Below are 110,519 nucleotides of genomic sequence, written 5' to 3'. Positions count from 1 at the left end.
TTACAAGTTAATTAAAAATGAAAAGCTGAAATGTCTTCAGTCAATAAGTATTCAACTCCTTTGTTTCGACAAGCCTAAATAAGTTCAGGAGTAAAAATGTGCTTAAAAAGTCACATAATAAAAGTTGCATGGACTCACTCTGTGTCATTCATTATTTGTGAATGACTACCTCATCTCTGTACCCCACACATACAATTATCTGTAAGGTCCCTCATCTCTGTACCCACACATACAATTATCTGTAAGGTCCCTCATCTCTGTACCCCACACATACAATTATCTGTAAGGTCCCTCATCTCTGTACCCCACACATACAATTATCTGTAAGGTCCCTCAGTCCAGTAGTGAATTTCAAACACAGATTCAACCACAAAGACCAGGTAGGCTTTCCAATGTCTCTCAAAGAAGGGCACCTATTGGAAGATGGGTTAAAAACTGTAAAAAGCAGACACTGAATATCGCTTTGAGCACGGAGAAGTTAATAATTACACTTAATGGTGTATCAATACACCCAGTCATTACAAAGATTGAACCGTTCAGGGATTTCACCAGGAGGCCAATGACTTTAAAACAGTTACTGAGTTGAATGGCTGTGATAGGGGACAACTGAGGATGGATCAACAACATTGTAGTTACTCCACAATACTAACCTAAATGACAGAGTGAAAAGAAGGAAGCCTGTACTTTAACTATATATTAAAAAAGGTGCATCCTGTTTGCAACAAGGCAGTTTAAGTAATACGGCACAAAATGTGGCGAAGGAATTAACTTTATGTCCTGCATTTAAAAAAATAGTTGTTTGAGGCAAATCCCAGAACACGTCACTGAGTACCACTCTTCATATTTTCAAGCATGGTGTTGGCTGCATCATGTTATGGGTATGATTGTCATCGGCAAGGACTAGATTGTTTTTTGGGGAATAAAAAGATACCGAATAGAGTTAAGCACAGGCAAAATCATAGAGGGAAAACCTGGTTCAGTCTGCTTTCCAACAGACACTTGGGAGACTAACAACTTTTAGCAGGACAAAAACCTAAAACACAAGGTCAAATCTGCACTGGAGTTACTTACCAAGATGGCATTGAATGTTCCTGAGTGGCCTAGTTACAGTTTTGACTTAAATAGGCTTGAAAATCTATGACAAGAATAGATTTTTTTAAGTAACAATGTGCAAATATTGTACAATCCAGGTGTGTAAGGCTCTTAGAGACTTAACCAGAAAGACTCACAGCTCTTAGAGACTTACCCAGAAAGACTCACAGCTCTTGGAGACTTACCCAGAAAGACTCACAGCTCTTAGAGACTTACCCAGAAAGACTCACAGCTCTTAGACACTTACCCAGAAAGACTCACAGCTCTTGGAGACTTACCCAGAAAGACTCACAGCTCTTAGAGACTTACCCAGAAAGACTCACAGCTCTTAGACACTTACCCAGAAAGACTCACAGCTCTTGGAGACTTACCCAGAAAGACTCACAGCTCTTAGAGACTTACCCAGAAAGACTCACAGCTCTTAGAGACTTACCCAGAAAGACTCACAGCTCTTGGAGACTTACCCAGAAAGACTCACAGCTCTTATAGACTTACTCAGAAAGACTCACAGCTCTTAGAGACTTACCCAGAAAGACTCACAGCTCTTGGAGACTTACCCAGAAAGACTCACAGCTCTTAGAGACTTACCCAAAAAGACTCACAGCTGCCAAAGGTGGTTCTAACATGTATTGACTCAGGGGTCTGAGTCAATACATGGTTGGAGTCATTAAAATGCGTTTTTCAACCACTCCACAAATGTCTTGTTAACAAACTAGAGTTTTGGCAAGTCGGTTAGGAAATCTACTTTTTCCAACAATTGTTTACAGACAGAATATTTCACTTATAATTCACTGTATCACAATTCCAGTGGGTCAGAAATGTACATACACTAAGTTGACTGTGCCTTTAAACAGCTTTGAAAATTCCAGAAAATTATGTCATGGCTTTAGAAGGTTCTGATAGGCTAATTGACATCATCTGAGTTAATTGCAGGTGTACCTGTGGATGTATTTCAAGGCCTACCTTCAAGCTCAGTGACTTTTTTGCTTGACATCATGGGAAAATCAAATGAAATCAGCCAAGACCTCAGAAAAAAAGTGGTAGACCTCCACAAATCGGGTTCATCCTTGGGAGAAGTTTCCAAACGCCTGAAGGTACCACGTTCATCTGAACAAACAATAGTACCCAAGTATTAACACCATGGGACCACGCAGCCGTCATACCGCTCAGGAAGGAGACGCGTTCTGTCTCCTAGAGATGAAATACTTTGGTGCGAAAAGTGCAAATCAATCCCAGAACAACAGCAAAGGACCTTGTGAAGATGCTGGAGGAAAACAGGTACACAAGTATCTGTATCCACAGTAAAACGAGTCCTATATCGACATATCGCCGCTCAGCAAGGAAGAAGCCGCTGCTCCAAAACTACCATAAAAAAAAGCCAGACTACAGTTTGCAACTGCACATGGGGACAAATATCGTACTTTTTGAAGAAATGTCATCTAGTCTGATGAAACAAAAATAGAACTGTTTGGCCATAATGACCATTGTTATGTTTGGAGGAAAAAGGGGGAGGCTTGCAAGCCGAAGAACACCATCTCAACAGTGAAGCACGGGGGTGGCAGCATCATGTTGTGGGGGTGCTTTGCTGCAGGAGGGACTGGTGCACTTCACAAAATAAATGGCATCATGAGTGAGGGAAATTATGTGGATTTATAGAAGCAACATCTCAAGTTAAAGCTTGGTCGCAAATGGGTCTTCCAAATGGACAATGACCCCAAGCATATTTCCAAAGTTGTGGCAAAATGGCTTAAGGACAACAAAGTCAAGGTATTGGAGTGGCCATCACAAAGCCCTGACCTCAATCCTATAGAAAATTTGTGGGCAGAACTGAAAAAGCGTGTGCGAGCAAGGAGGCCTACAAACCTGACTCAGTTACACCAGCTCTGTCAGGAGGAATGGGACAAAATTCACCCAACTTATTTTGGGAAGCTTGTGGAAGGCTACCCCAAACGTTTGACCCAAGTTAAACAATTTAAAGGCAATGCTACCAAATACTAATTGAGTGTTTGTAAACTTCTGACCCACTGGGAAGTAAATCATTCTCTCTACTATTATTCTGACATTTCACATTCTTAAAATAAAGTGGTGATCCTAACTGACCTAAGACAGGGAATAATTACAAGGATTAAATGTCAGGAATTGTGAAAAACTGAGTTTAGATGTATTTGGCTAAGGTGTATGTAAAATTCCGACTTCAACTGTGTATACATGAGACATTTCTGTATTTTATTTTCAATAAATTAGCAAAATAATCTAAAAACATGTTTTCATTTTGTCATATTGGGATATTGTGTGTAGATGGGTGAGAATTTTGAATTAGGTCTGTATCGTTTGGACAATATCACAATATTATTTTTTGCGTTAGTTGGCTGTAGCTGCACTCAAATGTTCCTTCTTGGCTTGTTCTCTTCGTTCATTTTAAATAAAACATCTTTTTTTGCTTTTTTTATTTCCATGACTGATCAAAACTTGTTTTCTCATGGCTCTCTCTTGTCCCTCTGAAGCAGACATACAGTATGGTGAGCAATATTGTTTTCTCATGGCTCTCTCTTGTCCCTCTGAAGCAGACATACAGTATGGTGAGCAATATTGTTTTCTCATGGCTCTCTCCTGTCCCTCTGAAGCAGACATACAGTATGGTGAGCAATATTGTTTTCTCATGGCTCTCTCTTGTCCCTCTGAAGCAGACATACGGTGAGCAATATTGTTTTCTCATGGCTCTCTCCTGTCCCTCTGAAGCAGACATACAGTATGGTGAGCAATATTGTTTTCTCATGGCTCTCTCTTGTCCCTCTGAAGCAGACATACGGTGAGCAATATGTTTAGAACATCGAATCACAATCAAATCGTAGTACTGAATCTCAATACAAAGAGTATCGTGAGAATCACAATACATATCATATTGGCACCTAAGTATCCTGATAATATGGTATCGTGAGGTCCCTAGCAATTCCCAGCCCTAATTTACACACACACACACACACACACACACACACACACACACACACACACACACACACACACACACTGTAGACAATTGGGATGAGGGAAAGGAGACAAGGAGAGGAGACCACTTTAGACTAATGGAATGAGGGAGAGGAGACAAGGAGAGGAGATCACTTTAGACTATTGGAATGAGGAAGAGGAGACAAGGAGAGGAGACCACTTTAGACTATTGGAATGAGGGAGAGGAGACAAGGAGATGAGACCACTTTAGACTAATGGAATGAGGGAGAGGAGACAAGGAGAGGAGACCACTTTAGACTAATGGGATGCAGCCAGGCTCTAACCAGGCCACACAGGTACCTCTCAATGCCATATTATCACGATACTTAGAGTGGGGCAAAAAAGTATTTAGTCAGCCACCAATTGTGCAAGTTCTCCCACTTAAATAGATGAGAGAGGCAGACAAAATTAGAAGAAAAAATCCAGAAAATCACATTGTAGCATTTTTAATAAATGTATTTGCAAATTATGGTGGAAAATAAGTATTTGGTCAATAACAAAAGTTTATCTCAATACTTTGTTATATACCCTTTGTTGTATATACCCATTCTTCCATGCAGATCTCCTCTAGAGCAGTGATGTTTTGGGGCTGTTGCTGGGCAACACGGACTTTCAACTCCCTCCAAAGATTTTCTATGGGGTTGAGATCTGGAGACTGGCTAGGCCACTCAAGGACCTTGAAATGCTTCTTACGAAGCCACTCCTTCGTTGCCCAGGCGGTGTGTTTGGGATCATTATCATGCTGAAAGATCCAGCCACGTTTCATCTTCAATGCCCTTGCTGATGGAAGGAGGTTTTCACTCAAAATCTCACAATACATGGCCCCGTTCATTCTTTCCTTTACACGGATCAGTCGTCCTGGTCTCTTTGCAGAAAAACAGACCCAAAGCATGATGATGATGATTTTCACCCCCATGCTTCACAGTAGGTATGGTGTTGTTTGGATGCAACTCAGCATTCTTTGTCCTCCAAACACGACGAGTTGAGTTTTTACCAAAAATCTCTATTTTGGTTTCATCTGACCATATGACATTCTCCCAATCTTCTTCTGGATCATCCAAATGCTCTCTAGCAAACTTCAGACGGGCCTGGACATGTACTGGCTTAAGCAGGGGGACACGTCTGGCACTGCAGGATTTGAGTCCCTGGCGGCGTAGTGTGTTACTGATGGTAGGCTTTGTTACTTTGGTCCCAGCTCTCTGCAGGTCATTCACTAGGTCCCCCCGTGTGGTTCTGGGATTTTTGCTCACCGTTCTTGTGATCATTGTGACCCCACGGGGTGAGATCTTGCGTGGAGCCCCAGATCGAGGGAGATTATCAGTGGTCTTGTATGTCTTCCATTTTCTAATAATTGCTCCCACAGTTGATTTCTTCAAACCAAGCTGCTTACCTATTGCAGATTCAGTCTTCCCAGCCTGGTGCAGGTCTACAATTTTGTTTCTGGTGTCCTTTGACATCTCTTTGGTCTTGGCCATAGTGGAGTTTGGAGTGTGACTGTTTGAGGTTGTGGACAGGTGTCTTTTATACTGATAACAAGTTCAAACAGGTGCCATTAATACAGGTAACGAGTGGAGAACAGAGGAGCCTCTTAAAGAAGAGGTTACAGGTCTGCGAGAGCCAGAAATCTTGCTTGTTTGTAGGTGACCAAATACTTATTTTCCACCATAATTTGCAAATAAATTCATTAAAAATCCTACAATGTAGGAGTAAATACTTTTTTGCCCCACTGTACGTGCCGATACAATATGAGAGAGAGGAGAGGAGAGGAGAGGAGAGGAGAGGAGAGGAGAGGGGAGAAGAGAAGAGAAGAGAAGAGAAGAGAAGAGAAGAGGAGAGGAGAGGAGAGGAGAGGAGAGGAGAGGAGAGGAGAGGAGAGGAGAGGAGAGGAGAGGAGAGGAGAGGAGAGGAGAGGAGAGGAGAGGAGAGGAGAGGGGAGGGGAGGGGAGATCTGATTGATTAGCGCCTACTTTACATATCTACACACACTCATGCAAGTAGAAACCACATTTATCGACGACGTGATGGGTGCCAGGGGGAACCTGGAGCTTAGGGCAGCACACCACATCTATAAATCTCCCCCTAATACACAGACGCACACATACTGAAAAGCACACAGAGACACAGACACACAGATTTCTGCTCAGAAGCACACACACAGAGAAACACACACACACACACACACACACACTTCTTTCACCCTGCTGCCAACTTACACCACAAGCCAAAACTGATAGATCTCACACAGAAAAGGACTGAAAAAACATTTCATTTTATATTTATAACATTTATCATTATTATATTATATTATTATATTATTTATCATTTTTACAATGTTTTCTGATGTTGATATGAATTAATTATTTTGTATCATTCACAGTTGTTTTATATTTTTTCTCATCTAACTCAACTAAATAATGTCAACCACATTGCTCACTGAAGATGAACAAACATTTTCACTCAGATGAAACCGTGGCTGCTCACCCCCCCCCCCCCCCCCCCCCCCACCTCCCAACACCACATTTAAACGAGTTACATGATGTACCTGGCTTTGTGGTCTGACTCTCAAGCCGTTATGATCTTATTCAGAGCGCTAGAATATTATGATGAATATAATGTGTGTACCATGCTGCCCCCATCAGGGCCTCAGGGGAACTGCACCCTAACAGGTCAGAAATTACTCATCTACAATCCACACACACACACACACACACACACACACACGTGCACACGCGCGCGTACACGCACACGCACACACACACACACAGCATCAGTCTAACCACCAAAGACTAACAGGAGCAAAATACCTTGAGAAGACGTTGAAAAGGCACTAAATTTAAAAAATAAATAAATAAACGTCGAATAGACGTTTTTTTTCCATCCATTTTTGCTCAGTGGGAATTGCTTTCAGTCTTCTCCCGCATTAAACCACTGTTTAAACTTATAACTCATCCAATAAACAGTGACTGTATGAACCCTGTTAAACTCCCTTAATGTGAAAGCTTGTTCAATAATGTAATGTGGGCTACCATTAAACACCACTAACCACCACCACAGCCTTGGGCTCGCTTATTGATCCGAATGAACACAACACCCTGGTAACACAGAGTAAATATATTGTCCAGACAGACAGCTCAAATGACCCCTTTTAGGAGCTGAATTAGACCAATTATTAGAGTTCCCTGTCCTGTCCCCCCCCAGGGTATTAGGAATATGGAAAGTACTCTAGCTTAATCATAGAATTACAATGAACTTCTATGACCTTAAGGTCTCCGTAACATTTACGTTCCTCTACGTTGGTAATACTGTGACACTAGTGCGGTTCAGTTTCATGCAGGGTGAACCTGAAAATACATGTATTTGTTGTTTACAGTGTATGGAGTACTATGCCAACGTAGTTCTATGTTGATCTTACTGCTGAGCCTTACAGTGTGATTCATGGATGGCTGGATAACATCATGCATATGCTATATTCTTGTTACTCTAGTCATTATTAAGGGGAGTTCACAACTATGTTAATCACATGAGATAAATGTATGTCCAAAACATGAAGTTAATTACACAACGTATTACACCAAGTTAAGATATGTAAATATACCTATCTACCTATCTATCTATCTATCTATCTATATACCTATCTATCTATCTATCTATCTATCTATCTATATACTTATATATCTATCTATCTATCTATATACTTATATATCTATCTATCTATCTATCTATCTATCTATCTATATACTTATCTATCTATCTATCTATCTATCTATCTATCTATCTATCTATCTATCTATCTATCTATCTATCTATATATCTATCTATCTATCTACTTATCTATCTATCTATCTATATATCTATCTATATATCTATCATCTATCTATCTCTATACCTATCTACCTATTTATCTATCTATCTATCTATCTATCTATATATCTATCATCTATCTATCTATATACCTATCTATCTATCTATCTATCTATCTATCTATCTATCTATCTATCTATCTCTATATATATATATATATATATATATATATATATATATATATATATATATATATATATATATATATAATAACTTTAGGTCCATGTTTTATATAGTTCATAGCCTAATATGTTGTGCATATATATCTATATATTAAGATAGATAGATATCCATTGGCTGGCTGGTATCAATAAGGCACGTTTTATCATAATGCACCGGATGGACACAATCCAGCTGCTTTGTTAAGTCGTAAATGCATTACCACGTTTTTATTTATTTTTTTACAATTTACATTTAGTTAATGAACAAGGGGTCAAACTGCTTTACGGTTAACCAATCAACCATTACCACACGATATATTGGTGTATTGCAATGCATTGGATCGGCTACTCACATTGGGCGAGCGCTCATTACACACTAAAGGAATGAACCGGACCGTTGGGTTGATGTTATTGATCTGGTCTGTTTCGCAGCGACATATCAATAACATACACGTTTACGTAGCCTATAGTGTTCTGTGAAGATGACGACGAGGAAGATGATGTTGACGACAACTTATTGTCATTGATTAACTGATTGAACGGTGGTAACAACATGGCGTAGATTCCTATCTCTTTCACATACTATAAACTCATACGTAACTATATGTATGTTTTATATACTTAATTAGCCTATTGTCCAAAAAGTTACAACAATATAAACAATGAACGGGACTCAAAACAGACACTTGTGGGTTCCAGACTGACTCAAAACGACACTTGTGGGTTCCAGACTGACTCAAAATGACACTTGTGGGTTCCAGACTGGCCCAAAACGACACTTGTGGGTTCCAGACTGACTCAAAACGACACCTGTGGGTTCCAGACTGACTCAAAACGACACTTGTGGGTTCCAGACTGACTCAAAACGACACTTGTGGGTTCCAGACTGACTCAAAACGACACTTGTGGGTTCCAGACTGGCCCAAAACGACACTTGTGGGTTCCAGACTGACTCAAAACGACACTTGTGGGTTCCAGACTGACTCAAAACAGACACTTGTGGGTTCCAGACTGACTCAAAACGACACTTGTGGGTTCCAGACTGACTCAAAACGACACTTGTGGGTTCCAGACTGACTCAAAACGACAGCCAGAAGAAGGGCTCGTGGCTACGTGGGGAGCGTGCCCAAACTCTTTACGCAGGGCATGTCAGACTATCTACATAGAGTTCACAAATAGAATATCAACGAGACAATATTTCCATAATATGTCATCAAATGACCGAAGCAACAACAGTAGGGCTAAGCAACGGAAATAGAAGTCTTTTCACTTTTGAAGTGGCAAGATCACTTCAGGTTAATCACATTAGGCTACAAGTTATTACGGATGGCGAAGCAACGTTAACGGTCAGTCCGCTCAACACTATGACATCCGGAACTGTTGTGGTCCAACTCAAAAGACCTCGGTCGATTTAACAAATAGAAAGAACAGTCAAGTGTGACACTATGTACCTGAAAAGGTGATTGACTTGTTGGGAAACTGTCGATCTATAAGACTGACTGGTGTAAAAAATAAAAAATAAAAAACAGGGCTACCTGACATGATTTTAACGTTAAAACTGAGTGGTTAAATTGAGTGAAATTCAATTCTTACCTTTATAGACTTGTCCTCGTATCGATACAAGCAAGCTGATAGCAGCCAAGAGACCGTGCATAACTTTATCCATATCGAAACGGACAGCCGTAGTGTTATTAACCCCCCGGTAGCAGGGTTAACTTGAGAGAGATAAACTATTGTTCTGTCTGTCACAAGTTCAATTGTCTGCCCCCCTATACTTCGCATCTAACTGACAGAGGGATAATAAAACTGTTATTTTCTCCCTTCTTCCTCGGTTCGGTGTGAGTGACCAACGGTATTCGACTTCCAACTGACTTCGCGCGGGGATGAATCTCAAGACTCCGGTATTACACCGGGAGGATAGAGTGGTTTCCGTTCGGCGAGCTCTCTGCCTGCTGTCCTCTCTCTCTCTCTCTCTCTCTCTCTCTCTCTCTCTCTGTCCTCTCTCTCTCTCTGTCCTCTCTCTCTCTCTCTCTCTGTCCTCTCTCTCTCTCTGTCCTCTCTCTCTCTCTCTCTCTCTCTCCCTTTCTCTCTCTCTGCCTCTGCCTCTCTCTCTCTCTCTCTCTCTCTCTCTGGTAGAGGCTGTATCGGAGCTCTCTCTCTCTCTCTCTCTCTTTCTCTCTCTCTCCGGTAATATCGGAGCTCTCTGACTAACTGTGCTGGCAAGCGGGAGGCAGAAACAGAGATGTCCACCGGAACGCGGGAATGGATGGTGTCGGTCACCGTGTCTCCTCCTACTTCTTCTAACCGAGTTTGTTTTTTATTGAATTCAGTTTGGCATCTGTCTATCTAACTGCTTGTCTTTTTATGAGAAAGTAGCATACATTGCAAAAAGTTAAGAATCAATGTAGTGAAATCAGCTTATGTCAATACATTACAGTCAATGGGAACATATGAGTGTTAACCAGTCAGGGGTGCAACTTGGGTTTTAGAAATGAGGGGGAAATAATAATTAATATGATCATTTTTTATGATGATGATGCACTGACTTTAACAATACTCTGTGTTTAACGATTCCCTGAGTGTAACGATTCCCTGAGTGTAACGATTCCCTGAGTTGAACGATGCTCTGAGTTGAACGATGCTCTGAGTTGAACAATGCGTGTAACGATACTCTGAGTTTAACAATGCCCTGAGTTTAACGATTCCCTGAGTGTAACGATGCCCTGAGTGTAACGATACCCTGAGTTTAACGATACCCTGACTTTAACGATTCCCTGAGTGTAACGATACTCTGAGTTTAGCGATACCCTGACTTTAACGATTCCCTGAGTTTAACGATGCCCTGACGATGCTCTGAGTTTAACGATGCTCTGAGTTTAACGATACCCTGACTTTAGCGATTCCCAGAGTGTAACGATACCCTGTGTTTAACGAAGCCCTGACGATGCCCTGAGTTTAACGATACCCTGAGTGTAACGATACTCTGAGTTTAACGATACCCTGAGTTTAACAATGCCCTGAGTTTAACGATTCCCTGAGTGTAATGATGCCCTGAGTGTAACGATACCCTGAGTTTAACGATACCCTGACTTTAGCGATTCCCTAAGTGCAACGATACCCTGACTTTAACGATTCCCTGAGTTTCACAATGCCCTGACGATGCCCTGAGTTTAATGATGCCCTGAGTTTAACGATGTCCTGAGTTTAACAATGCCCCGACGATGCCCTGAGTTTGACGATGCAATGAGTTGAATGATGCTCTGAGTTTGACGATGCCCTGAGTTTAATGATGCCCTGAGTTTAACGATGTCCTGAGTTTAACGATGCCCCGACGATGCCCTGAGTTTGACGATGCAATGAGTTTCACGATGCTCTGAGTTTGACGATGCCCTCAGTTTCACGGTGCTCTGACGATGCCCTGGGTATGACGATTCCGTGAGTTTCACAATGCCCTGAGTTGAACTATTCCCTGAGTTTAACGATGCCCTGACGATGCCCTGAGTTTAACGATGCCCTGAGTTTAACAATGCCCTGAGTTTAACAATGCCCTGAGTTTAACGATGCCCTGAGTTTAACGATGCCCTGAGTATGACGATTCCGTGAGTTTCACAATGCCCTGAGTTGAACTATTCCCTGAGTTTAACGATGCCCTGACGATGCCCTGAGTTTAACGATGCCCTGAGTTTAACAATGCCCTGAGTTTAACAATGCCCTGAGTTTAACAATGCCCTGAGTTTAACAATGCCCTGAGTTTAACGATGCTCTGAGTTGAACAATGCCCTGAATTTAGCAATGCCCTGAGTTTAACGATTCCCTGAGTGTAACGATACTCTGAGTTTAACGATACCCTGATTTCAACGATTCCCTGAGTGTAACGATTCCCTGAGTGTAACGATTCCCTGAGTTTAACGATACCCTGACGATGCGCTGAGTTTAACGATACCCTGAGTTTAACGATGCTCTGAGTTGAACAATGCCCCGAGTTTAACGATGCACTGAGTTTAACGATACCCTGACTTCAACGATTCCCTGAGTGTAACGATACCCCAAGTTTAACGATACCCTGACTTTAACGATTCCCTGAGTGTAACGATTCCCTGAGTGTAACGATACTCTGAGTTTAACGATACCCCGACTTTAACGATTCCCTGAGTGTAACGATTCCCTTAGTGTAACGATACTCTGTGTTTAACAATACCCTGAGTGTAACGATTCCCCAAGTTTAACGATTCCCCTGAGTGTAACGATTCCGTGAGTGTAACGATACTCTGAGTGTAACGATTCCCTGAGTGTAACGATACTCAGAGTTTGACGATTCCCCTGAGTGTAACGATTCCATGAGGTTAACGATACTCTGAGTTTAGCAATACCCTGACTTTAACGATTCCCTGAGTTTAACGATGCTCTGAGTTTAACGATGCTCTAAGTTTAACGATACCCTGAGGGTAACGATGCTCTTGTTTAACGATGCTCTGAGTTTAACAATGCCCTGAGTTTAACAATGCCCTGAGTTTAACAATGCTCTGAGTTTAACAATGCCCTGAGTTTAACAATGCCCTGAGTTTAACAATGCCCTGAGTTTAACAATGCTCTTGTTTAACGATGCCCTGAGTTTAACAATGCTCTGAGTTTAACAATGCCCTGAGTTTAACAATGCCCTGAGTTTAACAATGCCCTGAGTTTAACGATGCCCTGACAATGCCCTGAGTTTAACAATGCCCTGAGTTTAACAATGCCCTGAGTTTAACAATGCCCTGAGTTTAACAATGCTCTGTGTTGAACAATAACCTGAGTTTAACAATGCCCTGAGTTTAACAATGCCCTGAGTTTAACCATGCTCTGAGTTTAACAATGCCCTGACTTTAACGATTCCCCTGAGTGTAACGATTCCCTGAGTGTAACGATACTCTGAGTGTAACGATTCCCTGAGTGTAAAGATACTCAGAGTTTGACGATTCCCCTGAGTGTAACGATTCCCTGAGTTTAACGATGCTCTGAGTTTAACGATGCTCTGAGTTTAACGATACCCTGAGTGTAACGATGCTCTTGTTTAACGATGCTCTGAGTTTAACAATGCCCTGAGTTTAACAATGCCCTGAGTTTAACAATGCTCTGAGTTTAACAATGCCCTGAGTTTAACAATGCCCTGAGTTTAACGATGCCCTGACAATGCCCTGAGTTTAACAATGCCCTGAGTTTAACAATGCCCTGAGTTTAACAATGCCCTGAGTTTAACAATGCCCTGAGTTTAACAATGCCCTGAGTTTAACGATGCCCTGACAATGCCCTGAGTTTAACAATGCCCTGAGTTTAACAATGCCCTGAGTTTAACAATGCCCTGAGTTTAACCATGCTCTGAGTTTAACAATGCCCTGAGTTTAACGATGTTCTGAGTTTAACGATGCCCTGAGTTTAACAATGCCCTGAGTTTAATGATGTTCTGAGTTTAACGATGCCCTGAGTTTAACAATGCCCTGAGTTTAACGATGTTCTGAGTTTAACGATGCCCTGAGTTTAACGATGCCCTGAGTTTAACAATGCCCTTAGCTTCCCATCTTTACACTAAGAATTAGCTGTTCTACAGAGGATGGAAGACAGTGTTTTTGTGTAACAGGAAGTGAACCTTAACACAGGGCATCCTTATGAGGTCAGGATTGATGGTGTGTATGGTCGGTTAGTTAGCTCAATCACGCGTGGGGCGGGGCATGGTTATGTGAGGGCTGTAGGTAATGTTTTTCTATGAAAGAACGGTCTTGTTCTTTGTGGCATCAAGTTTTCACCGTGAAGAGTTTAATTTCACATGGTCATGTGTTAGGTGTGCGCTCATCGGGAGCTTCTATTGAACGATCCCATACCTGGGGATCTAACCTCATCTGTCGTGCCGATGTCACTCAAAAGCACATTAACTCTAGGTCAGGCTTCAGGTATGGGGTCCCGACGAAGACGAAATTAACTCTTCACAGTGAAAACTTGGTCTCACAGAGAACCTTTCTTTCATAGAAAAGCATTTACCGACAGACCTCAGACCTGTTGCCGGATTCAATGGTATTTTAGAAAGAAGCTTATTTTACTCAGGGTTCTTTTTCACCTTCTCGCCATTAAATCAAGTTAAGGAGAAAATCAACGCCTTTGAAGCCTGAATGGACAATGTACGAACCGGTCCACGGGGGGGGGGGGGTGACGAGTGTATTGCCAGCTGCACGCATTCCCTTTGGATGGTAAGCTAAAACGAGTCAATATCGCCATCTGTCGGCCATTTTGGGCCTAATGAGAAATCAACACAGTAGCAACATGAATGAAGCAGCATAACGATTGTTAGTTAGAAAATGACTCTGTTAATAATCTTATACTGTTTATACTGGGGTCATTCTTCTGCATAATAGTGCAGGTTCATTCATGAATTCGGCAACAGGTAGAGCATCAAATGAATGTAGCCTATTGGTGGGAGAACAAGGGGGGAGGGGACATTATATACTTCCTTAGCCTATATTAATAAAGTGCCAAATTTGAAAGCAATGTCCCCCTTTATGAACTTCTCATTCAGTGGTTTATTAGCATGAAAGTTCTCATCTGTTATACAGAGCATTCGAAAAGTATTCAGACCCCTTGACTTTTTCCACATTTTGTTTACGTTACAGCCTTATTCTAAAATGGATTTATAAAAATTTTAATCAATCAATCTACACACAATACCCCATGATGACATCACAATACCCCGTGATGACATCACAATACCCCGTGATGACATCACAATACCCCGTGATGACACCACAATACCCCGTGATGACACCACAATACCCCGTGATGACATCACAATACCCCATGATGATGAAGCAAAAACCGATTTTTAGAAATGTTTGCTAATTTATTTTTATTTTTTTACAAAAACTGAAATATCTCATTTACATAAGTATTCAGACCCTTTACTCAATACTTTGTTGAAGCAACTTTGGCAGCAATTTAAGCATCGAGTCTTGGGTATGATGCTACAAGCTTGGCACACCTGAATTCAAGGAGTTTCTCCCACTTTTCTCTGCAGATCCTCTCAAGCTGTCAGGTTGTATGAGGAGAGCGTCGCAGCACAGCTATTTTCAGGTCTCTCCAGAGATGTTTGGTCAGGTTCAAGTCCGGGCTCTGGCTGGGCCACTCAAGTACATTCAGAGACTTGTCCCGAAGTCACTCCTGTGTTGTCTTGGCTGAGTTGTCTTGGCTGCCACCACCATACTTCACCCTAGGGATGGTTGCCAGGTTTCCTCCAGATTTGATCGTCCTCTCTACTGTATCTCCTTCCCATATGTATCCTTGTGTCCTTTCCTCTGATCAGATGTATTGATCCTCTATAAGGGGACTCAGGGTAACATAATGTACTGTACATGGGAAAGCGAGGTTCCGTTATGTAATATGCAGTATGACATCAGTTCCGTTATGTAATATGCAGTATGACATCAGTTCTGTTATATAATATGCAGTATGACATCAGTTCTGTTATATAATATGCAGTATGACATCAGTTCTGTTTTATAATATGCAGTATGACATCAGTTCTGTTTTATAATATGCAGTATGACATCAGTTCTGTTATATAATATGCAGTATGACATCAGTTCTGTTATATAATATGCAGTATGACATCAGTTCTGTTATATAATATGCAGTATGACATATCAGGTTTATCAAGCTATCACTTGACCCTCGGATTTTGCCATTGTGTAATTGTATTTTTTTGTATTGTTTAAAAAAATAATAATGTTTTATTGTTTTAAAGTGTGTGTGAACTCCCGGCTACCTACTTCATATAAACAATATTGGTCCGTGTTTTTCCCCCAAGAACATCAATGCCAGTGGTTGATAGCATGCATAACCACACACCCTACGTAGCTTTTCCATTGTAAAAGCTAATGATTATGACTTATCAATCCACTTTTAGACTCACTGTGACCCTGTTGTCATGGATGATGTGTTTACGCCTTGTGTTACAAGAACAACCAATATAATGAATAGGCTACTGTGGTATCACTCTCTCTCTCTCTCTCTTTTGCGCTCTCTCGCTCTCTCTCTCCTCGTCCTGTTTCCTTCCCTCGTTCTCTCCCTCTCTTTCTTGCTCTCCCTCTCTTTCTTGCTCTCTCTCTCTCTCTCTCTCTCTCTCTCTCTCTCTCTCTCTCTCTCTCTCTCTCTCTCTCTCTCTCTCTCTCTCTCTCTCTCTCTCTCTCTCTCTCTCTCTCTCTCTCTCTCTCTCTCTCTCTCTCTCTCTCTCTCTCTCTCTCTCTCTCTCTCTCTCTCTCTCTCTCTCTCTCTCTCTCTCTCTCTCTCTCTCTCTCTCTCTCTCTCAAGCCAAAAGGTCTCAAGGGAAATGGAGAATGTACTCTAAGACATCCCCTAATTGAATGACCTAAATATAAATAATACTAAATATATAACTGTCAATATCAAGTGAAATGTGGTCGTCTGTATGTAAAGACATAGAAAACTGGATGCAACACACCCAGACTTTCTTACAATAGAGATGTGGAAAACAGTGGGGATCTGACACACACAGACACACACACACACACACAGACACACACACAGACACAGACACACACACACACAGAGTAAACACTTACAAGTACACACACACAGACACACACACACACAGAGTAAACACTTACAAGTACACAGACACAGACACACACACACAGAGTAAACACTTACAAGTACACACACAGACACACACACACACAGAGTAAACACTTACAAGTACACAGACACACACACACAGAGTAAACACTTACAAGTACACACACAGACACACACACACACACACAGAGTAAACACTTACAAGTACACAGACACACACACACAGAGTAAACACTTACAAGTACACACACAGACACACACACACACAGAGTAAACACTTACAAGTACACAGACACAGACACACACACGCAGAGTAAACACTTACAAGTACACACACACACACACACATCAGGCGCACTTTGACTTTCATCAACAGGAACCATGTGGATACAGGCGTTCAGTCGTGTGGTGGTTTTTTTTCTGTCTCTCTAAACTTTTGGGAGGTTGAAAAGAGATGCCAAAACTCCAGAAATATTCACTAAATGGATGCCGTGTCATTTTACTGATTGGGAGAAACACTGAGTTGAATTTGATACAGGAGATCAGAGGATTAGACGCTATTAAACATGTAAAATTGTCTTGGATAGTCTCGGGAAACACAAGGCCTGCTAAAAAATCCTGCTGTTTCATATGTTCCCCTCAGGAAATACACAAATTCATGAAAAAATTGTTGTCTGGCGAATTATATCAAATCAAATAACATTTCATTGGTCACATACATGGTTAGCAGATGTTAATGCGATGTGTAGTGAAATGTGCGGTATTATCTAACAAGTAATCTAACAATTCCCCAACAACTACCTAATACACACAAATGATGTAACAAGTAACGTCTCTTTCTCTCTCTCTGGCTCTCTCTCTCTTTCTCTCTCTCTCTCTCTCTCTTTCTCTGTATCTCTCTCCCTCTCTGGCTCTCTGTCTCTCTCTCCCTCTCTGGCTCTCTGTCTCTCTCTCTCTGTCTCTCTCTCTCTCTCTCTCTCTCTCTGTCTCTCTCTGTCTCTCTCTCTCTCTCTCTCTCAACTACCTAATAAACAACATTTCCTGTGGCAACAATGTCAGAAATAATACATTGCAATTTATTTCTTTAAATACTGCATAGTTTCCTAACCATCTCTGTCGACACCATTTTAGTTGTATGTTAAGATAATTTGACATAAGTAGTAACTGCTAGCAAGCCACAGAGATGATCACTATTTGTCAGTAACACATGCTTCGGAAACAACACAAAACCCGTGACCATGTTATTGCATAAGTTAGCCGCTCTGCCGTTGCTAGCCACAAAAAAACATATGCGTCAGGTCACCTCTCTGTAACATACGAATCATATCCCTGGTGGAGGTAGTCCTTTTACTTGTTAATAGGTCATAGATAATAGATAACGGTAAAGAGGTCAATGGACCGTGGGGGGAGGTAGAAGTACGAAGTCAGATTGATGCACATTAAACAAAATCTGTCACTATTGATGTATTGTAACAGGCCCAAACTGTGGCTATTAAAATCTGATTTGGATTCGCTGCACAACGTTTAGAAGTTGTCTCCCTTTTTTCAGGTTTAGAAGAAGTGACCGCTAAATGCTAGCTCCCGTTCGCTGGTTAGCATAGCTAGCATACAGAAATTAGTGGTGGTGGTAGTCAATGTCGTTTTTTAACTGTAATGCAGTTGATTGGTGACAATGACATGAACGTTTTGCTGGTGGGGGGGGGGGGGGGGGGGGGTGAGGAGATTCGGGATCTTTCACCCACAGCATCTTTCCCCCAACAGCATCTTTCCCCAACAGCATCTTTCCCCCAACAGCATCTTTCCCCAACAGCATCTTTCCTCCAACAGCATCTTTCCCCCAACAGCATCTCTCCCCCAACAGCATCTTTCCCCCAACAGCATCTTTCCCCCAACAGCATCTTTCCCCCAACAGCATCTTTCCCCCAACAGCATCTTTCCCTCAACAGCATCTTTCCCTCAACAGCATCTTTCCCCAACAGCATCTTTCCCCCAACAGCATCTTTCTCCAACAGCATCTTTCCCCAACAGCATCTTTCCCCCAACAGCATCTTTCCCCAACAGCATCTTTCCCCCAACAGCATCTTTCCCCCAACAGCATCTCTCCCCCAACAGCATCTTTCCCCAACAGCATCTTTCCTCCAACAGCATCTTTCCCCAACAGCATCTTTCCCCCAACAGCATCTCTCCCCCAACAGCATCTTTCCCCCAACAGCATCTTTCCCCCAACAGCATCTTTCCCCCAACAGCATCTCTCCCCCAACAGCATCTCTCCCCCCAACAGCATCTTTCCCCCAGCAGCATCTTTCCCCCAACAGCATCTTTCCCCCAACAGCATCTCTCCCCCAACAGCATCTTTCCCCCAACAGCATCTTTCCCCAACAGCATCTTTCCCCCAACAGCATCTTTCCCCCAACAGCATCTCTCCCCCCAACAGCATCTTTCCCCCAGCAGCATCTTTCCCCCCATCTGTTTCCATGGCATTTCCATTGTCTTTGGTCTTTGCTGTATCTCTGTTTTTTGAGCTGGATTCTTCAATAAAAAAGTTCCAGGGTCGATCTGTCATGTTGACCTGTTGACGTGTTGACCTGTTGACCTGTTGACCTGTTGACATCAGCTACATTGAAGTGACCAATGATGCATGTTGACCTGTTGACATCAGCTACATTGAAGTGACCAATGGTGCATGTTGACCTTAAACTCGGAGCCAATGGCAAAAAAAAAAAAAAAACATGTTTCATTTTTGCTGAGTAGTCATTTGATTTGATATGACCTTTTCATGTTGTTGATATGATACAAAGAGAACGGGTAACAACCCTTGGACCCCCGTGGCATACTCCGTGTGTTATGTGATTGTTGTGTTTTACATAATAAACACACACATAAACACGCATCACAAGACTACAGACGAACTGATTATCAGTAAACTCAGATGTAGAGATCTACCCGGGAAAGACCCCCCCCGCAATGAAGACTTATTCATTCTACACATTTATGAAGCAATATCTTTTATACCTCGCTTGGTTTGACACCAAGTCTTTTGACATTTCTTCCGGGCATCTAGGATCTTATTTATAATCCCTGAACTTGTCTGTTTTCATTCCTCGTTTCACTGGGAAAGGTCTTGGTCTGTAGAGGTTCATTTATCATAGATGTGTGTGTGTGTGTGTGTGTGTGTTCTTGTGTGTGTGTTCTTGTGTGTGTGTGTGTGTGTGTGTGTGTGTGTGTGTGTGTGTGTGTGTGTGTGTGTGTGTGTGTGTGTGTGTGTCTTGTGTGTGTGTGCGAGAGAAAGAGAGAAACCCATATCATGCCTACCCTCCAGGACATCTACAGCAACAAGCTGTTCACCCCGCTGCCATCTAGAAGGTAGAGTCAGTTCAGGTGCATCAAAGCTGGGACAGAGAGACTGAAGAAAACAGTTTCTATTTCCAGACCATCACTACTAGTCGGCCTCCGCCCAGTACCCTGCCTTGAACCTTAATCACTGCTACTAGTCGGCCTCCGCCCAGTACCCTGCCCTGAACCTTAATCACTGCTACTAGTCGGCCTCCGCCCAGTACCCTGCCCTGAACCTTAATCACTGTTACTAGTCGGCCTCCGCCCAGTACCCTGCCCTGAACCTTAATCACTGTTACTAGCCGGCCTCCGCCCAGTACCCTGCCCTGAACCTTAATCACTGTTACTAGTCGGCCTCCGCCCAGTACCCTGCCCTGGACCTTAATCACTGTTACTAGTCGGCCTCCGCCCAGTACCCTACCCTGAACCTTAATCACTGCTACTAGCCGGCCTCTGCCCAGTACCCTGCCCTGAACCTTAATCACTGCTACTAGTCGGCCTCCGCCCAGTACCCTGCCCTGAACCTTAATCACTGTTACTAGTCGGCCTCCGCCCAGTACCCTGCCCTGAACCTTAATCACTGTTACTAGCCGGCCTCCGCCCAGTACCCTGCCCTGAACCTTAATCACTGTTACTAGTCGGCCTCCGCCCAGTACCCTGCCCTGAACCTTAATCACTGCTACTAGTCGGCCTCCGCCCAGTACCCTGCCCTGAACCTTAATCACTGTTACTAGTCGGCCTCCGCCCAGTACCCTGCCCTGAACCTTAATCACTGTTACTAGCCGGCCTCCGCCCAGTACCCTGCCTTGAACCTTAATCACTGTTACCAGTCGGCCTCCGCCCAGTACCCTGCCCTGAACCTTAATCACTGCTACTAGTCGGCCTCCGCCCAGTACCCTGCCTTGAACCTTAATTACTGCTACTAGCCGGCCTCCGCCCAGTACCCTGCCTTGAACCTTAATCACTGCTACTAGTCGGCCTCCGCCCAGTACCCTGCCTTGAACCTTAATCACTGCTACTAGCCGGCCTCCGCCCAGTACCCTGCCTTGAACCTTAATCACTGCTACTAGTCGGCCTCCGCCCAGTACCCTGCCTTGAACCTTAATCACTGCTACTAGCTGGCCTCCGCCCAGTACCCTGCCTTGAACCTTAATCACTGTTACTAGTCGGCCTCCGCCCAGTACCCTGCCCTGAACCTTAATCACTGCTACTAGTCGGCCTCCGCCCAGTATCCTGCCTTGAACCTTAATCACTGCTACTAGCCGGCCTCCGCCCAGTACCCTGCCCTGAACCTTAATCACTGTTACTAGCCGGCCTCCGCCCAGTACCCTGCCCTGAACCTTAATCACTGTTACTAGCCGGCCTCCGCCCAGTACCCTGCCTTGAACCTTAATCACTGCTACTAGTCGGCCTCCGCCCAGTACCCCGCCCTGAACCTTAATCACTGCTACTAGTCGGCCTCCGCCCAGTACCCCGCCCTGAACCTAAATCACTGTTACTAGCCGACCCCTGCCCAGTAACCTGCCCTGAACCTTAATCACTGCTACTAGTCGGCCTCCGCCCAGTACCCTGCCCTGTACCTTAATCACTGTTACTAGCCGGCCTCCGCCCAGTACCCTGCCCTGCACCTTAATCACTGTTACTAGCAGGCCTCCGCCCAGTACCCTGCCCTGCACCTTAATCACTGCTACTAGCCGGCCTCCGCCCAGTACCCAGCCCTGAACCTTAATCACTGTTACTAGTCGGCCTCCGCCCAGTACCCTGCCCTGCACCTTAATCACTGTTACTAGTCGGCCTCCGCCCAGTACCCTACCCTGAACCTTAATCACTGCTACTAGCCGGCCTCCGCCCAGTACCGTGCCCTGAACCTTAATCACTGCTACTAGTCGGCCTCCGCCCAGTACCGTGCCCTGAACCTTAATCACTGCTACTAGTCGGCCTCCGCCCAGTACCGTGCCCTGAACCTTAATCACTGTTACTAGTCGGCCTCCGCCCAGTACCCAGCCCTGAACCTTAATCACTGCTACTAGTCGGCCTCCGCCCAGTACCGTGCCCTGAACCTTAATCACTGCTACTAGTCGGCCTCCGCCCAGTACCCTGCCCTGCACCTTAGAGACTGCTGCCCTATGTACACAATCATTGAACACTGGCCACTTTAATAATGTTTACACACTGTTTTACCCACCTCATATGTATATACTGTATTCTAGTCCTGGTTCATCCTATATAACTACTGTTGTCCACTTCATATGTATATACTGTATTCTAGTTCATCCTATATAACTACTGTTGTCCACTTCATATGTATATACTGTATTCTAGTTATGGTTCATCCTGCTGTCCACTTCATATGTATATACTGTATTCTAGTTCATCCTATATAACTACTGTTGTCCACTTCATATGTATATACTGTATTCTAGTCCTGGTTCATCCTGTTGTCCACTTCATATGTATATACTGTATTCTAGTCATGGTTCATCCTATATAACTACTGCTGTCCACTTAATATGTATATACTGTATTCTAGTCACGGTTCATCCTGCTGTCCACTTCATATGTATATACTGTATTCTAGTCATGGTTCATCCTATATAACTACTGCTGTCCACTTCATATGTATATACTGTATTCTAGTCACGGTTCATCCTGCTGTCCACTTCATATGTATATACTGTATTCTAGTCATGGTTCATCCTATATAACTACTGCTGTCCACTTCATATGTATATACTGTATTCTAGTCACGGTTCATCCTGCTGTACACTTCATATGTATATACTGTATTCTAGTCATGGTTCATCCTATATAACTACTGCTGTCCACTTCATATGTATATACTGTATTCTAGTCACGGTTCATCCTGCTGTACACTTCATATGTATATACTGTATTCTAGTTCATCCTATATAACTACTGTTGTCCACATCTTTACTATTAACACACTGTCTATACTGTCAACACTGTCAACACTGTCTACACTGTCCACAATGTTCATACTGTCAACGCTGTCTATATTGTCTATAGTGTCAACACTGTCTATACTGTCTATAGTGTCAACACTGTCTATACTGTCAACACTGTCTATACTGTCTACACTGTCCACAATGTTCATACTGTCAACGCTGTCTATATTGTCTATAGTGTCAACACTGTCTATACTGTCTATACTGTCAACACTGTCTATACTGTCTATAGTGTCAACACTGTCTATACTGTCTATACTGTCAACACTGTCAACACTGTCAACACTGTCTACACTGTCCACAATGTTCATACTGTCAACGCTGTCTATATTGTCTATAGTGTCAACACTGTCTATACTGTCAACACTGTCCATACTGTCAACACTGTCCATACTGTCCATACTGTCTATACTGTCAGAACTGTCTATACTGTATATACTGTCTATACTGTCAACACTGTCTATACTGTCCACACTGTCTATACTGTCAGAACTGTCTATACTGTCTATACTGTCTATACTGTCAACACTGTCTATACTGTCTATACTGTCTATACTGTCAACACTGTCTATACTGTCAACACTGTCCACACTGTCTATACTGTCTATACTGTCAACACTGACTATACTGTCAACACTGTCTATACTGTCAACACTGTCTATACTGTCCATACTGTCTATAATGTCTATACTGACTATACTGTCAACACTGACTATACTGTCAACACTGACTATACTGTCTATACTGTCTATACTGTCTATACTGTCAACACTGTCTATACTGTCTATACTGTCTATACTGTCTATCCTGTCAACACTGGCTATACTGTTTATACTGTCTAAATTCACCATTATATATATTTCTTAATTTGTTAATGTATTATTTGTGTATATTGTTTTGTACTGTTGGGTGTTACTGTACTGTTGGAGCTAGAAACACAAGCATTTCACTGCTGGAGCTAGAGACACAAGTATTTCACTGTTGGAGCTAGAGACACAAGCATTTCACTGTTGGAGCTAGAAACACAAGCATTTCACTGTTGGAGCTAGAGACACAAGCATTTCACTGTTGGAGCTAGAAACACAAGCATTTCACTGTTGGAGCTAGAAACACAAGCATTTCACTGTTGGAGCTAGCAACACAAGCATTTCACTGTTGGAGCTAGCAACACAAGCATTTCACTGTTGGAGCTAGCAACACAAGCATTTCACTGTTGGAGCTAGCAACACAAGCATTTCACTGTTGGAGCTAGAGACACAAGCATTTCACTGTTGGAGCTAGAAACACAAGCATTTCACTGTTGGAGCTAGAGACACAAGCATTTCACTGTTGGAGCTAGAAACACAAGCATTTCACTGTTGGAGCTAGAAACACAAGCATTTCACTGTTGGAGCTAGAAACACAAGCATTTCACTGTTGGAGCTAGAGACACAAGCATTTCACTGTTGGAGCTAGAGACACAAGCATTTCACTGTTGGAGCTAGAGACACAAGCATTTCACTGTTGGAGCTAGAGACACATGCATTTCGCTGTTGGAGCTAGAGACACAAGCATTTCACTGTTGGAGCTAGAAACACAAGCATTTCACTGTTGGAGCTAGAAACACAAGCATTTCACTGTTGGAGCTAGAGCCACAAGCATTTCACTGTTGGAGCTAGAGACACAAGCATTTCGCTGTTGGAGCTAGAGACACAAGCATTTCGCTGTTGGAGCTAGAGACACAAGCATTTCACTGTTGGAGCTAGAGACACATGCATTTCGCTGTTGGAGCTAGAGACACAAGCATTTCGCTGTTGGAGCTAGAGACACAAGCATTTCGCTGTTGGAGATAGAGACACAAGCATTTCACTGTTGGAGCTAGAGACACATGCATTTCACTGCACCTGGGTAACATCTGCAAAATATGTGTATGCAATTGGATTTGATTTGATTTGACACACACGCATACATACACACTCTCTCTCGCCCGCCCGCCCACCCACCCACCCACACACACACACACACACACACACACACACACACACACACACACACACACACACAGACTTGCTTCTCTCAGGCAGGTTTGAGGTGGTTATAGAGTGCGTTGAGGCCTCTTTGTTCCACCTCCTGTGTGGACTTGAGCAGAGGGTTGTGAGCGATGTCTAGTCCTTAATCCATAGGATGACACGCCAGCTTCCCTAAACTACACAATACAAACCAATACAACTTTATTGAGGCTCTTCCCCTACACAATACAATACAAAAACATTACAACTTTATTGATGCTTTTCACCTACACAATACAATACAAAACATTACAACTTTATTGATGCTTTTCACCTACACAATGCAATACAAAACATTACGACTTTATTGATGCCTTTCACCTACACAATACAATACAAAATTATAGCACTACATCTAGGCCCTCAGAGTAATTTGTTTCAGGGCCGTGGTTTATGCAGTACAATGCCTTTGGAAAATATTCAGACCCAATCACTTTTTCCACATTTTGTTACGATACTGTCACGCCCTGGCCTTAGTTATCTTTGTTTTCTTTATTATTTTGGTTAGGCCAGGGTGTGACATGGGTGATTTATGTGTTTTCTCTTGTCTAGGTTTTTTTTTTGTAGATTTATGGGGTTGTGTTCAGTGTAGTTGTCTAGGTAAGTCTATGGTTGCCTAGATTGGTTCTCAATCAGAGGCAGGTGTTTATCATTGTCTTTGATTGGGAACCATATTTAGGCAGCCATATTCTGTGGGTATTTTGTGGGTGATTGTTTCCTGTCTTTGTGAGTTATTGCACCAGTTAGGACTGTTGTCGGTTTTCACGTTTCTTGTTTTGTAGTTGTGTTCATGTTTGAGTTTTCTTATTAAAGAACCATGAACTATAACCACGCTGCGTTTTGGTCCGCCGCTACTTCCCAGGAAGAAAGCCGTGACAGATACAGCCTTATTCTAAAATGGATGAAATATTATTTACCCCTGTAAATCTACACACAATACCCCATAATGAAATCACAATACCCCATAATGAAATCACAATACCCCATAATGACATCACAATACCCCATAATGACATGACAATACCCCATAATGACATCACAATACCCCATAATGAAATCACAATACCCCATAATGACATCACAATACCCCATAATGACATCACAATACCCCATAATGACATCACAATACCCCATAATGACATCACAATACCCCATAATGACAAAGTGTTTTTAGATAAAAAAAATAAATAAAAAAATAAAAACAGAAATACCTTATTAACGGAATTGATATTGGGTGCATCCTGTCCACCTGTGGTAAATTCAATTGATTGACATGATTTGTGAAGGCACACGCATGTATATATAAGGTCCCACAGTTGACAGTGCATGTCAGAGCAACAACCAAGCCATGAGGTCGAAGGATTTGTCCGTGGTGCACCAAGACTAAACATGTGTTCACATTGTCAATGCAAGTGAAGTAGATAATATAGAAAAGTTTAAAAAACAATAAAAAACGAACAGTAAATATTACAAAAGTTAATATTTTGTTTTAAAGATGTTCAAATAGTACAAAAGGGAAAATAAATAAACATAAATATGTGTTGTATTTACAATGGTGTTTGTTCTTCACTGGTTGCCCTTTTCTCGTGGCAACAGGTCACAAATCTTGCTGCTGTGATGTCACACTGTGGAATTTCACCCTGTAGATATGGGAGTTTTTCCAAATTGGTTTTGTTTTCTAACTCTTTGTGGGTCTGTGTAATTTGAGGGAAATATGTCTCTCTAATATGGTCATACATTTGGCAGGAGGTTAGGAAGTGCAGCTCAGATTCCACCTAATTTTGTGGGCAGTGAGCACATAGCCTGTCTTCTCTTGAGAGCCAGGTCTGTCTACGGCGGCCTTTCTCAATAGCAAGGCTATGCTCACTGTGTCTGTACATAGTCAAAGCTTTCCTTAATTTTGGGTCAGTCACAGTAGTCAGGTATTCTGCCAATGTGTACTCTCTGTTTAGGGCCAAATAGCATTCTAGTTTGCTCTGTTTTTTTGTTAATTCTTTCCAATGTGTCAAGTAATTATCTTTTTGTTTTCTCATGATTTGGTTGGGTCTAATTGTGCTGCTGTCCTGGGGCTCTGTGGGGTGTGTTTGTGTTTGTGAACAGAGCCTCAGGACCAGCTTGCTTAGGGGACTCTTCTCCAGGTTCATCCCTCTGTAGGTGATGACTTTGTTATGGAAGGTTTGGGAATCACTTCCTTTTAAGTGGTTGTAGATTTTAACGTCTCTTTTCTGGATTTTGATAATTAGTGGGTATCAGCTTAATTCTGCTCTGCATGCATTATTTGGTGTTTTACATTGTACACAGAGGATATTTTCACAGAATTCTACATGCAGAGTCTCAATTTGGTGTTTGTCCCATTTTGTGAATTCTTGGTTGGTGAGCGGACCCCAGACCTCACAACCATAAAGGGCAATGGGTTCTATAACTGATTCAAGTATTTTCAGCCAGATCCTTATAGGTATGTTGAATTTGATGTTCCTTTTGATTAAATAAAGGCTCTTCTCTCTCTCTGGTTCTCTCTCTCTCTCTCTGGTTCTCTCTCTCTCTGGTTCGCTCTCTCTCTCTCGTTCTCTCTCTCTCTCTCTCGTTCTCTCTATGGTTCTCTCTCTGGTTCTCTCTCTCTGGTTCTCTCTCTCTCTGGTTCTCTCTCTCTCTCTCTGGTTCTCTCTCTCTCTGGTTCTCTCTCAATGGTTCTCTGAAATTCAAATGTCTTTATTGATGTAGATAGTGTTACCACATACATTGCAAACATATAGACACGTCAAATCAATGACGAGTTTAGGAAAAATAATACTAGTCAATGAGTAGTAACAATTAACAGGACACTACAGTAAGACATTAGAACAACAACAAAATAGTGAGAAAGACACAGATGTTATTGGTCTGGTTGGTTGTTCCACTGGCTGGGTTTTTGGGTTTCAAAATGTTTGTATTTCTTTTCAATTTTGGGAAATACATCACATTCTCTCTCTCTGGTTCTCTCTCTCTCTCTCTGGTTCTCTCTCTCTCTGGTTCTCTCTCTCTCTCTGGTTCTCTCCCTCTCTCTCTCTCTCTCTCTGGTTCTCTCTCTCTCTGGTTCTCTCTCTCTCTCTCTCTGGTTCTCTCTCTCTCTGGTTCTCTCTCTCTTTCTGGTTCTCTCTCTCTCTCTGGTTCTCTTTCTCTCTATCTGATTCTCTCTCTCTCTCTTGTTCTCTCTCTGGTTCTCTCTCTCTCTGGTTCTCTCTCTCTCTCTCTTTGGTTCTCTCTCTCTCTCTCTCTCTCTCTTGTTCTCTCTCTGGTTCTCTCTCTCTCTGGTTCTCTCTCTCTCTCTCTCTGTCTGGTTCTCTCTCTCTCTCTCTGGTTATATTTTCTCTCCTCTACTAATCTGCATTTCTGAGCAGATCATTGTATCACCTGGGGCGTGAGAGAGGAGCCAATTTCCAGATGGCGTTTCCAATGCGTGACATATCCTCAATTTGAGATGTACAGTAACACACTGACAATTCCACTTCTTCTACACAGTCTCTATCAGTCCTAGGAAGGAGGATGATATGTAGAAACACACACACACACACGCACGCACGCACGCATGCACTCACACACACACACACACACACACACACGGAACGTGTCCAGTGGTGTGAATATGTACAGTACCAGTCATAAGTTTGGACAGACCTACTCATTCAAGGGTTTTTCTTTATTTTTGACAATTTTCTACATTGTAGAATAATAGTGAAGACGTCAAAACAATGAAATAACACATATGGAATCATGTTAGTAACCAAGAAGTTCATGTGTGGAATTACTTTCATTCTTAATGCATTTGAGCCAATCAGTTGTGTTGTGACAAGGTAGGGGTGGTATACAGAAGATAGCCCTATTTGGTGAAAGACCAAGTCCATATTATAGCAAGAACAGCTCAAATAAGCAAACATATTCCATCATTATTTTAAGACATGAAGGTCAGTCAATGCAGAAAATGTCAAGAACTTTGAAAGTGTCTTCAAGTGCAGTTGCTAAAACCCTCAAGGGCTATGAAACTGTCTCTCATGAGGACCGCCACACGAAAGGAAGACCCAGACTTACCTCTACTGCAGAGGATAAGTTCATTAGAGTTACCAGCCTCAGATTGCAGCCCAAATAAATGCTTCACAGAGTTCAAGTAACAGAGACATCTCAACATCAACTGTTCAGAGGAGACTGTGTGAATCAGGCCTTCATGGTTGAATTGCTGTAAAGAAACCACTACTAAAGGACACCAATAAGAAGAAGAGACTTGCTTGGGCCAAGAAACACGGGCAATGGACATTAGACCGGTGGAAATCTGTCCTTTGGTCTGATGAGTCCAAATCTGATATTTTTGGTTCCAACCACTGTGTGTTTTTGCGACACAGAGTAGGTGAACGGACGATCTCTCCTGAACTAGATATCTAACGTCGCGTCTCAAATACAACCCTAATTTCTACTTATTACCAGGGCTCATAGATCAAAGGTAGTGTGCCATTTGGGGTCTAAAGTAGGGCACTAATGTAGGGAATAGGGTGCCATTTGGGGTCTAAAGTAGTGCACTATGTAGGGAAAAGGGTGCCATTTGGGGTCTAAAGTAGGGCACTAATGTAGGGAATAGGGTGCCATTTGGGGTCTAAAGTAGGGCACTATGTAGGGAATAGGGTGCCATTTGGGGTCTAAAGTAGTGCACTATGTAGGGAATAGGGTGCCATTTGGGGTCTAAAGTAGTGCACTATGTAGGGAATAGGGTGCCATTTGGGGTCTAAAGTAGGGCACTATGTAGGGAATAGGGTGCCATTTGGGGTCTAAAGTAGTGCACTATGTAGGGAATAGGGTGCCATTAGGTGTCTAAAGTAGTGCACTATATAGGGAATAGGGTTCCATTTGGGATTCAGCATAGATATCTAGTTAAGGTGGCTCTAAGTTCTCTCACGACTCCCCTTCATAGCATGCTGAACGCTGCCCTCCCCTCCATCTTAGGCGGATGATATGGTGGAGCCCGAGTGGCTAATACGTTTTCACATTTCTTGTCTTCTAGATTATCGTGTTCTTCCCTAAAGAGGAGGAGCAGTATACATTATATCAATTTGTGGGATGGAAATATACTGTAAGATTTAGCATTTTCAACAGTACTCGTAATTATCACAAGTAACATCACTCGGTTGGTAGATCATGGCGCTTGCAGCGTCAGGGTTGTGGGTTCAATTCCCGGGGACCACCCATGTGTAAAATGTCCATAACTGTCATTGTGGATAAAGCGTCTGCTAAATGGCATAAAAAGTCACCACATAGTTACCACATAGTTACCACATAGTCAACATAGTTACTACATAGTTACCACATAGTTAACATAGTTACCACATAGATAACATAGTTACCACATAGTTAACATACTTACCAAATAGTTAACATAGTTACCACATAGTTACCACATAGTTAACATAGTTATCACATAGATAACATAGTTACCACATAGTTAACATAGTTACCACATAGTTACCACATAGATAACATAGTTACCACATAGATAACATAGTTACCACATAGTTAACATAGTTACCACATAGTTAACATAGTTACCACATAGATAACATAGATAACATAGTTAACATAGTTACCAAATAGTTAACATAGTTACCACATAGTTACCACATAGTTAACACATCGTCAACATAGTTACCACATAGTTAACATAGTTACCACATGGTCAACATAGTTACCACATAGTTAACATAGTTATCACATAGTTAACATAGTTACCACATAGTTACCACATAGTCAACATAGTTACCACATAGTTAACATAGTTATCACATAGTTAACATAGTTACCACATAGTTACCACATAGTTACCACATAGTTAACATAGTTACCACATAGTTAACATAGTTACCACATAGTTACCACATAGTTAACATAGTTACCACATAGTCAACATAGTTACCACATAGTTAACATAGTTATCACATAGTTAACATAGTTACCACATAGTTACCACATAGTTAACATAGTTACCACATAGTTAACATAGTTACCACATAGTTACAACATAGTTAACATAGTTACCAAATCGTCACGTCAAGTCAATAAAAAAATAGCAGCACAACATTGCTTTGAATCGAGGGCAATGGTGACATCATTTAGGACCTTTAAGGTTACAGTGACACATCCATAACCCGAGCGGAAACCAGATTGCACACCAGAGAGAATACTATAGACATCAAGAAAGACAGTCAGTTGATTATTGACAAGTTTTTCCAACACTTTTGATAAATGGGGCATAGAAAATAGAAATAGGCCTATAACAGTTAGGATCAGCTTGATCTCCCCCTTTAAATAACATATGCACGGTGGCTGCCTTCAAAGCAATGGGAACCTCCCCAGAGAGGAGAGTAAGGTTAAACAGGTCGGAGAGAGGCTTGGTGATGATAGCGACAGCAACCTTAAAGAAGAAAGGGTCTAAACCATCTGACCCAGATGTTTTTTTGGGCTCAAGTTTTAAGGAGCTCCTTTAGCACCTCGGACTCAGTGACCGCCTGCAGGGAGAAACTTTGTAGTGGGGCAGGGGAAAAAGAGGGAGGAGCATCGGAGATAGTCGCATTAGAAGGTGTGGGAGATGAGGAAATGTTGGACAGGTAAGGAGACATGGCTGAGTCAAATAGGAATCCTGACTTAATGAAGTGGTGATTAAAGAGCTCAGCCATGTGCTCCTTGTCAGTAACAACCACATCATCAACATGAAGGGGCATGGGCAGCTGTGAGAAGGAGGGTTTATTCTCCAGGTCTTTAAACATTTTCCAGAACTTCTTGGGGGTTAGACCCACAGAGAGAGAGCTCCTTAAAGCAACTAACTTTGGCCTTCCGGATAGCCTGAGTGCACTTATTTCTCATTTGCCTAAACTTGAGCCAGTCAGCTTGTGTATGCGTGTGCCGAGCCTTTCGCCAAATCCAATTCTCGAGGTTGAGTGGCTCTGCCAGATCGCGGTCGAACCAGGGGTTGAACCTGTTCTTAATTCAAATTTTCTTTATGGGGGCGTTTGTTAACAATACCACTGAAAATATCAAAAAAGGAGGTCCAAGCGTCTTCGACAGAGGGGATCAAGCTGATTCTATACCAATTTACCAGTTCATGAAGGAAGGCTTGCTCATTCAAGTTTTTTAGCAAGCGTCTATGACAAATCAGGACATGTCGTTTCACTGAGCAGCCATTATGAACACAGGCTGTAAAACAGTGATCACTAAGGTCATTACAGAAAACACCAGACTGATACCTACCAGGATTATTTGTGAGGATAACATCAAGGAGAGTAGCCTTTTCTGGGTGTTTGGAGTCATACCTTGTGGGATTGGTAATAATCTGAGGAAGATTTAGGGAGTCCCATTGCTTTAGGACTGCTTCAGGTGGTTTAAGCATGTCCTAGTTTAAGTCACCTAGCAGTACAAATTCAGACTTAGTGTAAGGGGCCAGGAGAGAGCTAGCATACAGTCCGGTGCTGATGGTGGACGATAACACCCAGCAACAAAAAGATAATTGACAGTTTAATGCTTAAAACCAGCAAATCAAATTGTTTGGTGGAGACAACCCGAGCACTGAAGGTGATCCTTGGTAAAGATTGCCACTCCACCACCTTTGGAAGACCTGTCTTGCCGAAAAAGGTTATAACCAGAAAGGTTAACATCAGTATTCAAAACACTCTTAACCACGTCTCAGTAATGACCAACACATCTGGATTGGAGCTGTGAACCCACACTTTCAAATGATACATTTTAGACAATAAGCTTCTAGTGTTATAACATGCAGAAAACCAAGGCTTTTACGAGAGCAGAAATCAGTGAAACAGATATCAGACCACAAGTCAGAATTGGGACTAGCAACAGTAGATGAGTCAGGGTGTACATGCACATTTCCAGATATCATCAGCAGTAAAACAATCAGGGCACGGCAGAGGACAGGGATATGCATCAGATAACAACAAGATCATATTGCACAGCAATTTCATCAAGTAACATGAATACAAAGCCGGCGAGAGGTGGTTAAAATAGGATGGGAGGCCAAGAGTCTGTGTAACCAATAGAGAGTCAGAGTCCTGAGTGTGGGAACAAACACGGCCTGTCACACGGGTTGGGTAAACAAGCAAGTTCATAGTCAACAAAGCACACAGAAGTCATGAGGCAAATAGCATAAAGAACAATAAAAAAATATAACGACTTGGGGCTAGCCATTGTAAGGTCAAAGAGTCACTCGCCCCCAACAAGATAACTTGAGAGAGTAGCTCTCTATGAGTCCAGTAGGCTATACAAGTCTGAGATCAAATAATTAAATAGTAGGCCTATACTAGTTAATTAAAGCATTTCTGAGTAAGCTCACATAACAAGCTTCACGAGTTATTAATGAGCCTACCCTAAAAATTCAGATCAGTCCAAAGTCTGCAGTGTTTGTGACTGTGCGTGCGTGTGGGAGGCGGGTGAAAGCTCGGGACAGAGGGGGGAGTGTGGCGGGGGGAGACAGGCCATGACAATCCAAGCCAATGGGAATCCAAGTAGCCGCAACAGGCCAATGGGAGTAGGCGTCACACCCACTTTATTTCCAGGGAATGGTCCTTTACGAAGTCCAAACAAAGTTGTCCTGTGAATGTTGCTGTATTTCGAAGATTTGCGAGACGGATATCGTCTGACGTGATCAAAGCAAGAATCTTGTTTCTTATTGAGGTGATTTACAATTGAAGTGTCCTGGGTGCAAATCAATTCAAAATAGAGATGCGCCCCACAGGTGGTTCAATCCCCGTCCACGCCTTAGAGCCTGAGTGGAAACGATTACTATGAGGTCTCTCCAGTTTCCTCCTAGTCTGGTTTCAGTTCTATTTGTCAAATCAAATCAAATCAAATTGTATGTCACATGCGCCAAATACAACAGGTGTGGACCTTACCGTGAAATGCTTACTTACAAGCCCTTAAACAACAATGCAGTTTTAAGAAAAATAAGAGTTAAGAACATTTTTACTAAATAAACTAAAGTAAAAAAAGTAACACAATAAAATGACAATAATGAGGCTATATACAGCTGGTACCAGTACTGAATCAATGCTCGGGGGTACAAGTAAGTCAAGGTAATTGAGGTAATATGTACATGTAGGTAGGGGTAAAGTGCTGTCTTGACAACTCCTAGGATCATTGTCACTTCATTGGTGTGAGAATGACCGTATGAGTTGACAAGACAGCACAAACAGATCTGGGCTCAGGCTACTTTCTCCAGAACTCCACCCTGGAGACACGACACCATGTTGTACTGAGAGAGACTGGAGACCCGGCTAAGGGTTAAATTAAATGCATTCCTTCCAGGGAGTGACTGAGTTAGATAAATTAAGTATGCATTCCTTTTCATGAAGGTTGGCGAGCATAGAAATAGAATGAATAGAACTGGCTTTCATTCTAATTCTGTGTTTGTGACCGTTCTATTCATTCTAATTCCATGTTTGTAACTGTTCTATTCAATCGAATTCTGTTTGACCGTTCTATTCATTCTAATTCTGTTTGCGACCGTTCTATTCATTATAATTCTATGTTTGTGACCGTTATATTCATTCTAATTCTGTTTGTGACCGTTCTATTCATTCTAATTCTATGTTTGTGACCGTTCTATTCATTCTAATTCTGTTTGTGACCGTTCTATTCATTGTAATTCTATGTTTGTGGCCATTCTATTCATTCTAATTCTATGTTTGTGACCGTTCTATTCATTCTAATTCTGTTTGTGCCCGTTCTATTCCTTCTAATTCTGTGTTTGTGACCGTTCTATTCATTCTAATTCTGTGTTTGTGACCATTCTATTCATTCTAATTCTATGTTTGTGACCGTTCTATTCATTCTAATTCTGTGTTTGTGGCCGTTCTATTCATTCTAATTCTGTGTTTGTGACCGTTCTATTCATTCTAATTCTGTGTTTGTGACTGTTCTATTCATTCTAATTCTGTGTTTGTGAGTGGGTCCAGGTGCCTATTGGTGGCACATGCCCAGCTGGAGGACGTGAGGGAGTGACTCCCAGTGCTGTCACACACACACACAAGGGCACACATCCACACAGGCTGATGTGCTAACAGAGCCAGTGAGCTGAAAGAGACCGGCATCGATGCCAACCACCTCCCAGGGTTCAACAGTAACACTCGCTCTGCTCCTCTCCAGCTGCAGGTCTGCTAGCTACTCTACGACTGCCTTCCCTTTATCTACACCCTTTATCTATTCCATTTATCTACACCCTTTATCTATTCCCTTTATCTACACCCTTTATCTACTCCCTTTATCTATTCCCTTTATCTACACCCTTTATCTATTCCCTTTATCTACTCCCTTTATCTACACCCTTTATCTATTCCCTTTATCTACACTCTTTATCTACACCCTTTATCTATTCCCTTTATCTATTCCCTTTATCTACACCCTTTATCTATTCCCTTTATCTACACCCTTTATCTATTCCCTTTATCTACACTCTTTATCTACACCCTTTATCTATTCCCTTTATCTATTCCCTTTATCTACACCCTTTATCTACACCCTTTATCTATTCCCTTTATCTATTCCCTTTATCTACACCCTTTATCTATTCCCTTTATCTCTTCCCTTTATCTATTCCCTTTATCTATTCCCTTTATCTATTCCCTTTATCTACACCCTTTATCTACACCCTTTATCTACACCCTTTATCTATTCCCTTTATCTACACCCTTTATCTATTCCCTTCATCTATTCCCTTTATCTACACCCTTTATCTACACCCTTTATCTACACCCTTTATCTACACCCTTTATCTACACCCTTTATCTACACCCTTTATCTACACCCTTTATCTACACCCTTTATCTATTCCCTTTATCTACACCCTTTATCTATTCCCTTTATCTACACCCTTTATCTACACCCTTTATCTACACCCTTTATCTACACCCTTTATCTACACCCTTTATCTATTCCCTTTATCTACACCCTTTATCTATTCCCTTTATCTCTTCCCTTTATCTATTCCCTTTATCTATTCCCTTTATCTATTCCCTTTATCTACACCCTTTATCTACACCCTTTATCTACACCCTTTATCTATTCCCTTTATCTATTCCCTTTATCTATTCCCTTTATCTATTCCCTTTATCTACACCCTTTATCTACACCCTTTATCTATTCCCTTTATCTACACCCTTTATCTACACCCTTTATCTATTCCCTTTATCTATTCCCTTTATCTATTCCCTTTATCTACACCCTTTATCTACACCCTTTATCTACACCCTTTATCTATTCCCTTTATCTATTCCCTTTATCTACACCCTTTATCTACACCCTTTATCTATTCCCTTTATCTACACCCTTTATCTACACCCTTTATCTATTCCCTTTATCTATTCCCTTTATCTACTCCCTTTATCTACACCCTTTATCTATTCCCTTTATCTATTCCCTTTATCTATTCCCTTTATCTACACCCTTTATCTACACCCTTTATCTACTCCCTTTATCTACTCCCTTTATCTACTCCCTTTATCTACACCCTTTATCTACTCCCTTTATCTATTCCCTTTATCTACACCCTTTATCTATTCCCTTTATCTCTTCCCTTTATCTATTCCCTTTATCTACACCCTTTATCTATTCCCTTTATCTATTCCCTTTATCTATTCCCTTTATCTACACCCTTTATCTATTCCCTTTATCTATTCCCTTTATCTATTCCCTTTATCTACACCCTTTATCTATTCCCTTTATCTACACCCTTTATCTACACCCTTTATCTCTTCCCTTTATCTATTCCCTTTATCTATTCCCTTTATCTCCTCCCTTTATCTATTCCCTTTATCTATTCCCTTTATCTATTCCCTTTATCTACACCCTTTATCTCTTCCCTTTATCTATTCCCTTTATCTATTCCCTTTATCTATTCCCTTTATCTAGTCCCTTTATCTACACCCTTTATCTATTCCCTTTATCTATTCCCTTTATCTACTCCCTTTATCTATTCCCTTTATAATGCACTTTTTTGGACCTGGGCTTGAGATTTCCACATTCTCAGGTTGTTGAGCACCCGGCCGCTAGTCATTCCATTATTTGTAGAAAATGAGTTATTCCTACAGTTGTTGGATATTAATTTGATCACCCTGTTGTAGGACAACCTATTCACAGTTGAAGTTGGAAGTTTACATACACCTTTGCCAAATACATTTAAACGCAGTTTTTCACAATTCCTGACATTTAATTCATATAAATTCCCTTTCTTAGGTCAGTTAGGATCACCGCTTTATTTTTAGAATGTGAAATGTCAGAATAATAGTAGAGAGAATGATTTACTTCAGCTTCACATTCCCAGTGGGTTCAGAAGTTTACATACACTCAATTAGTATTTGGTAGCATTGCCTTTAAATTGTTTAACTTGGGTCAAATGTTTTGGGTAGCTTTCCACAAGCTTCCCACAATAAGTTGGATGAATTTTGGCCCATTCCTCCTGACAAAGCTGGTGTAACTGAGTCAGGTTTGTAGGCCTCCTTGCTCGCACACGCTTTTTCAGTTCTGCCCACACATTTTCTATGGGATTGAGGTCAGGGCTTTGTGATGTTCACTCCAATACCTTGACTTTGTTGTCCTTAAGCCATTTTGCCACAACTTTGGAAGTATGCTTGGGGTCATTGTCCATTTGGAAGACCCATTTGTGACCAAGCTTTAACTAAGACTGATGTCTTGAGATGTTGCTTCAATATATCCACATAATTTTCCACCCTCATGATGCCATCTATTTTGTGAAGTGCACCAGTCCCTCCTGCAGCAAAGCAACCCCACAACATGATGCTGCCACCCCCGTGCTTCACGGTTGGGATGGTGTTCTTCAGTTTACAACCCTTCCTCTATTTCCTCCAAGCATAACAATGGTTATTATGGCCAAACAGTTCTACTTTTGTTTCATCAGACCAGAGGACATTTTTCCAAAAAGTATGATCTTTGTCCCCATGTGCAGTTGCAAACCGCAGTCTGGCTTTTTTATGGCGGTTTTGGAGCAGTGACTTCCTTGCTGAGTGGCCTTTCAGGTTATGTTGATATAGGACTTTTACTGTGGATATAGATACTTTTGGGTAGCCTAGTGGTTAGAGCGTTGGACTAGGTACCGGAAGGTTGCAAGTTCAAACCCCCTGGCTGACAAGGTACAAAAATATGTCGTTCCTAGACCAGTTAACCCACTGTTCCTAGACCAGTTAACCCACTGTTCCTAGACCAGTTAACCCACTGTTCCTAGACCAGTTAACCCACTGTTCCTAGACCAGTTAACCCACTGTTCCTAGACCAGTTAACCCACTGTTCCTAGACCAGTTAACCCACTGTTCCTAGACCAGTTAACCCACTAGGCCGTCATTGAAAATAAGAATTTGTTCTTAACTGACTTGCCGAGTTGTAAAGGTAAAATAAAAAAAAAATAAAAGTGGTCTGAATCAGCTATTTTGTAGTGTGTGTAGTGTTACTGCGTGCTCAGTGTTAAGTTGGCTGGAAAGAGCAGGTGTTCCTAATGTTTATAGTCTATAGACTCCAGGTATACTATGACTTGAGGCTTACGAGTGGGTATGTAACGGAGACATGTTATCTTCCACGGATAATCCCATCCTCTAGGCTGCTTGCGGCTTCAGGGGCAGAGGTCTGAATCAGATGTGCTAGAAAAGGGACATACTGGACAAAAACATTAGGAACACCTGCTCTTTCCATGACACAGACTGACCAGGTGAATCCAGGTGAAAGATATGATCCCTTATTAAGGTCACTTGTTAAATCCACTTCAAATCAGTGTAGATGAAGGGGAGGAGACTGGGTTAAAGAAGGATTTTTATGCCTTGAGGCAATTGATACATGGATTGTGTTTGTGCCATTCATAGGGTGAATGGGCGAGACAACAGATGTAAGTGCCTTTGGACAGGGGGTTTGGTAGTATGTACCAGGCACACTGGTTTGAATGTGTCAAGAACTGCAACGCTTTTCGGGTTTTTCACGCTCAACCGTTTCCCCGTGTGTTACCAAGAATGGTCCAACCACCCGAAGGACATCCAGCCAACTTGACACAACTGTGGGAAGCATCGGAGTCAACATGGATATGGAGCATTAAAGGTACTATCATTTAGAGAGCATCATGGGGGTTTTCTACATTTTAGAAACCGTGGTGCACTGGAAATGATAGTATTGAGTATTGAGTGGTGTTATGGCGACCTCTACTGGTTAGAAAGGAGTACTGGTTATTTGTGACCAATAACCTGATGACGATGACACATTTAGTGGTGAATGTTCGGCTATACTATTAAACAAACACACATCAAATCAACCTGACTGCTGTTAAGAATATCTGTCATTATTTAACAACAACAAAAATACCTGATTTATCACAAATTAACACGAAATAAATTAAAATCAGTGAAGAAGAAGCCTTAAATATTTTCTAAATAGAGGTTCTAGTCACAGAGAGGTTTCACCTGTTAGACTTCATTATGGTAGACAGATCATACCCCTAGTCACCTCTCCATGCACCATTCGCCTGTTAGACTTCATTATGGTAGACAGATCATACCCCTAGTCACAGAGAGGTTTCACCTGTTAGACTTCATTATGGTAGACAGATCATACCCCTAGTCACAGAGGTTTCACCTGTTAGACTTCATTATGGTAGACAGATCATACCCCTAGTCACAGAGGTTTCACCTGTTAGACTTCATTATGGTAGACAGATCATACCCCTAGTCACAGAGGTTTCACCTGTTAGACTTCATTATGGTAGACAGATCATACCCCTAGTCACAGAGAGGTTTCACCTGTTAGACTTCATTATGGTAGACAGATCATACCCCTAGTCACAGAGGTTTCACCTGTTAGACTTCATTATGGTAGACAGATCATACCCCTAGTCACAGAGGTTTCACCTGTTAGACTTCATTATGGTAGACAGATCATACCCCTAGTCACAGAGGTTTCACCTGTTAGACTTCATTATGGTAGACAGATCATACCCCTAGTCACAGAGGTTTCACCTGTTAGACTTCATTATGGTAGACAGATCATACCCCTAGTCACAGAGAGGTTTCACCTGTTAGACTTCATTATGGTAGACAGATCATACCCCTAGTCACAGAGAGGTTTCACCTGTTAGACTTCATTATGATAGACAGATCATACCCCTAGTCACAGAGGTTTCACCTGTTAGACTTCATTATGATAGACAGATCATACCCCTAGTCACAGAGGTTTCACCTGTTAGACTTCATTATGGTAGACAGATCATACCCCTAGTCACCTCTCCATGCACCATTCACCTGTTAGACTTTATTATGGTAGACAGATCATACCCCTAGTCACCTCTCCATGCACCATTCACCTGTTAGACTTTATTATGGTAGACAGATCATACCCCTAGTCACCTCTCCATGCACCATTCACCTGTTAGACTTCATTATGATAGACAGATCATACCCCTAGTCACCTCTCCATGCACCATTCACCTGTTAGACTTCATTATGATAGACAGATCATACCCCTAGTCAACTCTCCATGCACCATTCACCTGTTAGACTTCATTATGATAGACAGATCATACCCCTAGTCAACTCTCCATGCACCATTCACCTGTTAGACTTTATTATGGTAGACAGATCATACCCCTAGTCACCTCTCCATGCACCATTCACCTGTTAGACTTCATTATGATAGACAGATCATACCCCTAGTCACCTCTCCATGCACCATTCACCTGCAAAATACAACACATCACATTACAGTTTTTTTTACAAATGCTTTGGTACTAATTTCGGGAATCCTGGTGTCATTTTTTCAAAACTCTAAACACAAAACTCACAACCAATGCAAACACTTTTTCCAATTGCTTGGATACATTACACAAAAAAAGCTAAGATAATTTGTTCATTGAACTAAAATCACCTGTTCAAAATGACACAACTTAACATCAAGGTATTGCATTTCAAAATGCAATTCACAAAATACATCTGAGATGACTGTCTATTCATTTCATTACAATGATCTCACTACCAATTGATGCAACTGCTCAAAATTATAAGTAACTGTTGCATTACTCTTAATGCCTAGTTTTATGGAAACCGACAAACAATATTCCATGTTTAGATCATGAAAGTTTCAGGATAACGAGATCCATTGACACCAATTACCGTGGAACCAACCAATTGGACTACATTATCTATGGATGTAATATTTCATCATCATTCTTTATCAGACACTGTTTCTATGGTCCCATGTACCACTTTTCCAGGCCATGTTTTCAGATTTGACATTACTGTGCGCTCACCGGCCACTTTATTAGGTACACCTATCTAGTACTGGGTAGGACCCCCTTTTGCCTCCACAACAGCCTGAATTATTCACGGTGTTGTACGTTAAGAGATGCCCTTCTGCACACCAGTGTTTTAAACAGCTGTTATTTGAGCATTTGTGGTCTTTCTGTTTGCTTGAATGAGTCTGGACATACTCCTCTGACCTCTCTCATTAACAAGGTGTTTTTGTCCACAGAACTGCGGCTCACTGAATGTGTTTTGTTTATCAAACCATTCTCTGTAAACTCTAGAGACTGGAGTGTGTAAAAATCCCAGGAAGGCAGCTGTTTCTGAGATGCTGGAACCACCATGTGTGGCATCAACAATCATACCACGGTCAAAGTTGCTTAGATTACGCATCTTGCCCATTCTAATGTTTGGTCGAACAACATCTAAAGCTCTCTACTCTTGAGTTGCAGGCAGCCACATGATTCGCTGTTCGAATGTAACCTTCCTTGATAAGCTAAATCAGGTCTGTAGAGCTGATGGCATGACCTATGTCATTGTGTGGGATAATGTCAGGTTCCACCATGCTCAAATGGTGCAAGCATGGTTTCAGGCCCATCCACAATTTACCACCCTGTGCTTACCCCCATACTCTCCTTTCCTTAGCCCGATTGAGGAATTTTTCTCCACATGGAGGTGGAAGGTATATGATAGGCGACCTCACGAACAAGCCACCTTTCTCCAGGCCATGAATGACGCATGCAATGACATCACGGCAGACCAGTGTCAGGCCTGGATTCACCATGCAATGACATCACGGCAGACCAGTGTCAGGCCTGGATTCACCATGCAATGACATCACGGCAGACCAGTGTCAGGCCTGGATTCACCATGCAATGACATCACGGCAGACCAGTGTCAGGCCTGGATTCACCATGCAATGACATCACGGCAGACCAGTGTCAGGCCTGGATTCACCATGCAATGACATCACGGCAGACCAGCGTCAGGCCTGGATTCACCATGCAATGACATCACGGCAGACCAGCGTCAGGCTTGGATTCACCATGCAATGACATCACGGCAGACCAGTGTCAGGCCTGGATTCACCATGCAATGACATCATGGCAGACCAGTGTCAGGCCTGGATTCGCCCGAAGATTCTTCCCAAGATGTTTGGCTAATGAAAACATCCATTGTGATGTGGATGAGAACCTAGGGCCAAATCCACCAGACAGGTTTGATGGAAATATAGAAGTACAGTAATCAATCCTTTAGTTTTGCTTTTTACAGTAAGACAGGTGAGGAACACTGCAGTTAATGTTTTACAGTAAGCCAGCTGAGGAACACCGCAGTTGATGTTTTACAGTAAGCCAGCTGAGGAACACTGCAGTTGATGTTTTACAGTAAGCCAGCTGAGGAACACTGTAGTGATGTTTTACAGTAAGCCAGCTGAGGAACACTGCAGTTGATGTTTTACAGTAAGCCAGCTGAGGAACACTGCAGTGATGTTTTACAGTAAGCCAGCTGAGGAACACTGCAGTTGATGTTTTACAGTAAGCCAGCTGAGGAACACTGCAGTTGATGTTTTACAGTAAGCCAGCTGAGGAACACTGCAGTGATGTTTTACAGTAAGCCAGCTGAGGAACACTGCAGTGATGTTTTACAGTAAGCCAGCTGAGGAACACTGCAGTTGATGTTTTACAGTAAGCCAGCTGAGGAACACTGCAGTGATGTTTTACAGTAAGCCAGCTGAGGAACACTGCAGTGATGTTTTACAGTAAGCCAGCTGAGGAACACTGCAGTGATGTTTTACAGTAAGCCAGCTGAGGAACACCGCAGTTGATGTTTTACAGTAAGCCAGCTGAGGAACACCGCAGTTGATGTTTTACAGTAAGCCAGCTGAGGAACACTGCAGTTGATGTTTTACAGTAAGCCAGCTGAGGAACACTGCAGTTGATGTTTTACAGTATGCCAGCTGAGGAACACTGCAGTTGATGTTTTACAGTAAGCCAGCTGAGGAACACTGCAGTGATGTTTTACAGTAAGCCAGCTGAGGAACACTGCAGTGATGTTTTACAGTAAGCCAGCTGAGGAACACTGCAGTTGATGTTTTACAGTAAGCCAGCTGAGGAACACTGTAGTGATGTTTTACAGTAAGCCAGCTGAGGAACACTGCAGTTGATGTTTTACAGTAAGCCAGCTGAGGAACACCGCAGTGATGTTTTACAGTAAGCCAGCTGAGGAACACCGCAGTGATGTTTTACAGTAAGCCAGCTGAGGAACACTGCAGTGATGTTTTACAGTAGTTTTGTTCTTTTTTTGTTGTTTTATTTTTGCTGTGATTCAAAGAAACCTACGTTGTGATTTTATTGTATTTCAACAATAAATGTCATATTTTGTTCAATGATTCCACTGTGTCTGTAGTATTCTCTCCACTAGTCCTTTTACAGTGATGTATTTATGTGTAGTAGCATAATGAAACACGTATCACATATTTTGTACTACAATATTTAATGGTTGTACGAACAACTACACCGTGAAAGTATCGGTATCTTGTTTCGTGGGTGATCTAAATGAATGTTCCTATTGGTATTTCATGATAAATTCGTTTTTTGAACCAATGATTCTGCAAGTGCAAGGTTTCTTTAAAGATATGAATGAACATTGGACAGCCTGTGTTACAAGTGATGACCGTTTTGAATTTTGTGTCTAGAGTTCTGAAAAAGGAGGTTCTGAAATAGGTGCCAAAGTGATTGTAAAAAACTGTGATCACCATGGTTTATATTCATATCTGGTAGTCTATTCTTCTATAATAATCAAATTACAATTTAAGGAAAGTGTATTTCACAAAGTCATATCAATGTATTCTAATTGCATTAATCTTCACTAAAATCTAGTGCTTAGATCGTTGGACCAGTAACCGAAAGGTTGTTAGATCGAATCCCTGAGTTGACAAGGTAAAACATCTGTCGTTCTGCCCCTGAACAAGGCAGTTAACCCCACTGTTCCTAGGCCGTCATTTTAAATAAGAATTTGTTCTTAACTGACTTGCCTCGTAAAATAATGACATCAATCTTTACTAGGGCACTACTCTACAGTTTACTAGACCTAATTTCAGCAGTACAGTAATGGAGTCTTGGAATGATTCATTATCCCACTCTATTACAGACACACCGGACAATGAATGAAAATGGAGTCTCAGATAGACTGACAGCATTTTTGATCCAATCACTGTTACGCGTGAGACATAAAGCCCGCCTTTATTCTGTACACAACCAATCAGCATCGGGCATTGATGGCTAATTCATGAGATCACAAAGGGGAGTGACGCAGATGTTATAGACGCCCCACATTTCTATTAAATCTACAGGAATTCAAATGTCTAATCTGTAAATGTCTAATTTCTTATTTTACGAGAATAAATAGTGATTTAAAAAAGAGACACACAGACTGCTCTGCTTGTGACATGCTAACGCCGTTCCTGTTGGAGGTTGCTGCTGTCCACGGTGAAGATTAGATGGGATAGCCAACACGAGATATGCCGCAGCCCAAATCACGAAAAATCGCCATTCTCGGGTACAGATCCGTAGGTGAGTTCCATTTAGCTGTCGACCATTAAAAAAAAGAGACAAAATGCGTGTTTTAGCCGTTCTTTAGCTGTAGGTAGAGACTGCGCGCGGGTCACGGATTACTCTCTCTTTATAATAGAGTTAAATTATAGGGAGTACAATCTGTCACGAAACATCTCGTTTGAAGAAATGAGAGAGTGCCACACCAGTTGAGACAGTGGCCTAGTAGTCACGGCCCAACTCGACATTGACTAGATATTACTCCGTGTGGATCGTCTTGGAAGTGTTTTAGTATGGATGTTGCCCAATTCATGAAACACTTCTATCTTAGAATGTGCTTTGTTCAGTTGGCCTGGCATATAGGGTTGGCTACTGTAGCTGACAGGCCTACTACTGTAAAGACTACTGTAGCTGACAGGCCTACTACTGTAAAGACTACTGTAGCTGACAGGCCTACTACTGTAAAGACTACTGTAGCTGACAGGCCTACTACTGTAAAGATTACTGTAGCTGACAGGCCTGCTACTGTAAAGACTACTGTAGCTGACAGGCATGCTACTGTAAAGACTACTGTAGCTGACAGGCCAACTACTGTAAAGACTACTGTAGCTGACAGGCCTACTACTGTAAAGATTACTGTAGCTGACAGGCCTACTACTGTAAAGATTACTGTAGCTGACAGGCCTACTACTGTAAAGACTACTGTAGCTGACAGGCCTACTACTGTAAAGACTACTGTAGCTGACAGGCCTACTACTGTAAAGACTACTGTAGCTGACAGGCCTACTACTGTAAAGACTACTGTAGCTGACAGGCCTACTACTGTAAAGACTACTGTAGCTGACAGGCCTACTACTGTAAAGATTACTGTAGCTGACAGGCCTGCTACTGTAAAGACTACTGTAGCTGACAGGCATGCTACTGTAAAGACTACTGTAGCTGACAGGCCTGCTACTGTAAAGACTACTGTAGCTGACAGGCCAACTACTGAATAGACTACTGTAGCTGACAGGCCAACTACTGTACAGACTAATGTAGCTGACAGGCCTGCTACTGTACAGACTACTGTAGCTGACAGGCCTGCTACTGTAAAGACTACTGTAGCTGACAGGCCTACTACTGTAAAGACTACTGTAGCTGACAGGCCTACTACTGTAAAGATTACTGTAGCTGACAGGCCTGCTACTGTAAAGACTACTGTAGCTGACAGGCATGCTACTGTAAAGACTACTGTAGCTGACAGGCCTGCTACTGTAAAGACTACTGTAGCTGACAGGCCAACTACTGAATAGACTACTGTAGCTGACAGGCCAACTACTGTACAGACTAATGTAGCTGACAGGCCTGCTACTGTACAGACTACTGTAGCTGACAGGCCTGCTACTGTACAGACTACTGTAGCTGACAGGCCTGCTACTGTAAAGACGACTGTAGCTGACAGGCCTGCTACTGTAAAGATTACTGTAGCTGACAGGCCTGCTACTGTAAAGACTACTGTAGCTGACAGGCCAACTACTGTAAAGACTACTGTGGCTGACAGGCATGCTACTGTATACTACTGTGTACTACTGTATACTACTGTATACTACTGTGTACTACTGTATACTACTGTTTACTACTGTGTACTACTGTATACTACTGTTTACTACTGTATACTACTACTCAACACAGAATAGAAGTCTACTTACAATATGTACTGTATGAGAGAGAGAGAAATAATTAAATTTATATTTTCTCCAAAAAACTGATAAATTACATTCTCTGTGTTTTTTTTCCTGTAGGAAAGTCCTCGCTAACGATTCAGTTTGTGGAAGGCCAGTTTGTCGACTCCTATGATCCAACGATAGAAAACAGTAAGTGTCTTTAGAAAGCCATGTCAGAGACACACAGGAATACTCCCAGCTCTGAGACCCTGCTGTGAATCTGGTGGAACTCTGTAGTAGTAACACAGAGTCAATTATTTATTCAAATATGATCGTTTGGGATTTTTACCTTGCTCCCTTGAAGTGTTTCAGCTCGATCTGGTACAACTTGTGACACACACACACACACACACACACACACATACACACACACACACACACACACACATACACACACACACACACACACACACACACACACACACATATACACACACACACACATACATACACACACACACATTTTAAATACTTTATTTTCGATCCACCAATCAAATTTACCAAAACAAAAGGATCCGAACGTTTCAAAGATCCCTGTATGGGTACATGGGTACAGAAAGCACCTCCTTCTCCAGACTGCAGGCTGTCCCAGCTAACCACGAGGGGCTGGCAGAAGGCCTGCTCCGTGTAGCCGTCTAATGAGCAGCTCACTTCCACAATGAGCACCTCCCCCTGGCCTCACCCCACATCAACAATATCTGGCGTATTTGGCACAAAACACATCATCATCAACATAAAAACCAGCTTCACACACACACACACACACACACACACACACACACACACACACACACACGTCTGGTTTACTATTTTTTTGTGGTGACTAAACAATTGATTTCCATTAAATATCTTATTTTCCCTAACCCCTGACCCCTAACCCTGACCCTGACCCTGACCTTAATTCTAATGTTATCCCTAAACCTAACCCCCTAACAGTGGGTTTTGACTAGAGGCGGGGCCGCCTTCTCTTGACAAAGCGCCAATGCTGACCCTAACCCTGACCCTAACCCTTTCGGTTACTAGTCCAACACTCTAACCACTAGGCTACCTGCCGTCCCTACACTCTAACCACTAGGCTACCTGCCGTCCCTACACTCTAACCACTAGGCTACCTGCCGACCCTACACTCTAACCACTAGGCTACCTGCCATCCCTACACTCTAACCACTAGGCTACCTGCCACCCCTACACTCTAACCACTAGTCTACCTGCCGCCCCTACACTCTAACCACTAGGCTACCTGCCGCCCCTACACTCTAACCACTAGTCTACCTGCCGCCCCTACACTCTAACCACTAGGCTACCTGCCACCCCCTCCACTCTAACCACTAGGCTACCTGCCGTCCCTACACTCTAACCACTAGGCTACCTGCCGTCCCTACACTCTAACCACTAGGCTACCTGCCACCCCTCCACTCTAACCACTAGGCTACCTGCCGCCCCTACACTCTAACCACTAGGCTACCTGCCGCCTCTACACTCTAACCACTAGGCTACCTGCCGTCCCTACACTCTAACCACTAGTCTACCTGCCGTCCCCTACACTCTAACCACTAGGCTACCCTGCCGTCCCCTACACTCTAACCACTAGGCTACCTGCCACCCCCTACACTCTAACCACTAGGCTACCTGCCGTCCCTACACTCTAACCACTAGTCTACCTGCCGTCCCCTACACTCTAACCATGACTGGTCTCTCAGTTCCCTTCTTCTTATCAGCCTCGATGTCGGACCACTTCTTTTTTTACGACGTCACTGTCCCCCGGCGGCAGAGACAGACCTCGGCCACTCTTCGCCCATCCTCTCTTTCTGGTCTCTGCCGTGACCCTGCCGTGACCCCTGCAGTTATCCAGCACGTCACTAATGTCAATGACACGTGACAAAATATGTACGGAAGTTTCTAAGAAGCTTTGAATTACTAAGAACTTCAATGTGTTTCGTTAATCCGGCCCCAGCACCCCAAAAGGATAGTAAAACCAAACACACCACATCACACCACTCCACACCACACCACACCACACACACACGGTTCCCCTCTCTCTATAATAGCCTTCTTTACCAGTAAATATACAGTGTCTTAGTAGTGAAGTGGAGTCTGATTTTGCTGGTACAGCCCTTCTCCTCCTACATCTCCTTCTCCACATCCTCTTCCTCCTCCACATCCTCCTCCTCCTTCTCCACATCCTCTTCCTCCTCCACATCCTCCTCCTCCTTCTCCACATCCTCCTCTTCATCCTCCTCCTTCTCCACATCCTCCTCTTCCACCTCCACATCCTCCTCTTCTTCCTCCACATCCTCCTCTTCCTCCTCCACATCCTCCTCCTCATCCTCCTCCACATCCTCCTCCTCCTTCTCCACATCCTCCTCTTCTTCCTCCTTCACATCATCCTCTTCCTCCTCCACATCCTCCTCTTCCTCCTCCACATCCTCCTCTTCCTCCTCCACATCCTCCTCCTCCTTCTCCACATCCTCCTCTTCATCCTCCTTCTCCACATCCTCCTCCTCCTTCTCCACATCCTCCTCCTCCACATCCTCCTCTTCCTTCTCCACATCCTCCTCTTCCTTCTCCACATCCTCCTCTTCCTCCTCCACATCCTCCTCTTCCTCCTCCACATCCTCCTCTTCCTCCTGCACATCCTCCTCCTCCTTCTCCACATCCTCCTCCTCCACATCCTCCTTTTCCTCCTCCACATCCTCCTCTTCCTCCTCCACATCCTCCTCTTCCTCCTCCACATCCTCCTCCTCCACATCCTCCTCCACATCCTCCTCCTCCTCCACATCCTCCTCCACATCCTCCTCCACATCCTCCTCCTCCTCCACATCCTCCTCCACATCCTCATCCTCCTCCTCCTTCTCCACATCCTCCTTCTCCACATCCTCAATCTCCACATCCTCCTCCTCCTTCTCCACATCCTCCTTCTCCACATCCTCCACATCCTCATCCTCCTCCTCCTTCTCCACATCCTCCTCCTCCTTCTCCACATCCTCCTTCTCCACATCCTCCTTCTCCACATCCTCCTCCTCCTTCTCCAAATCCTCCTTCTCCACATCCTCCTCCTCCTCCACATCCTCCTCCACATCCCCCAGACTCTCTTATCCAGAGCCACTACAGTAGTGAGTCATTTAGCAGACTCTCTTATCCAGAGACCTACAGTAGTGAGTCATTTAGCAGACTCTCTTATCCAGAGACCTACAGTAGTGAATCATTTAGCAGACTCTCTTATCTAGAGCCACTACAGTAGTGAGTCATTTAGCAGACTCTCTTATCTAGAGCCACTACAGTAGTGAGTCATTTAGCAGACTCTCTTATCTAGAGCCACTACAGTAGTGAGTCATTTAGCAGACTCTCTTATCCAGAGCCACTACAGTAGTGAGTCATTTAGCAGACTCTCTTATCCAGAGACCTACAGTAGTGAGTCATTTAGCAGACTCTCTTATCCAGAGACCTACAGTAGTGAGTCATTTAGCAGACTCTCTTATCTAGAGCCACTACAGTAGTGAGTCATTTAGCAGACTCTCTTATCTAGAGCCACTACAGTAGTGAGTCATTTAGCAGACTCTCTTATCCAGAGTCACTTACAGTAGTGAGTCATTTAGCAGACTCTTATCTAGAGCCACTTACAGTTCATGCATTCATCTGAAGATAACTAGGTGAGACAACCACATACAGTATCACAGCCATAGTGAGTCCATGTTTCCTCATGACAATAGCTATCAGCAGCCAGAACCCTGTAGGACAAGACCGATGTTAATTACTATGGAGACAACACTACACTTCAATTGACCGAGCAAGACTATACGACTCCTCTTTGCCCCCGAAACAGCAGAAGTCCCTCCCCAGCTATTGGAGCACATCTCTAGGCAACTCATAGACAACTCCATCACAACATACAAAGGGGACTTTTCTTTCTCTTCTCTCTTTTGCCGCAGCGTTTACCAAGATGATCACGATAAACGGACAAGAATACCACCTGCAGTTGGTAGACACAGCGGGACAGGTAGTGGTCACGCACCACAGGGATTTATTTTGAAAAAAACATTTATACAAGACCTTACATTTCTACATTGACTCGTGGTTGGGGATCTCATGATGTCGTATCACCATTAGAATTGTAGAACACAGGCCATTCTAGAATGCGCCCTACCTCTAATTAGAATGCTTGCTGGGTACATTGCTTTACTCTCTGACACTAAGGCCTAGATTCTCAGCGGTATACTAGTATGGACATTGGGACACTATGTTACAGTGTGCAGGCTAAGTACTTATTTCACACATTTCTCTGTCTCCCTCTTTCTCCTTCCCTTTCCTCTCTCTCCTCTACCCTCTCTCCCTCTCTGTCTTTTCCAGGATGAATACTCTATATTTCCTCAGACCTATTCCATAGATATCAATGGATACATCTTGGTCTACTCTGTCACGTCTAATAAAAGGTTAGTCAGCTATTTACTCGACTGTCTTTTAATGATTTAGATTGTGCAGAATTATCTGTGGTAGGGGTGATCAACCACTGGGCAGGTTTTTACTTTAAAAAAAAAAAAGATTTGAATCAGACAGCTTTGTGTCTGAGGTAAAAACAAACGGAAGCATCATTATAAATGTTTGAGAGAGTTGTTGTTAAACAGTCTGATTATGTTTTAAAGTTGTTCAGGGGATGTAACACATACAAAAAGCCCAGACAAAATGAGTGGAACTGTGTTACAGCACTGTGCTGAACAACTGGCTGGTGTTTTTAACAGACATTTTCCAATCCTCACTCGACCAGCAACACGTTCCAGTATTGTGGAAAACCTCAATAATTATACCCATTCCTAAAGCATCTAATCCCTCAGTGCTGAATGACTACCACCCTGTCGCCTTGACATCCTTAGTAATGAAATGCCTTGAGAAACTTATGAAAAGTAATGTTCTCAGCGTCACCCAGAAGCTTCCTGACCCATTTCAGTTTGCCTATCAGCCTCTCAGAGGAGTTGATGATGCCGTTCTTACCCTCCTTAACATGGTCTATAGACATCTAGAGGGGGTATTAACATGGTCTATAGACATCTAGAGGGGGTATTAACATGGTCTATAGACATCTAGAGGGGGTATTAACATGGTCTATAGACATCTAGAGGGGGTATTAACATGGTCTATAGACATCTAGAGGGGGTATTAACATGGTCTATAGACATCTAGAGCCAAATCCCATGTTAGGGTTCTGTTTGTTGACTTTTCTTCTGCCTTCAACACAATCCAGCCCTAAATTCTGGCACAGGGACTCATTCAGGACTTCTCCTTATATGGGGGGGGGGGGGGCTGGTTTTGTGGCTGTTGGACTTCCTGAGCCAACGCTCACAGCGAGTCAAAATAGGTCCCCACGTGTCGGACATACGCAATACCAACACAGGCGCTCCTCAGGGATGTGTTTTGTCTCCACTTCTGTACATCTTGTACACTAATAGTTGTACTAGTACCCATACTGACAGACACCTCGTTAAGTTCGCTGATGACACTGCCATGATCAGCCTGTTGCATGATGACGAGGAACATCATGGCCCGGTCCTAGATGACTTTGTAGAGTGGTGTTACGAATCGCACTTGGTTCTCAATACCAACAAGACCAAAGAGATGTGCATAGACTTCAGGAACACCTACCTCTGCAACATCTATCAGAGGTCAGAACATAGAGATTGTAGAGGAATACAAATACCTGGGTATCCTCTTGGACGATAATCTTCAGTGGGGTAAATGTACAGACCTGATCTACAAAAAGAGCCAACAGAGACTGTACTTTCTCAAAAAGCTGGGATCTTTTAATGTAGACTGTACTATACTGACTCTGTTTTACAAATCTTTCAGTGAGAGTATTTTAACTTTTTGTGTTGTTTGTTGGTTTGGCAATTCCACTGTCAGCCAGAGAAATATGCTGAGAAGGATTATCACCACAGCAAGCAAGGTACTTGGAGTCAAACAGACAGGCCTGGATGAGATCTTTAAGGTCGGGGCCCTCCCCAAGGTACTTGGAGTCAAACAGACAGGCCTGGATGAGATCTTTAAGGTCAGGGCCCTCCCCAATGTACTAGGAGTCAAACAGACAGGCCTGGATGAGATCTTTAAGGTCAGGGCCCTCCCCAAGGTACTTGGAGTCAGACAGACAGGCCTGGATGAGATCTTTACGGTCAGGGCCCTCCCCAAGGTACTAGGAGTCAAACAGACAGGCCTGTATGAGATCTTTAAGGTCAGGGCCCTCCCCAAGGTACTTGGAGTCAAACAGACAGGCCTGGATGAGATCTTTACGGTCAGGGCCCTCTGCAAGGTACTAGGAGTCAAACAGACAGGCCTGGATGAGATCTTTAAGGTCAGGGCCCTCCCCAAGGTACTTGGAGTCAAACAGACAGGCCTGGATGAGATCTTTAAGGTCAGGACCCTCCCCAAGGTACTTGGAGTCAAACAGACAGGCCTGGATGAGATATTTAAGGTCAGGGCCCTCCACAAGGTACTTGGAGTCAAACAGACAAGCCTGGATGAGATCTTTAAGGTCAGGGCCCTCCACAAGGTACTTGGAGTCAAACAGACAAGCCTGGATGAGATCTTTAAGGTCAGGGCCCTCCCCAAGGTACTTAGAGTCAAACAGACAGGCCTGGATGAGATCTTTAAGGTCAGGACCCTCCCCAAGGTACTTGGAGTCAAACAGACAGGCCTGGATGAGATCTTTAAGGTCAGGGCCCTCCACAAGGTACTTGGAGTCAAACAGACAGGCCTGGGGGAGATCTTTAAGGTCAGGGCCCTCCCCAAGGTACTTGGAGTCAAACAGACAGGCCTGGATGAGATCTTTAAGGTCAGGGCCCTCCACAAGGTACTAGGAGTCAAACAGACAGGCCTGGAGGAGATCTTTAAGGTCAGGGCCCTCCCCAAGGTACTTGGAGTCAAACAGACAGCCCTGGATGAGATCTTTAAGGTCAGGGCCCTCCACAAGGTACTTGGAGTCAAACAGACAGGCCTGGATGAGATCTTTAAGGTCAGGGCCCTCCCCAAGGTACTTGGAGTCAAACAGACAGGCCTGGATGAGATCTTTAAGGTCAGGGCCCTCCACAAGGTACTTGGAGTCAAACAGACAGGCCTGGGGGAGATCTTTAAGGTCAGGGCCCTCCCCAAGGTACTTGGAGTCAAACAGACAGGCCTGGATGAGATCTTTAAGGTCAGGGCCCTCCACAAGGTACTAGGAGTCAAACAGACAGGCCTGGAGGAGATCTTTAAGGTCAGGGCCCTCCCCAAGGTACTAGGAGTCAAACAGACAGGCCTGGAGGAGATCTTTAAGGTCAGGGCCCTCCCCAAGGTACTTGGAGTCAAACAGACAGCCCTGGATGAGATCTTTAAGGTCAGGGCCCTCCACAAGGTACTTGGAGTCAAACAGACAGGCCTGGATCAGATCTTTAAGGTCAGGGCCCTCCCCAAGGTACTAGGAGTCAAACAGACAGGCCTGGATGAGATCCTTAAGGTCAGGGCCCTCCCCAAGGTACTTGGAGTCAAACAGACAGGCCTGGATGAGATCTTTAAGGTCAGGGCCCTCCACAAGGTACTTGGAGTCAAACAGACAGGCCTGGGGGAGATCTTTAAGGTCAGGGCCCTCCCCAAGGTACTTGGAGTCAAACACACAGGCCTGGATGAGATCTTAAAGGAGGTCAGGGCCCTCCACAAGGTACTTGGAGTCAAACAGACAAGCCTGGATGAGATCCTTAAGGTCAGGGCCCTCCACAAAGTACTTGGAGTCAAATAGACAGGCCTGGATGAGATCTTTAAGGTCAGGGCCCTCTGCAAGGCTCACAAAATCATTTTAGACCTAAGCCACCCCCTGTACCCAGACTTTGAACTACTCCCCTCTGGGCGCAGGTATAGGGCACCGCTCAGCAGGAAAAACACAACTAGACAATAATTTGTGCCAGGTGTGATATCCCTCCTAAATAGCTCGGGCTGATGTTCCTATCCACTCAGTAAGGCCAGCAGGCTAATGTTCCTATCCACCCAGTAAGGCCAGCAGGCTAATGTTCCTATCCACTCAGTAAGGCCAGCAGGCTAATGTTCCTATCCACTCAGTAAGGCCAGCAGGCTAATGTTCCTATCCACTCAGTAAGACCAGCAGGCTAATGTTCCTATAGACTCAGTAAGGCCAGCAGGCTAATGTTCCTATAGACTCAGTAAGGCCAGCAGGCTAATGTTCCTATAGATTCAGTAAGGCCAGCAGTTCCTATCCACCCAGTAAGGCCAGCAGTTCCTATCCACCCAGTAAGGCCAGCAGGCTAATGTTCCTATCGATTCAAGGCCACCTGGCTGATGTTCCTATCCCACTCAGTAAGGCCAGCAGGCTAGTCTTTAAAAAAACAATGTTTATTGGTATGTAACTGTTATGAACGTTGTATTGTCAATCTTGTTTTGTATTTAAACGCCACTTTGAACGTGTACATGACACTGCAACAAAATGTCCCCGTGGAGACAATAAAGTCAGTAAATTACTCCAGCCCTGCTCGAAGCTGATTCAGCTCATCAATGTCCTGATGAGCAGCTGATTCAGCTCATCGATGTCCTGATGAGCAGCTGATTCAGCTCATCAATGTCCTGATGAGCAGCTGATTCAGCTCATCAATGTCCTGATGAGCAGCTGATTCAGCTCATCAATGTACTGATGAGCAGCTGAATCTGGTGTATTAGAGTAGGGCTGGAGGAGGGTTGGTACCCCTGGTCTTCTACAATGACTGGATTAACTACATCAGCACTTCCCAGACTGGGAATTTATGTATGACAGTATCTATGACAGAATTTATGTATGACATTATGTATTACAGTATATATGTATTACAGTATCTATGACAGTATCTATGACAGAATTTATGTATGACAGTATCTATGTATTACAGTATCTATGTATGACAATATTTATGTATTACAGTATCTATGACAGAATTTATGTATGACATTATGTATGACAGTATGTATGTATGTATTACAGTATCTATGACAGAATGTATGACAGTATTTATGTATTACAGTATCTATGACAGTATGTATGACAGCATGGTTGACAGAATTTATATATGACAGTATGTATGACAATATTTATGTATGACAGTATCTTTAACAGTATCTATGACAGTATCTAAAACAGTATTAATGACAGTATCTATTACAGTATGTTTGGCAGTATTAATGACAGTATCTATTACAGTATGTTTGGCAGTATTAATGACAGTATCTATGACAGTATCTATGACAGTATGTTTGACAGTATCTATAACAGTATTAATGACAGTATCTATGACAATATGTTTGACAGTATCTATGACAGTATGTTTGACAGGATTAATGGCAGTATTAATGACAGTATCTATGACAGTATGTTTGACAGTATTAATGACAGTATCTATGACAGTATGTTTGACAGTATTAAAAACAGTATCTATGACAGTATGTTTGACAGTATTAATGACAGTATCTATGACAGTATCTATAACAGTATGTTTGACAGTATCTATGACAGTATGTTTGACAGTATCTATGACAGTTTGTTTGACAGTATCTATGACAGTATGTTTGACAGTATCTATAACAGTATGTTTGACAGTATCTATGACAGTATGTTTGATAGTATCTATGACAATATGTTTGACAGTATTAATGACAGTATCTATAACAGTATGTTTGACAGTATCTATGACAGTATTAATGACAGTATCTATAACAGTATGTTTGACAGTATCTATGACAGTATCTATGACAGTATGTTTGACAGTATCTATAACAGTATGTTTGACAGTATCTATGACAGTATCTATGACAGTATTAATGACAGTATCTATAACAGTATGTTTGACAGTATGTGTGACAGTATTAATGACAGTATCTATAACAGTGTGTGTGACAGTATTAATGACAGTATCTATAACAGTATGTTTGACAGTATTAATGACAGTATCTATGACAGTATCCATGACAGTATTAATGACAGTATCTATAACAGTATGTGTGACATTGTTTTTCTTCTCTTCCAGTTTTGAAGTAGTTCAGGTTATCCATGAAAAACTTCTGGATATGGTGGGGAAAGCTCAGTGAGTATCTACTGTAATCTGACTGTATATTAACCCTCTACTGTAATCTGATGTATATTAACCCTCTACTGTAACCTGACTGTATATTATCCCTCTACTGTAATCTGATGTATATTAACCCTCTACTGTAATCTGACTGTATATTAACCCTCTACTGTAACCTGACTGTATATTAACCCTCTACTGTAATCTGATGTATATTAACCCTCTACTGTAATCTGATGTATATTAACCCTCTACTGTAATCTGACTGTATATTAACCCTCTGACTGTATATTAACCCTCTACTGTAATCTGACTGTATATTAACCCTCTACTGTAATCTGACTGTATATTAACCCTCTACTGTAATCTGACTGTATATTAACCCTCTACTGTAATCTGACTGTATATTAACCCTCTACTGTAATCTGATGTATATTAACCCTCTACTGTAACCTGACTGTATATTATCCCTCTACTGTAATCTGACTGTATATTAACCCTCTACTGTAATCTGATGTATATTAACCCTCTACTGTAATCTGACTGTATATTAACCCTCTACTGTAATCTGACTGTATATTATCCCTCTACTGTAATCTGACATAGCATGCCTAAAATAAATGCCTGAAACTAAAGCCCCACATTCGGGTCATGATGAAGGAAACAAACTGTCCGAGAAGGTTTAACGTATCCCGTAAATGTGGAGTAGGAGTTAAAATAGAGTGTTGCTCTGCTTAATATTCAGATGGAAACAACTTCATAGAGAAAGCTAGCAAACGGAAGCTAGCTAGCTACTAGCCGGATATTAGATAGCGTCACCTAGCGATAATGGAATCGCTAACAAAGTTGACACCAACTGTATTGGTATGTGGTGTTTGTCGACTTTGTGGCACTTGCTCTGAAAGCTCAATGTTTCCCAGTCATACAGTGCTCTGAAGAAGTTTTTGCCCCCCCCCCCCCCTTACCCTCAATATGGGGTTGTGCCACCTTTAGCTGCAATGACTGCAACCAAATGCTTCCTGTAGTTCTTGATTGTGTGTTTTGGATCATTGTCTTGCTGCACGACCCAGCTGCACTTCAGCTTACAGACGGATGGCCTGATAATTGTCCTGTAGAATTCTCTGATACAGAGCAGAATTCATGGTTCCTTTAATTTGTATATCACCTTTATTTAACCAGGTAGGCCAGTTGAGAACACCTTTATTTAACCAGGTAGGCTAGTTGAGAACACCTTTATTTAACCAGGTAGGCTAGTTGAGAACACCTTTATTTAACCAGGTAGGCCAGTTGAGAACACCTTTATTTAACCAGGTAGGCCAGTTGAGAACACCTTTATTTAACCAGGTAGGCTAGTTGAGAACACCTTTATTTAACCAGGTAGGCCAGTTGAGAACACCTTTATTTAACCCGGTAGGCTAGTTGAGAACACCTTTATTTAACCAGGTAGGCTAGTTGAGAACACCTATATTTAACCAGATAGGCTAGTTGAGAACACCTTTATTTAACCAGGTAGGCTAGTTGAGAACACCTTTATTTAACCAGGTAGGCTAGTTGAGAACACCTTTATTTAACCAGGTAGGCCAGTTGAGAACACCTTTATTTAACCAGGTAGGCTAGTTGAGAACACCTTTATTTAACCAGGTAGGCTAGTTGAGAACACCTTTATTTAACCAGGTAGGCTAGTTGAGAACACCTTTATTTAACCAGGTAGGCTAGTTGAGAACACCTTTATTTAACCAGGTAGGCTAGTTGAGAACACCTTTATTTAACCAGGTAGGCCAGTTGAGAACACCTTTATTTAACCAGGTAGGCCAGTTGAGAACACCTTTATTTAACCAGGTAGGCCAGTTGAGAACACCTTTATTTAACCAGGTAGGCCAGTTGAGAACACCTTTATTTAACCAGGTAGGCTAGTTGAGAACACCTTTATTTAACCAGGTAGGCTAGTTGAGAACACCTTTATTTAACCAGGTAGGCCAGTTGAGAACACCTTTATTTAACCAGGTAGGCCAGTTGAGAACACCTTTATTTAACCAGGTAGGCCAGTTGAGAACACCTTTATTTAACCAGGTAGGCTAGTTGAGAACACCTTTATTTAACCAGGTAGGCTAGTTGAGAACACCTTTATTTAACCAGGTAGGCTAGTTGAGAACATCTTTATTTAACCAGGTAGGCTAGTTGAGAACAAGTTCGCATTTGCAACTGCGACCTCCTTCTATGAAGGCAAGTCGTCCAGGTCCTGAGGCAGCAAAGCATTCCCCAAACCATCACACTACCACCACCATGCTGGTCCCCAAACTATCACACTACCACCACCATGCTGGGCCATTGGGAATGAGGTTCTTACTGTAGAATGCAATGTTTGGTTTTCACCAGAGATAATGGGATCCATCTCGAGTTCCATCTCCCACAGCGATGTGAGAGACTGTTCTACAACTACAGGAAGTGGTTGGTTGTAGTCAGTGCAGCTACAGTAAATTCCTCCACAGTGATGTGAGAGACTGATCAACAACTACAGGAAGTGGTCATACAGTACCAGGAAGTGGTTAGTTGGAGTCAGTGCAGCTACAGTAAATTCCTTCACAGCGATGTGAGAGACTGATCAACAACTACAGGAAGTGGTTGGTTGGAGTCAGTGCAGCTACAGTAAATTCCTTCACAGCGATGTGAGAGACTGTTCTACAACTACAGGAAGTGGTTGGTTGTAGTCAGTGTAGCTACAGTAAATTCCTCCACAGCGATGTGTGAGTGATCAACAACTACAGGAAGTGGTTGGTTGCAGTCAGTGCAGGTAAAGGTGGCACAACCAGTTATTGAGTGTAAGGGGGCGTTTACTTTTTCACACAGGGGAATTGTGTGTGGCATATCTTTGTTTATGAAATAATTTAAATAAGTGTGTAATTGTTGTGTTATTTGTTCACTCAGGTTCCCCTTTATCTAGTATTTGGTCTAGTATTTGGTGAAACCGGATGGCTTAGATTTTTGCAGATGAGGCTGAGGGTGCATCTACTGTGTCTATGTAACATTTGGGAATATGGGGTACAACATGTGGTTTTGTTCTGGGTACAACATGTGGTTTTGTTTTGATAGATGGGATACAACATGTGGGTTTGTCTTTGATACATGGGATACAACATGTGGTTTTGTCTTTGATACATGGGATACAACATGTGGTTTTGTCTTTCTCTCAGAGTTCCTATTATGTTGGTGGGAAATAAGAACGACCTGCACATGGAAAGGTATGTTCCTTACTTACATACCTAGATACTGTCACACACTCACGCTCACACAAACACTCACGCTCACACACACACACAGACTCACGCTCACACACACATTCAACAGCTCACTGATTCAGAAGGCCTGGGTTAAATGCGGAAGACACATTTCGGTTGACTGCATTCAGTTGTCGAACTGACCTAGGTATCCCACTTCCCCTATCCCTTAAAAGCATTCTATCCTGTCGCTGTCGGGTTTGGAGTGATGTCATACAGAGACTCCATCCCCCTAACCTGTGGTGTGTGACGTGTGTGTGTGTGTGTGTGTGTGTGGTATCTGATTGGTGTGATGTCTCTTTTTGTATTCCAGGGTGATCAGCTGTGAGGAAGGGAAGTCACTAGCAGAATCGTGGAACGCTGCCTTCATGGAATCCTCAGCTAAAGAGAACCAGGTGAAAACACCTAGAACACATGTCCATCCAATAGAACAGGGCCTGGAGGCACAAAAAAACACTTCTGGTACTTGTTTCTACCTGGTCGTTAATCACCGGGTGTCCCAGGTCTGAATTAGTCCTTTGATTTGGAATAAGAGAATGAAAACCTGAAGAAGTGTTAGAGTCCTCCATGACTGACATTGAACAGCCCTGCCATGGACCAAAAGCCCTAATCACCTCATCATCAAACCTTTGAGTAGTGGAATCAGGTGTGTAGTACTAGACAAAAAGACTCAAAAAATATGCACATATTTGGGTCCCTAGGACCGGGATTGAACAAACAGTGCTATGGGCACTGACGCTTGGAGGTCTACAGGCCTGTAATTGCAGTACTCTGTACTCTACAGCAGGGGGCAGCCCAGCTCTCCCCACTATTGAAAGGAATATTCCAGCCCAGAGATGTTGAGGCACTGTTCAGTCTCTCTTTCTGTCAGACGGCTGTGTCATAGTAGATAGTAAAGTAGCCTCAATTCTAGTCTAGTATGTCCTAGTCTGCTTTAGTCTGTTCTATTGTAGTCTGTTCTATTCTACTGTAGTCTGTTCTATTCTACTGTATTCTGTTCTACTGTAGTCTGTTCTACCTTAGTCTGTTCTATTCGACTGTAGTCTGTTTTACTGTAGTCTCTTCTATTCTACTGTAGTCTGTTCTATTCTACTGTAGTCTGTTCTATTCTACTGTAGTCTGTTCTATTCTACCGTAGTCTGTTCTACCGTAGTCTGTTCTGTTCTACTGTAGTCTGTTCTGTTCTACTGTAGTCTGTTCTATTCTACCGTAGTCTGTTCTATTCTACCGTGGTCTGTTCTATTCTACCATAGTCTGTTCTATTCTACTGTAGTCTGTTCTGTTCTACCGTAGTCTGTTCTGTTCTACCGTAGTCTGTTCTGTTCTACCGTAGTCTGTTCTGTTCTACCGTAGTCTGTTCTATTCTACCGTAGTCTGTTCTGTTCTACCATAGTCTGTTCTGTTCTACCGTAGTCTGTTCTCTTCTACTGTAGTCTGTTATATTCTACCGTATTCTGTTCTATTCTACCGTAGTCTGTTCTATTCTACCGTAGTCTGTTTTGTTCTACTGTAGTCTGTTCTGTTCTACCGTAGTCTGTTCTGTTCTACCGTAGTCTGTTCTATTCTACCGTAGTCTGTTCTGTTCTACCGTAGTCTGTTCTGTTCTACTGTAGTCTGTTCTATGCTACCGTAGTCTGTTCTATTCTACCGTAGTCTGTTCTGTTCTACTGTAGTCTGTTCTATTCTACCGTAGTCTGTTCTGTTCTACCGTAGTCTGTTCTATTCTACTGTAGTCTGTTCTATTCTACTGTAGTCTGTTCTATTCTACCGTAGTCTGTTCTATTCTACCGTAGTCTGTTCTATTCTACTGTAGTCTGTTCTATTCTACTGTAGTCTGTTCTATGCTACCGTAGTCTGTTCTATTCTACCGTAGTCTGTTCTGTTCTACTGTAGTCTGTTCTATTCTACCGTAGTCTGTTCTGTTCTACCGTAGTCTGTTCTATTCTACTGTAGTCTGTTCTATTCTACTGTAGTCTGTTCTATTCTACCGTAGTCTGTTCTATTCTACTGTAGTCTGTTCTATTCTACCGTAGTCTGTTCTATTCTACTGTAGTCTGTTCTACTGTAGTCTGCTCTATTCTACTGTAGTCTGTTCTATTCTATTGTAGTCTGTTCTATTCTACCGTAGTCTGTTCTACCGTAGTCTGTTCTGTTCTACTGTAGTCTGTTCTGTTCTACTGTAGTCTGTTCTATTCTACCGTAGTCTGTTCTATTCTACCGTGGTCTGTTCTATTCTACCGTAGTCTGTTCTATTCTACTGTAGTCTGTTCTGTTCTACCGTTGTCTGTTCTGTTCTACCGTAGTCTGTTCTGTTCTACCGTAGTCTGTTCTGTTCTACCGTAGTCTGTTCTATTCTACCGTAGTCTGTTCTGTTCTACCGTAGTCTGTTCTGTTCTACCGTAGTCTGTTCTCTTCTACCGTAGTCTGTTCTATTCTACCGTAGTCTGTTCTATTCTACCGTAGTCTGTTCTGTTCTACCGTAGTCTGTTCTGTTCTACCGTAGTCTGTTCTGTTCTACCGTAGTCTGTTCTATTCTACCGTAGTCTGTTCTATTCTACCGTAGTCTGTTCTGTTCTACCGTAGTCTGTTCTGTTCTACCGTTGTCTGTTCTATTCTACCGTAGTCTGTTCTGTTCTACTGTAGTCTGTTCTATTCTACCGTAGTCTGTTCTGTTCTACCGTAGTCTGTTCTATTCTACTGTAGTCTGTTCTATTCTACTGTAGTCTGTTCTATTCTACCGTAGTCTGTTCTATTCTACTGTAGTCTGTTCTATTCTACCGTAGTCTGTTCTATTCTACAGGAGTCTGTTCTATTCTACTGTAGTCTGTTCTACTGTAGTCTGCTCTATTCTACTGTAGTCTGTTCTATTCTACTGTAGTCTATTCTACTGTAGTCTGTTCTATTCTACTGTAGTCTGTTCTACTGTAGTCTGTTCTACTTTAGTCTGTTCTATTCTACTGTAGTCTGTTCTATTCTACTGTAGTCTATTCTATTCTACTGTAGTCTGTTCTATTCTACTGTAGTCTGTTCTATTCTACTGTAGTCTGTTCTTTTCTACTGTAGTCTGTTCTATTCTACTGTAGTCTTTTCTACTGTAGTCTGTTCTATTCTACTGTAGCCTGTTCTATTCTACTGTAGTCTTTTCTATTCTACTGTAGCCTGTTCTATTCTACTGTAGCCTGTTCTATTCTACTGTAGTCTGTTCTACTGTAGTCTGTTCTATTCTACCGTAGTCTGTTCTACCGTAGTCTGTTTTGTTCTACTGTAGTCTGTTCTGTTCTACTGTAGTCTGTTCTATTCTACCGTAGTCTGTTCTATTCTACCGTAGTCTGTTCTATTCTACCGTGGTCTGTTCTATTCTACCGTGGTCTGTTCTATTCTACCGTAGTCTGTTCTGTTCTACCGTAGTCTGTTCTGTTCTACCGTAGTCTGTTCTGTTCTACCGTAGTCTGTTCTGTTCTATCGTAGTCTGTTCTGTTCTACCGTAGTCTGTTCTGTTCTACCGTAGTCTGTTCTATTCTACTGGAGTCCGTTCTATTCTACTGTAGTCTGTTCTATTCTACTGTAGTCTGTTCTATTCTACTGTAGTCTATTCTACTGTAGTCTATTCTATTCTGCTGTAGTCTGTTCTACTGTAGCCTGTTCTATTCTACTGTAGCCTGTTCTATTCTACTGTAGTCTGTTCTACTGTAGTCTTTTCTATTCTACTGTAGTCTGTTATATTCTACTGTATCCTGTTCTATTCTACTGTAGCCTGTTCTATTCTACTGTAGCCTGTTCTACTGTAGTCTGTTCTATTCTACTTTGTCTGTTCCATTCTACTGTAGTCTGTTCTATTCTACTGTAGTCTGTTATATTCTACTGTAGTCTGTTCTAATGTAGTCTGTTCTATTCTACTGGGTTCTACTGTATTCTGTACTATTCTACTGTAGTCTGTTCTATTCTAATGGGTTCTACTGTATTCTGTTCTATTCTACTGTAGTCTGTTCTATTCTAATGGGTTCTACTGTATTCTACTCTTATTCTGTTTCTGCTTTCTCAGACGGCAGTAGAGGTGTTATATTCTAACCTGTGTGTGTGTGTGTGTGTGTGTGTGTGTGTGTTTGTGTGTGTGTGTGTGTGTGTGTGTGTGTGTGTGTGTGTGTGTGTGTTTCAGACGGCGGTGGAGGTGTTCAAGAGGATGATCCTGGAGGCGGAGAAGCTGGAAGGCGGCGTCCAACCAGGGAAGACTTCCTGCTCCTTGATGTAGAGCTGCTGATCAATCAGAACAGAGAACCGAACACTACACTGGGATATCCAGATACTTGAAGGCTTCCTGCCAGTACAACTACTACTCTTCCAACTGTCTTCAACTGTCTTCAACTGTCTTCAACTGTCAACTCACCAACACTTTATTTTTTCAGTATTTCTGTTTGTCATGAAAGGGTGAGTGGCTGTCATACTGTACATTTGCCACAATCCACTTCTCGTCTGTTCTGTGCTCAGCCCTGATGCGAAACTGAGAGCCACGTCCAGAAATAACCCCTAGACCCTCCACCCTTACCCCCCCCCCCTTAGTCACTTCTCTTAGCCCCTAGCATCCAGGGGGTGGGGTTTAGGGTCTGTTTCTGTAACCTTGTTTGACCATCCTGATCTTGCAAAAGTACAGTGGTCAGGATGGTGGATCAGACTACTGTTTCTCATAAAGACGTATCAGAAACGATGTCTGGCTTCTCACATGGGGCTGCACAGGTGTCCGTTCTGGCTTTATGGCGGACGGGTGACTATGGAAGATCAGAGATGTTCAACCTCCTCGTATTAGAGATGCTATGAAGAACGAACATTCCCTTCTATTGAATTGTGTTTTTTTATTTTATTTTTTATTTAAACAATGATTGTTTTATCTTCTTTTCTCTATCCATGTAATTAGTCCGCTGTGTCACCAGGATGGAGCTAGCATGCCATGCTTGTTTTTACCCATACTAAGCTGTTCATTTTAGTGTATTGTTTCAAAGGAAACAAACACTCATTAGGATCAGGTGTGGTTAATTAGTGGGCGTGGCCAACACACCTGACCACGCTTAAAAAAATACAGCATAGAGAGTTGTCTTGATGCAGAGAACGGTTTTTAAATCACTTTAGTAACGTTAAGAGAATGTTTTCTGTGGTTTTTATGGAACTTTTGGAACAATTTGAAAACATGACTTTAAATAAAACCACGAGGAAACCTGTAGGAAACGTCATGCTGTAGTACTGAAATTCCCACAGAAGAACTTTTCTTAACGTTCACTGAACTATTTTAAAATGTTAAACCAGTTGTAGAACGTTTCTAGAACATTACCAAAATTGAAATTAAATGTAACCATGTTTGACATTTTAGGAAACGTTCTGTTAAAGTAATGAAATACCGAGAAAATATCATTTTCGAAAGTTACATAATTGTGCTGAGAATGTTCCAAAGCCAATCAACTACCCTGCACCGTTCCCAGAACGTTGTGAGAAGGTTGTATGCAAAATAACCATAGGACAACCGCACTCTCACCAAGCACTAAGAAACGTTCTCAGAACGTCGTGTGCTTGCTGGGCTCTGTCATTGTTGTCATTGTCAATCCGTACATCACTAAAACGTTTATAGGAAATCTTCCAATAAACTTCAGGGAGAATCCTAACTTCCTTAAGTCAAATATTCAGCTCGTCTCCCATTGACATCAACGCATGAATAAGTGAACATTTCATTTATGTGTAAGTTACGATTTGTTCTTTAGTCATATCTGATGCATTAGTAGCTGTTCATCTGTCCCTCTTGTCCCTCTAGCTCTTTCTTTATCTACTTTATTTTCCCACATCGTTGTCAGTCAGATGTGTGTGTCCCCCCCCCCCCCATAGCTGTTTTTGTCGCCAGACAAAATATCTGCATCGTATTTTCTAACGTTGTACAAAAGTGTTTTTTGATTGTAATCATTAAAGCAAAAATGGATTATTTCAGAAGTGTTTGTTGTATAATTCCTGCGATGATGATTGATACACTTTGCTCAGATTCAATCATTTTGAAAAAAAGATTTTAACTACAAATGGTTTCAAGGTTTTGGTTTATTTTAAGTCGAATAATTATTCACGTTTGTTTTGTAAATATCAGACATATTTGAGTGGTTGATGTGATGTTTTATGTTGTGATGGTTGATGTTGTGATAGTTGATGTGACGGTTGATGTTGTGATGGTTGATGTTGTGATGGTTGATCTGATGGTTTGCCTGGTGGATGCTCTACCTCCTCTCTTCAATGAACTGAATCAGGATGTTATAAAGTAGAGAAATATTGGTCTAGATAGAACCCTTAACTCATAAATCAAAGCCAGTTCCTCTGTTTTTATTTATTCCATTTCTAATCAGTGACTGATTTAGACACCAGGTGGGAACAATTAATTATCAGGTAGAACAGAAAACCAGCAGTACTCCAGACCTCCATGGAAGGATTTGAATACCCCTGATCTAGAATGTGAACCACTATATAGATTCTAGAATGTGAACCACTATATAGATTCTAGAATGTGAACCAGTATATAGATTCTAGAATGTGAACCAGTATATAGATTCTAGAACGTGAACCAGTATATAGATTCTAGAATGTGAACCAGTAAATAGATTCTAGAATGTGAACCAGTATATAGATTCTAGAATGTGAACCAGTATATAGATTCTAGAACGTGTTGCACTTGTCAGTGCCACAACACTTCATGTTGATGTAAGCGTTGGTTTGGAACTGCTTACAGCCCGACATGTCCATGCATCTCTGGAAATGGCCAACTGAGAGAGAAAATACAGAACAATGTTAAGTTACTATGTGATAGGCGTTAACGTCGATTATAAATAATCTGTATTAAAAACCTTAAATTCTTGATAATTCAAACCAGGGCCTGCATCTCCTCTGAGAATGAAACAGGCTAGACCAGCATTATATTTATATACGTATATCATTTTTTGGTTGTTGCAGGTTCCACAAAGCGTCTTAGAGCAGGAGTGCTGATTATGAGTTCATATAGTCTTATTCATTATGATATAAATCTGCACCCCTCTGAGAACTTGTGAATACTGGCACAGAACTTTGTGTGACATGACATCCAATGCTGTTCTTCAAGCATCAGCACAACATTATTATTTTTAAAGTCTATTTTTAATCATTAGTGTTTTGCTCAGCGGGCTAACATAGTCTGAAGACCCAGGTCTTGAACCTGGTCAGTAACATTACTTACATGGTGCTCTGAGGAACTTGGCGGCTGCACATCCGTCCTTCTCTGGGGGGCAGGTTTCTACTGTCACCTCACAGTCTCTTCCTGCCTTAGTTGGCACACAGCGCAGACAGTCCAGTGCTTCACCTAGGAGACAACACAGCGCTGTGTTAGAACGTCATAGGAACAATAGAACACACCTACACCACAGCATTGTGTTAGGACCACAGAATTAGAATCACGCAATAGCAACGCTACAGTAAATTGGCCAGATGGTAGCCACATTGTTCAGGGACTCATTGGTAAAATACTAGGGCTGCAAAGTTAAAAGCCGCTGGAAAGGGTTTGGGGGTGTGATATTTATTTTTTTGGACTATGCAGGAGAGAAAAAAATTGCCCGATTGGTCAAGGCCCAGGACTGATCAAGGCCCAGGACTAGTCAAGGCCCAGGACTGATCAAGGCCCAGGACTAGTCAAGCCCCAGAACTAGTCAAGGCCCAGGACTAGTCAAGGCCCAGGACTAGTCAAGCCCCAGGACTGGTCAAGGCCCAGGACTAGTCAAGCCCCAGGACTGGTCAAGGCCCAGGACTGGTCAAGGCCCAGGACTAGTCAAGGCCCAGGACTAGTCAAGCCCCAGGACTGATCAAGGCCCAGGACTGGTCAAGCCCTAAGACTGGTCAAGGCCCAGGACTGATCAAGGCCCAGGACTAGTCAAGCCCCAGGACTGGTCAAGGCCCAGGACTAGTCAAGCCCCAGGACTAGTCAAGCCCCAGGACTAGTCAAGGCCTAGTGCCCTACTTTTGTGACAAAATGTAACCTAAATGTATTTGAATGTTTTACCAACATCTGTAACTGGAGTCTGATAATTATATTTACCGAACAGTTCATCTGATAATACTTTAAAAAAAATACTTGCTTGATGTGATTTCCAGTTTCTTGAAATACTTTGCAAATTCAATTTATTTCTACGTGAAAAACTGAGTCTCTAGTCTATTCATTTATTTTCTAGTTTAGCGGACGCTCTAATCCAGAGCAATTTAGAGTTGTGAATGCATACGTTTTCACATTGGTCCCCTGTGGGGAATCAAACTCTAACATGGCAGGAGCCATGCTCTACCCACTGAGCCTCATCATACATATACCATCTTAAAAGACACTTTTAGCCAAAGTGAATTACATGTGTGTGCATAGATTTTAAGTATGGGTGGTCCCGGGAATCCAACCCACTTTTCTGATATTGCAAGCACCATGGTCTACCAACTGAGCACATCATCACATCACCACATCACCTCATCACATCACCTCACCACATCACCCCATCACATCACATCACCACCACACCACATAACATCATCACATCACCACATCACCACATAACATCACCACATCACATCACCACATCACCACACCACATCACCACATCACATCACCACATCACCACACCACATCACCACATCACCTCATCACCTCACCACATCACCCCATCACATCACCACATCATCATCACCACATCACCTCATCACATCACCCCATCACCTCACCACATCACCTCATCACCTCACCACATCACCCCATCACATCACCACATCACATCACCTCATCACCTCACCACATCACCACATAACATCATCACATCACCACATCATCACCACATCAACACATCACCACATCACCACACCACATCACCACATCACCTCACCACATCACCCCATCACATCACCACATCACCTCATCACCTCACCACATCACCACCACATCACATCACCACATCATCACATCAACACATCACCACATCAACACATCACATCACCACATCACCACACCACTTCACCACACCACATCACCACATCACCACACCACTTCAACACATCACATCACCACATCACCACACCACTTCACCACACCACATCACCACATCACATCATCAACACATCACCACATCACATCACCACATCACCACACCACCACCACATCACATCACCACATCACATCACATCACCACATCACCACTTCACCACTTCACCACATCACCACATCAACACATCAAATCACCACATCACCACATCACCACACCACATCACATCACCACATCACCACTTCACATCACCACATCACCACTTCACATCACCACATCACCACTTCACCACATCACATCACCACATCACCACATCACCACACCACATCACGTTTGATATAAGTGTTTGAGGACAGGGTTTTGTTCTGTCTGGATATTTTTTCGAACCTTTATTTAACTAGACAGGTCAGTTAAGAACACATTCTTATTTACACCGCCGGTCAATCACAGAGGGAGAGGGGAACGACTCTTACAAATCCAACTATTGAATCCTGCAAGATACTGTTCTGAGATGCTGAAAAACAAATGTTTTGCCCGCGCTACAGACGTCTATACCGGTCCATTAATACTGATAAAAGTTCCCAGGTTTTTCAGAAATCCCGGTTGAAAGATTCGGCAGGTCAAAAACAGGGAGGAGGGAACTCACATTGAGAGTTTTGAAAAGTTTTGCAACACTATAATGCTGCATTCATGGCACGTCGGAAAACTCTGATCCTCTGAGATAAACAATTAAACATATGTTAGTGGTGTAGAGCTTCCTATTGGTTGATTCTGATACTTCCTATTGGTTGATTCTGATACTTCCTATTGGTTGATTCTGATACTTTTCTAAACTGGGAAACTGGGGTATCATCTTTCTACAAGGAGTTACCGAGTTGGAAAAATTCAGAGTGTTCTAGTTCCGACATGTCACGAACACTATATACGAGACCGTTCCAGAGCCTTACCCAGCACCACAGTACAGAAGAGGTTAAAATACAGTGTTTTCTCAGTAGTTAATTAGTGACAGACCCACCACTAGCCAACAGCAGGGCCAGAGCCACAGCCAACATCACTATCTTCATCTTGCTGGTTTGTATGTGTGAACCTGAGAAGAGGGAACAGGCAGTGATTTGTAAACATTGTAAACAGGATTGTTTTACATTCTCGAATATACTTTGATAAACCCATTGTTGTGTGAACCGTTTTTTGTGGATTATGCTCCGCAGCGAGACATACGTACAGCTCACTGTACTTTGTTTGAATTAACATACTGTAATGACGAACAGTAACAGTCAGAATGTAGAGGTGAGACATATGCAGAAGGAGACAGAGAGGAATGGCTGAGATGGGCTTTGAACCCACATCCCCAGGGGTATATGGGATCTGGATGGATAACCACCAGACTCAGGCACATTTTTTTGACAAATGAAAATATTTTCTATCATGTTTCCATACACTTTGATCTTGAACAAAATAGCTTTCATGACTCGTGTTGAGAAAGAAACCAAATAAATAGAGTAAGGTAAAAGACTAAAAGACTAAAGGTAAAAGACTAAAGCATCCAGCCATTGAGGAAACAGTGTAAAACAACATGAAAACTGAAGAATATCGATCAGAGAAGCATGACCTGACTAATTCTCCACTGATGTAGAACTGACTAATTCTCCACTGATGTAGAACTGACTAATTCTCCACTGATGTAGAACGGACTAATTCTCCACTGATGTAGAACTGACTAATTCTCCACTGATGTAGAACGGACTAATTCTCCACTGATGTAGAACGGACTAATTCTCCACGGATGTAGAACTGACTGATTCTACACTGATGTAGAACTGACTAATTCTCCACTGATGTAGAACTGACTAATTCTCCACTGATGTAGAACTGACTAATTATCCACTGATGTAGAACTGACTAATTCTCCACTGATGTAGAACTGACTGATTCTACACTGATGTAGAACTGACTGATTCTCCACTGATGTAGAACTGATGTAGAACTGACTGATTCTCCACGGATGTAGAACGGACTAATTCTCCACGGATGTAGAACTGACCAATTCTCCACTGATGTAGAACGGACTAATTCTCCACTGATGTAGAACGGACTAATTCTCCACTGATGTAGAACTGACCAATTCTCCACTGATGTAGAACTGACTAATTCTCCACTGATGTAGAACGGACTAATTCTCCACTGATGTAGAACTGACTGATTCTACACGGATGAGAGAGAGCAGCAAAATGAAACTCAAAACAGAGATAAATTAACTGCACCAACGAAACAGCTGATTTAAAATATATATATATATATATATATATATATATTATTTTTTTTCAAGCAAGCTCTGAGATAAGGAGCCATAGAATCCTAAACCCGCCCGCTAATTTTTGTTGAAAATAACCAAATATCTAATGCTGCCCGTGCAGGGGTGGTTTACGTCCTAATGTGTTACCGCTCCATACAGGTAAATGTAGATTCAGGTATAACTTACCTCACTCAACGCCGTGCTGATACGTCCTCTGTACACGTCAACGTTCCTCCTCTTATAGTCTACCCTTCGGTCTCTGTCAACTCCCCTACGCACGCAGCAGAGTGTACTGGAGTAAACCCTGTCAGTTCACCAACCCACTCTATAGGGGTCGTGTCCCCAATGACACCCTAATCTCCCCAAGAACAGCGCTACTACTTTTTAAACCAAGGACCAGGCCATTTGGGATGCAACCACAGGGGTGTGTTTTACTCGGTAGAATCATGCACATGTATGCTTTCAGTTCATGCCAACTCCGCTAGGACTTGATTTTAGTGCAGATGCAAACATTCATTGTTAAGACACTTTGCATTTGCACTGCTCTTTGTGTAAATACTGTATAATCGGGTCTGCTCTCTCTCCACCCACCCAGTCTACCAATGCCTGCTCTCTCTCCACCCACCCAGTCTACCAATGCCTGCTCTCTCTCCACCCACCCAGTCTACCAATGCCTGCTCTCTCTCCACCCACCCAGTCTACCAATGCCTGCTCTCTCTCCACCCACCCAGTCTACCAATGCCTGCTCTCTCTCCACCCACCCAGACTACCAATGTCTGTTCTCTCTCCACCCACCCAGTCTACCAATGCCTGCTCTCTCTCCACCCACCCAGTCTACCAATGCCTGCTCTCTCTCCACCCACCCAGACTACCAATGTCTGTTCTCTCTCCACCCACCCAGTCTACCAATGTCTGCTCTCTCTCCACCCACCCAGTCTACCAATGTCTGCTCTCTCTCCACCCACCCAGTCTACCAATGTCTGCTCTCTCTCCACCCACCCAGTCTACCAATGTCTGCTCTCTCTCCACCCACCCAGTCTACCAATGTCTGTTCTCTCTCCACCCACCCAGTCTACCAATGCCTGCTCTCTCTCCACCCACCCAGTCTACCAATGCCTGCTCTCTCTCCACCCACCCAGTCTACCAATGTATGCTCTCTCTCCACCCAGTCTACCAATGTCTGCTCTCTCTCCAACCACCCAGTCTACCAATGTCTGCTCTCTCTCCACCCACCCAGTCTACCAATGTCTGTTCTCTCTCCACCCACCCAGTCTACCAATGCCTGCTCTCTCTCCACCCACCCAGTCTACCAATGCCTGCTCTCTCTCCACCCACCCAGTCTACCAATGTATGCTCTCTCTCCACCCAGTCTACCAATGTCTGCTCTCTCTCCACCCACCCAGTCTACCAATGCCTGCTCTCTCTCCACCCACCCAGTCTACCAATGCCTGCTCTCTCTCCACCCACCCAGTCTACCAATGTCTGTTCTCTCTCCACCCACCCAGTCTATTAATGCCTGCTCTCTCTCCACCCACCCAGTCTACCAATGCCTGCTCTCTCTCCACCCACCCAGTCTACCAATGTCTGTTCTCTCTCCACCCACCCAGTCTATTAATGCCTGCTCTCTCTCCACCCACCCAGTCTACCAATGCCTGCTCTCTCTCCACCCACCCAGTCTACCAATGCCTGCTCTCTCTCCACCCACCCATTCTACCAATGTATGCTCTCTCTCCACCCAATCTACCAATGCCTGCTCTCTCTCCACCCAGTCTACCAATGCCTGCTCTCTCTCCACCCACCCAGACTACCAATGTCTGTTCTCTCTCCACCCACCCAGTCTACCAATGCCTGCTCTCTCTCCACCCACCCAGTCTACCAATGTTTGCTCTCTCTCCACCCACCCAGTCTACCAATGCCTGCTCTCTCTCCACCCACCCAGTCTATCAATAGAGACACCATGTCCAAAGGATAGAAATGGTTTGCCCAACTCCTTAACATTCATACGTGTTAAATCCCATAGGATTGCATCCTACAGTACATATTTATGTCTTCCCCCATATCTGTAGGTCTAGCCTGGGTCCCCAGTCTGTTTGTGCTAACATTCCACCCCTGACCAGTCCTTGTCATGTTATTGTTTGGCAGCGGCACAGAGAACAGCGAGTGGAGTCGTAGCATAGAAACAGGTCTGGATTTCAGTGGGCAAAAAAAAAACGTTGTTTCCATGTCATTCCAACCCCCCCCCCCCCCCCCCCCCCACAAAAAAAAAAAAAAAATCAGTGTGATGATATTGAATCAGCGTTGAAAACGGATTGAATTTGCAAAAAAGTTACCAACGTAAGTCAATTTTTTTTTTTTTTTTTTTTTTCACCCAATTTTTAACCAAAATCCAAATGACGGGTGACCTTTTCTTGGTTGATTTCACATTTAATTCACATGAGTTCAACAAAATGTAAATCAAAAAGTAGATGTTGAAGTGACTGACATCTGTGCCCGGTGGGAGGCTACTGTAGTCTACTGTGCATAATACTGTCACCCATGACCCAGTTTGAGTTGAGTTTATTTTTTATTTGTACAGGGACAGTGCTCATTAATCAACGTTTCAGTAAAAGTAATGTTTTTACTCAGCCGGCTAATTTTCAACCGCAGTCCCTGGGCAGGTTATTAAAAACAATAACAATATATAGACAATCATTGAGCAGTTAGCACACGCAGAGCAACATAGAACAAGCAAGATGAAGCATACAGACAGAGCAACATAGAACGAGCAAGACATAGCATACAGACAGAGCAACACAGAACAAGCAAGACATAGCATACAGACAGAGCAACACAGAACAAGCAAGACATAGCATACAGACAGAGCAACATAGAATGAGCAAGACATAGCATACAGACAGAGCAACATAGGACAAGCAAGACATAGCATACAGACAGAGCAACATAGGACAAGCAAGACATAGCATACAGACAGAGCAACATAGAATGAGCAAGACATAGCATACACATAGAGCAACATAGAACAAGCAAGACATAGCATACAGACAGAGCAACACAGAACAAGCAAGACATAGCATACAGACAGAGCAACACAGAACAAGCAAGACATAGCATACAGACAGAGCAACACAGAATGAGCAAGACATAGCATACAGACAGAGCAACATAGGACAAGCAAGACATAGCATACAGACAGAGCAACATAGGACAAGCAAGACATAGCATACAGACAGAGCAACATAGAATGAGCAAGACATAGCATACACATAGAGCAACATAGAACAAGCAAGACATAGCATACAGACAGAGCAACATAGGACAAGCAAGACATAGCATACAGACAGAGCAACATAGGATAATCAAGACATAGCATACAGACAGAGCAACATAGGACAAGCAAGACATAGCATACAGACAGAGCAACATAGAATGAGCAAGACATAGCATACACATAGAGCAACATAGAACAAGCAAGACATAGCATACAGACAGAGCAACATAGGACAAGCAAGACATAGCATACAGACAGAGCAACATAGGACAAGCAAGACATAGCATACAGACAGAGCAACACAGAACGAGCAAGATGTAGCATACAGACAGAGCAACATAGAATGAGCAAGACATAGCATACACATAGAGCAACATAGAACAAGCAAGACATAGCATACAGACAGAGCAACATAGGACAAGCAAGACATAGCATACAGACAGAGCAACATAGGACAAGCAAGACATAGCATACAGACAGAGCAACACAGAACAAGCAAGATGTAGCATACAGACAGAGCAACATAGGACAAGCAAGACATAGCATACAGACAGAGCAACATAGGACAAGCAAGACGTAGCATACAGACAGAGCAACATAGGACAAGAAGACATAGCATACAGACAGAGCAACATAGGACAAGCAAGATATAGCATACAGACAGAGCAACATAGAATGAGCAAGACATAGCATACACATAGAGCAACATAGAACAAGCAAGACATAGCATACAGACAGAGCAACATAGGACAAGCAAGACATAGCATACAGACAGAGCAACATAGAATGAGCAAGACATAGCATACAGACCGAGCAACATAGAACAAGCAAGACATAGCATACAGACAGAGCAACATAGGACAAGCAAGACATAGCATACAGACAGAGCAACATAGAATGAGCAAGACATAGCATACACATAGATCAACATAGAACAAGCAAGACATAGCATACAGACAGAGCAACATAGAACAAGCAAGACATAGCATACAGACAGAGCAACATAGGACAAGCAAGACATAGCATACAGACAGAGCAACATAGGACAAAAAGCAACAAGACAAAATCCATAAAAGCAACAAAGTGTTTCCACACCTCACAAGCTACAGACAACATGGAAAGCGGCAACACACAGCTAGGGATTATGTTCACAAATCTGATTCACCTTTAGCCATGTCTTCATGTCTTCATGGCTTCATGGCTTCATGGCTTCATGTCTTCATGTCTTCATGTCTTCATGGCTTCATGGCTCTCTCATATGCAGTTTTGAGAAATGTAACACTGGTCAGGTACAAGTGTCCTCTAAATTTAATTTGTTTTGTTTTTTAAACCTCTATTTAAATTGGCAAGTCAGTTAATAACCGGATGTGATACAGCCTGGATTCGAACCAGGTATTATAGTGATGCCTCTTGCAGCTAGTTAGCTTGTTTGTCAAGTCAAGCACCGATTTGTTTCTCAGCTCCTGCTCCCCCCCAGTCCCCCCCCCCCCCCCCCCCAGTCTCTCTTTTCTCCCCCTCCTGGTTTTGACCCTTGCCTGTCCTGACTGCGAGCCTGCCTGCCTGACCAATCTGCCTGCCCCTGACCCTGAGCCTGCCTACCGATCTGTACCTTTACCCCCAGCTGGATTTTTGACCTCTGCTGACCCTGAGCCTGCCTGCCGTCCGGTACCGTTGTCTCACCTCTGGTTTATTGACCCCTGCCTGCCTTGACCTGTCTATTCCCTGCCCCTATTGGATCATTAAAACTATTGTTATTTTGACGTGGTCTGCATCTGGGTCTTACCTTCCCATGTGATAGAGATGGGTAAAAGCAGTATGTAAACACTATTAAAGTGACTAGTGTTCCATTATTAAAGTGACCAGTGATTCCATGTCTATGTATATGGGGCAGCGTTGCGTAACCGGGTGGAAGCCGGCTAGTGAGGGATGTTTAACAGTCTAATGGCCTTGAGATAGAAGCTGTTTTTCTGTCTAACCTCTGGGTGAGCAGATCACATAACAAGCGTCACAATTAAAGGGAAGGTTTACTCATTTTGAGGGATGTTCTGTCGATTCCCTGGGTTTTCATGTTTCGTGTTTTCATGTGTATCTGTGTTATTGGCGTTCAAGCAGAAATCCGTCCGTTATTATGTAGTATTGTGATAAAGTCGCTCCCACTACACTGGAAGTTTACGACTTTAAGATTGCTAAAAACGTCTATCATTCAGCGCATTCGGAAATTATTCAGACCCCTTAACTTTTTCCACATTTTGTTACGTTAGTCTTATTCTAAAATGTATTAAATAATTGTTTTGCCTTCTCAATCTACACACAATACCCCATAATGACATCACAATACCCCGTAATGACATCACAATACCCCATAATGACATCACAATACCCCGTAATGACATCACAATACCCCATAATGACAAAGCAAAAACAGGTTTTTAGACATTTTTGCAAATTCCCTTTGACATAAGTATTCAGACCAGTTGCTATGAGACTCGAAATTGAGCTCAGGTGCATCCTGTTTCCATTGATCATCCTTGAAATGTTTCTACAACTTGATTGGAGTAAACCTGTGGTAAATTCAATTGATTGGACATTATTTGGAAAGGCACACACCTGTATATATAAGGTCCCACAGTTGACAGTGCATGTCAGAGCAAAAAACCAAGTCATGAGGTCAAAGTAATTGTCCGTAGAGCTGAGACAGGATTGTGTTAAGGCACAGATCTGGAGAAGGCTACCAAAAAATGTCTGCAGCATTGAATGTCCCCGAGAACACAATGGCCTCCATTCTTATATGGAATAAGTTTGGAACCACCAAGACTCTTCCTAGAGCTGGCTGCCTGGCCAAATTGAGCAATCGGGGGAGAAGGGCCTTGGTCAGGGAGGTGACCAAGAACCCGATGGTCACTCTAACAGAGCTCTAGAGTTCCTCTCGGGAGATGGGAGAACCTTCCAGAAGGACTTCCATCTCTGCAGCACTCTACAATCAGGCCTTTATGGTAGAGTGGCCAGACGGAAGCCACTCCTCAGTAAAAGGCACATGACAGCCTGCTTGTGGTTTGCCAACAGGCAAATGGTTTTTCAGCGGCAGGGACTGGTAGACTAGTCGGATCGAGGCAAAGATGAACGGAGCATATTTGTAAACTGGGGCGAAGGTTCGAAGGTTAATTGGGGTCTGAGGTAAAGAGGTTGCAAAGATTTCATCCTGGTCAGTTTTGTTCTTTCTCTTGCTTGAGTTCGTGGCTTCTTGTGTATCCATGCTGCTCTGGTCCTCGTTGTGGCTATCTAGCATGTCTGCCGTCTTCTGTGAGACTTGGATATTTCGTCTACTCTTGTCTTTCTGTCGTGTTCTTCCCATTCAACTTGACAAAAACTAAAACTCTAAACTTATCCCATGTCCATTAAACAATATTTGACCGTCAACCACCTAACCCTCAATGTTGTTTTGAAGAGCGAGAAAACACTCCCTCTCACAGCGACGCCATCTTGGCTCCCTCTCACAGCGACGCCATCTTGGCTCCCTCTCACAGCGACGCCATCTTGGCTCCCTCTCACAGCGACGCCATCTTGGCTCCCTCTCACAGCGACGCCATCTTGGCTCCCTCTCACAGCGACGCCATCTTGGCTCCCTCTCACAGTGACGCCATCTTGGCTCCCTCTCACAGCGACGCCATCTTGGCTCCCTCTCACAGCGACGCCATCTTGGCTCCCTCTCACAGCGACGCCATCTTGGCTCCCTCTCACAGCGACGCCATCTTGGCTCCCTCTCACAGCGACGCCATCTTGGCTCCCTCTCACAGCGACGCCATCTTGGCTCCCTCTCACAGCGACGCTATCTTGGCTCCCTCTCACTTGATTTCCCTGAATTTACAAGCTAGTAAAAAAAAAAAGGTACTTGAGGATATTGGAAAATTAACAACACACTTCTTAAAGATACTACTCTCCCTGAAAACATCAAATCGTTAGCTAAAGATATCTTTGCAAGAAAAGATGTGGGTCAAGGAAGTAGATGGGAATGTTTCATGTATAAAGTCAGAGTGGTAGCCATTAAACGCGCCAAAGAGCTGATGCAATTAAAGAACAATAGAGAAAAGGAGATGATGAGCAAGCTTGACAGTTTTCTAAAGAAAGATAATCTATCTGAAGAAGAGGAGTCTGTGTTCAAGTCTTTACAACTAGAATTAGAACAGCTTTACACAGATCTGGCAAAGGGCGCCTTTGTTAAGGTCAAGAGCAAAATGGATTGAAGGGGGGGGGGGGGGGATTGATGCCATCTGTTGGTAAATGTTAATTACTGCAACTGTGTTTTTTTTACAGGTGTGCATGGGATACCCGGATGTAATTGCAATGTACTGAATAAGACTGGTTACTCGCCTCTGTCTCGTCATTTAACATTCAAAAAGATGTCTTCACTCGAATGAGCCATTTAATCCTATTTTTTGCCATATTCCTAGCTCGAGAAATGTCATTTAACAAGAGGGTCTAGCAACATTTTCCTATTTGTCTGCCTCTTTAGTCCAGGGGGAAATGCCCAGTGCCGTTGCCAGAGATATTATAGAAAGGAGACAGGAATCCCAATGAACGAATTAACGTATAACAAGACTGTCGACCAATCCGGTTCATATTGTCATGCAGCGTCACGCGGCTGCTAAGCTAATCGTCACGCAATCCCTTTTAAAAAAAGTAAAGTGTTTTATGTCGAGAAACGTGCCTATTTTCCTCGAAATTACCCAATGTCACAATTCCAAAGCTACATGACACTACAGATAGTAAGTAAGTTATCTCACATCTTGGAAAAGATTTGTAATGTATCTACTATTTTTTTATTTTTTTTTGGAGCTAGCGCCCAATAGAATCCCATTCAACCCTTGAAGCAGAAACGCTACTTTTCCCAGAATCACCCAGAATGAACGATGGGGCCCATTGACATAACATGTTCAAACTTTAACATCTCCTCAAAACTATCTCAGCCTCCAGTATTTATGCTGCAGTAGTTTATGTGTCGGGGGGCTAGGGTCAGTTTGTTATATCTGGAGTACTTCTCCTGTCCTATTCGGTGTCCTGTGTGAATCTAAGTGTGCGTTCTCTAATTCTCTCCTTCTCTCTTTCTCTCTCTCGGAGGACCTGAGCCCTAGGACCATGCCTCAGGACTACCTGACATGATGACTCCTTGCTGTCACCAGTCCACCTGGCCGTGCTGCTGCTCCAGTTTCAACTGACCTGAGCCCTAGGACCATGCCCCAGGAATACCTGACATGATGACTCCTTGCTGTCCCCAGTCCACCTGACAGTGCTGCTGCTCCAGTTTCAACTGTTCTGCCTTATTATTATTCGACCATGCTGGTCATTTATGAACATTTGAACATCTTGACCATGTTCTGTTATAATCTCCACCCGGCACAGCCAGAAGAGGACTGGCCACCCCACATAGCCTGGTTCCTCTCTAGGTTTCTTCCTAGGTTTTGGCCTTTCTAGGGAGTTTTTCCTAGCCACCGTGCTTCTACACCTGCATTGCTTGCTGTTTGGGGTTTTAGGCTGGGTTTCTGTACAGCACTTTGAGATATCAGCTGATGTACGAAGGGCTATATAAATAAATTTGATTTGATTTGATATATGCCTTTGCGAATGTTAAACTCCACCCTGTGGCATATCGATCTGCAGGTATAACAGTGAGATTGTAGACTTGGTTCATCAGGCTGACCCCCAGTCTTCTCTTGAAGTTATTGAGGGATGATGATGATTTGTCAATGTGAAGATATAGATTTCTAGAGTACTATACCTCTGTGTCTGAACTCTTTATGACAGTTAAAATTAGGTGAAATTAAAGTTTTCTTCACTCCTCTCCAGAATTGAAATGATATCAATGATTACCTCAATTGATCAACACTTAAACAGTAATTTAAGAAGCAGAATGAGGACCTCTTTGGCCACCATGTAGACTAGATGTCCGTTCTGGAATATTGTCAGGCATTACATCCACTTTAACAAATGTACGTACATGAATTTGAAGTACATTTTACGTGATGTGGCGCAGTGGTTAAGGGCGCTGGGCGACGCACAATTGGCCTAGCGTCGTCTGGGTTAGGGGAGGGTTTGGCCGGTAGGGATATCCTTGTCTCACCGCGCACTAGCGACTCCTGTGGCGGGCTGGGCGCAGTGCGCGCTAACCAAGGTTGCCAGGTGCACGAAATTGGGGAGAAAAAAGGGGTCAAATAATGATTGCCTCGTTAGTCGCCTTATACATTTAATTGGTTAATTGTGTTCACCTGTATTGTAATTAACCTCCTGTTCGTTCTGTTTGAGAGAAAGAGATAAAGAGATAGAGAGATCCCACAGACCCACAAAGAATTTGAAAACAAATCCGTTTTTGAAAAACTCCCATATCTACTGGGTGAAATTCCACAGTGTGCCATCACAGCAGGGAGATTTGTGACCTGTTGCCACAGGAAAAGGGCAACCAGTGAAGAACAAACACCATTGTAAATACAACCCATATTTATGCTTATTTATTTTCCCTTTCTGTACTATTTGCACATCTCTACAACACTGTATATATATATAGATGATATGACATTTGAAATGTCTTTATTCTTTTGGATCTTCTGTATGTGTAATGTTTACTGTTCACTTTGCATTGTTGATTTAACTTGTATTGTTTATTATCTACCTCACTTGCTTCGGCAATGTTAACACATGTTTCCCATGCCAATAAAGCCCTTAAAATGTATTGAATTGAATTGAGAAAGAGAGAGAGAGAAAGAGAAAGAGAGAGAGAGAGATTGTAACTTACTTAGAGTTGCATACTGTATATACCTGTCATAGCAGGCAGGGACACCGTAGGGGTTGTGTCCCAAATGCCACCCTATTCCCTATACAGTGGCTTGCGAAAGTATTCACCCCCTTTGGCATTTTTCCTATTTTGTTGCCTTTACAACCTGGAACTAAAACAGATTTTTTGGGGGGGTTGTATCACTTGATTTACACAACATGCCTACCACTTTGAAGATGCAAAACATTTTTTATTGTAAAACAAACAAGAGATAAGACAAAAACACAGAAAACTTGAGAGTGTATAACTATTCACCCCCCCCCCCCCCCCCCAAAGACAATACTTTGTAGAACCACCTTTTGTAGCAATTACAGCTCCAAGTCTCTTGTGGTATGTCTCTATAAGGTTGACACATCTAGCCACTGAGATTTTTGCCCATTCTTCAAGGCAAAACTGCTGCAACTCCTTCATGTTGGATGGGTTCCTCTGGTGTACAGCAATCTTTAAGTCATACCACAGATTCTCAATTGGATTGAGTCTGGGCTTTGACTAAGACATTCAAATGTTTCCCCTTAAACCACTCAAGTGTTGCTTTAGCAGTATGCTTAGGGTCATTGTCCTGCTGGAAGGTGAACCTCCATCCCAGTCTCAAATCTCTGGAGGACTGAAACAGGTTTCCCTCAAGAATTTCCCTGTATTTAGCATCATCCATCATTCCTTCAATTCTGACCAGTTTCCCAGTCCCTGCTGATGAAAACCATCTCCACAGCATGATGCTGCCACCATCATGCTTCACTGTGGGGATGGTGTTCTCGGGGTGATGAGAGGTGTTAGGTTTGCGCAAGACATAGCGTTTTCCTTGATGGACAAAAAGCTCAATTTTAGTCTCATCTGGCCAGAGTACCTTCTTCCATATGTTTGGAGAGTCTCCCAAATGCCTTTTGGTGAACACCAAACGTGTTTGCTTATTTTTTTATTTAAGCAATGGCTTTTTTTCTGGCTAAGCCCAGCTCTGTGGAGTGTACGGCTTAAAGTGGTCCTATGGACAGATACTCCAATCTCCGTTGTGGAGCTTTGCAGCTCCTTCAGGGTTATTTTTGGACTCTTTGTTGCCTCTCTGATTAATACCCTCCTTGCCTGGTCCGTGAGTTTTGGTGGGGGGCCCTCTCTTGGCAGGTTTGTTGTGGTTGGTGCCATATTCTTTACATTTTTTAAAATAATGGATTTAATGGTGCTCCGTGGGACGTTCAAAGTTTCTGATATTTTTTTATAACCCAACCCTGATCTGTACTTCTCCACAACTTTGGCCCTGACCTGTTTGGAGAGCTCCTTTGTCTTCATGGTGTCGCTTGCTTGGTGGTGTTCCAGACCCTGGGGCCTTTCAGAACAGGTATATATATACTACATATACTCATGATGTAAGAGATCATGAGACACTTAGATTGCACACAGGTTACAGACACACACACACACACACACACACACACACTCTTGAGCCCCACCCCTAAGCCACCTGTACTGCAGTGAGTCAAAAGTTCAGAAGGGTACAATCCCAGATAGGGTGGCCAGTAGACTCTATAAAGGACTCTAACTCACTACAACTAACTTACCACAACTTCAAGACTCACAGCATCTACTGAAGAGCAGGACAATATCATCAACACTAAGATTTAAAAAACACTGAAGTCAATGTCTGCTTCCTTCAGAGGCTATTAGAGGGAAGTGACTGAGTTCATTACAAAATGGCTTCTGGTTCATCTTTCCAAGAGGAGGATCTCTCCTGTCCTGTGTGCCGTGACATCTTCAAGGACCCCGTTCTGGTGCCGTGTGGCCACAGCTTCTGTGAAATCTGTCTGCGGGAAACCTGGAAACAAAGGGAATCTCGGAAATGTCCGGTCTGCAAAAGAAAATGTTCCAAAGACTGGTATCCTCCTAACCTTGCTCTAGAGAGCCTGTGTGAGGCCTTCTCACAGTCACATATAGGTAGTCAGAAATCATCAAGCAAGATAAGCTCTGCACTCTGCAGTCTGCATGGAGAGACACTGGAGCAGGAGGACAAACAGCCTGTCTGTTTGGTGTGGCAGGATACAAGACAACTTAACCACAAACCGCTAGCTGAGGCTGTACAGGATCATAAGGTATCCATCCATATGTTCTTGTGTATTTTCAGCTGTCTAAAATGGTGTGTGTGTGTGTGTGTGTGTGTGTGTGTGTGAATGCCTAAAAAAATAATAGCTTATTCCTGTAATGATTGTGATTTGATTATTGACAATAAAGCGTAAAGCTAGAACACAGATGCTCTGTCCATAGTAACACTAGAACACAGAGGCTCTGTCCATAGTAACACTAGAACACAGAGGCTCTGTCCATAGTAACACTAGAACACAGAGGCTCTGTCCATAGTAACACTAGAACACAGATGCTCTGTCCATAGTAACACTAGAACACAGAGGCTCTGTCCATAGTAACACTAGAACACAGATGCTCTGTCCATAGTAACACTAGAACACAGATGCTCTGTCCATAGTAACACTAGAACACAGATGCTCTGTCCATAGTAACACTAGAACACAGAGACTCTGTCCATAGTAACACTAGAACACAGACACTCTGTCCATAGTAACACTAGAACACAGAGACTCTGTCCATAGTAACACTAGAACACAGAGACTCTGTCCATAGTAACACTAGAACACAGAGACTCTGTCCATAGTAACACTAGAACACAGATGCTCTGTCCATAGTAACACCAGAACACAGAGACTCTGTCCATAGTAACACTAGAACACAGAGACTCTGTCCATAGTAACACTAGAACACAGATGCTCTGTCCATAGTAACACTAGAACACAGAGACTCTGTCCATAGTAACACTAGAACACAGAGACTCTGTCCATAGTAACACTAGAACACAGAGACTCTGTCCATAGTAACACTAGAACACAGAGACTCTGTCCATAGTAACACTAGAACACAGATGCTTTGTCCATAGTAACACTAGAACACAGAGACTCTGTCCATAGTAACACTAGAACACAGAGACTCTGTCCGTAGTAACACTAGAACACAGAGACTCTGTCCATAGTAACACTAGAACACAGAGACTCTGTCCATAGTAACACTAGAACACAGATGCTTTGTCCATAGTAACACTAGAACACAGAGACTCTGTCCATAGTAACACTAGAACACAGATGCTCTGTCCATAGTAACACTAGAACACAGAGACTCTGTCCATAGTAACACTAGAACACAGAGACTCTGTCCATAGTAACACTAGAACACAGAGACTCTGTCCATAGTAACACTAGAACACAGATGCTCTGTCCATAGTAACACTAGAACACAGAGGCTCTGTCCATAGTAACACCAGAACACAGAGACTCTGTCCATAGTAACACTAGAACACAGAGACTCTGTCCATAGTAACACTAGAACACAGATGCTCTGTCCATAGTAACACCAGAACACAGAGACTCTGTCCATAGTAACACTAGAACACAGAGACTCTGTCCATAGTAACACTAGAACACAGAGACTCTGTCCATAGTAACACTAGAACACAGAGACTCTGTCCATAGTAACACTAGAACACAGATGCTCTGTCCATAGTAACACCAGAACACAGAGACTCTGTCCATAGTAACACTAGAACACAGAGACTCTGTCCATAGTAACACTAGAACACAGATGCTCTGTCCATAGTAACACTAGAACACAGAGACTCTGTCCATAGTAACACTAGAACACAGAGACTCTGTCCATAGTAACACTAGAACACAGAGACTCTGTCCATAGTAACACTAGAACACAGAGACTCTGTCCATAGTAACACTAGAACACAGATGCTTTGTCCATAGTAACACTAGAACACAGAGACTCTGTCCATAGTAACACTAGAACACAGAGACTCTGTCCGTAGTAACACTAGAACACAGAGACTCTGTCCATAGTAACACTAGAACACAGAGACTCTGTCCATAGTAACACTAGAACACAGATGCTTTGTCCATAGTAACACTAGAACACAGAGACTCTGTCCATAGTAACACTAGAACACAGATGCTCTGTCCATAGTAACACTAGAACACAGAGACTCTGTCCATAGTAACACTAGAACACAGAGACTCTGTCCATAGTAACACTAGAACACAGAGACTCTGTCCATAGTAACACTAGAACACAGATGCTCTGTCCATAGTAACACTAGAACACAGAGGCTCTGTCCATAGTAACACCAGAACACAGAGACTCTGTCCATAGTAACACTAGAACACAGAGACTCTGTCCATAGTAACACTAGAACACAGATGCTCTGTCCATAGTAACACCAGAACACAGAGACTCTGTCCATAGTAACACTAGAACACAGAGACTCTGTCCATAGTAACACTAGAACACAGAGACTCTGTCCATAGTAACACTAGAACGCAGATGCTCTGTCCATAGTAAAGTCTCAATGTTTCATATGTAGGAGGAGCTCCAGACTGCCCTGAAGCCCTTACAGGAGAAACTGGAAGTCTGTAATAAAGTTAAACTAAGCTGTGATCAAACAGCTTGGCATATTAAGGTAAGAATGAGTTGTATTGATCAGAGGGGTTTCATGCTTACATTCCACTCCTTGTGCAAACATTACAATCTGGACTTTGTTTGGCGTGTCAAGGAGTGGAACGATAGCAGATAGAGACTGGTATCTAAGATTCCTTATAGAACCAAAAAGGGTTCTATTGCTTGCTTCCTGTGTGGAACTCCTCGACATTCTATATTAGAACCCTTTTATAGGGTTCTTTGATCAGAACCCTAGAGCAGGGGTATTCAACTCTTACCCCTACGAGGTCCAGAGCCTGCTGGTTTTCTCTTCTACCTGATAATTAATTACACACACCTGTTGTCCCAGATCTTAACCAGTCGCTGATTAGATGGGAGAAATCTTTTAAAAAATGCAGTTGAACTGGCTTCGAGGTCCAGAGTTGAGTTTGAAGTCCCTGGAGGTTCTTCTTCACTGAACCAAAATGGGTTCCATATAAAACACTGCCATTTATGAATTATCGCTACTACTAATAAATAATCACTGAACCAGAGGGGACGAAACCAGGAGCAAAAACATGAGTTCATCTGCACCAATCAGCATGAGTTCATCTGCACCAATCAGCATGAGTTCATCTGCACCAATCAGCATGAGTTCATCTGCACCAATCAGCATGAGTTCATCTGCACCAATCAGCATGACTTAATCTGCACCAATCAGCATGAGTTCATCTGCACCAATCAGCATGAGTTCATCTGCACCAATCAGCATGAGTTAATCTGCACCAATCAGCATGAGTTCATCTGCACCAATCAGCATGAGTTCATCTGCACCAATCAGCATGACTTAATCTGCACCAATCAGCATGAGTTAATCTGCACCAATCAGCATGAGTTAATCTGCACCAATCAGCATGAGTTAATCTGCACCAATCAGCATGAGTTAATCTGCATCAATATGTTACGTTCGTTGGGTGAATTAGACCAAGGTGCAGCGTGGTAGGCGAACATCTTACTTTTATTTAAAATGCACATTATTATTATTATTTTTTTTTTAAGTAAAGTTCTGCAGGCTAAACAACAATTAACAAAATCAAGATCCCACAAACTAGGGTGGAAAACAGGCTGCCTAAGTATGATTCTGTCATGAGAATTTAGTTCTCAGTGTTCATAAACCCAATTGAATTGATTACTCAGCCTGATACCCAGAATTTGTAGGAAACTGCTTGTAAAGAATCATATGGAGGCCCAGCTATAATTGTCAGGAATGTTTATTTAGAGAGCTCTGGTCATAATACCATGTACATTGGTTTATATACCGCTCATTTCGTCATAAATGTCCCTCCTCCTCTCAGATACAATGGCAAAATAGTTCACAAGCCTTCTCACATTGTCTGCCACCTGTTAAACAATCTACTACAAGCCCAAGGTCTCTCCCCTCCCTGGGTAGAGACAGGATGTCCTGTAAGGAACACAGTATTCCTGCCGGTCTGACGATAGCTCCATTCGTTTCTAACAAGGAACAGAAAGTCCTTAATCTAATTCTTGACTAAAACTACACTCATTAGATTTAGTGTTATGATTCTAATAAGATTCATACAATCATACAGTGACAGGGTAGTATTCCGTTAGTTATATTTCTACGTTAAATGTAAACATCATTCAGTCGTAATTCCTAAAACATCCCATAACAGATTCCCAATCAGAGACAATGATAGACAGCTGATTGGGAACCATACCCGGCCAACAAAGAAATAGAAAACTAGAATGCCCACCCAAATCACACCCTGACCTCACCAAATAGAGACATAAAAAGGCTCTCTAAGGTCAGGGCATGACACAGTATGCACAAGTTAATTTGCACCAATATGCATGAGTTAATTTGCACCAATATGCATGAGTTAATTTGCACCAATATGCATGAGTTAATTTGCACCAATATGCATGAGTTAATTTGCACCAATATGCATGAGTTAATTTGCACCAATATGCATGAGTTAATTTGCACCAATCAGCATGAGTTAATCTGCATCAATAAGCATGAGTTAATCTGCACCAATAAACATGAGTTAATCTGCCAAATGAAGACCATAAACTGTCAGACATATAATTCTCATGATGTAGAACAACAATTTACATGCAGTTGTTGTCATCAGCAGCCGAAAGAGATCCCCTTATAGCTCTGGGTTTACTGCCAGACTGAGCAAAACATAGATGGTGTGTTAAAAGTAATGTAATCATTAACTAGAGTATCGAATCACAAAGACGTGATATACATAATTTATTATAGGCAAAATATTTTATACTGTACCTCCTGTCAGTCAGCAACAGTCTTCTAATGGCTTCATGAAACACAGTCCCCTCCATTGACTCCACACTGAATACTGAAATAAAAGTTAAATCCTTAAGAGTCTATTGAGTGTAAAACTAACAATGACTCGATAATCCACGCCTTCTGGGAATGTTATGACGTCATAAAGTTATGGGCGGAGTTTTGAGTCCGTCTGTCTGCATTATCCAAGACATATGCCATATGAGGGTGCAGTGAGATACGGGATGGGTTGGACGATACTTTTCACATCAATCATCTTGAAAAGGCGTATACTTAAAAACTAGAAATGGACCAATCCTCCATCGTTAACACAATGAAAAGGTCAAATACTTTATTATGTAAATGTTGAAAGTGTGTGGGGGGCGACGGAGAGAAACAAAATGGTGCAGTTTGAGGCCATGTGGCGGAGAGGGATGTGGGCGCTGGGGATGAGGGGTGTGGGCGCTGGGGATGAGGGGTGTGAGCAGGTGGAGATGAGGGGTGTGAGCAGGTGGAGATGAGGGATGTGGGCACTGGAGATGAGGGATGTGAGCAGGTGGAGATGAGGGGTGTGAGCAGGTGGAGATGAGGGGTGTGAGCAGGTGGAGATGAGGGGTGTGAGCAGGTGGAGATGAGGGGTGTGAGCAGGTGGAGATGAGGGGTGTGAGCAGGTGGAGATGAGGGGTGTGAGCAGGTGGAGATGTGGGGTGTGAGCAGGTGGAGATGAGGGGTGTGAGCAGGTGGAGATGAGGGGTGTGAGCAGGTGGAGATGTGGGGTGTGAGCAAGTGGAGATGAGGGGTGTGAGCAGGTGGAGATGAGGGGTATGAGCAGGTGGAGATGAGGGGTGTGAGCAGGTGGAGATGAGGGGTGTGAGCAGGTGGAGATGAGGGGTGTGAGCAGGTGGAGATGAGGGGTGTGAGAGATGGAGATGAGGGGTGTGGGCGCTGGAGATGAGGGGTGTGGGCGCTGGAGATGAGGGGTGTGGGCGCTGGAGATGAGGGGTGTGGGCGCTGGAGATGAGGGGTGTGGGCGCTGGAGATGAGGGGTGTGGGCGCTGGAGATAAGGGATGTGAGCAGGTGGAGATGAGGGGTGTGGGCGCTGGAGATGAGGGGTGTGGGCGCTGGAGATGAGGGGTGTGAGCAGGTGGAGATGAGGGGTGTGGGCGCTGGAGATGAGGGGTGTGGGCCGCTGGAGATGAGGGATGTGAGCAGGTGGAGATGAGGGGTGTGGGCGCTGGAGATGAGGGGTGTGGGCCGCTGGAGATGAGGGATGTGAGCAGGTGGGTCTGGACAAATCAGACTATCAAAAAGGCTATCATCATCTAGTCCTCTCACTGTCTCCAGAGTCAGGCCCAGGACACAGAGAGGCAGATTAAGGAAGAGTTTCAGAAGCTTCACCGGTTTCTACGAGAGGAGGAGGAGGCCAGTATAGCGACACTGAGGGAGGAAGAGGAGCAGAAGAGTCAGACGATGAAGGAGAAGATTGAAGAGATGAACAGACAGGTATCATCACTTTCAGATACAATCAGAGCCATAGAGGAGGAGATGAGAGCTGAGGACATCTCATTGCCGCTGGTAAGGACTAATATCTGAACAGTAAGTAGATTATTGTGACTGATTTGATTTTACATTTTATATGCATTATTCATTTCCTATTTTGCCCCCTGGCAGAACTACAAGGCCACAGTGAAAAGGTAAGTGATCTGCCTCCTGTCTCTCTTGACTCTGTGGTTCTGAACCCAACACCCACAGCAGCACTGACTTGACTCTGTGGTTCTGAACCCAACCCCACAGCAGCACTGACTTGACTCTGTGGTTCTGAACCCAACACCCACAGCAGCAATGACTTGACTCTGTGGTTCTGAACCCAACCCCACAGCAGCACTGACTTGACTCTGTGGTTCTGAACCCAACCCCACAGCAGCACTGACTTGACTCTGTGGTTCTGAACCCAACACCCACAGCAGCACTGACTTGACTCTGTGGTTCTGAACCCAACACCCACAGCAGCACTGACTTGACTCTGTGGTTCTGAACCCAACCCCACAGCAGCACTGACTTGACTCTGTGGTTCTGAACCCAACCCCACAGCAGCACTGACTTGACTCTGTGGTTCTGAACCCAACCCCACAGCAGCACTGACTTGACTCTGTGGTTCTGAACCCAACCCCACAGCAGCACTGACTTGACTCTGTGGTTCTGAACCCAACCCCCACAACAGCACTGACTCCTTAATGTTTATCTCAGAGCCCATTTCACACTGCCGGATCCACAGCTGGTCTCAGGTGCGCTGATAGATGTGGCCAAACACCTGGGCAACCTACAGTTCAGAGTCTGGGAGAAGATGCAGGGGATTGTGAAATACAGTAAGTATCATTTTATTTACCTACAATTTCCTTAATTTATGATATTTTTTAAACAGTAAAACACTAATGCATTCAAACAAACCGGACGAAAGCAGGTACTATGATATTCTGTCAAAAAATATATTATATTAAAACCCTTTCTTGTATGTAATAGTGTTCAAAAACATTAACCACCTTTTAATCAATAAAGTGTATCAACTACTTACAAGTTCCCCCTGTCCTGGTGTCAGTCCTGGTATCACGACCAGTTCTAATCTCTAGTTCTGTCTGTTCAGGTCCTGTGATTCTGGACCCAAACACCGCTTACCGATATTTCGTCCTGTCTGAGGATCTGACCAGTCTAAGATTCTGTGCGAGTCAGCAGCTTCCTGACAACCCAGAGAGGTTTGATTACAATGCATTGGTCCTGGGCTCCGAGGGCTTTAACTCAGGGACACACAGCTGGGACGTTGAGGTTGGGGACAGCACAGTCTGGTCCGTGGGTGTCGTACAAGAGTCTGCCCAGAGGAAGGGAAACATGAAGCCTGAAAGGTGGATTGTGTATTATAGTGGAGGTAAATACAGAGCATGCCCCGCATCAGGGCCAGGTGTTCCTATCACAATGAGACCAAAACCCCAGAGGATCAGAGTGCTGCTGGACAGGGACAGAGGACAGCTGTCATTCTCTGACCCTGATAATAACACACACCTGCACACATTCACACACACTTTTACTGAGCAAGTCTTTCCAGCCGTAGGTCACGTCTCTAAAGTTCACCGTCTGAGGATCGTACCAGGGAAGATCTCCATAAAGATGGAGTAGACTCTCAAAACCGTCTGTGGAGTCCGAACGGTTCGGCTTACAAACTATTATGACGACTCGATGGAAAGATGAGACTCTCACGAACATGTACATGTCGGTTGTTTTCCTCACAAGACTCATCTAAAGGTCCCCATGTACAAGTCTTTGTTTTAATTATGGAAGTGCAATGCCTTCGGAAGTATTCAGACCCCTTGACTTCTTCCATATTTAGTTACATTACAGCCTTACTCTAAAGTCAATTTAATAAATACAAATTCTCAATTCTCTAAGGAACAAACTGCCTTAGGAATGTTTTGGGAAACTATCTGTTATTCAATGTGTTTCTATTGGCTAATAGCAGTAAGGACTATCTGTTATTCAATGTGTTTCTATGGGCTAATAGCAGTAAGGACTATCTGTTATTCAATGTGTTTCTATGGGCTAATAGCAGTAAGGACTATCTGTTGTTCCACGTAGTGAATCTGTTATTCAATGTGTTTTAATTGGCTAATAGCATTAAAGGCCAAGTTCAATTTTTCATAAAATTATATATTTTTTCTTTTGATACTTCAATGAGTCTTAACATTCTAAATTAAATAGCTAAAGGATCCTTAGAATGAACTTAAAACACCGACCAGTAACGTTTCAACTAACCCTAACTTATCTACGTAGGGTTAAGGTTAGAGCTAGTGTTATAGGGTTAGTTGAAATGTTCCTGAATGTTGCTGATAGTCTGTAAATAGTCTTCATCTACAAGATGGCCTATGAAAATTAAAGTGTTTACCCCCTATTTACTTGGGTTGAACCAATGCATTTTCATGTAGTAGCTATTTTGGTAATAAACAGTCATACATTCTATTTTCTGTGTCAAACGTTTTATATTCCACCAAACACACACACAACATGTGGTTTGTTCAGCATGTTGCTATTGCAGCTATTGAAGTTCCACCCATCTTGTGAAACGTCATGGTCTGAATGAGAATAAAAACACGAACAACACTTCAACGGCTAATAATCAGGGTTTCATCCACATTTGATTTTATTTTTAATATCTTATCTAGTTATTCTGAAATGTCACTGAAGTCAATGTAACCTTCATACTTTTATTCTCTTCCTGTAGCCCGAGAGACAAATAAACAAAAACACACACACACACACACACACAGACACACACACACACACACACACACACATACACACATACAATAACTAATATCTTCCGATATGTGATCAAGCGTAAAGCTTTCTAGGTTGACAAATGGTATAGCGGCATCATGTGGGGCAGTAGCTAGAGCTGGTTTAAAAAAATAAAAATGAAAATCAGTTCTGATTCATTCTGACCAGACGGTCTCTATACTATGATTTTCTCTACATCTCTAGCCATGTTTGTTGTGGTCTCTCGCCACTCTTGTTATGAAAAAAAAAAGGTATTGTCTTGTCTTGTGATAATAGTTGTTCCAACCTTTGACCAGCTCTACCAGACGGCTTGCGTGCGTTTTTAAAGTTTTAAAAATGTATCTTCAGTTGCCATGACGATATACGAGAGAATGTCTGTCTGTAACACAGTTTCACTGATCGAGCTATATTGAGTTACACACCAGGGTCAATACGGTGTGTGTGTGTGTGTGTGTGTAAGACAGGGTCAACACAGAGTAATGAGGATAATGCTTTGTCTCAGGTTACACTCGTCCATTGTTTCAGAAGAAGCCAGTATGACCCTGGTTTCAGACATGTTATTAGCACCTTTTAATTAGAGGCGTCGTGGAGCTAATCATGTTGAGGCGCCACCGAGGGCCAAAGTCAAATATTTGTGATTTAACTCTATGTAAAAGAAAATCAAGCAACAAAATGTTTATTTTTTTCCACTAAAGGAAACTAGGCAAAAAAATATGTTTTATTCTTCCTATATCACATTGAGGGGGCACGTGCTGCTCAGTTTCAAGGACCCAACAGCCCAGCTGAACTATAATGAATTCAGAATAATAGTGATGTAGCCTAATAATCTATGTCAATGGCAATAACACTTTCATTATATTATATTCTATTTATTTCTAATGTTTGTGAGAGAAAACAAATGACTGAATATTTCAAATTAATTCTGGATAAAACATACATTTAAAAAAACAGTTTAAAATCACATGGATGACTGTTAGCAGTTGTTGTGATATTATTTTATATTTCTAATGATGATCCATCAAAGTGTCCCGGTAAGGTCACCCCGCTCCTCGAGCTTCGCGTCTCCCTGAATCTCTCCTCTTTGTGTTTATACAACCGGGTTTCCCTGCTCGCAACCATTCCCGCTAGGCACTAGTTACCACAGCCACAAGGTCCTAAAGGCTATGTCGTCCTAATTTAAGGTTAGGGTTAGGCATAAGGTTAGTCGTGTGGTTAAGGTTAGGTTTAAAATCAGATGTTAGGAAGATAAATGGTAGAAATGGGCGGGGTTTAGCGGTCATTATGACTTTGTGGATGTGGTAACTAGTGTCGACCCCCATCAGGAGCCATTTTGTACCCAGATCAATAGCATACACGTAAACTCCGATCTCTCGGCGCAGCGGTGGAACCTGGATTATCTATTAGCTAGACTACATTTCAAACGGAATCAGGACCAAACGGAAATGGTGAATTTACTAGTGCACACGGGTTACTAAACAGTGTATTTCTCTAACCGTCCCGCTAAGGTGTTGTGCCGCCACCGACACGCTGTGGTTAGATGGATCGGGGAAGCCAGTGGTTATTGTGACTTCGGACTGATGTCGGGACGATATCCGGTTTAAATGTTCGCGACGGGAAAACAAGGAGAAAGTCTTCCCTGTCTTTTATCAATAGGAGAACATCATGGCTTTTTCCTGGCTGACTTGTTCGCTTCTCCTGGGAACTTTGTGTGCAGGTAAGAAACGACGCGTCTATTGTACACATTGAAGAAACGGCAACAGTTGCAAAAAAAAACACAATTTGGCATAACTGGTAGCTTCGTTTTTAATTTGTAATTGAACCTTTATTTAACTAGGGAAGTTTCCATCCCCTTTAATTTAGTTATTGTCGGGGCACGTGTTGTCAAGGTATATTTCCCTTCACGTGGATATGTGTCTTGCTGTTTTATTTGCAGTGAAATTATTCAATCGATCGCTGTCATTAGATGTGGTCTTCCAACATCATGCTTTCCGTAGATTGAGGACATTTTTATTTATTTATGCTATAACCTACTCTGATGGAATGATGCTGTTGTGTGTAGGCCTAGGTGTGTGTGTGTGTGTGTGTGTGTGTGTGTGTGTGTGTGTGTGTGTGTCGAAACGGGATAATTGTGTCGTCATGTGTTTTGTTCTCCTGTGCAGATTCACAACATAACACAATAGCTGGATCCTCTACACCAGTGGTTCTCAAACTGTTTATAGTCTCGTACCCCTTCAAACATTCACCCTCCAGCTGTACCCCCTCTAGCACCAGGGTCAGCGCACTCTACAATGTTTGTTTTTTCCATCATTGTAAGCCTGTCACACACACTATACGATACATTTTTTGTCACAACCCGGCTCGTGGGAAGTGACAAAGAGCTCTTATAGGACCAGGGCACAAATAATATAATAATAATAATAATAATCAATCATTTAGCTCTATTTAACCATCTTACATATTAAACTTTATTTGTTCATTGACAATGGTGATTAACTCACCACAGGTTAATGAGAAGGGTGTGCTTGAAAGGATGCACATAACTCTGCAATGTTGAGTTGTATTGGAGAGAGTCTCAGTCTTAAATCATTTACCACACACAGTCTGTGCCTGTATTTAGTTTTCATGCTAGTGAGGGTTGAGAATCCACTCTCACATAGGTATGTGGTTGCAAGATTGGATCCCCGAGCTGACAAGGTGAAAATCTGTGGTTCTGCCCCTGAACAAGGCAGTTAACCCACCGTTCCTAGGCCGTCATTGAAAATAAGAATGTGTTCTTAACTTCTTCTTGACTTGCCTAATTAAATAAAGGTATAAAAATATATATTAAAAAAATCGGCGCCCAAAAATACCGATTTCTGATTGTTATGAAAACTTGAAATCGGCCCGAATTAATCGGCCATTCCGATTAATCGGTCGGCCTCTACTGCCTATGCCGCTCGGCCATCGCTCATTCATATACTTACATGTACATATTCTCATTCACCCCTTTAGATTTGTGTGTATTAGGTTGTTGTTGGGGAATTGTTAGATATTACTGCATTGTCGGAACAGGAAGCACAAGCATTTCGCTACACTCGCATTATCTGCTAACCATGTGTATGACCAATAACATTTGATTTGAGTGCTACGGGGTGGTAATCATTTAGGCAGGTTACCTTCGCTTCCTTGGGCACAGGGACTATGCTGGTCTGCGTGAAACGTGTAGGTATTTTTTATTTTATTTTTTTTACCTTTATTTTACTAGGCAAGTCAGTTAAGAACAAATTCTTATTTTCAATGACGGCCTAGGAACAGTGGGTTAACTGCCTGTTCAGGGGCAGAACGACAGATTTTGTACCTTGTCAGCTCGGGGATTTGAACTTGCAACCTTTCGGTTACTAGGCCAATGCTCTAACCACTAGGCTACCCTGCTTTGAGTACACATCCTGGTAATCCATCTGGCCTCGCGGCTTTCTGAATGTTGAGCTGTTTAAAGGTTTTGTTCACATCAGCTTTCGAGAGCCTTATCACACAGTCCTCCAGAACAGCTGGTGCTCCCGTGGATGCTTCAGTGTTGCTTGCTTCAGTGTCGCTTGCCTCAAAGCGAACCTAAAAGCCATTTAGCTCGTCTGGTAGGCTCGCGTCACTGGGCAGCTCGCGTCTGGGTTTCACTTTGTAGTCTTTCAAGCCCTGCCACATCTGACAAGTGTCAGAAGCCGGTGTAGTAGGATTCAATCTTAATCCTGTGTTGACGCTTTGCTTGTTTGATGGTTCGTCTCAGGGCATACCAGGATTTCTTATAGGCGTCCGGATGAGTGTCCCACTCCTTGAAAGCGTCAGTTCTAGCCTTTAGCTCGGTGCGGATGTTGCCTGTAATCCATGGCTTCTGGTTGGGATATGTACGTACAGTCACTGTGGGGACAACGTCATTGATTCACTTATTGATGAAGCCGATGACCGAGGTGGTGTATTCCTCAATGCCTATGGATGAATCCCGGAACATATTCCAGTCTGTGCTAGCAAAACAGTCCTGTAGTGTAACATCCGCATCCTCTGACCACTTCCGTATTGAGCGAGTCACTGGAACTTCCTGCTTTAGTTTTTGCTTGTAAGCAGGAATCAGGAGGATAGAATTATGGTCATATTTGCCAAATTTAGGGAAGGGGAGAGCATTGTATGCATCTCTGTGTGGAGTAAAGTTGGCCTAGGGTTGTTTTCCCCCTGGTTGCACATGTGACATGCTGGTAAAAATGTGGTAAAACAGATTTAAGTTTGTGTGCATTAAAGTCCCCGGCCACTAGGAGCGCCGCTTCTGGGTGAGCATTTTATTCTTTGCTTATGGCCTTATAGAGTTGGTTGAGAGGTCTTAGTGCCAGCTTCGCTTTGTGGTGGTAAATAGACGGCTACAAAAAATACAGATGAGAACTCTCTTGGTAGATAGTGTGGTCTACAGCTTATCATAAGGTACTCTACCTCAGACGAGCAATACCTTGAGACTTCTTAAATATTAGACATCGCGCACAAGCTGTTATTGACAAAAAAGACACACACCCCCACCCCTCGTCTTATCACACGTAGCTTGTCTTTTCTGCCGTTGCATTGAAAATCCCTCCAGCTCTATATTATCCGAGTCTTCGTTCAACCACGACTCGGTGAAACATAAGATGTTACAGTTCTTAATGTCCAGTTGGTAGGGTAATCGTAATTGTAGGTCATCAATTTTCCATTGATTGCATGTTAGCAAGTAGAACGGAAGGCAGTGGGAGTTTACTCGCTCACCTACGGATTCTCAAAAGGCAGCCCGATCTGCTTCCTCTTTTTCTCCGTCTTCACGCAAATGACGAGTATCTAGGCCTGTTCCCGGGAGAGCAGTATATCATTCACATCGGACTCGTTAAAGGAAAAAGATTGGTGGTGAGTAATCCCAAGTTCTGGTGTCCAGAAGTTATTTTCAGTCATAAGAGACGGTAGCAGCAACATTATGTACAAAACAAGATAGACGCAAAAAAACCCAAATAAAATCGCACAATTAGTTACGGGCATGTAGAACGTCAGCCATTCTCTTCGGCGCCATTTTAACAATCAGCGTCGGGGATCACTGGAGCATGTAGGCTAGCTTAGCTCTCTGTTTTAGCTCTGTGTAGTTGGCTAGCTTAGCTCTCTGTTTTAGCTCTGTGTAGTTGGCTAGCTTAGCTCTCTGTTTTAGCTCAGTGTAGTTGGCTAGCTTAGCTCTCTGTTTTAGCTCTGTGTAGTTGGCTAGCTTAGCTCTCTGTTTTAGCTCTGTGTAGTTGGCTAGCTTAGCTCTCTGTTTTAGCTCTGTGTAGTTGGCTAGCTTAGCTCTCTGTTTTAGCTCTGTAGCCATGTGTTAGGCTTGCTCAGCTCTGTGTAGTATGCTGGCTTAGCTCTGTGTAGTAGCCTGGTATTAGGCTAGCTCAGCTCTGTGTAGTATGCTAGCTTAGCTCTGTGTAGTAGCCTGGTATTAGGCTAGCTCAGCTCTGTGTAGTAGGCTGTTATTAGGCTAGCTCAGCTCTGTGTAGTAGGCTGGCTTAGCTTTGTGTAGTAGCCTGGTATTAGGCTAGGTCAGCTCTGTGTAGTAGCCTGGTATTAGGCTAGGTCAGCTCTGTGTAGTAGCCTGGTATTAGGCTAGCTCAGCTCTGTGTAGTAGGCTAGTTTAGCTCTGTGTAGTAGCCTGGTATTAGGCTAGCTCAGCTCTGTGTGGTAGGCTAGCTTACCTCTGTGTAGTACACTGGTTGTAGGCTAGCTTAGTGTTTTGTTTTAGCTCTGCGTTTACAGAGGCATTCTATTTTATTTTGATAATGTTTTTCTCTGTGTGTCTAATGGGTAGATTAGGCCTAATGACGAAATAAGGCCATAGAAACGCATTGGGCTTATTTTGGACATATTTTGAAACCTCTCACAGTACCTCTTCCTCTCAGATAGAGGGATACCACCGTAGGGGGTTGGGCAGCCAGGCTCCTATAGACAGGGATTTAAAGAGACAGGCTTTATTTTTTTCTCCAGTGAACAAAGACTCAGAAACATCTACATGCTACGTTCAAACCATATTATGATGTCATCACTTCTGATATTTTTCCTATCCACACAAATATATTTGTTGGAACAGTTTTTACGTCACAGTGAGCTCACAGTTTTGATTCAATAAGTGAATAAACCCACCAGAATGAAAGACCTAAACTTCAAACTGACATTTAAAAACAGTTTTCAGGCTGTATTGCAGGTCGAAACACTAGCGTTCTCCTCCATTGTGATTGTGAATAAGTCCTAGTCAACATGACAACTTTTACTGTCTCAGTAGCCTATTCTACCACTAAACACCACTGCGCTCAATGGGCTGTTTTGGGTTTGAAGTGAATTATGATTATTCTGCTCATAGAACCTCATCTTTCTTCCCAGATGTGCTATAGTCATCTAGTTAAAGGGTTAATCTGTGATTGTTAACCAAAATAGTGGTGGGGTGGTTCGCTTTGTTTGTTTGAAATGCAAAAAAATTTTATGCAACAAATGAAAACGGTCAGGGTTGCTGCTGTCTATGGAAGTAGCTAACACACGGCCTGTGTTCCAAATGGCACCCTATTCCCCAGTGCACTACTTTTGACCAGGGCCCTATGGCACCCTATTCCCCAGTGCACTACTTTAGACCAGGGCCCTATGGCACTCTATTCCCTAGTGCACTACTTTAGACCAGGGCCCTATGGCACTCTATTCCCTAGTGCACTACTTTAGACCAGGGCCCTATGGCACTCTATTCCCCAGTGCACTACTTTTGACCAGGGCCCTATGGCACCCTATTCCCTATATAGTGCACTACTTTTTACCAGGGCCCTATGGCACCCTATTCCCCAGTGCACTACTTTTGACCAGGGCCCTATGGCACCCTATTCCCTAGTGTACTACTTTTGACCAGGGCCCAATAGGGATTAGGGTGCCATTTGGGATGCAATTATTATGTTTGTGAGGTCTTCACCCGGCATATCAAGGTGGTATAATGACATCATTACAGAGTTTTATCAGGTTCGTGTTCAGAAGGCATCAATCAGAAGGTTAACTGAGTAACTATCAGTAGGCTACTTGTCCAATAGGACATGCTTATTTTGTTTTAACCGGTTCTCAGGTGAGAACACTAGCTAGGTGTGGGCTGTTTTGGCGAGAGCAGCATAGAGAAACTGTATGTTCACACAACATATACAGGTAACTGCCAAAATAATGGAAACTCCTTGAGTAAATGAGGGATACAAAGTATATTGAAAGCAGTTGGTTCCTGAGGTATTCATAAAACCTTTTTATAAAAATTTAAAAAAAGTATTGTCTCATCGTTGCAACTCCCGTACGGACACGGGAGAGGTGAAGGTCGTGAGCCACGCGACCTCCGAAACACGACCCATCCAAGCCGCACTGCTTCTTGACACAACGCCCACTTAAACCCAGAAGCACCAATGTGTCGGAGGAAACACTGTACACCTGCCGACCGTGCGCTGCGCCCGGCCTAGTGCGCGGTGGTTCAAGGACATCCCTGCCGGCCAAACCCTCCCCTAACCCAGACGACGCTGGGCCAAACCCTCCCCTAACCCGGGCGACGCTGGGCCAAACCCTCCCCTAACCCGGACGACGCTGGGCCAAACCCTTCCCTAACCCAGACGACGCTGGGCCAAACCCTTCCCTAACCCAGACGACGCTGGGCCAAACCCTCCCCTAACCCAGACGACGCTGGGCCAAACCCTCCCCTAACCCAGACGACGCTGGGCAAATTGTGCACCGCCCCTCGGGTCTCCCGGTCGCGACCAGCTGCGACAGAGCCTGGACTCGAACCCAGAATCTCTAGTGGCAGTTAGCGCTGAAGTGCAGTGCCTTAGACCACTGCGCCACTCGGGAGGCCTTCTGAGTTAATTAAAGGGAAGATTGCTGTTTAAACATGTTGGTTTGTTTCATCCTTCCAACTTAAAATCTTAATACGACATATAACTTTATATTTTGTATTTTGGGAGAAATGTACTTTTTATCCAAATTTGACCGAAGTTATGACGGATAAGCGTTGTGACGTCGAGAAGAACACTCAGCCGGAGTAGAACACTCAGCCGGAGTAGAACGAACACTCAGCCGGAGTGGAACAAACACTCAGCCGGAGTGGAACAAACACTCAGCCGGAGTGGAACAAACACTCAGCCGGAGTGGAACAAACACTCAGCCGGAGTGGAACAAACACTCAGCCGGAGTGGAACAAACACTCAGCCGGAGTGGAACAAACACTCAGCCGGAGTGGAACAAACACTCAGCCGGAGTGGAACAAACACTCAGCCGGAGTGAAGTCACTGTCCACAAGACTCTAAAGAACCACATCATACCGAGTCCTCCTATTGGACCATGTCCTTAGATTAGATTCAACTTTGTCATTGTACAAGTACAACGAAATGCAGTTCGCATCTAACCAGAAGTGCAAATTAAAGAGTAAAACATGTTTTACAAGTGAAACAATTAAAAATACAATGTATATTATTAAGTGGGATGTATAAATGTACAATGAAGACAAATTATCAGACCATATCCTGTGGTTTCTTGATTCTCTATCACCTATACAGCGCGCAGGCTTTTAGCGTAGCCTCTTTTCCATCCATGCTGGCTTACCTCTACTAGCGAACCGCTAGCAGGCTTTTAGCTTAGCCTCTTTTCCACCCCTGCTGGCTTACCTCTACTAGCTAACCGCTAGCAGGCTTTTAGCATAGCCCCTTTTCCACCCGTGTTGGCTTACCTCTACTAGCTAACTACTAGCAGGCTTTTAGCATAGCCCCTTTTCCACCCCTGCTGGCTTACCTCTACTAGCTAACTACTAGCAGGCTTGAAACACATCACTTATTAGGAGTTCAGCACATCAGAATTTCTTGTACTGTTACCGATGAACTTTTACCATCATAGTAGACATTGAATGTCAAACCAAGCTATAGCTAGCTACATGCTAACCTGAGTGCTACTAGCTAGCAGCACTAAATTCAGGTATAATGGCTAATGCAAACATTGGCTACCATGATATCCTGCAAGTTATATTGGCCACTGAAGATCGGGCAGTTCAGCAAAAATAGACTGACCTTGAAATAAACAATGACATTATTCCGATATGGCATTTGACCATTCATTTCTGCAAAACGTGCAGTATTCTGTTGATGGAATTGTAGCTAGCTTGCATGCTATCCCCAAACTCCACGCCTTTGGGGTTTGTGGTATATGGCCAATATACCACGGCAAAGGACTGTGTCCAGGCACTCCGTGCTGCATCGTGCATAAGAACAGCCCTTAGCCGTGGTATATTGTCCATATACCACACCCCCTCTGGCCTTATTGCTTAAACATACACCTCCACCTTTCTTTTTCCCGGAGAGCTCTTTCTTCCTTTCCGCGTGATGGACGGAGAACCCCACTGGCTAAATGGACGGGGGCTGTGTCTCCAGAGGGGGCTGTGATTCTGTAAAACTGATTACGTTACAGTTTCTAATGTCTCTCTGGAAGGAGATCCTCGCCTTGAGCTCATCTACTATATTGTCCAGGGACTGAACGTTAGCAAATAATATACTCAGAAGCGGTGGATGGCATGCACGCCTCTTGAGTCTGGATAATTCTTTGTCGGAGACTTGGAGCAGCCCCCCGGGATGAATGGAATTGCCTCTAACCATGATCCTCCTCTGTCCTCTCTCTCCTGCCTCCTCTGTCCTGCCACTAGGCTGGGGCCATGGCGATGTGGAGACCAGAGATTGTGTGTACTACAATGATAACTGGCGTACAGAGCGTACCAACCAGAGTGGTGTGGAGAGGTGTGAGGGGGAGAAGGATAAACGACTACACTGCTACTCCTCCTGGCTCAACGTCTCAGGAACCATCAAACTGGTGAAGAAAGGCTGCTGGCTGGACGACTTCAACTGCTATGACAGGTACCAGACACTACATACCACCTGCTATGACAGGTATCAGGCACTACTTACCAACTGCTATGACAGGTACCAGACACTACATACCACCTGCTATGAAAGGTATCAGGCACTACTTACCAACTGCTATGACGGGTACCAGGCACTACTTACCAACTGCTATGACAGGTACCAGGCACTACTTACCACCTGCTATGACAGGTACCAGGCACTACTTACCACCTGCTATGACAGGTACTAGACACTACATACCAACTGCTATGACAGGTACCAGACACTACATACCAACTGTTATGACAGGTACCAGGCACTACTTACCAACTGCTATGCCAGGTATCAGGCACCACTAACCAACTGCTATGCCAGGTACCAGTCACTACTTAACTGCTATGCCAGGTACCAGGCACTACTTAACTGCTATGCCAGGTACCAGACACGACTTACCAACTGTTATGCCAGGTACCAGACACTAATTACCAACTGTTATGCCAGGTACCAGACACTACTTACCAACTGTTATGCCAGGTACCAGGCACTACTTACCACCTGTTATGCCAGGTACCAGACACTAATTACCAACTGTTATGCCAGGTACCAGACACTACTTACCAACTGTTATGCCAGGTACCAGGCACTACTTACCACCTGTTATGCCAGGTACCAGACACTAATTACCAACTGTTATGCCAGGTACCAGACACTACTTACCAACTGTTATGCCAGGTACCAGACACTAATTACCAACTGTTATGCCAGGTACCAGACACTACTTACCAACTGTTATGCCAGGTACCAGGCACTACTTACCACCTGTTATGCCAGGTACCAGGCACTACTTACCAACTGTTATGCCAGGTACCAGGCACTACTTACCACCTGTTATGCCAGGTACCAGACACTAATTACCAACTGTTATGCCAGGTACCAGACACTAATTACCAACTGTTATGCCAGGTACCAGACACTACTTACCAACTGTTATGACAGGTACCAGGCACTACTTACCAACTGCTATGCCAGGTATCAGGCACCACTAACCAACTGCTATGCCAGGTATCAGGCACTACTTAACTGCTATGCCAGGTACCAGACACGACTTACCAACTGTTATGCCAGGTACCAGACACTAATTACCAACTGTTATGCCAGGTACCAGACACTACTTACCAACTGTTATGCCAGGTACCAGGCACTACTTACCACCTGTTATGCCAGGTACCAGACACTAATTACCAACTGTTATGCCAGGTACCAGACACTACTTACCAACTGTTATGCCAGGTACCAGGCACTACTTACCACCTGTTATGCCAGGTACCAGACACGACATACCAACTGTTATGCCAGGTACCAGACACTACTTACCAACTGTTATGCCAGGTACCAGGCACTACTTACCACCTGTTATGCCAGGTACCAGACACTACTTACCAACTGTTATGCCAGGTACCAGGCACTACTTACCACCTGTTATGCCAGGTACCAGGCACTACTTACCACCTGTTATGCCAGGTACCAGACACTACTTACCAACTGTTATGCCAGGTACCAGGCACTACTTACCACCTGTTATGCCAGGTACCAGACACGACATACCAACTGTTATGCCAGGTACCAGACACTACTTACCAACTGTTATGCCAGGTACCAGACACTACTTACCAACTGTTATGCCAGGTACCAGACACTACTTACCAACTGCTATGCCAGGTACCAGGCACTACTTACCAACTGCTATGCCAGGTACCAGGCACGACATACCAACTGCTATGCCAGGTACCAGACACTTTTTGACTTAAGTGTGTGTTATGATAGGACACACGGGATAGGATGTACTGGTCCTTATTCCACTTGTGTAATTACAAAAAAAAATCCTCAAGGCAATACTATGGCAATACAAATCAATCACAGATCAACTATGTAGCACCATGATGTCACAATGGCCTTACTCAAATCATCCTAGCAGTGCTACAGAAAAATGTGAGGAACGTTTGGGACTAATAGATCTTGTAAATTGTGTGTGTCTCTCTGTCTCGTCAGGCAGAAGTGTGTGTCCATGGAAGATAACCCCCAGGTGTTCTTCTGCTGCTGTGAGGGGAACTACTGCAATGAGAGGTTCACACACCTGCCTGACCTCGTCGCCGCCGGCAACAGAGGTGAGTGGACATGAACTTCGAACCCCGTTCTTTTAAAAAAAAAACTTGAAAAAAAAGTTTTATTTATTTAGAGTCAGAACACAAATCATACAGACTGGATATCAGGCATCACAATATACCACAAGTAAAATAAATGAAGATATTGTTAAAGATGTTGATTGTGTTCTCTTCCACAGTGAAAATGTGTCTGACTGATTTGATTTTTCATCTTCTGTGGTCTGTTCTCCTCCCTAGTGAAAATCCGCCCCCCTCCCAGAGTGCCATCTCTGTTGAATAGCCTGGTGTTCAGTCTGCTATCTCTGTGTGTTCTGTCTCTGACCCTGCTACTTGCCCTGTGGATGTACCGGCAGCACAAACCACCCTACGGACATGTTGACCTCCTTGAGGTGAGATCACACCACTTAACTAGTGCTGATCTAGGATCAGGTCCCCCCCCTGTGGCCATATCATCTGATTTAGGATCAGGTCCCCCCCATGTGGCCATATATCATCTGATCTAGGATCAGCCCCCCCCCCCCCCCCCCATGACCATATCATCTGATCTAGGATCAGGTCCTCCCCCCCGTGACCATATCATCTGATCTAGCATCAGGTCCCCCCTGTGGCCATATCATCTGATCTAGGATCAGGTCCCCCCTGTGGCCATATCATCTGATCTAGGATCAGGTCCCCCATGTGGCCATATCATCTGATCTAGGATCAGGTCCCCCCTGTGGCCATATCATCTGATCTAGGATCAGGTCCCCCCTGTGGCCATATCATCTGATCTAGGATCAGGTCCCCCCTGTGGCCATATCATCTGATCTAGGATCAGGTCCCCCCTGTGGCCATATCATCTGATCTAGGTTCAGGTCCCCCCTGTGGCCATATCATCTGATCTAGGATCAGGTCCCCCCTGTGGCCATATCATCTGATCTAGGATCAGGTCCCCCCTGTGGCCATATCATCTGATCTAGGATCAGGTCCCCCCTGTGGCCATATAGTCTGATAGAAACAACCGCTTTGTTTACACAGGCAGCCCAATTCGGATATTTTGCCTCTATTGGTCAAAAGGCAAATTATTGGCAAAAGATCTGATCTGATTGGTCCAAAGACAAATTATCGGCAAAAGATCAGATTTGGGCTGCCTAACACAGCCCAACACATAAAGAAGATCAAGGAAAGAATCAGAGAATTGATGGACTTGTTCTTCAGGTTGTAGCGTTTTCTCCCCTCTCCTCTGTCTGTCAGGACCCTCGGCAAACCCCCCCCTCTCCCATGGTTGGGCTGAAGCCTCTGCAGTTACTGGAGGTGAAGGCAAGGGGGCGCTTCGGCTGTGTGTGGAAGGCTCAGCTGATGAGTGAATACGTGGCTGTGAAGGTCTTCCCTGTTCGGGTAAGACATGCAGGGCTTTAGTCTATGGCAGGGGCCTCGACATTCAGTCTTTAATGAGGTCCGGAGGGTTATATTTCCTTGGTTAGTTTTTGATGACTTGGTGGTTCTTAACTGGACAGTGAAGACCCACGGTATGAATGTGCTGGTGGTCCGTTGTCGTGACTACACGGTTTCCATTTTGTTTGTCGTCGTTTGAAAGTACATTGCGATCTCTAAGCTTAAACTAGAGATTTTTCTGGTGAATTTTTTTTTTAATGCTAAATTAGATTTCTGATTTGGGGGGTTAAACGGGTTAAACGAGCTCTTGACTCAAACTCCCCGCGGGTTTATGTTTGACACCCCTGGTCTATGGGATTGTAACATTCAGCCCTGGGTGAGTACAGGTGATAGCAGAAATGATTCCCTGCTGAACCTGGTTCCTCTTGAGGTTTCTTCCTTCTCGGGACTTTTCCACTGTGCTACTGCTTGTGCTTTGGGGATCTAAGGTTACTGGATCCTACTTGTGTAAGTAGAGTTTCATAAATATATTGTGATTTAATTTGATTAAAATAGAAATGGGAGAGGGAAATACCTAATACTCAAATGTGTCTTCAGCATTTAACCCAACCCCTCTGAATCAGAGAGGTGCGGGGGGGGCTGCCTTAATCGACATCCACATCTTCGGCGCCCCGGGGAAACAGTGGGCAGAACGACAGATTATTTTACCTTGTCAGATCAGGTATTCGATCCAGCGACCTTTCGGTTACTGACCCAACGCTCTAACCACGAGGCTACCCTGCCAACCCTGTAAGTTTCCATTATAACGTGTGATTGTATGGATGTGCAGGACAAGCAGTCGTGGCAGAATGAGAGGGATATCTTCCTGACTCCTGGTATGAGACACGAGAACCTGCTTCGTTACATCGCTGCGGAGAAGCACGGCAGCAACATGGAGACGGAACTCTGGCTCATCATGGAATTCCATGAGCGGGTGAGGAAATACAGCCAATCGATCAATTCATTTATCAATAAATTAATATATTCATTTATAGAAGGGCATGTTGTGTTTATAAATCAAATCAAATTAATTTATATAGCCCTTCGTACATCAGCTGATATCTCAAAGTGCTGTACAGAAACGCAGCCTAAAACCCCAAACAGCAAGCAATGCAGGTGTAGAAGCACGGTGGCTAGGAAAAACACTATCTGTCCCTGTCTGTCCCTATCAAATCAAATGTATTTATATAGTCCTTCTTACATCAGCTGATATCTCAAAGTGCTGTACAGAAACCCAGCCTAAAACCCCAAACAGCAAAGCAATGCAGGTGTAGAAGCACCACTTTATATTGTGGTCTATTCCAGTTTGTTATCTAAGCCATAGTCAAAAATCTCTTTTCAAACCAAGTCTGTGTGCATCTGCGTTCGTGTGTGTGTGTGTGTGTGTGTGTGTACAGGGTTCGTTGACTGACCATCTGAAGGACCGTACAGTGACCTGGTCTGAAATGTGTCACATTGCTGAGACGATGTCCCGTGGTCTGGCCTACCTCCATGAAGACACAGCCATCTACAAGGGAGAAGGCCCCAAACCCACCATCGCACACAGGTGACATCATGTGTTTTCAAAGTCAATAACTTACCTGCTTAGATAAACATAATAATATATCAAGCCTACGGGTTATATATAAACTATGTTTCCCAGGGACTTCAAGAGTAAGAACGTGATGTTGAGACGGGATCTGACAGCCGTCATCGGAGACTTTGGTCTGGCCGTCCGGTTTGAGCCGGGGAAACCTCCAGGAGACACCCACGGACAGGTAGTTTAACACACACACACACACACACACACACACAGGTCTTACAATTACTTACTTGCCTTCACTCTCTCCCCCTCTCTCTCTCTTTCTCTCTCTCGTTCTACTTTATCTCTCTCTCTGTCTCTCTCTCTGTCTCTCTCTTTGTCTCTGTCTCTCTCTCTCACTGTCTCTGTCTCTCTCGCTCTACTTTACCTCTCCCTCTCTCTCTCTCTGTCGTTCACTCTCCCTCCTCCAGGTGGGTACGTGGCGTTACATGGCCCCTGAGGTTCTAGAAGGGGCTATAAACTTCCAGAGAGACTCCTTCCTGAGGATCGATATGTATGCTATGGGGCTGGTGCTGTGGGAACTGGTGTCACGATGCATCGCCACAGACGGTGAGAGTTCCTGCTCAGGATCCCCCCGTTACAAGCACGTTTCTTTAACTGCTAGACCACCCCCCCCCCCCCCCCCCGGGTTCTGTTTGATGCCTAGACCACATCCCCTCTGGTTCTGTTTGATGCCTAGACCACACCCCCTCCGGGTCTGTTTGATGCCTAGACCACACCCCCTCCGATTCTGTTTGATGCCTAGACCACACCCCCTCCGGCTCTGTTTGATGCCCAGACCACACCCCCTCGGCTCTGTTTGATGCCTAGACCACACCCCCTCCGGCTCTGTTTGATGCCTAGACCACACCCCCTCCGGCTCTGTTTGATGCCTAGACCACACCCCCTCCGGCTCTGTTTGATGCCTAGACCACACCCCCTCTGGTTTTGTTTGATGCCTAGACCACACCCCCTCTGGTTCTGTTTGATGCCTAGACCACACCCCCTCCAGTTCTGTTTGATGCCTAGACCACACCCCCTCCAGTTCTGTTTGATATCTAGACCACACCCCTTCCAGCTCTGTTTGGTGTCTAATATATATTTTCATATATGCCAAATGTCTACCTTGTTTTAGTTTCTGTATAAACAATGCATTTACTAATAATAAACAATGCATTTACTAATAATAAACAATGCATTTACTAAAAAAAAACTGTGTGTTTACTAAAAACAAACAGCAACTTGTAAAGCCTTCAATATAATGTTTTCTTGTCTCTCAGGTACCGTAGGGGAGTTCATGCTGCCGTTCGAGGAGGAGATTGGCCAACACACGTCTCTACAGGAACTGCAGGATGTGGTCGTTCACAAGAAGATGAGACCGGTCTTCAAGGACACCTGGCTCAAACACCCGGTCAGTAACACTGGGATGGTATGCTAGGATGGTACGCTAGCATGGTACACTGGGGTGGTACGCTAGCATGGTACGCTGGGGTGGTACGCTGGGATGGTACGCTGGGATGGTACGCTGGGATGGTACGCTGGGATGGTACGCTGGGATGGTACGCTGGGATGATACGCTGGGATGGTACACTGGGATGGTTCACTGGGATGGTACACTGGGATGGTACACTGGGATGGTTCACTGGGGATGGTACACTGGGGATGGTACACTGGGGATGGTACACTGGGGATGGTACACTGGGGATGGTACACTGGGGATGGTACACTGGGGATGGTACGCTGGGATGGTTCGCTGGGATGGTTCGCTGGGATGGTTCACTGGGATGGTACACTGGGATGGTACGCTGGGATGGTTCACTGGGATGGTTCACTAGAGTAACAGTAGAGCGGTGGTTCCCAACTCCAGTCCTTCAGTACCCCCACCAGCACTAATGTCTGTTGTCGTTTCTCCATAAACTCACCTGATTCAACTCATTAAGAGCTTGATGATTGGTTGACCAGTTGAATCAGGTGTGTTTGTCCGGGGCCACGACAAACGATGTGTTCTGTTGGGGGGTACTGGAGGACTGGAGAAACTATTTAACTCTTTGGGGACTTAAAAAACTATTTTGTTTGTTTTATATTTCCTGTAACCTCTTGGCTTCTTGCTGTGTGTGTCGGTGCCACAGGGTCTGTCTCAGTTGTGTGAGACTATAGAGGAGTGTTGGGACCATGACGCCGAGGCTCGTCTCTCCGCCGGCTGTGTCGAGGAACGCATCTCCCAGATCGCCAGGACAACCGTCAGCACTACCTCAGACTGCCCAGTTGCCGTAGTAATGTCGGTAACCGTCGACGACGACCTACCTCCCAAAGAGTCCGGCACCTGAGTTCTGTGTTACTGTGACGTCATCACGGAACGATGCTCCTGACTTTTCTAGCCTAAACTTTTAAACAACTTGAATACAGCTGCTATTTTTATAGATATTGGGTATTATTGTTTTTAAGACTTTTTTTAATGTTATTTTGGATCAAGTCTTCTCTTCTGTCCGTCTTCTGTAGTTTTCACTGAGAAAATCACACGACAGAAATAAGCTATATGCTGGACAAATACCTCTCTTAAGACATTAACTTGTATTAATCTTCTATTCAGTCAATACCTCATGTTGTGTTTAGTGGGATTGATTATTACCTCATCCTGTCGTCTGGTCAAGATGGCGACCAGTCAAAGAAAGCTAACCGTATTCCAAACCTCTGATGTGACGATGCACAACACACAGTCTGACCGACCGACCTACCATATATATACATACACACACAGCCCAGACGATAGACATACACACTGTAGATCTGCAGGACTCATGTCCGATGAACCACGAGACTGTTCCAACGTATTTATCTTCCTCGGGATGAAACGTGGCTCTTTACTCAGCGTTCTGTCGTCCATCTTTTTTTTGGCTAGGAACGCCTTTTTGAAATAACGACACAGACACCTGAACCAACCCTCCATATAGCCTCA

At 43.3% G+C, this 110,519-nt stretch overlaps 4 protein-coding genes across 5 annotated transcripts in view; 3 read left to right on the top strand and 1 right to left on the bottom strand.

Moving 5' to 3' along the window:
• The window catches only part of LOC139386493 (receptor-type tyrosine-protein phosphatase mu-like), a 474,202-nt gene extending 464,235 nt beyond the window's left edge, over window positions 1-9,967 (bottom strand). Inside the window, exon 1 of the mRNA XM_071132061.1 lies at window positions 9,714-9,967. Within this exon, the coding sequence (XP_070988162.1) occupies window positions 9,714-9,786 (73 nt within the window). The 5' untranslated portion in view covers window positions 9,787-9,967. The remainder of the gene's footprint in view (window positions 1-9,713) is intronic.
• Window positions 9,968-44,666: 34,699 nt separating this feature from the next.
• LOC139387496 (GTP-binding protein Rheb-like) lies at window positions 44,667-65,886 on the top strand. Its single transcript, XM_071133743.1, has 8 exons — window positions 44,667-44,959; window positions 46,720-46,791; window positions 50,571-50,638; window positions 50,989-51,071; window positions 56,664-56,720; window positions 59,897-59,944; window positions 60,294-60,375; window positions 64,137-65,886. The coding sequence occupies exons 1-8, from the start codon at window positions 44,908-44,910 to the stop codon at window positions 64,227-64,229; spliced, it is 555 nt and encodes a 184-aa protein (XP_070989844.1). The 5' UTR covers window positions 44,667-44,907; the 3' UTR covers window positions 64,230-65,886.
• A 17,219-nt stretch (window positions 65,887-83,105) lies between these two features.
• Window positions 83,106-91,370, top strand: LOC139386703 (zinc-binding protein A33-like). 2 transcript variants are annotated; one of them, XM_071132528.1, is made up of 6 exons: window positions 83,106-83,501; window positions 85,838-85,933; window positions 89,547-89,777; window positions 89,874-89,896; window positions 90,450-90,568; window positions 90,844-91,370. In XM_071132528.1, the coding sequence occupies exons 1-6, from the start codon at window positions 83,106-83,108 to the stop codon at window positions 91,368-91,370; spliced, it is 1,392 nt and encodes a 463-aa protein (XP_070988629.1). The 2 variants fall into 2 exon arrangements, with proteins under 2 accessions (XP_070988629.1, XP_070988628.1); XM_071132527.1 differs by lacking the exon at window positions 89,874-89,896 and having other exon boundaries at window positions 89,547-89,787; window positions 90,431-90,568.
• A 2,570-nt stretch (window positions 91,371-93,940) lies between these two features.
• Window positions 93,941-110,170, top strand: LOC139386826 (activin receptor type-2B-like). The gene is made up of 11 exons (XM_071132659.1): window positions 93,941-94,239; window positions 102,232-102,439; window positions 104,477-104,592; window positions 104,827-104,978; window positions 105,823-105,966; window positions 106,793-106,936; window positions 107,400-107,548; window positions 107,645-107,759; window positions 107,995-108,133; window positions 108,844-108,974; window positions 109,693-110,170. Exons 1-11 carry the CDS (start codon window positions 94,188-94,190, stop codon window positions 109,888-109,890), a joined length of 1,548 nt encoding a protein of 515 aa, XP_070988760.1. The 5' UTR covers window positions 93,941-94,187; the 3' UTR covers window positions 109,891-110,170.
• Window positions 110,171-110,519: the final 349 nt, after the last annotated feature.

The sequence above is a fragment of the Oncorhynchus clarkii genome, chromosome 28 (assembly GCF_045791955.1).
Source record: "Oncorhynchus clarkii lewisi isolate Uvic-CL-2024 chromosome 28, UVic_Ocla_1.0, whole genome shotgun sequence".
NCBI classification, from domain to species: domain Eukaryota; kingdom Metazoa; phylum Chordata; class Actinopteri; order Salmoniformes; family Salmonidae; genus Oncorhynchus; species Oncorhynchus clarkii.
This window is presented reverse-complemented; position numbering and strand designations above follow the sequence as displayed.

Bases quoted from the DNA above. Each gene is read 5' to 3' on its own strand.
- LOC139387496 (XM_071133743.1), top strand. From the start codon at position 44,908: ATGCCGCAGCCCAAATCACGAAAAATCGCCATTCTCGGGTACAGATCC. The intron at 51,072-56,663 runs GTTAGTCAGCTA...CTTCTCTTCCAG, and splicing joins TCTGTCACGTCTAATAAAAG to TTTTGAAGTAGTTCAGGTTA. The intron at 60,376-64,136 runs GTGAAAACACCT...TGTGTGTTTCAG, and splicing joins CCTCAGCTAAAGAGAACCAG to ACGGCGGTGGAGGTGTTCAA.
- LOC139386703 (XM_071132527.1), top strand. From the start codon at position 83,106: ATGGCTTCTGGTTCATCTTTCCAAGAGGAGGATCTCTCCTGTCCTGTG. The intron at 83,502-85,837 runs GTATCCATCCAT...TTTCATATGTAG, and splicing joins AGGCTGTACAGGATCATAAG to GAGGAGCTCCAGACTGCCCT. The intron at 90,569-90,843 runs GTAAGTATCATT...CTGTCTGTTCAG, and splicing joins GCAGGGGATTGTGAAATACA to GTCCTGTGATTCTGGACCCA.
- LOC139386826 (XM_071132659.1), top strand. From the start codon at position 94,188: ATGGCTTTTTCCTGGCTGACTTGTTCGCTTCTCCTGGGAACTTTGTGT. The intron at 102,440-104,476 runs GTACCAGACACT...CTGTCTCGTCAG, and splicing joins GACTTCAACTGCTATGACAG to GCAGAAGTGTGTGTCCATGG. The intron at 104,979-105,822 runs GTGAGATCACAC...TCTGTCTGTCAG, and splicing joins GACATGTTGACCTCCTTGAG to GACCCTCGGCAAACCCCCCC.